At 38.8% G+C, this 122,139-nt stretch overlaps 5 protein-coding genes across 10 annotated transcripts; 1 reads left to right on the top strand and 4 right to left on the bottom strand.

Annotated features, from left to right (window-relative positions):
• Nucleotides 1–2,677: 2,677 nt before the first annotated feature.
• LATS1 (large tumor suppressor kinase 1) lies at nucleotides 2,678–22,762 on the bottom strand. 3 transcript variants are annotated; one of them, XM_087718298.1, is made up of 8 exons: nucleotides 22,517–22,762; nucleotides 18,494–18,959; nucleotides 17,920–18,064; nucleotides 15,826–17,309; nucleotides 13,051–13,633; nucleotides 9,968–10,150; nucleotides 9,376–9,482; nucleotides 2,678–6,547 (listed from the first exon to the last, which is right to left on the bottom strand). In XM_087718298.1, exons 2-8 carry the CDS (start codon nucleotides 18,842–18,844, stop codon nucleotides 6,041–6,043), a joined length of 3,360 nt encoding a protein of 1,119 aa, XP_087574424.1. In that variant the 5' UTR covers nucleotides 18,845–18,959; nucleotides 22,517–22,762; the 3' UTR covers nucleotides 2,678–6,040. The 3 variants fall into 3 exon arrangements, with proteins under 3 accessions (XP_087574424.1, XP_013926217.2, XP_087574425.1); XM_014070742.2 differs by having other exon boundaries at nucleotides 15,826–17,306; XM_087718299.1 differs by lacking the exon at nucleotides 22,517–22,762 and adding an exon at nucleotides 20,927–21,090.
• Nucleotides 22,763–24,835: 2,073 nt separating this feature from the next.
• On the bottom strand, nucleotides 24,836–41,952 carry NUP43 (nucleoporin 43). The gene is made up of 8 exons (XM_087718302.1): nucleotides 41,799–41,952; nucleotides 40,362–40,484; nucleotides 40,044–40,121; nucleotides 35,881–36,049; nucleotides 34,833–34,968; nucleotides 34,067–34,218; nucleotides 26,181–26,303; nucleotides 24,836–25,325 (listed from the first exon to the last, which is right to left on the bottom strand). Exons 1-8 carry the CDS (start codon nucleotides 41,916–41,918, stop codon nucleotides 25,111–25,113), a joined length of 1,116 nt encoding a protein of 371 aa, XP_087574428.1. The 5' UTR covers nucleotides 41,919–41,952; the 3' UTR covers nucleotides 24,836–25,110.
• Nucleotides 27,810–32,362, bottom strand: LOC148045058 (uncharacterized). Of its 2 annotated transcripts, none has more exons than XM_087718300.1 (2): nucleotides 28,853–32,362; nucleotides 27,810–28,312 (listed from the first exon to the last, which is right to left on the bottom strand). In XM_087718300.1, the coding sequence occupies exon 1, from the start codon at nucleotides 31,427–31,429 to the stop codon at nucleotides 29,708–29,710; it is 1,722 nt and encodes a 573-aa protein (XP_087574426.1). In that variant the 5' UTR covers nucleotides 31,430–32,362; the 3' UTR covers nucleotides 27,810–28,312; nucleotides 28,853–29,707. The 2 variants fall into 2 exon arrangements, with proteins under 2 accessions (XP_087574426.1, XP_087574427.1); XM_087718301.1 differs by having other exon boundaries at nucleotides 27,810–28,307.
• A 3,054-nt stretch (nucleotides 41,953–45,006) lies between the features above and the next one.
• PCMT1 (protein-L-isoaspartate (D-aspartate) O-methyltransferase) lies at nucleotides 45,007–71,755 on the top strand. 2 transcript variants are annotated; one of them, XM_014062557.2, is made up of 8 exons: nucleotides 45,007–45,268; nucleotides 51,610–51,714; nucleotides 56,300–56,331; nucleotides 58,085–58,189; nucleotides 59,159–59,279; nucleotides 60,235–60,320; nucleotides 60,874–61,096; nucleotides 68,538–71,755. In XM_014062557.2, the coding sequence occupies exons 1-7, from the start codon at nucleotides 45,022–45,024 to the stop codon at nucleotides 61,051–61,053; spliced, it is 876 nt and encodes a 291-aa protein (XP_013918032.2). In that variant the 5' UTR covers nucleotides 45,007–45,021; the 3' UTR covers nucleotides 61,054–61,096; nucleotides 68,538–71,755. The 2 variants fall into 2 exon arrangements, with proteins under 2 accessions (XP_013918032.2, XP_013918033.2); XM_014062558.2 differs by lacking the exon at nucleotides 68,538–71,755 and adding an exon at nucleotides 61,371–64,007.
• A 4,826-nt stretch (nucleotides 71,756–76,581) lies between these two features.
• Nucleotides 76,582–106,412, bottom strand: LRP11 (LDL receptor related protein 11). 2 transcript variants are annotated; one of them, XM_014062555.2, is made up of 8 exons: nucleotides 105,626–106,411; nucleotides 102,782–102,939; nucleotides 97,739–97,880; nucleotides 90,396–90,521; nucleotides 82,481–82,678; nucleotides 80,021–80,191; nucleotides 77,915–78,013; nucleotides 76,582–77,618 (listed from the first exon to the last, which is right to left on the bottom strand). In XM_014062555.2, the coding sequence occupies exons 1-8, from the start codon at nucleotides 106,182–106,184 to the stop codon at nucleotides 77,464–77,466; spliced, it is 1,608 nt and encodes a 535-aa protein (XP_013918030.1). In that variant the 5' UTR covers nucleotides 106,185–106,411; the 3' UTR covers nucleotides 76,582–77,463. The 2 variants fall into 2 exon arrangements, with proteins under 2 accessions (XP_013918030.1, XP_013918031.2); XM_014062556.2 differs by having other exon boundaries at nucleotides 77,485–77,618; nucleotides 80,001–80,191; nucleotides 105,626–106,412.
• Nucleotides 106,413–122,139: the final 15,727 nt, after the last annotated feature.

The following is a 122,139-nucleotide window of genomic DNA, read 5'->3' as shown; positions in this document are numbered from 1 at the left end:
AAGTGTGCTGCCTGCCCGCTAACCGTGGAACTGAGATGTGGACGTGCAAAACCAGATTGCGGTGATGGGGAAGGGGAAGAGATAACATACACCGTATCTTTGATAAAACCAAATGGGCTCTCAGAGGAGATAAAACAGGGCCAAGCTTTCTATCCAATTGATTTGGAATTAGGTTTATCCAGTTTTGGATTTGTGGACAGTATTTTAATTTACAACAACAACGATAATAATGATTCGATTTTTTCTTTATTCCATATTACTATTATCCCAAATTTAACTTTTCCCCACTGTCTCAACTATCCCTTAACCATTAAATACAAATCCACGATTCACTGAGACTGGAAAATACATTGAAACAATAGAGCTAACCTGCACCTCTGCTATGCTATCAACTGACAAATAGCACAACCAAGTATCCTGGCTTGGAATAGGGACTCATTCTTTTGATTGAAATAGAATCCTTTATGCAGGAACAATGTGTTACATTTTAAGAGTTTAATGCAATACAACAAAAAACAGTATATAATTAAAGAGAGCCAGAGGAAGTTATATTCAAATTCTGTTGAGTAAGTCCAGTATTTTTATCCATGTATTTTTCCATAATTATTAATTTTATATGTATTCCAGTATTGCTGGAAATTAACCAGTTGCTGGGAGTTGGGAGTATATTATTATTTTACCTAACCTCATTTGCTGGCTATACACAATGAATCATAAATTGCAGGGGAACAGCTTGCAGAACATTCTAGGCTAAATGTGATTGCTTACATTGTGATTGTCATTCACAGTCATAAGCTATGTATAAGTAGATAACTCATCGCTAGCTCAACTTTTTGAAAAAATGGAATACTTGTTTATTTATCCATTTATTAATTTTTCTGGCTTTGCACACAAGACCAAGCCAAAATTACCATAGTGTTTGGGTTTACACAACATACTGAGGGATAATCAACCATATTTCACTGTGGTATGTTGAATGAACCTAACTGCCAATTCCATGGGGTAAAACTAGTGATATTCCAAATGGCCATTATTGAGTGCATGAATTCTTCAAAATGTTCAGGTGTACATACCTGTTTTCCAGGTTTACTGTTTTTAAAATGTACAAAGAACAGTTCAAAAATAATGAGAAGCAATTAATAAAGATATGAAGAAAAAACATTTAACATAGAAAGAAAACCTGCCTCTGGCAGAATAGTGATCTAATAACAGTGGTATTTTATACAGGATTTCAGTAAGCAAAAGCTACAGACATACGTAGTTATTGAGTGCTACATAGACAGGGTCTATTTGTATCAAAATAGCTTTGCTATTTAACCCTCCTATTTGCTTTATCAAAACTGGTCAAATGGCTTTGCCCCAAAATACCAAACCACCTCCATTTTTGCAGTTTCAGTTCTGAGGAGAAAATAGTTGTAACCTAAATCAGAAATACCTAAACTAAATCTGCACTTAAGAGCTTTTGGTGGTCAATTGATAAGGGCACTATCAATTGTTTGTAATTTCTGCCTATATAACATTTGTTAAATAAAACAAAAAAATTATGAAATTCTGGCACAACTCAACATTAGGAATATTAATATAAGAGGAAGTGATGACTGGTACCATTGTAGTTGGTTAGTCAACAGCAGGTGGATTCATGGTAGTAATTGGGAGAGACCCCTTTCTTTTCTTGCACTGAACTTAAGAACATTCTTAAGAACATGTTCTTCACTGCAGACACATAGTGTGTCTGACCTACATAAACATTACTTGAACCTATTAAATTTAACTATCTTTTACACTGAAAATACTAACTAAAGCAACTTCAGGATCCAAACAGGAAATTGAGACTCATGATATGGGGAAAAAAATCAGTCATCCTATTATGCCCAATCATGCCTGGCAGTAGTAAAAAATGAAAAGAGTGCAAAATAAATGAGTGACTTTTGGTGGGAGTGCTACCCTTCTTAGAGAAACATGTCAGGTTACCGTAATTTATTTGTAGAATCTGTAGAGTTAAATGAAACAAACTATTTTTGAGATTGTAAACTGAATAGAAACAAGATACAAAAGGCGATACAAATAAAATAGGATCAAAATTCTTAAGTTGCTGAGTTCAATTACAGTAGCTGAAAAGTAATTTAAGCAGCAATCATGACATTTTTACATGTATGGTGAAGATAGGCAGACTCCTATTGTTTAATCTGCACATGTGCAAATCATTTATATAGAGATTATAAAGAACATTTATATTAACAGAAGTCTGTCTTTATTCAAAGTTTAGCTGTATCAAAATTTAGTTAATTTTTAGGGGAAAAATATGAAAATTCCTTATGATTGCAGATAAAGGAGCCAATATTGTTGAGGCCTGTTCATGTAAACCAGACCATGGGTTTTTATGCCTAAATTTTGCCACTCAACAGCAAAAAACAACAAAAAAATCCTTTTATTTTTAGTCTGAAGTATTTATATGCTATAATTTATATTTCTCTACAGAAATACTATACTGGTTTATGGAAATGTGATAATAAAACTGCCAACTAAAACAATTTTTGAATGGAAACTCCATTAAAATTAAATCCTTTACTATAGTATTCTATTTTTCTGAGATTATTGAGTTGTTTATATCACCATGTGAATTTCCTCTTAATGTAATTAGAAAATATGAATGTTGGGCAATAATGAAAAAAATAGCATATCATGAAATTTTGTATTCCCTGTTATTACAGAAAATCAAGCAATCATTTTTTTCAACATTACAAATTATATTGATTTAAGTCACTGAATTTACATTTTATTATCCTAACATATGGTACACTAAAGAAAACTGATTTCAAAACATAAATATATCTGTACAACACTCCAGAAATTTAATTTACTATCAGGTATTACAAGCAGAAATTTGCAAAGTTGATGCATGTATACAGTATGTCAAGACACTACTTTTCTAAAAATAAATTTTTTATCAGCAGAGTATTTATAGTATAAAAAGCATATATAAAAATGAAATATAAAAGTTAATTTTGAACAGCACCTTTTAGAGAAAGGCACACTATTAGATTCAAATATTACATTACAACAAATGTTTCATTTCAAAAAACATATTGCAGAAAGAATTTAATAGTACTTTGGGATAACAGCAGTATCTATTATTCCACTCACATTGCATTTTCTAGATGTATCAACAATGTCCCAAGAACATATTTTCCATCACAGCTTTGCACACTGGAAATGCAGATTTGCTTTTAAATTTCAAATTAACTTTAATCATATGTTCTACTGCTTCTGCTACAAATATGGTAGAAAAGCTCCAGGAAAAGGACCTGCCCTAAGATGGAATGTAAGAGAACAGTATGCCAATATTTACAGTACAATGATATCATAATATATTTTATAAATACAGTGCTTATGTATATATGTAAAAAAGCAAAGCATTGACATTTTATGTTTAATTGAAGACATTTTATTCAAAATGAAAATATGGAGCTGTTATTTTTGTTTTGTTGAATTCAAATGCAAAAATGAATTTGGACATATTAAAAAACTTAAAATGTGAAAAAAGCCAGAACAACTGAAATATGGCATATGCAAATATAAATGTGGCAAGATATACTACAATATACCCTGGATTCATACTAGAGATAATTCTAAAACAAAGTGTAAGAAATCCTGCACATGAGAAATCCTAGAAATACACAAAATGAATTGTCATAGGCAAGAATAATAGTGATGTCACAATTCATAGAGAATGTTTTTGTTTTCCAAAACAATTTATAGGTATGTTAGAATACACTAGTTTTTACATTCAGTGAAATAGAATTATTAAAAAAAGGCTTGCAATACATTAAATTCATATCAACATATTACATGAAGCTTTTCAGGATATGAATTTTAGCTGTCCTAATTTAACACTGTCCTTCATTAAAATTGAATAATTTTAATCTCTTTGGGATGGCCTGTAAGGCAGAATTTTATTGTTATATGTTCCAAATCATCAGAATTATAATACATGTATTTTTGAGCATACAAATACTAACAAGCTTAATTAAAACAATTAATGTAAAATACACATACATTGTGCTATTACTCCTTAGCTGAAAATAGCAACATATCCCAAAGATCACTTTTCCTCAATTTCCAATGAAAATGGATGTGTCTTTTATGTTTATCTGTGTAGTTAAATACCTATCAATTTCAGCATAGTATATGCTTAACTTTCAATTGTATTCAATAAGTTAATCAATGAAAATTCTGTTTTCAAATTTACAAAGCAGTTTCCCAATAGCAGATTAGATTTATCTGGTTTTAACCAGGAATATATTATATTTCATTGAAAGACAAATATAATAATTTGCCAGTTTAACTGGAAATTCTAAATATTAAACCAAGGTCAAGCCTCTTTATACTATGGATTATTTTACAAAGCAAACAAATCTCAAAAATTATAACTGTACACTGCATTGTCTGCACTCTGGCTCCATATATAGAACCCATTGTTTTGGTGGTAGCTTGGAGCAGGATTATGTGATTGTCTGCAGAATGGTGTGTTTAATAGGAGGGCTAGTATACTAATTGAGAAAAGGTACATAACATTTTTATTATGCTCACTCATGTAAGAAGTACAAGGCTGAAGTGTAGATCAGAATTGAAACAGTAGATATGTTGGAAAACATTTTTAGAAGATAGGCATTTTCCATTTGCTAAACTCTACTGATGTTTTAATATATCTGCTCAAAAGAGAATGAATCAAAGGTAAGTAACGGATAATGCTTCAATGGGACAAGTTGTACTTCTATTGCTGAAACTAAATGTATTTGGCCTGAAAAACATGCCAGATAAAATGTTATTGAGAAGTTACTTGTAAGCCACTCTTTAAATGAAATAATCAGCATAAATATAATAAACAATAAATAACTGGCTGGGAAAAAAAGAAATATTTTCTAAACTTTTTTTTTCAAAAAAAGACCCAGTACGTACATATTCTAATGTATGACATTAGAAAGCACAAAATGTGGTGCTTGGAGATTCTTCAGATACAAGAATACAGTACTAGCACAGGGAGGTTGAAATATTTACACAGTGCTATGCTATATATTTGTAGATAAAAAAGAATATTTTTAAAAAGCAGAGTATTGCCAGTAGAAAGGGGAAAAAAAGCTGTAATAGCAAAAGATGCAGCTTTTTTCTTTAATTTCAGGGTGTTGATTCAGAATAGAACAATGGTGTAAATTATATTTAATCCCTTTTAAGCATGGACCGGAATTATTCCAACCTAGTAATTTGGGAATATTAGACAATGTAAAATAATTATTAAAACAGATTTTTGCAATTAGATATCATGGGGATTCAAACATTTTAAATTTTTTGTCAAAACTTGCAGGATAAGAATTACAGAAAATTAATCAAACTTTTAACATTAATTTTGTGATAAACCATTTCTGTTAGCTATCTAAAGCAGCTGACCTTTTGAGTTGCTGCATAGGATCACCAATTACAAACCGTTATGCAAAATTGAAAATTATAATCTGAAATGAATTTTATTGTAAGGATATAGATTATTTTCAAAAAAAGACGTAGTGGACGTAGTCATTTCATGAATGTTAGATTGCAGCCTTAGCTCATAATAACTATCTTATACTTTGCTTTATATATATTGTATTTGATAATATGGCTAATTAGACAAAGTGTCTGTGAGTTTACTAAGAATTGGCTAATGCAACACAGGCAATGACTGCAAAATTATGGAAGTAATGGTTGTGCTTTATAAAAAAAATAGGCATCTCATTTCCTAAAAGAAATCACTATATTCTGTTTACAAAAAGCTTACATTTATAATTTATTTTTCCTAATATTACTATTTTCTATATTAAGCACTAACAGTGATGGAATAAATTAAAGATGAAAAACAGCTAGTTATGAGGAAAAAATTAATGTGAAAAAATTGGGAATAATTAGCATTTCCCAATCCAAGAGGGTACAAAGTCAGCTTTCTAACAGTATCTCAGGGTTTGCCCCCCACATGATTTGAGAAATTCAGAAACACGGTTTATCTTCTCTATTAAATGTAAACTAGATCACGATTTTGGACATCTCTACTGGTCCTCTCATCATCTTCATCAGACTGTGATTCTAATCTACAAGAATTAGTGTATTCATATTCAATAGGCTTTGGATAGCTATATGGATACCCATTGTCATCAAAAAACCTTCGAAACGTGAATTCATAAAAAGCATGCTCAGGATGTTTACCGTTTTTATACCACCCATTAAGTGTGTCATTTACATTCCCTTCTTTATCTTCACTCCATAATTTATCTGGATCAATTGGATCAAAATTTGATGTATCGGTGGGATGTGTAATTTTAGGAATATAAAAAGCAGGTTGCTGCCGTAAATCACTTGAAAAATCAATAGATTTAAAAAATGGGTGTGCTTTTATTTCATCTGCACCATTCTTGCCTAAGCGATCATCTGGTCCTCGGCAGAGCTTAATAATAAGATCTGATGCCTCTGGAGTTAGTTTTGCTTGCAGTGGGATGTGCAATGATGTTTTCCAATTGATAACCTTTATTTAAACACAAAGTTAAAGTTTCAAATTAAACACATACTCATATACATTTTCTTCAGGAACTAACACATTCAAAAAACTAAAAGCAAATATTTCTGAACCACTACTGCCCTGTTCAGGGAAAGAGCCTAGAAACATGCATCACAGCAAAAGCTGGGGCAGTTTGCATGGGGAGTCAAAAAGTCGAGATGGTGGCCCTGCCCCGTTTTATGTTGTCTGTAATGTATGTAAAAAGGGGGTGGGTCATTGAGCGCATAAGTGCCATCTTGGCTTTTTTGACTCCTCCTACAGATGACCCTGGATTAATATCTAGTAGAAGGCAAAATCTAAGCATTTTGTCCTTAGACAGGATAACTCTTCCTCTTGATTCTATGTGTAAATATTTTTATAGAAGAACAGGACTATTTTGTCACCTTTGATGATGATGATTATGATGCTTTGCTTCATAATTAAATGTAAAATAAAAATATTTCAATTTTAGTGAACTTTGTATAATAGAAATCCATTATTATTAACTGTACACATCAAATATTTTGTTCTATCTTCAATGTTTTAAAACATTGTTCAGTGTTTTAAAATTCTAATTCAGGCTTTTACTGAAAGACTGAAGCAAAATGATTTCTGGGGAAGAAATTGCAAACTGAAGAATGGAATGATATCTGTGATAGAATGAAAAACAAGCAAGTAAATCAGCTCCAATTCCTCTCCAGACAGAGAGGACTTAAAATTGCCTACAAGTGCTGCAGACAGTTGTTCCTCCTGAGGAGTCCACAAGACAGCAGTCTATGTGAGACAAATGAATAACCATCTTACTCAAAGCATGATTGGTGCTCAGGGACACTAGATTTACATTTTTTATCAGTTTCAGAAATTGCTTGTTAACTGCCATAATAGCTTGTAAACTGCTATTTTTATCTATTAGGAAACTTTGGATCAATAAATCTGAAAACACCAGGTGAGTTTAATTCAATTCTCACAGAAAGACATAAACAGCAAAAAGGTGATTAACACTTTTGAAAATTACAAATTGACCAAGAATCCAAATGGATTTGAAATAAAGAGTTTTCAATAAATTGTAGGAGTCTTTCCTATGGGAAAATGCTTCCTTTAAAAAAAACATGGTAGGGTGGGACTTTGAAGGTTTTAAATTAGATAGAAGGAACGAAAGGTTACAATTAAAGGAGAAGAACACTCAAATTTAACTTACTAATATAAAATGAAGCAAAATATTTTAGCACTGGACATACTGAAGAATACTTTTGAACAATGAACCTAGAAGTCAATTTCAAGTGTACCTAGATGTTATGGAAGAGGAACAAGTTTTACCTAATAACTTTGGACTAATTTGAAAGCGAATTTAAAAATAGTATGCTCCAAAAATGGAAAAAGATGCTATACTGGACATAAGAAAGAAATCATCTGATGTCTTAATAATTTAAAAGGATGTACAAAAACAAAGTAAGATAATGACCTGGATAATTTTCCTTTATTGATTTGCAAAAGAGGCTTGTTATATTTTGAAGAATTTTATGAGAAAGGCAAAATAAATTAAAAGAAACTGAATTGAATTGAATTTTATTATTTGTATGCCGCCCTTCTCCGGGAAGGACTCAGGGCGGCGAACAATTCAGAAAGAGAAAAGGGGGAACATAAAACAGAATACAGAAAATTAAAATAAGCAAGAATCACGCAACCATACAAGTCGAGAGGGGAGGGAACTCATCAACCCCAGGCCTGCCGGCAAAGCCAGGTTTTGACGGCTTTTCGGAAGGCCTGGAGAGAGGTGAGGGTCCGAATCCCTGTGGGGAGTTCGTTCCAGAGGGCTGGAGCTGCCACAGAGAAGGCCCTCCCCCGGGTAGTAGCCAGGTGGCATTGGCTAGTAGACGGGACCCGGAGGAGGCCAACCCTGTGTGATCTAATAGGTCTTTGGGAGGTAATTGGCAGCAGGCTGTCTCTCAAGTCAAATTCTAGGACATTATTTGAAGGGATTAAATATCAAGATTGTTAAAAATAAAGGGAAAGAATATAAAATTGATTTATTTAATAAAATAAATATATATTTTATCTCTTCTAACTCTTAATGCTGATCAGGCCTGAAATGACAAGACTTTAATGATTTGTTTATAGAGAAGAGATGGAACATCGGAAGAAGAGATTATTTCTTGTATTTTAAGAGGTGAAAATAAGTTACTAAAATGGCGATGAATTGGAAATTCATTTCTTCATATATTTCTTTTCTTTTTCTTTATTATATTATTTTTCTTTCTGTTCTATTTTTCTTTTTACTCTTTCCTCCATTTTGTTTTTTTTTCTTTTCTTTTTTAATTTGTATTAGTTTAAATGTTTCCAATAGTAATTTTTAATAAAATTACAGTTAAAAAAGAAAGACTGGAGCAAACTATTACTACACTATTCATTTACTATGACTTCTATTTCAAAAGAGCGACAAAATACATAAAGCAATAAAATATGTCCTGCAGATGAAATAAAGTAACAATAGTTGTCTACTAGGAGGTCTTATAGTGAAAACATATTTCCTCCTCTTAGGATTAGTAGAATTTCACATTTTTATATTGGAATAATTCCACGCTTCTATAAAAAAGAAAACAAAATAGGTTGGTAGCCCACTCTATTAAAATTTTGGGAAGAAATAGTATCTAATTACAATTTCTAGTTACAGCTAAAGTTGTATATAAGCATTTTGAAATATAGAGAAAATATATTACATATACATTGTTCTAAGTTAAATGCAGACCAAACCTTATTTGGCTTTTACACATTACTTATACACAGAGGCAACTGATAGCATTTTTCTCTCCAAATACCTTCATTTGGGTTTCCAATGGTGTTTGTGCTAAGAATGGAGGTTGACCTACTAGCATTTCAAAAAGAATCACTCCAACACTCCACCAGTCACATAGCTGAGTATATCCTGAAGCAAAAATAAATAAATAAAAATCCAGTAATTACTCAGACCAACAGTAATTCTAAATTTCTTTCTAACAACATACTAGCTATTATGCCAATGCAGTATTTTCCAAATATCTAGCACAGGGGTGTCAAATTGGTGGCCCACGGACCGGATGCATCACACGCAAGCCACACCCATCTCAGCTCCGCAAAGGGGAAAAACATCGCAAAACATCACATGGCAATGTGACATGGTGAGTCTGACACCCCTGCTCTAGCACATCTGACTTTTAGGCCTTACGACTGAACTTGTTACATATTAATATATTATGTTCTTTCTTACAAATTAATTTATAATTTTTGCTCAACATTATTAAGAGTTATTGGCAACAGTCCTGCAGTATTGTGGAACTTCCTTGTAGTTAGAGTAATAGTTTTCAGGAACAATTTTAAAAAACTAGCCATCAATTTAGCAAACCCAGCTATAGGAAAAAAGGAAAGCTTTACCTGTCCGTAATAATACTTCTGGTGCAATGTAATTTGGTGTCCCAACAAGTGAATGTGCTAGACAGCGCTGATGTTGACGTGCTGCTCTACGTTCAAGAGGCTTTAGTCTATCTCCACATCTACAGCTTGCTGGATCTCCCCATTCATTACTGAAATCCATGCTGTCTTGACGGGGATGGTCACCTAACATGCAAAAGCCCAAACATTACTATTATGTTTAAACTCCAGTCATCAATCAAGTTTCACAGAATCTATTTTAAAAAATATGATTTTTAAAAAAAAAATGTAATTACAGTATAGCATTTCAATATATTGAATTACAGCACTTTGATTAAAAGCAAGTGGGGATTTGTGAGGATTTTTACTTTGATAAACAATTATTGGGAGCTACCCAAGAAGAATATAATGAATTGGAAGGATCTTGAATAAAATGTCATGTTGTGAGCGTGCAGCCTCAATAATTCAAAATATTGCAATTTATTATTTATCTGTACAAACATGCATAACTGACAACTAGATTTTGGCAGAGAGGACTTTCAGGCCCTGAATGAAACGTCCCAGAGTCTTTCCCAACACATACAATCACTTAACAACCACAACCAGAAGTGCCAGGATTGCAGTCAAATGATATCTCACTTAACAACTGCTTAATGTTTGCTCAATGATCGAGATTCTGGGCTCAACTGTGGTCATAAATGGAGGATTAGCTATATACATTGTGAGCAGAACTGCTAAGTTTATTTTAAGGCAGCTCAGCTAACAACCCATTATATAATGAACTGACTGGATTATCACATAAAGGCGATGTATTTATCTGAATACTGATTCCCTGTATTTACCACATATATATTTTACTGTATTTTCTTTTATTTATTTTATCTTCTCTGATATGGTCATAAGTCTAATCAATTAATTAATTATTACAAATATTATTGTTTTATCATTTAGCATATATTCTGACTGACCTCAGTTCCTTTATGAAATGTTAATGATCAAGCAAATATATATAATGATCACTATTAGAAAACCATTATGAGACCTTTCCGTTCCAATACTAGAAAATAGGATTTATTTTTTTAGCAAAAAGTCTATTATATTTTTAGGCATTAAAGACTGCAAGGCATATATAGAAGATGTTGGGCTAGAAGTATGATAATCTGTATTTACATGTTATACTTTGGGACAAGTCTGAAATAGCTGATAATGAAGACCAGCTATTTAGCAATTATAGAGCATTTTATTGCCAATCAAATCTTTAAACTGCCTGAATTATTTTCATGGCATTTCAATTGCCTAACATTTCAAAATGGCAGTATATTTAATTAAAGCTTTAATTGAGTTGATCTATATTAATAGTATCTAAAATTTCCTAATTACTATCAGTACTAGAACATGCTTTGGATTCTTCTAGCTGTATTTTAATCCACTGAAAAGTATTGTTGGTGGATAGCTGTTTTTACAAAAACTTTGGAATAAAAAACATTAAAGATTAACAAATCAAATAGCTAATTTAAGATGATAGAAAACTCAAAAGAACATTTTCTTATCATTTTAATGTGAGACAATTTTCTATTTATTGGCAACCCAGTGAATATTTAAAAAAGTGGTGGCTATTGGTTTCACTAGGTTGTAAGGGTAAAACGGGTAAAGGAATATGTACTAATGTCATACTGTAGTTTTTTGTTTTTCTTTTCTTTACATTAAAGCAATATCTTAAAAAAGGAGCAAGATGAGAAGAGAAATTGCCTCTTAGCAGAAACTTCCTATAAGTAGAAAGCCTCCTCAAACTCCCAGGTAATACTAGATTTTATTTATTTATTTATTAAATATCATCTGGACCCTTTTTTCTCACCTTAAGGTCAAAGAAAGAACTACCTAACAAGGAAAAGGCAAGGTTAATAATAATGACTAGACAAAAGTATTTGTAGCTGGCTAAATAAAAAACATTCAGCAATCCTTAAATTTCTATTCCTAGTTTCTAACATAAATCTGGACATTTTCTCTTAATATATTTTAAAACATCCCTGTAATTTTCTTAATTCTAACTCTGACTTTCTGGAAGTAGAGAGCTCACAAATTGTCAATGCCTGACTTAGTTAGCCTTTTCAAATTATTTTAATTCTATAATCTAGACACCAATCAGGTCTAGTAAAATTGCAAGTACGGTAAATGGAAGCAAAAATTAGTATTTTCAGTTTCTTTTTCCTGATTTCTAGAGGTTGTCTGGATCTTTTTGTAATCCGGACCTGGTAGCCATGAGTGAGTGCCCAGTAGATGTAGAAATCACATTCTTATTTTTGAATAACCTTGGTTTTCTTCTGGACAGAAAGATTTAATTTTAATGTTCTGAATAACTAAGAGACACTGAAAGACAAAATATGAGGCTATATATCCCTTTCCACCTTTCTATTCCCTACTTTCCACAAAAAATTCTCCATTAAATTTTGCAACTTTTAAAAACAGGAAAAGAAGTTCTCTATGTTTTCTTATTCAGACTTTCAGTATTGCACACCAAATTAAGAATTAAGTAGATGAAGTTTCAAAAGATAGTTTACTGATGCTTTAATTTTGATGGGAAAGCAAAAAAAAAAAAAAAGCACCCCAACAACAACCCACCTGCACTATTATAATTCTACTTGTTGGCAAAAGGCCTGAAATTAAATATATCCAAACGTGCAACTAGCTATTTTTCAGAAATTATAACATTTTAAAATATGATATGTACAAATTTTGACTTTATTTTTGTATGAAGTTTGCAATGAAAAGTATTGTGGAAGTTAAGATGTATTATTTACTATTTTATACCAGAGATTTCTGATGTGATTTTTTTTAAAAAAGCAGTATTCAATACATTTTGAAAAAGGATTTTATCATGATGCTACTGTTCTGGAAGATTCTAATTCCAAATTCATTTACAAAGAGTTTCCTTTGTTTTGGAGTAAATACATTTATAATTACTTAACAGCATGTTATGATATCCAGTCAAATCATCTGGTAGAAAACATATTACAAACCAACATCTTGTTCTGTGTGGTAATAATCTAACACATAAAGATAATTTTGGGACAAACTGCTTGCCTTACCACTCTGATAGTATTTGGAATCGTGTGTCCACCGAAAGCCAGTACAAAGTCCAAAGTCTGTCAATTTGATATGGCCGTCACGATCAATCAAAATGTTGTCAGGTTTTATGTCTCTATGAATGAAGCCCATCTTATGAACACTTTCAACAGCACAGGTCAGTTCTGCTATGTAGAATCGGGCCATATTTTCAGGAAAGACTCCCATTCGAATTAACAAGCTCATCATGTCTCCTCCTGGAATATAGTCCATTATAAAGTACAAATTGTCCTTATCTTGGAACGAATAGTACAGACGAACTACCCATTCATTATCAGCCTCTGCAAGAATATCCCGTTCAGCTTTAACATGAGCAACCTGGTTTCGAAGTAGCACATCCTTTTTTCGAAGAGTTTTTTTTGCATATAAGGCATTTGTATCTACCTTTCTTGCCAAACAGACTTCTCCAAATGCCCCAATTCCAAGAGTCTTAATTTTAACAAACATTGATTTATCCATTTTAGCTCTTTTGAGACGGATGTAGTTGGATTCCTTTTGCCATAGCATTTTCCTCATTTGATCTTGGGCCTCTTGGGACAACCCAACCTATGCAACAAATGTAAAAAAAAATGATAGTGGAAAAAAAAACAATTTAAGAAAAGTAAACAATATCAGCCCTTAGGGAATAATACTCCCATTTTATTATTTCAGTTTATTTTATTGAATAAAAATTAGGAAACATTCAAAACACTTCAGAACAATATATAACAAAATGTTAAAATGAGATATTATAAACAATCATACATGAGAGCCATGCACAATAAGGCTCAAGATTCAAGGACAACGTTTTAGCAAGAAACTCCATTGATGAAACTCGATAAACTAATTAGAAGATTCTATTATTAAAAGTCACAAAGTGATGCTTTGACTGATATTCCAACAAATACTTTTACATTGTCAGTTAGGCTAGACATATACTACCTATTTACTAGAAAAATGCACCTAATTTCTTCCCATATGACTTTCCAGCTTCTAGCCTTCATTCAAAAATCTTATTTTTAATTAAATTTAATACAATCTTAAAATAAACATTTACATAAACAAATATCTGGCAGAATGAGTACAGTACTAAACAATTCAGCCACTTTGAACAATGTAAACGAAATAAAAAAGTGTATTTGTATCGTCTTTGTGTGACTGTAGAACATAAAAACAAATATGGTATACAATATTAGTGATCTAATATAAATACATTCAAGTACAGTGAAACAAAGCATGCTTAATTTAAATGCATGTAAGCGTGCAGAGTCCCATAAGAAAGGATCCATGCTATTCTTTAAATAGAATACTTGTCTCCAAAATATTACTTGCCTACCCAGTAACGAAGGCTACAGATGTCAGGAAAGCTTCCAACACCTTAATAGTTTAAACCAGCTGTTAGTGAAAGTGAAAAGGAAAGAGACTAAGAATGAACATGTAGAAAGAACAAGAAATTTAACTGCCTATTCATGAGGATGAAATTTACCAAATAATTTTTGAAAACACTGTAATTAAAATTCCACTCCTATAGATGACATGAGAACTTCAAACCCAGCAGATATATAAATTAAAAATAATTGAGGTTGAAATGAAATTCTAGTGCACTCAAAAATAAAGGCAATTTCACTACCTTTCCAACATGTAAAAAGTAAGAATTTTAAAGCTTATTTTTATTGGAAAATCAATTGTTAAATCTTTTTTAAAAATATCCAACAAGTCTCATTCTATATTATAACAAACAATAAACATACCCTTATTTATAGTGAAATCAAGCAAAATACCTTTTCTAGTCAACTTACTTAATATGTACACAGTCCCACAAACTCCCAGTTTTATTAAGCTTTATCTCTAACTATATTATAGACCGTGTTGGTTCATAGCAGTTTTTATTTGAATCAGGACAACTTATGTGCACAGACAATTAGTTGCAAGTATCAGATTTGGAAAGCGCTTTCTGGTGGTGCCAAGCCCATGACAGTGCTTGGGTATTAAATCCTTAAACTTCCTGGCTCAGTTTTATGAAAGCAGCCAGTTCCACCAAGAACATAGAGCAGCTCCGCCCTATGTTCTTGGTGGATGTCTAAATATTGTTATCTATCTCCCCATCCACACTCCCATAAGCACTTTCTGTTATGAGCAATAAAATAAAAATGAAATGCATTTGGTGATTTGGGTTTTTTTTTATGGCTGATTTGTTTCTGCTTCCTGTTTTTTAGACTGTTTTTTGTTTACAATTTATTGGATTATAATGCAATCAACCACACAGCCAGAAAGATATTTAAGAACTTAATATTACTGGCCTGAATAGGATTGCACTATAAAAAATGGTAGACTATTACCATTTTAATAAAGGTAAAGGTTTCCCTTATCCAGTCATGTCTGACTCTAGGAGGCAAAGCTCATGTTCATTTCTTAGCTGAGGGAGCCAGCATTGTCCAAAAACATTTCCATGGTCATGCAGCCAGCATGACTATATGCCAAGGTGCATGGAATGTCTTCCCACCAAAGTGGTACCTATTTATCTACTCGCATTTGCATCCTTTTGGGCTGCTAGGTTGGCAAGAGCTGAGGTAACTAAGGAGAGTTCACCCCATTACACGGTGCTCGGGTCTTGAACCTGGGCTGTCAGCTTTTCAGTCTTTAACCTACTGAGCTATCATGTCCTAAGCAATTACTGTTTAAGTCTAATGCAATGGTGATATTACAAATTCAAAGTATATTCCATGCAAATTAAAAATTAAAATAATTTTAAAAATTACCCTCATCATTTCATTTTCAAGCTGTTTCTTACGATGCAGACGCTGTTGATGAGACTTGAGTATGTTTTCAACATGCTGTTCCATAAAGAATTTAAAGGCTTGAGGAGAATAGCTTTGAATGCGGGATTCCCTCCGTTCTTCATCTCTTTTATTCTTCCTAACAGGAACAGGAGAAGTTGTTATTTGCTTCTTCTCTCTATCGATTATCTCATTGTTTTCATTCTTTTCAGCATCCTCTTCTTTAGGAAACCCAGGCTGATCTTCTTTGCTAGGCTTTGTTATAGCTTCATATGGGGTAGCAGATAGATTTGGATGTAATAAATGCTTTGGATAAGGAGGGGGTGGTCCTTGATAATTTCCACTTTCTGCTGCAGGTGAAATAACTGGCACAATTGTACACGGTCCCTCAGAAAAAGAGGTGGGCTGGACCGCTTGCATTGGTTGAGAAATCCAAGAAGGATGAGTAGGAGCTAAGGCAGTTTGCAATTCTGGTTTCAATACACGCATACTTTTTACTGGCTGCTGTATAGGAGCTGGAGTAACAGCTGTAACTGTTGTAGCAGAAGACTGTGAATTTGCAGCATGGTTTTGTCTGTTTCCAGCATGATTATTGAAAGAATTTGATCTTACTGGAATATTGGATTGCCATACTGGGATGTCATGTCCATTTCCAGAGGATGATTGTGACCAGGTTGTTGGAATTCCTGGAACATTTATGTTATATAATTCCATATTATGGCTGTTTCTATTTGGCACCATCATAGATTGAGAAATGTTCCCATTAGGATATGCTGAAAGGGGAGTAGGACCACCTGTTTGCATCTGCAAAAGTGTAGGACTTTGTCGGCTTGTTGGAGATATTGGATAAGGAGGAGGTGGTTGGCGACTTGCTGAGTTACTAGGCACAATATTTTGATGAACAATATATTCAGCCTGACAATTGCCATTTTGTATTCCACTCCTTCCCGATGAAAAACTAAATTTGTTATTAACTGAACTTTGCATGATTATTGGTTGTCTACCAACAGGAACTGAAGTAATACCTCTTTGTCCCTGCACAGGAGGATTCATAGATGAAGAATTCATAGTTTGGGGAGGATAACCATCCTGCCATGATCCTGGAGGCACTGGAGAAATGCGAGATATCATATATTCCATGTTCCCCGAATACCGTTTTGTTTGAGAATTTGCTTCCCAGGAAGGAGGAGGTGTTCCTCTGGGAGGGGGTGGTGGTGGAGTAACACTTCTGACTTGAGGTGGAGGTGGTGGGTTCACTCTTTGTCCATTACCAGGGTGGGCCTGAACAAATGCAGCTATTCCAGACCCAGATAATGGTCTTCCTACTTCCCCCTGAGAAATAGGGCTTTCTGAATGAAATGTAAGGCCATCTCCCAGTGCAGAAGCATGTCTCTGGGGTACCAAAGATTCTTTAGAACCTTTCCAGCTTTGTCTACGGATAACTGACTGCTGTACTGCTCCTCCTGCTTTTTTTAAAAAAGTAAAAAGACATTTTTTTAACTAGTCATTTTAAAATTCTGGAATAGTCATTATATATATAAAAGATTAGAAGCAAGCATTTCTGACATAAAAACACACCAGAATGAACTGATATAAAAATGAGATGAGAAACAATTTAAATCAAATTTCATATGAATTTATTACAAAAAAGATACAGACTCACAATAAATCCAAGCACATATAGGTAGTTCTCGGACAACCATTTGTTTAGTTAGAAATTAGTGTCTTGCTTAAGAACAGAAATGTTGGGCTCAATTGTGGTCATAAGTCAAAGGCTACCTGTACTCATATGACAGTGTAGAGTCCCTGGACCCAGATGTCCCGTGGTATTTATAAATGATCTGCATAGAAGACTATAACATTGACCCTAAATAGTTTTTGGAATAAAAAAGCTCCAAAAGAGCTTTTTCCTATTAATTCTTTGTGGCAAATTGGCCCTTTTCAAATGGTTTTTTTTTTAAATTAAAAGCACTTTATTTTTCAGTCAGTATCTCTTATTTAAAATTATTTCTCATCAGTTTTGAAAACATACAAATTCTATTTCTCCTTCCCAAGGGTATATATGGATGTGCATACCTGGGGGTTTGGGGCCAGCAGTAAGGGGTCTAGATGCAGCTGCTGCCATTTGTTCTCGACGAGAATCTTGATAACTCATTATAAATTCAATGGCTGCTTCTATGCTGCGGCTATTGGTTTGTCTTAGAGCTTGCACAACCATATCCTATTGATGGGAAGAGTATACAACAACAAAACAAACAATTTCCCAATAAGATAATCATTCATAACAAAAAAATGTCAGAAACACTGTATTTAATATTAGATTGAAAATTTAAAGACTAAGTGCTACTATTCCTAACAATGCAATATTGGTATAATCGGAGCATCCATGGCATTGGAAATGTGGTCATTACAAAACAAGATGACATTAGCATGCTGGAGTGAATCAAATTATACAGAATTTTTTTTTCTAAACTCCAAGATCAGGTACTTTACCTCCACCTTGCACACTCAAAAACAAATCCCATTAACATAATTGAGAGAGTTTTTCCCTACAATTTTTATTAAATGCTGATTAACAAACAATATCAGGTAGCTACCGGCGTTGGTACCGGTTCGCTTCGCACGTGCTTCACTAGAAATTATATTTTACCTCATCAAATCCAGCAGCTTGGAGATTTTGCAACATCTGACGATTAACTTCTGATGTTCCTCTGGTTGAAGAACTTGTTTCATTTGCAAAAGGAAGTAGAGAATTTCTAATTTCTTGCAAAGCTTTATGGTAGGTAACAAATTTAGGGGGATTTCGACCTTGCCTGGGATCTTCAGTTGGTATTTTACCCATATTTTGTTCAACTTTAGCAGCATCTGAAGGCTTCGGTAAATTTCTAAGGCTCTCTCGTATTTCTTGTAACATCTGCCGGCTGCTGCTAGTATAATTACTGGCAGGAAATGTTTTAGGCCTCATTTGTCTATATCCCTCTGGTTTCTCGCTTCTCTTCATGAACTCGTATAACTATTAACCAATATTTTCAATATGTTTAATACTGTAATCAGTTGGATGGCAACCCCAAAACGCAGTTGATCTTGATTCCAGTAGTACATACATCCATTCAAGTCTAAGAGAATAGAATAATAGTCATTCTAAATAGAATAATAAAACACTGTTACATTATTGGAAAATGTTTTATTGCACTCTTATTTTTATCACATTCTTATATTTGGTATGAAAACAAATTTCCTTCTACTTAATATTTACAATCTGAAGAAAATAACCCACTTTTACAATACAAATATAGAATAATAAAAGAATTGGGTATTAAAACTGTCTCCAAACTTATTGTGACACACTGCAGATACCCATGGCAAATTCATTAGACACTTGCCACCTTCCTGTTGAAGAATCATTTTAACCTTTCCATACCTGTTAAAGATTTCTAAAAGAAGTCAGATCCATTTATGCAAATCTATTGGTTGCTTTTATCAAGTCAGGTCTCTTCTTGCAAGAAATTGGTTATGTTTAAGAAACTAGTTCTTGACTTCTCTGGAGACTGAATATTTTACACAATATTACTCAAACAAGAAAGTATTTATTTAATCCTTAAAAGTGATATAAATGTTCAAATTAGAGGGATTGTCAGGTTCAATATATGTTTGCTTGTATTTGTTTGTTAAAAGATAGCATAAAAATTAAACTTAAATAGCAAAGCTTTAGTAACTGCAACTTATTTTATTACTGCGAGTATAGTAATTATATTGCATACTTTTTACTGCTACTTTGATTAATCACTTTAGAAAGCCAACAACCAATTTCTCTGTTTCCATCCATCTCCATCCTTAACTACTAGATGCAACAATTATATTAGGAAACATTCTCCTTCTGATATAACTCTTTCATTTTAGTTCTGGGAGACAGTGCTAACAGCTAAAATGTTCCTTTCTAACCATCAGAATCTTGTAACAATAAATACAATTCAATGTATTGTAATTTATTATTATTAAAGGTAAAGGCAAAGAGAGAGAAAAAAAGTTTTCATTCGCTTTCCAAAAGAGATGGGAAAAATATAATTCCTAAGAGAGTCATTCCATCACTTGAAAGAAATATAAGAGAAGGCCTTCACCATTAGGTGCTTTAATGAATTGTTCTGATATATAGTCTGTATGTATCTACCTGCCTACCTCTTAAGAGAAAACTTTTCCAGTTTGTATTATTTTTAATAGTTTAAACACATTTTATTATATTTTAACTGTTTATTTATATTTTTAGTTTTCCTACATGCTCTATAGACAGACAGGGGAGATTTAGATCATAAAAATGAATAATAAACCCCAATGTATCAAATCTACATTGCAGAGTTTCACATGAACTAACAGTTTAATTAAAAAACGCAGTGGAAGTTCTTAAAAGAGATAAGTTATGATTCAACATAATGATCATGTTTCTGCTCATCCTCCATCAGAAATTGTAACAAACCTCAGGGGTGATTCAGAGGTCAATTCAAGTTTTAACTATATGAGTATTTTAACCTTATACCAGGGGTGTCAAACTCATGACATATCACAACTTTTCCCCCCTTCACTAAAATGGGAGTGGCCATGTTCACCACATGACGCATCCAGCCCACGGGCCGCGAGTTTGACACCCATCTTATACTGTACTGAAAAGCAGGATATTAAAAAACTGCTTTCTCAAAATGCAATCCTTAATATATCAAAAATTTTCCTGAAAATTAAAATAAAATTATGTTATTATAATGCAAAAACTTTAGGATAAATGGTTTTATCTTAAATGGTTATGTAAATAAATGATAAGATAAATTTCTAATGAAGATTATTTTGACCCCTATTTTTTTACAAAAACATATGTAGTACCTTTTAAAGTTATTTTATTCTTAGCTGAAATTGGCTATACTTTTATAGACGGTTACTAATTAAAAACATGAATGATAGAATAATGAAACAGGCAGAATATCAAATACCATCTAGTTCACATCTCAGATATTACCTGTACTGAGGCCTTACTCCTATTGCATCACACTGTTATAATTAAATTACTATATTTTTAAGCTAGAACTCTGTACCGTACATTGTAAATCTTCTAAAAGCTGCTTAGTAAAACATATTTTTCTCTATTTTTCAAAAATAGGATGCTCCGCTATTTCTTTTCCTTTGTCAATATATATTCATTTGTCTTCAGAGTAAACAAATAGTGGCTGGAATGAATAGTAGTGCCAAGAAGGAGGAAGAATTTCTCCTCGGGGTTTCAAATAGATAGGAAACAAGGAAGAAAGTCACATCTGCCTCCAAATTTGTAACCAATATTGAATACAACTTAGTGCTTCCTACACTGAACCAAGGTGAAATTAGATAAACAATTCACACTGTGCCTATCCAGAGTTATTCATGTATTATTTATCTGCACTGAAAACCACCCAGTCAGTTGGACTTTGGCAGCATTAAAATCAAAATGGTAATAATGAAACATCTACAGAATAATTCAGTCAACAATCCTATAAACATAATTTGGTAGAAAGACTCACATAATTTTATTCATTAATTTATTTATTCACATGACATATGGCTGTGTAACTCAGATAATGATTATCATTTAATTTTCTACAACCATACAGCTAATGAAATGAACCATAAATATATTATTATGCATTTATCTGTTATTTTAAAAACTATTTGTGCTCTCAGTCTATCTGTAGTTAACACAATGAGGCACTTATGAATAAATAAGCTGAAAATTGCATTGTTAAAAAGAAAATATGAAGCAATGACAAAAAGTTGAAAAACTTATGTCAGTGGAATATTATGAATCTGGAGGACAAAACTAATATTATTAGTTTGCTTTTGCAAGAATTGTTAAAACCTGTTATAAAACAATCATTATGTCCTTTAAAGCTAGTATTATTTAAACATATTTAAGCAACCAGAAAAAACATGAACTAAAACAACTGAGGACCACGTTTTGTAAAAGTTACTATTATTCTTTTTAATAGGGCTGATATACCTAAATTCATTTTACTTCCCCTTTTCTTTCACATCCTTTTTCTAGGGGATACAATGGTCTATTTTATTACAAAGACAAGAATTGGATCTTTATAATATTCCAAGCACGTGCTATAATTTGGTAAAATTCCTAACTAAACAAGCACGTCAGAAGCCTTATATAAACAATAAACAACTAACACTTTTCGTGTTATCTTTACTACGCTAAGGGCAACTATACAAAAAAATAACTCTTAAAATAATTCACTATAACTGAGAACGTCAGACGATTCCCCTCCCCCGAATTGAGAAATGTCTCCGTTGTTTAAAAATCAAATAAACCGCAATAAGCAAGAAAAACGGTGCACATTTAAAAAGAAAAAGCTCATTTAAAACCCTACAAGAGATGCGATTTAGGCTTAAGGGACAGTAAAGGAGAAGCGTAAGACACACGCAAATGCCAGGTGTTCGACCTAAGTGGATTACTTCAACGAAGTAATCTTAGGCGACCCGAGCGATGGGCGGCTGGGAAACACAAAGGAGTCGGGACGATTCCCGTCAAAGCAGCGGAATGTCATAAAACCTTAGGCCAAGGCGTGCCCCGTCTCCCAGGCCTTCCTCATTAACTAGCCACCGATTTTCCTTTCCCTGAGGCGGAGCCCAAGCAAATCCATTTACCCACCTGCCTGGGGGAAAGGCTGTGGTGACAGCGCCTCAAGCCCAGCAAACCGGAGGAAGGTGACGACGACGACAACGACAACGACGAGGTTTCACAGCGACAGCTACGCGGTTTAGCCTAAAACGTTTCGGCTCCCCTCCCCCCTCAATTTCTATCCCCCCCTTTTTTTTGGAGGGGGGTTCAATTCCGAGCCGCCATTTTGTCGGTGGGTTTGTCGCCCAAGATTCCCGGATATAAAACCTTTTCCCGACTTCCTTTGCGTGTTCCGCCGGCTTCTTTTTCTCCTCCTCCTTCTCGCGTCCCCCCCCTCCCTCCCCGAGCCCAGAATGCGAGAGAACCCAGGAGTGCTTCGCGAGGGGTTCCTTTTTTCCCCTCTCTTCTGGCGGTGGCGCCGGGCTTGCAGGCTCTTCTGCCCCTTTGGCGCGCTTCGTGGGAGAGGCGCCACCTGCACGGTCGGACCGACAAGAGCTCCGGGAATAGCAATTTTAAGACATCTTTGCAAAATCCGGAGAAAGGCGAGGGTTGTACCTTGGGCTCAATTCGATAAACTCGGCGTGTACGGTCTCCCGCATCGGCGCTGCGTCTTAATCTACTTTGGCTAATGAAACCTACCACGTCTCAGGGCAACGCAGCTTCTGGGGGCCTAAAAAAAGATCCGTTGCGGGGAAACGGTCTCTCCTTTCTTGTATTTGTATTTATTAATTTGTCAAACATGTACAAGATAGCAGGTATAAATGTAAACATGGACATGAACGAAAGAAATGAATACAAATAAATGGGGACAGTAGGACAGGGACGGTAGGCACGCTGGTGCCCTTATGCACGCCCCCTTTATGGACCTCTTAGGAATGCGGTAAGGTCCACAGAAGAGAGTTTAAGGTTGAAGCTGTGAGGGCTAGAAGATGTAACAACTTTCTTGTTGCTTTTCAGTGTTGTAAAATAGGCCTTTTAAATGTCCAGGTGTTTGGGAGTGGTTGGCTGGCTATTACGTTGAAATGAGTCAAATTTACTGTTTGGGTCAAGCATGGCTAGCTCTAAGAACCTCCCCCCCCTGCATATTTGCCCTTCGAATGTATCCCCATGGTTTGTCTATCGAGATTCTCAGTCATCCAGGTCATGGTTGTCCCAAAGATGCTTTTTTTTCAGGAGGCAACTTGGACTTTCTGGTTTTTCTTTGAAGACATTGTGCTTTTTATCTAAGAAGCTTCCTTCAGCACATTGTGATGAAGCTTCTTGGATGAGAAGCCAAATGTCTTCAAAGAAAAAACAGAAAGTCCAGTTGCCTTTTGAAAAAAGCACCTTTGGGATCCCCAAGATTTCAACAAGGAAATTACAGGTTAGATCCAGGAAGCACTTTGTGTGTGCCTGCAGTGCATTTTAAAGATTTTTTTCCCCTTCCCCTCTGAAGTGCACCTTTTTCACTTCTAGAGGGAAACTCTCCCATTGTCACTCCCAAAAGCACGTCTGTATAAGTAATCCTTGGCTTACGTCCATTCGAAGTTGGAAAAAGATGGTTTTACAACTGGTTCTTGAAAAGTTTATTAATGAATCAAATTTATATTGCCAATCTCACAGAAAGCAACTGTTGATGGTTCATACAAGTTCTGACTATTGTAGCATTCCCATAAATACATCGCACAAACTTGGGTGCCTGGATTTTGCTACAGTGAGCCAGTTACGTGATTGTCATTTATGACCTTAACTGCCAGTTTCCTACAGGCAACATAAATGGGGGAAGCAGGGAATTTTTCAGGTCACCCCAGTAAGTCATTCTTGTTGCTTTTTTCTTCTAAGGAAGCTGCTATGAAGTATAAAATCCAATGAGCTTGTGTTCTGTAGCAAACAATCCTTCATTGTGTGTGATTGCAGCAACTTATGTGCAGCCACTGCCAACCCTCCCCTGGCCCACCTCTGGTGTCTGCTGGTCCACTATGTTCCATAGTGCCTACCTGCAACACCCCAAATGCACCCACAGTACTTCCTACCTGTTCCCATTTAACAACCCACACAGGCTTGGGGTTATGTCAACCAGGACTACCATCAGTAAGCAGTGCTGCAATAATGTTATACTTTATAATTACTTACTGACAGCAATTCCAGTCCAATTGCCATTGTAAGTGGGGGGGCTGTCTAGAGCAAAACAGAGAACTATTGACAATTGAATAAGGGTGGGTTTTTTTCTTTCTTAAATTTATTCCAGTATCAGTGACAAATATTTCAAATAAAATGCAGTTTTAAGCATCACACACAAAAAAAATCCCAAGGGAAATACTTCTACAACCTACTTTGGTAATACCATACTTAGTATGAATACTAAAGAACTTGCAATTAATTTATCTTTATTGGAAAAGTTGAAATAATATTTTAAAAATAAAGACAATGTAATTAAGTAATTACAATAAACAATGCATAAATGGAAAAAAAATAATATAAACATAGTACTATTGAAGAACTACAGAAATTCATTGTTAAAAACTAGCTAACATAAATTACATTCAGTTGTATTCCAAATTATGATTCTAGAGAATGTTGTAGATTGCAATTTTAGAAAAAGAATTCTAAATTTACAGAACAGCATTGTTTTGGGAAAAATAAGGCTATACAAAGAGATCCTTCTTAACATAAATAGATTCTGTGTCAGTTCCATACACAAGAAATGATCCTAACACATCTAAACTGTTTATCGATAAAGTTGAATTTGAACTTAAATTTGTAATCTCAATGCGATCTTTAGTAGGATCATTGTTCAACCATGCACTAATTATGGACTGATTAGCCATAGAATGAGGTAGAAATGAAGTATTTCTTCCGCCTAAAATAAAATACAGAAACATTTTTTGTTATTTTCAGGTTAAAAAGAGAATTATTTAAATGCAAGGCAAATATCAAAGTATACATTATATTGTTAAAGAACTTGGGTTTGCCATTTGTCAAAAAATAGATTACATTTTGCTGCTCTAGAATAATTTTAATCATGTTCGCTGTCTTTTCCTTTCAAGTTAGGCTATAATTAAGATTTATATACCACCCCATAGTGCTTTATAGCACACACTGGGTGGCTTATAATGTCAGTCTAGTGTTCCTAACGATATGACTCCTCATTTTACCCCCCCTTGGGAAGATGGAAACAGTCAACCTTGAGCCCTGTCAGGATTGAATTCCAGGCTGTGGGCAGAATTTGCCTACAATACTACATTTAACTACTGCATCACCAGGGCGCCTTGCAAAATGTGGGTGTGCATATAGCATTTTCAAGTAGCCTCATCTTGGTTTGTACAATTGGTGCACAATTGCAGGAAAAGATAGATAAGATGTTCCCAACAGATGCACATTTCAAATTACATTTGCCCTTTGAATCTGAATTTCTGCAATTTCTGTGCACAAAATGCACAGCCATACTAGTTACCAATCTAAAAGTAATTATTCTAATATTTATGTGTATTTCCTCTATTCTTCACTTGCAGAAATCTGTAGTAGTGAATGTGGGCAGCATGGAAAAATACTATACATGAAAGCATTTTACATTAGAAATACAAAAGATGTATTGTTTAAGTTAACTACAGCAATACTGACCACCAATTGACTCAGAAAAGTTCATATTTCTATGCTAGTCTGCAAACAGCATGAAATACTTATTTAGTTAATGAAAAGTTTGGGTAAATCTTACTTGTATGAAGAAAAGATTTTCTTTCAGTCACATCAGAGGAAGCATCCCAATGCCACAGAGATCCATCTTCTGAACAAGTGAACAAATGATCAGGATTGGAAGGATGAAAGTGTACTTCCCATACTGTAAAAGTAAATACATGCCAAATATAATATGCAAAGGTAGAACATTTTTAAAAAGTTATTTACATTTCAACATTATGGTAGCAAATGTTTAAAAGTAATTTTGTACAGAAAGGTGAACTAGCAATACATGAAAGACCGTTGGCTTACCTGAACGGTCGTTCTCGGGGCACTGCGAAGAGAGCCCAAATGCTGGGTTAACACAGCCTATCTGCCCTTGGACTGAGTGATGATTTTCTTGACCACGCCTCCCTTTGCCTGCACATGCTCAATTCGAAAACGAAGGAACCGTCCTGTAATCAATTACAGTCAATACAGCCACATCGTTCAAATACAAACACCCGGGTGGGTTTGGGCTCTCTTCGCAGTGCCCCGAGAACGACCGTTCAGGTAAGCCAACGGTCTTTCTCCAGTGCACTGCTCAGAGAGCCCAAATGCTGGGACATGCCCAAGCTATTGAGTCCCAGGGTGGGGAAGCGCCGAAGCCTCTGGCATTTCAGCCACTCTTTGTAATACTCTTCTGCCAAAGGAGGCTTCGGCTGAGGCAAAGGTGTCAATCTTATAGTTTCTAATAAAGGCCGTGGGGGAAGCCCAGGTGGCCGCTCTACAAATGTCTAGGATAGAGGCCTGGGTTGCCCAGGCTGCAGACGTTGCAGCGCTCCTGGTGGAGTGAGCGGTGATTCTTCTCGGAGCCGTCTTGCCCTGGTGCTCATATGCCAGTTTGATGCAAGCACGTAGCCAACGTCCCACAGTGTGAGAGGAGACCTTGCGGCCCAGGGACGCAGGGAGGAAGGAGACAAAGAAAGCCTCTGACCGGCGGTAGTCCTTTGTTCTCTTTACATACGTGCGCACGGCCCGTCTCACGTCCAGCTTGTGCCACTCACGCTCCTTAGGGTGAGAAGGATGGGGACAGAAGTTGGGCAAAATAAGTTCTTGAGTCCTGTGAAACAGGGAGTTAATTTTCGGAGCAAATGACGGATCAAGTCTCAATATTACTCTGTCCGGGTGAACTACGCACAAATCCTCCCTGACAGAGAGCGCAGCAAGCTCGGCTACCCTGCGAGCGGATGTAATGGCCACCAGGAAAGCGGTTTTGATGGTGAGGTAGCGCAGACTGGTCTTTTTCAAAGGCTCAAATGGGGCTTTGGTCAGGGCCTTAAGCACAAATGGAAGATCCCATGACGGATACCGGTGAACAGTTGGAGGGCTGATGTTCGCTGCTCCCTTGAGAAAGCTCTTGATCTGGGGAAGCTGACTCAGCGAGCGAGAGGAGCCCTTTGCCAGGATGGTAGACAACGCTGCAACCTGGCGTCTGAGGGTGCTGACTGCAAGGCCCTTATCCAGACCCTCTTGCAAAAAGTCTAAGGTCTGGGGGATCGAGGCTGAGGAGGCCTCTATGTTCCTAGTCTTGCACCACCGTGAGAAGGCGGCCCAGGTGGCATCGTAGATTCTAGTCGTAGAGGGCTTCCTGGACGCTTGGATTGTTTGAATGACCTGGTCAGAGAATTTTTGCTTTCTCAGGAGCCCCCCTTCAAGTGCCAAACGGCTAGCTGCAGCCACTGGGGCTCCGGATGGGTGATGGCCCCCTGGCTGAGGGCAATCTTGTCCCGGGGGATTCTCCAAGGTCTTTGAACTGAGAGGCTGACCAGGTCTGCGTACCAGGGCCTTCTGGGCCAGGAGGGAGCCACCAGAATGAGGTCTGCCTTTTCGGTCAGGAGCTTGTTCACCACTTGAGGGATGAGCGGAAGTGGAGGGAAGGCATACAGAAGTCCCTGAGGCCACGCTGACCTCAGAGCATTTGTTCCCTCCGCCTGGGGCGAGTGGTAGCGACTGAAGAAGCGTGGGAGCTGTGTGTTGTTGTGTGTGGCAAACAGGTCTACCTGTGGCTTGCCGAACCTCCTCACGATCTGCTGGAACAGGTCCGGGTCCAGGCGCCACTCCGAGTGGTCGATGCGTTGGCGGCTCAGCCAGTCTGCTTCCCGGTTGCTTACGCCGGAGATGTGATCTGCACTGAGAGAAGCCAGATGACGTTCCGCCCACCTGCCCAGCGCTTCTGCCTCGAGCATGAGGGCCTTTGATCGAGTGCCCCCTTGCCGGTTTATGTGCGCTTTTGTCGCCACATTGTCTGTCATCAACAGTACATGAGCCCCTCTTACTAGAGATGCGAACTTTCTCAGCGCTAGGCGAGCTGCCCTCAGTTCCAGCCAATTGATGCTGTGGGCGGCCTCCCTCTGAGTCCATCGGCCTTGGGCTAGGTGGCCCTGACAGTGGGCGCCCCACCCCAGGAGGCTGGCATCCGTGGTGACAACTAGTCTCTCCGGCTCCTTGAACAGGCAGCCCTTCCTGACTGCCTTGGACCTCCACCATGCCAGAGACCGGATCACCTTTCGTGGGAGCCGAACCCGCCTGAGTGAGTTGCTGTTCCTGGCCCTCTGCACTGGCAGCAGAAACCACTGCAGCTCCCTGGCGTGAAGGCGAGCCCAGGGAACCACCCCCAGGCACGAGATCATTATCCCTAGGAGCTGGGACAGCTGAATGATGGGTACCGACCTGGCAAGGCTGCAGTGCTTCACTCTGCGTCTCAGGTTCGACAGCCGGTCTGGCGAAAGAAATACCTGGCAGGAGGTGGAGTTGATGACCGCACCCAGGTGCTGTATACAGGTGGATGGTCGGAACTGGCTCTTCTCCATGTTGACAGAGAAGCCATGGTACTGCAGGGTCTGCACAGTTAGAGAAACATCGCGGTGTGCCTGCTTGGTGGTGAGAGAGTGAATGATTATGTCGTCTAAATAACATTCCAGACGAACCGGATGGTTGCGGAGATGAGCCGCTAGCACTGCCAGAATTTTGGTGAATGTTCTGGGCGCAGATGATAGCCCGAAGGGAAGAGCCCTGTACTGGAAATGCTTCCCTTCCGCGTAGAACCTCAGGAACCGCCTGTGGGCCACATGGATGGGGACATGCAGGTAGGCCTCTTTGAGATCTATTGATGTCAATAGGTCCCCCTCCCTCACACAGCCCAGGATGGAGTGGAGTGACTGCATCTTGAACCTCTTGTAAGCCAGATGCTGATTTAGGCTCTTGAGGTCCAAGATGGCCCTCCACCCCCCTGAACTTTTGGGCACTAGGAAGAGGATCGAATAGAAGCCCCTCCCCTGCTGATCCCTGGGGACTGGCTCTATCGCCTCTATCTCTAGGAGATGGCAGATTTCTGCCCTCATGCGTTCCCTCTTTTCTGGGTTCCTGGGGGTAGGACAGCGGATAAACTTTCTTTGGGGAAAGGATAGGAAGTCCAGGAGAAGGCCCTTGCGAATGGTGTTGAGGACCCACTTGTCCGATGTTATCTCCTCCCACCTGTCGGCATACAGCCGTAGCCGACCCCCGATGGGGGGATCCCTGTGACCGTCACTTTCCCTTACGAAAGGGCCGGGATCCACCACTGTTGTTTCCTCCTCCTCGGAATGGTCTCCGAAAGGAAGACTGGGATTGGTTGGCACGAGCCCCGAAGGATCTGTCTTGGTGCCTATCCCCCCCTGCCTGAAAGGGCCTCTGATAGGAGGAAGGGTGAGAAGATTGCCCTGTTTCCTGGCTCCTGTAGGGTCTCTTACGAAAGGACCCCGCCCCTTTCCGGTCACCCCTTTTAAAGGTTGCCGGAAGGATCTTGCGTTTGTCCTTGGTTTCGGTGACAAACTTGTCCAGGGCCTCTCCAAACAGAAAGCCCCCTTTAAATGGGGCCGATGCCAGCTTCCATTTAGCCTTCATTTCGGCCTGCCAGTGCCTGAGCCATAGGAGGCGGCGGGAGGTGATATTGGAAGCTAGAGCTCTGGAAGAGAATTTTGCTGCTGTCAAGGTGGCATCCGCCGAATATTCGACAGCGGTAATAATCTTGGTTAGCTCATGGCGCCACCTAGATTTCCTGGGCGGGGGTCTGGACCTGAGTTGGCGCAGCCAGAATAGGGTGGCCCTAATAAAAAAGGAGGCAGAGGTGGATGCCTTGATGGCCCAGGCAGACGCCATGTGTGTTTTCTGACATGCCTTTTCTGACCTCTTATCTTCTGCCTTAAGTCCCTCTAGGAGCTCAGCTGGCAGGTTGGAATTGGAAGTTAGAGACACGACTGGGGCATCTACTTCTGGGAATTTGAGGATTTCCTCCATTTTATCTTCTACTGCATATAGAGTTCTATCCCCCCCACTGGGGTTGGTCAGGGTGCCTGGCTGTAGCCACTGGCGCTGTACCGCGTCCATAAATAGGTCTGGCACAGGAATAACCTCGGGGGTTTCTACTGTCTCTTTGAACAACCCATGCTTAAGATCCTTGGAAGTGGAAGCCTGAGAGGCCTCAGGTCTGGAAGTGGGGCCTAACTCTGTGGCCGTCATGGCTTTGTGCAAGATAGACTTGAATAATGACGGTTGAAACAGGCCAGAGAATTTTGGCTTGTCAGGGGTGGGGTTTTCGTCTTCAGAAAGGGCGAAAATCTCCCCTTCTTCCTGCTCAGAACTTGATAACCCAGAGTGAGAGGGGCTTGAAGATGGGGAGGAGGATACAGGCTCCTTAGAGGTGGAGGCCCTAGGTTTGCGTTTCTCCTTTGGGGCCTTGCCCTTGCTAGAGCCCTTGCGCTTAATGCCTTCAGCTATCCCTTGGGAGATGGCTAAGGCAATTACCTCCCTCATTTCATCCGAGAGAGCAGAACTTTTTCCCCTTTTTTTCTTTTGCTTACTGGGCCTGCGCTGGCTAGGCCTGCCTGAGCTGGATCCACCCTTCCCAAAGGGGGAATTCTGGACAGAATCTCGTTCCTCTCCGATGGAGGAGCTAGGGGAGTCGGGGTACCCCCAAGATGCTTCAGGAGATGGATCCCTGGATGCATAGTTATCCCCAGACAAGAATTCACTGTCCCCGGGGGATTGGGCCTCACGATCAGGGGAAGCTGACTCCCTGCTGCGACGGTCTGGGCTAGGTTCTGGCTGAAGGGGCCTTGAAACCTCCCTGGGATCCACTGTGGCTCTTGGAGAAGACCTTTCAAGTGAGCCTTTGTGCCCTTTGCCTTTATTTACAGAGGGATCCAGCTTGCAGCGCTTGCTGGAGGGCCCCACCTGATCCCCTAAGGCCTCCCTGCATTCCTCAGCCATTTCAGGTCCCCACGAGGCCTGGGAGATAGCTGGAGCTGGGATGGGCACGCGCTGGCCTTTGCAGTCCAAAAGCGCTGGCAGAATCTCCAGGAGGGAAGGGCCGCCTTGGGGTCGGATTTCCTTCCTCCCACCGCCCTCGGTTCCCCGAGACTTAGCTTATTTTCCGGAGGGAGAGGCTAGCTGGCTTCCCAGACTAGCCCCCAGCCTCCCCGCGGCGTTCTGCAGTCGTTGAGGGCTCGCTGAAGCTCCGTTGGCTGGCTGGGCTCTTCTTGCTGCCTTGTTCCTAGCACGCTCTGAGCTCTGCCGCTCTGCCCGGTGAGTCGGAGCGATCCAAAATGGCGGGGGGTGCGCACGCAGCCGCTTCCCGCTCTTTCCAGCCCTGAAGGTGTGCGAAGACTCCAGCCGTCGCTGCTGTTGCCGGGCAAAATGGAGCAGGCGAGGGAATCCTAGCAATCCGGCTCACCTGCTTTAGAGCCTTCTCAGAGCCTTGCTGGATTTTTCCTCCCCCTGGGACGCCCCTGTTCCAACAGGGAACTTGGTTTATCCCACTAACTGCTCCCTTGCTAGCCAGCCCCCGCTGTGCAAGCCTTTGCAACCCCCTGCAGTGCTTGCAATTAGCAACAGCAGGGAAAAACCCGGCAGCCCTTCTCTTAAAGCGACGGAAGCCTCACTGGAGGCAAATAGACAGACCTGATGTAGAAGCGTGATTTCCTCTATCTGAGAATTTAAACGTGGTCCAAATTGGGAAACTTTTTCCAGCCTTTCTGCTCTTAGACTGGAGCTCTCCCAAAACAGCCCTAACTCGGGCGGACTGAGTTTTCGAATTGAGCATGTGCAGGCAAAGGGAGGCGTGGTCAAGAAAATCATCACTCAGTCCAAGGGCAGATAGGCTGTGTTAACCCAGCATTTGGGCTCTCTGAGCAGTGCACTGGAGAAATAAACACCCAAGAAGTTATTCTATTAGCATATTTCTATATTCTATGTTAGCATAGGACATCTGGAAATTGTTTAATGCTTATATTACTTCTTTCTTAAGAATCCTATAGACCAGAAGTTCCTAACCTTTCTGGCACAAGGAATTGGTTTTGGAAGAAAAATTGACTTCCAGGTTGGAGGAAGATGGTTTCACGCACAACCTAGATTCTGCAGATACACTGATGAAACTTGCTGGTCCACTGTTTGCACAGACAAGTTCCTAACAAACCACAGACCAGTATTGATCTGTGGCCAGGGAGCTGGGATCCCTGCTTTAGACTAAGAATAATCACTTCCAAATATGGCACTGATCATTTGGTTTAGTCCTTAGCAGATTGTTAAATAAACCACATTTAAATGGATTTAAACAAACCAGGACCCTGGTCAGTATGCCAACTAAATCATCATTGTTGACAACCTTTGAATTAAAATTCTAAATAAGCCATCAAAGCACATTTGTGAACCTTGCCATAATTGGATTAAATCTGGAATCCCAATTCTTTGTCTTTTTTTCCGACTTTTTCATCCAGTGGATTCTGCTCAGTATATACAGTATTCACTTGAGCTTTTCCGTGAAAAGCTCAAGAAACAACAGAAACAGCACTGGTTGTACTAGTGGGGAGAGGGTAATGACAGTGGGATGCGGGTAGTGCTATCATCCTTACTCTCCTTAACCTCTCAGCAGTCTTCGATATTATGGTCCATGGTAAAAAGGACACCACAGTCCATGGCTGAAACCTGGCAAGACAGAACAGCTTTGGGTGCAAGAAGCTTCAAGATCTGGGACTTTGACATCTTTAGTTCAGGATGCAGTAATACCCCAGATAGATCGTTTGCCACTTGGGGGTTCTCCTGGACTCCCAATTCCTATTCGAAGAGCAAATAACAATCACAGCCTTTGTACAACTTTGTTGTGGACATTCCTGTATCAGGAGTCCCTGCACTTAGTCATTGAAGCCCTGATCATCTAACTCTTGGACTACTGCAATGCATTTCACATCGGGTTACCCTTGAAGAACATTCTGAGGCTTTAACTTGTGCAAACTGCAGAAGCATGGGCAGTCTTTGTGGCCCCTAGAGTGGCCCATGGTACACAATTGTTTGTGAACAGCACTGACTGCCAGTTTGCTCCCAGGTGCAATACAAAGTATGTGTTGTTAACTTTAAAGCCCTGCATGGCATGGGTCCAGTTACTTGAGAAACCATCTCACCCCAATGTGACAAACCCACCCCACCTATTGGTCCCGTTTGTCAAGGATTTCTGGCTGGCAGAGTCCAGAACAGCCTTCTTTGCTATAGTCCCAGCTCTTTGGAACATCTTGCCCCAAATCTATATTCACCCTCTTAGCCTTCTGTGAGAGCCTGAAAACCAGGCTCTGCCAGTTGGCCTGAACCCCAATGGACTAAAAGTAGATCCCACATACCTGCTGTGCATCCTCCTCACTCCCCTCCCATCTTTTAATCATAATGTTGTATTCTTAGTGTGTATGTGTGTGCACATGCACACACAGTTTTATTGTTTTTAATGTAAGCTGCTCCAGAGTTACTTGTAGGGAGAAGCGCGGTAAACAAGATATTTTTTCAAGCACTGGTGATGTGTCAATGTGATGAAAGATTATTCCCCTACATTAGAATTATGATCCTGTTTGTTTAGGCACTTACATTCTGCTTGATGAGCATTTAGTAAGGAAACTGGCATGCTGCCTTGTCTTACATCCCAAATACTCAACATTCCATCTTGACTACCTGTAGCAACAATATGTTGTTGATTGGGATGCCTATCGACACAATGTAGTGGTACTCTTTCCCCTGTCCTGCATAGAAAAAAATCACAAAGGTGGTAGTCAAATACTATTTAAAACCCTGAAAGTAGTTACAAACTATCATGCCCTCAAAATTTCTGCTGAAAAGTATCAAGACTGCCACATTTTGGCAGAAATAAAACCAGAAGATTTTGGTTGTGCTGAGTTTTAGCTGAAGTAAAATCTAGAAGGATCCCAAACTAGTTTTAAACAAGCAAAGTTGGACTGTACCACCTCCTTCCCTTGGGAGCTTTCAATCTGGCATATATCCAGCCTGTAGATTTTACCAATGTTTTCCTCTGCTCATCTCCTGGCTGTGGTTTGTATCCCTTTTCCTTATTGTGACCACAAGGACCAGGCTTGATGATCTGCCTGACTCTTACCAGTGTTTTCCTTTCTCCCCTTCCCCATAGCCAAATCTGACGTCTTTTTCTCACTCTCATCTAAATAAGTATTACCCAGATTAAAACAGTCTTATTTCATTTTGCATCTGGAACAAAACATCCAAAACACATATTTCTGTTTAAATAGACTGCCTGATATTAGCTGTGCAGGCATTTTGCACATCCCCAACGTATAACTATTTGGCTTCATCAGAGCTTTTTATATGAAAGCAAAATGCTTACAATGAAAATATTTGTGAAGGTTCACTTCCTTGCTGTCTGAAGTCCCATATTTTTAGCTGACCAATGGAATTGACTGTCAGAATCTCTGTTGTACGAAGTCGAGTCACTGCTTGGAGTGTACTGCTATCAGCATTATCTATGAGAAATTAAAAGAAACATTCATACATAACAATGCCTCTTTAAAAAATTATCAAGATTTGGTGACACAGCCATATTATAGAATGAAACTGCTTAGCAAGTACAGCATTGTGACATATTGTCTCAAAATTTGAGCACTATCTCCATTTCTCATGCACCAACTCTACATGTGAACTTTAATGCAACAAAGAATTCAGGTACAAATCAATTTCCCTAAACTAAGAGCAAACACTTTAAAGTATAAACACATAGCACTCTTTCCAATAAATCACAATATTGCAGTGACTGCTCAGTTGAGAAAACAATGCTACCTTCACAATTTCTGCATACTGGAAATATTAGCTTTACAATGCCAATAAGGGCAATTCACAAATTTTCCAAGTATTGGTATACTTTTCATACAATCTTTGTGAATGCAACTATACAATATTCTTTAGCATGAAGATTTGAGATACAGTATTGTCTGTCCAATCAGAATATAATACTGAAAACTAGAAAGCTACTTTCCACATGAAAATACTTCCCCTTATGCACAGGACACCCTACTAAGTGGATTTCGAATGTAGTGGGCACCAGTACAGAATTATTTGAAATTTAGGTGGAAGCAGCTCCCACAGTTGAAATTCTATTCATGGAAGCTGTTGTCATCTAATTTTCTTGGGAATGTGCCACAAATCATTCCATTTAGTAAAGTCCCTTAGTATTTTAAAATGCGATAATTGTTATCCCAATAAAATAACTCTGGTTTCCAAATTTATACAATGAAAATTGAATTATTGCCAAAAGGGGAAGATAAGTAAGCAAACTGATACTTCCTTTATTCTGAGCCGTTTGGAAAAAACCTATAAGATACCTTATAGCAATATGTTGGCATATATTTACGCCTTCATTATTAGACTTATCTGCCTACCTATAGTACGTACAGCTTCCTTACGATCAGTGGTGAACATGTTTATCCTACCATCTTCTCCAATACTAAAAATTTCAGGGCTATTGCAAATGATCCCAGTGCATGATGCACTTCCCCAGGAGTGATCATAATAATGTGCTTGTTCCCATTTCTGATTTATGGAAAGAGTCTAAAATATAAGAAAAAAGAATCAAACTACCTATTAATTGCACAAAAAGTTCAATTACAAGGTTGCTTCAAGCAAAGTACTACTTCAGACAGTGATGTATTATATACAAATTACCGGTAATATAAAATTATGCAATGTTTGAAATTATAGAATATAAGATTTATAAAAATAAATCTGTATATTATATGAAAAATAATATATATGGAAGATTTGCATTTTCACAATTACAATAATGATTTTCATTATGTAGCTGTCAATTATTCTGCTTGGATCAATAAATCCAGAATTCCCTTTTTCTAATAATTGAGTATTTCAGACTGTTCATTTAGACTCAGATTTATATTGTGAAAATATATTGGCAACCTACTATCAGTACAATCTTAACAAGTGTTGCACAATTCAATTATAGACACCTGCAATGCACTTTGAAATCCCAAGACAGTGGGCAAGACAAGGAACTAAAAAAAAACAACCAAGAAAGCACACACACAAAATACTGTAAAACAATTTATTGTAATTCACTTTCTATCAGTGGTAGAAAATTTGTCTATGTAGTCAACTCAAGAGTTTTAGCTTTGCTGACAAAGCCTTTTGTTTACAGTGGGACCAACTGTAAAACAGTTTATATTCACCCTTGCTTTTTTAGAGTTATACTAAGATCACCCTATTACAAATTTTATGTCTGTGTTATTCTTTAAGGATTCAGAACAACTTGGCTACGGATTTAAGTAAATAAATCTTTTATACAGCAAATTTCAAAGATGTAAAAACTTATTTTAGAAAAAAATAGCTCCATGGCACTGTACAATATAATAATAATAATAATAATAATAATAATAATAATAATAATCATCATCATCATCATCATCATCCAGCGAAACAACTGGCCGCTGTGATACAATTGTATAATAATAATAATTTTATTGATAATAATAATTTTATTGATATTGCTATTCCCGGAGATGCCAGAGTCGAAGAAAAAGAACTAGAAAAAATAATAAAATATCACGACCTGGCCATTCACGACCTGGCCATCGAAACTACACGGCTATGGATGAAGCATGTAACAGTGATACCCATTGTCATCGGGGCACTTGGCACCATGTCCAAGAATTTTATAAGATACATCAACAAATTGCAGCTTCCTGCAACAATACCAGCCGAATTGCAAAAAACTGTGCTACTCAGAACATCTTATATTTTAAGAAGGTAGCAAACTGTATCAACCATTAGCACCAGTCAATGGTATTTGTAATGCATTTTTGAATGTTGAGTTAGCTGAGTTTCGTGTTTAATGAATAAACTTGTTAATAATAATAGCCGAGGGTAAAGATGAAAATAATGCAAGATGTATGCGAGAGAGGAGGCTTGAAATTACCTAACCTAAAATTATATTATGATGCAGTGGCGCTATCCGCAATTAGTGATTGGACCCATTTAACCAACGATAGAATACTGAATATCGAGGGACACGATCTGGTATATGGCTGGCATGCTTACCTGTTATTCAACAAAAAATTGGATAAGAATTTTAAAAGTCATATCTTAAGAAATGCTTTACTGCGGGTTTGGAAAAAATATCAATATAAACTAAATGACAAGTTACCCATGTGGGCAATTCCTAGACATGCAATTGAAAATATGAATATAGCACAAAAACAGGATAGAACCACCTACAGACAACTTCTCACTTCCGAAAGGGGGGTTCTACAACTAAAATCTTTAGAGGTATTGAAAGAGGAGAAGGTAGTTCAAACATGGTTCCAGTATGGCCAATTATAGGCCAGGTGGAAAATAGACCAAAAAACTGGTTTATCCAAGTTGAGGATAATTTGTTTAAACAAATAAGAGATCAAAGTTTAATGCATATAAAGAGGATATATAATGTACTAATACAGATGGATTCGGAAACAGAATTAGTTAAAGATTGTATGATAAAGTGGGCTCAAAATATTGAAGAACCAATAATGTTGGACATATGGGAAAGAATATGGGTAAGAAATGTAAAATTCACACAAGCACAAAACCTGAGAGAAAATTTTTATAAGATGTTTTATAGATGGCACTTAGATCCTAGAAAGCTGGCTTCTATGTACCCGAATGTACAGCCTAAATGTTGGAGATGTGGTTCTCTCGATGCTACATATTTTCATATATGGTGGACTTGTCAAAAGGTTAAGGCATTTTGGATAAAAATGTGGTGGATTATGCAAAATATCTTTAAAAGAAGGATAAAGTTTACTCCCCAGTTATTTTTACTAGGTATATAGTAAAAGAGACTAATTTGGTTCTGCACCTAATAACGGCAGCAAGACTGTTGGTGGCGTAATACTGGAAGAAGGAAGACTTGCCTACAACTCAAGAATGGACATTGAAAGTCACAAACCTAGCTGAGATGGCGAAAATATTGGCATATCTTAAAGACCATTCAAATGAGAGATATAAACGAGACTGGAAAAAATGGATTGACTATATACAAAACAAATATGGGACTAAGAAATTACAGATAGCCTATGCTTAAGATTAGGAATAATCTAAACTGTTCATAGCTAGTGCAACAGGAAGAAGCTGAGTTCAATGCAGAGATGTTATTAACTTCTTCTTTTTATTTCCTTTGTCTTAATATATTGTAGACTGTTTGTTAAAAATCTATACCGTTTACGGGCTCTGGGAAGTCGGGGGGGGGGGGAAGGGAGGTGGGGTGTTAGGGGGGAGGGGGGATACATAGTATGTGTTAGATTTTAAGGTAACGTGACTGCACTTGTATACTGTTGCTCTTTAATTCCACTGTAAAAATAGGACAAGCTGAATATATTAATAGATTGTAGAAATACACCGAAGGGAGGAGTAGAGGGATAGAAGAAAGAGGGGTAGAGAGGGTGGGAGAGAGGACTGGAGGGAGAGGGAGAAGGAAGGGAGGGAGTGTATCGGGAGAGAGGAGTGGTAGAGGGGGAGGGGAAGTAGGGTAGAGGGGAATGATGGAGGGAAGATGGAAAGTTGGAGGGGGGGCGAAAGAAAGGGTGTATGGAGGGTTGAAGAGGTACATTGGGTTTTTATTTTGGGGGTTACTGCTGATAAGAGGAATGGCTGTGTTTATTGTTTAATGTTATATGGCCCCGGTTATGCACAGTATATATGTGACTGTACGAAAATGAAAATGGAAAATAAAAACACATTTACACAGAAAAATAATAATAATAATAATAATAACAACAACAACAATACTGGTGGGAACATAAGCCTGAAAAAGTCACAGAAAATCAGATGGTCAAGATCTTGTGGGATTTTCACGTACAAACGGACAAAATACTGGCGCATAATACACCAGACATCACATTGGTTGAGAAAAATAAGGTTACAATCATAGACATCACAATACCAGGTGATAGCAGGGTCGATGAGAAGGAACATGAAAAAATTGCAAAATACCAGGACTTAAAAATCGAAATTCAACGATTATGGCACAAACCAGCAGTGGTAATTCCAGTGGTAATTGGCACACTGGGTGCTATTCCAAAAGCACTGGAATCACATTTAAAACAGTTAAAAATTGACAAAATCACTATCAGTCAAATGCAAAAAGCCTCACTGCTTGGAACTGGACGCATATTACGAAAATACGTTACGACGTCCTAGGCCCCCGGGTGGGGCCCGACTAGTAACCAATGCCAAATCCGGTGAAACAACTGGCCGCTGTGATACAATTGTATAATAATACCACCAGATTACTCATTTTTTCTAGACAGAAATTCAGCTTTGCTCCTATAAGGCTTTAGAACTAATTAATTGCAAAATAAATAATGAATATAATAAATAAAGCTGTGTAAGACAAGATTCCTTAACATTTTTAAACAAAGTATTTTGCTAAAGAGGACAAGGAAGAAAGATCCACTGTTTCACTGTTCAGATAGTGCTTATCTAGTTTAAATTCAAGTTTTCTTGAATAGGTAGCCTTTGTGCCATTCATCTGATAACGAAAGCAAATTCCATTTACCTGATTATTTTGATGATGCCGGAAAATGGTCACACTCCCAGTAGATGAAGCAGCAACAATTCTCTCTTGATCCAAAAACTAGGGGCGGAAAATCTAACATGTTAACACAATAAATGATTTCATCTTTAGTGAAAAAAACATTCAGCATGGTAATACATGTTTGTATTTTTATGTGAGAGTGTATATAATAATTATAATGGCAAAAATGAATTTGGAAACGTGCTTTCATAAGTGTAGAACAGTAATATCTTGAAGCTTCCAAAGCAAAGATAATGCATGTCTTGAGGCCTCTTAAAAAAATATTTGAACAATTTTTACCTGCATATCCATAACATCACCACTATGTTGGATATCACAAAGCAAATGCGGTTCTCCATGATATTCACTGTTTGAGACCAAGCCTGCAAAATCTCCAACAGACCAAATGGAAATCTTATTTTCCTGTAAAATTGTAAGAAATATATATAGCACTTAGCAATAGCATATACCGCTTTACAGTGCTTTACAGCCCTCTCTAAGCGGTTTACAGAGTCAGCAAATTGCCCCCAACAATTTGGGTCCTCATTTTACCCACCTTCAGAAGGATGAAAGGCTGAGTCAACCTTGAGACTGGTGAGATTTGAACTGCCAAATTGCAGGCAATCAGCAATCAGCAGAGGTAGCCTGTAGTACTGCGCTCTAATCACTGTGCTACCACGGCTCAGTTTCTTGTACAATGTTAATGAAACAATATGCATTCATCAAATTATTATTTTGTAATTTATTAGATTTATATACCTTTTGTACAGGAGCTCAAAGTATCGTATTTTTCTTCCTATTTTACTCATAACGACAATCCAGGGAAGTAAGTTGGACTGAGAGAAAGAAGGACAGTACCAAAGCCATCAAGTGAGTTTCTGTGGCTGTAGGTACTATCAGAAAATAGTAGGTACAATATCAACAATATCACTAATGACATCTGCTCCTATGTATACACTATGTCCAAAAGACGTTATTGAAGAAATGTCAGATGTAGAACAAAGTTTATCAGACAAGACTGATAACAGCACCCCACTCTAATTCTTTAACTACTATTCTACAGTGGCTTTGCTATTTTCTCATTTTCAAATAATCTAGAAAAGTACCTATGATAATGGTGTATACAAAGTACTATATCTTTTATTGTATATTTAAATATATAATTACTGAAACGTTTTGTTATGTTGCACAGATTATCAATTAAGATGCTCTATAAACATTTTCAGAAGTCATATATGTAGCTCTGAAAAAAGTTGTTTTAATGCTACATTTCCAAAGCAAAGGCAGATATTAATTTGTATCAATACACTGTTCCGTTATCTCCAGTAGATCCCTATTGAAGTTTCAGTAAAATGGGAGTAATTTAGTTCAGTTGACAATTTTTAAACCCCCGAGGCAAAATTAAAGAAAGAACGCAAATTGCATTTAAGCTTAAAATTACTAAGCATTCTTAATTCTTAGCCACGTGGTGGTTCACTAAAGCAAAACAAAGCCGTCTATTCACTAGCGACAAAAACAGTGGCGCCCAAACTAAGAGGGATTAGCTTAAACTCTCAACTAGGGGGAAGTCACGGCCATGGTTCAGGAAGACTCCACATCGAGAAAAGCAAGCAAGTTTTAGCGAGCCATGGCAGTTGGAGGGCACATAAGGCGGGGAAAAGCCGAAAAGATGGTTAGTGAGGAAAGCCGAAAGAGCTGAGGAAGGAGAAACGCCGGTCTTGCGGGCGTCAGAGTTACCTCATTATCCCACGAGCCGGTGGCGAAAATCTCGGGAGGCTGCAAGGTCGTGGCAGATACGGGCCGCCAGCGGGTCTTACTGATTTTCTGGGATACATACTTGCCCACTACGTCCTCCATATTCGGGGACAGACACTCGCTCCCGCGCAGCACGATCACGCCGCAGATTTTCAAAGCCACACTCTTGATTGGCTCGCAAACGTCACGAGAGACGGCTTCCGAAGGAGGACAAAAAGCGCTGTACAGTAAATACATTCAGTAGTATCAATGCATTTTCCAACCTGGCAGAATGGAGACTACAGCGCCCAGAACTCCTAAACAACAGATTTAATTGCCTGGGAGTTGAAGTCTCAGTAGAGGTGCAGATCTTGAGCGAATCGGCTTGAAGGAGGCTAGAAGACAACAGGAGAATTTAATAATACTTGTTGCTGAATCAAGCAGACATGCTTCTGCTGTTTAAACTATTTCAGTGTTTTCCCTATAATTCCTTTTACAAGATATAATCTCATTTGAGTCTAGCTCAGTTCCTGGAGAAATCATAAACATATTCAAAAACTGTGCCAGGTTATTTTTGAAACTGTTCTGTTTTTCCCATTTAGCTTTCAATTTGTAGGGATGTAACCTGGCTGTTTTTGCCTGCTCTCAAAAAGATGAGCAGGGTTGAACCTGGCTAATAATTGGAGGGGAACCCACCTGAGAATCTCAGTACTGTATATTTAATAGGAAAATATTAAAAATTGTCCAAAAGCAACAATGACAATTTCCATACTATTTCTAAGAAAATTACGACACATCAATAAAATTATAGGAGCTGAGTTTAACTCAAGAGAAACTTTTCTAAAGGTAGTCAGTTATATAACAATTCCAGAATTCTGAAAGAACAAGCTTGTTCTATATGAAATTTAATGCTACAGCAGAATGAAGTAACACTGAAGACAAGTGCAGGTAGTCCTCAATGCACGACCACAATTGAGCCTGGCAATGCTGTACCTGTTTCTTTAAATCATACTGTATAATGTGATTGGTTGCTGTTTTCCTCAATCGCCATAAGAGGTAGCCAGAACGACTGTTAGTTCTCTGTTTGTTAGATGCTGGGCTGATCTGATCTGAGTGTTTTGGAAGCTGACTGTTAGAAAGTGCCATGAGCTATTGTAAGTTTTGCAACTGCTAGCAAACTTTGAATACCAGACTGTTTGTATGTTTATGGACTATGTTATTTGGATTATCCCTAAACTGAAAGACATGGATGGACTGACTGTCTTAACCGTGTATGACTTGGACTGTTTGATGGACTCTGATACCTCTATTTCCACGAAAGTAAAAGCCTATTTAAACTGCAGTGTATCTGTATGCTGGTTAATGTGTTCTCCAACACAACTCTCACAACACTTCGCTGAGCGTACCCACTCTCCCAACGGGGAACTTACCTAACAACTGGGTAAAGGCATCTGGAGTGGTTGGTAATTAAATGTCTTTACATTTTATTTCTTCATAGCTTCACTATCATGGCAAACAGGGCTATTGGTAAACTGTAAACATTTTGCTAATTGGTGCCATTTTTAAGAAAATATACACAGGATTGAAATACTAGAGAAACATTTTATTAGAACTCCAATAAAAACAATAATACTGCATTATGTGTTTATTTTTATTTAAAGTGACAAGTAATGTGAAATTAATATCATCAGACAATACATATTTAATTCCCATGGCATGGCAAACATTAATACTAGATTTGTTACTTGTATCTCATTAGATATTCTGGTGGAGGGACTTGTATAGAAATTTTAAATATTTACAAATGAAAGACACAAGACTATTTTGAAGTATTTAAAAGCAAGTCATCCTCCAAAATTAATGACATTTTAAATATTTACAAATGAAAGAAACAAGACTATTTTGAAGTATTTAAAAGCAAGTCATCCTCCAAAATTAATGACATAGCCCTCCTAACAGGACCCTTTTAAAAAACAAATATAAGTATTGTTTTTGTACACAGAAAAATCTACAAAATGTTTGAAAATCATGACATCATAAAGCAGTTTGTCATTGTCAGTAAGAATACTTTGTCACTGTGCACACAACTGTATTGCTGATATTGAAGAATACTGTGTCTCACGTATTCCTGTGAAATACCAAGATTGACAGCATTTCCCTTTGAGTGATTTAATTGCCCTGAATCAATTCATCAGCTTGATGATGTTATTGCAACATTCACTTCATTTTTGATCATACAAATCAGCTCTTTCTGGTTCACCATATTTATATTTTTGGCCCAGCAATAATTACACTTACAGCAACATATTCATCACCATAAAAAGCTGCTTTCAGCAGTGAATTTCAGTTGAAGCAACTTCAGCACTCAAAAATTCAGTCGTGGCACATTGCTTAAAGCATGCTTGAGTACCTGTCACAGCCTTCCAATTCACAAACAATAGCAACCCAATGTTTTTTCAAAACTACTTCTCAACAATCAAAACAAAACAATGTTTCAACATTTCTAACATGTTAGTACTACCTTTTATGGCAATTGACCACCTCGGAGCCATTATTTTTCACTCAATCATTATACTATGTAAGTGGAGATCAAATAAATAAAACAGGCAGGAGGATGGGAAAGGTGATAATTCTGAGGGGAAAAATGCCTGGGTCAACATTAATTTGAGAAGCAGCTATGATCCTGCCATGAGATGCTAGTACAGCATTTCTTTGGTGTTTTACACAATCCATGTTCAGCTGACACATGTATTACATTTGCCTGTTTTGCCCACTTTGAGCCATCCACTAACACACTGGTAAACTCCACACAACACTGATCCAAGATTGCATAGTGTGAGAACAGAGCACACTGCTATTTATACAAAGCAGGTGCACTGTTTTAGTGCACATATAACACCCATGTGGATGTTTATATGCCAACAAGGAGTGTTTAATACAGCATCACACTATTTCAAGTGTTTGAAAAGCTATTTTTTTAAATTTTCTGCCCCACTCCAAGAACCATCCCACCTCACATCCCAAGCTGCTGTTCAGTTATATATAGAATTGTCAGTCACATGCTTCCGTTTGAAGGAGACATCATCTTCATCCTCCTCATCCTCATCCTCCTCTTCAGTCAGCACCTCTAGTCCCTCCCTCACTGGGTCGCCAATGTCCTTTATTCGGTTAACTGCGCCTGCGCATACCGGTCGCGGTTGCCCGGCGGCGGCAGCGGCCGTTCAGAATGTCGACGGCGCCAGGAGGCGGGGGAGCAGTCCCTCCCTCCGGCGGACGCGCAGCGGCAGCCGCTGCTGCGGGAGGAGAAGAGGCGGCGCCAGTGTCGGCGCTGGAGGTTGTGTCCTTCCTGGGGAAACTCCTGTGCGCAGTCGCGGCACTGAAGGCGGCTCTCTACCTGCTCCGCAGAGTCTGTCTAACCATGGCCTGGAAGTCGGGAGGCACGAGCCACTCGGAGCTCATCCACAACCTCCGCAGTATGTGTGCGCGCCTGGCTCGGGGGAAGAAAGAAAGGAGTGGGAGGAGGCAGAGGGAGGGGCCAGGGCGCGTGCTGCCCATTCTTGAAACCCGACGCAGGCATGCAGGCACCCACCCTTAGCTCCCCGGCCGTTGCTAGGGAGTGACCGCTAGGATTCCTGTTGGCCCTCCGCGTCGCGCGCTGAGGCAGAGTTGGGGGGAAGAAGAGAAAAAAAGCCAACTGTCACTCGGCGACCTCTGGAGATTTAAAGCGGGGGTTGTGGGGGGCGGCGGCGTGAACTTTCCCGCTCGCGGCTGCTTTGCGAGGCGAGGATGGAAGGCGCAGCTGTACTCGCTTGCAGGTCGGGCGTGTCTCTTACTGCGGGGAAAGCCTGTTTGAGGGCAGTGTCCGCTTATCTTTGCTGCCAGGCCCGGCGGTGGGAGTAGCGCCCGGAGCCTTCCTCCCCACAAGCCTTGCTTTCTTGGCTCCTCTCGTGGGATTTCTTCTTCGCCTGGCGTTCGGCTCTTTCTATATACGGGTCTAGCGGTCTTTAGGGCTGCATGGGCCGTGAAGACTGCGCATACGTATTTTCCTGACCTCTGGTCCGCTGTTAATGCATGCCTTTTAAAAACGGAAGGGTCGTCTTTAGTCAAATTTAAGTTTCTAGTCCGTCAGGTTGCCGAGTAAGGAGGGAAAAAGTGCTTCTCGGAAAGCGTGGCCGTTGGCCCTCTCTTCTGTCACTTGTTTATTATGCAACATTTCGCTTCTTAGAGTGAGTCTTATCAGTTATTATAATGAACTTCGTTGGCTTGAGCTGCCAGCTTGTTGGGGATAAACATGTTGCACGTTGTCATATAATGAGAGCTAAACAATAGGTAGTATAACTATAATATAATTTTATCTAGGAACTTAAACACGTCCTGTGAAATTCCTTATTGTTCAGGGCGTTTTTTCAGAGAGACAGGATCATCCGAAGATGCACGTATAAAGTTCCTGTCCCTCCAGATCTGCCTTGAATAAATAGTATTTTGGTGTGATTCCTTATGAAACATTGAAGTTTATGTTTACAGGACTAAGGTAAACCCATTTGCCAATTAAGATTCTGGTTCTTCCATTCAGTAAGATATTCAGCACAAATTAATTTGGTGCAATAATATGCATTCTTGTTCATAAAATGGGGAAAAAATAATTTACAGCAAATCTGCTCTTTTCATTTGGCTTCCAATCTGGTTGTACTGTCTCATTTATGAAGATACTGTAAATGAATAGGGTAGAAATGCAGACGAAACAAGAATAGGAAGAAATTATTTGGGTGTTGTTTTATCCCATTTCTTAATTTTTTGTAAAAGAGTATAGTGCACTGAAGCCTTATGCAGTATAGTGCTTCAGGCTTGGGATTAGCACTGGGAAAGTCTTATTCATGTTTCTTGGCCCAATGTAGAAATAATTTAAAAGCCCTATGATACTAGTCAAATATAAATATTTTGCTTTCTAACATATGTAACCACCTAGATCTCACACCCTGTCTTGAAGTTGGGAAGACTATGGAGCTTTATACTCAAATATCTGCATTTTCCACAATAGTAGTGGATATTACTTTATTTTTTACTTTTCCCCTTGGTGCTGTAGGAAATAAAAAGCTAAAAGCTCCTTTTGGTATTAATGCAATTTGCAGGGTGATCAGTTGCTAAATTGATCTTAATATTTGCTTCAGTATCTAGTGAAGTATTTGCAGTCCTCGACTTATGACCCTAATTGGGACCAGAATGTTGGTCAGTAAACAATGCGATTGTAATGTGAGAAATCATATGACCGCATTGCTTAGCAACCACAATCCCCATTGCTGCTGTTAAGCAAAATTTACCATCAGCCGAGGACTCACCCCAATCCAAACCATTCTGAACTTCAGTAAGGTAAGGGACTGCCTCCAACTCCCCCTATCTTCTTATCTCCCCCCATCTCTGCCCTTTTGAATGCTCTTGTGGGGCAACAAGCAGCTCCAGAGCCACCTCAGCCCATTCTTGCTTGCCCTCACCACCCTGTGCCCCACCCCCAGCAGAGGAGTGCAAGTAAAAATGCTATGCAATGGGGAAGCCAAAAATGGTTTCACCCAATGGGAAAACATGGGGTAGTGTTGGCTCAAGAAGCCACATATAACCAATGTAAATTGGAGAAGCTGAGCCATTGCTGCCTTTACTTTTTCTTTGCAGCATGAAAAAAAAGCATTTGCCCTGGAAAACATGATGCAGGAATTCAGTTCACACCTGAACCTGACTTTTTAGGGACAGGTACTTTGCCCTTGGATTGGGAGATGTGGCAATGTTGGTCTATGGGAGACTGTATTTGTCTTGCTATCAAGCCTCAGTCATACATTCATTGACTGAGAGGAGCCCATCTCTTGAACCCTTTTTGAGGTTTCTTCCAAATTGGAGGGTTATATGGTTGTGTGTGTGCGCAAAGAAAGTGTGGAACTCTGATTCCAGTTTAATTTGCCTTGTTCCTATGGATCTTCCTTTGGCAGCAGTTTTTTTTTTAAGAGGGCAACCTGATGCCTGCAGACATAGACTAACCATATGGTTGGGGAAGTGGGAATGCTACTGCTTTTATCCTGGAAAAATCCAATAGGCAAATGAGGAATGCAAAGGCACAGAAAAAAGCAAGTGGCAAAACCAGATTCTAGCTTGACACAGTTCTGCTGGATTCTTTCCTTGCAATCCCTGGGTAGTTCTGATCCATGGATATAGTCAAGATGGCTTTTGGGTACTCTGTAGCTTCGAGGCTACCTGTTGCAGCCTGTAAGGCAGAATGCACAGTGGCCAAAAGGGCAGAGATAATAGGGGAAATGGGTGGCAGGAATTGCAGCACTCTTATGATTGTAGATGTAGGCATTCTACTAATCACCCAAATTTTGATCACGTGACCATGGGACTACTGCAATGACTGTAACTTACAGTATGAGACATAAGCTTGTTCATTGCTTTTGTAACTTTGAATGATCGTCAAATAAATGGCCTGATGTCAAGAACCATCTGTAAATACGTAAGGTTCTTGGATCAGACTCTAGCCTTGAATTTTATAAACCCACACTTCCAGTGTAAGTTTGCAAGAGTAGTAATGCTATATTGCAGATTCTCAATGGCATTTCATCTCTTAAAAACTGATTTAAGAACCTTAAATATATAGACACCCTATGATCAACTGGGTTATTGTTTCAGATATATTTTCTTACCAGATTCCTCAATTCCTTCAATAAAAATAGAGCTTCCAATATACTGCCTTCATTGGAAAGTCCTTTAAAATTCAGGGAGATATTCAGAGATGCATCTGCCTTGGAAATAGTCAATGTTGAATTGTATAGCACAATTAAACATCAGGAGTTCGGCACAAGAAATTTTTTTGACATTTTGTATTATTTCACGAAATGTTTAATGATAATTTTATGATGTAATTTTTAAATAAAATTTACCAAATTTCAATTCCATCAGCGTCAGAGGTTCTAGGTTCAGGATTTCAGATATAAGCAGTTTGAGATATGTTTGTTCAAAAAGTCTTGCCCTACTGTGTACCATTTTGCCCAGTTAAATGAATAGAATAGAATAAAAATCTATTGGCCAAGTGTGATTGGACACACAAAGAATTATATCAATTGCACATACCTTCTATGGGAATGCTGTTGATATTTTTTAGTGAATACTGTAATGAAATAATGAGCCATTTATGATTTACATCACCACTCAATTTATGAAAGCAGCTGTTCTTTGGAAAGCTAAACTGAAAAAAAAACAGTGATAACAGATTAGATTTACTTGGCTTGATATTAATAATCTGTGTTTTTGTATATATTTTATATTGGTTTATGTAAAAGCAATATTATTCATTTGCATTTTTTCTCCTTAATGTATTTATTTCATTTCATTGTTATTCTATATATTTGAATTTTGTTTGTTTAATAAAATAAAATTTGTATTTTCGAAATGAGCATTTGCAGCTCTCAGAATCTGAGGGCAATAGAAGGCAGACTGAAACATTCTGGAGGCTGAACGGAAAAGCTGAACATATGGAAAAAACAAGAACAAGGAAATCAAATGGGCATCAAAGTAGACTATGCTGACAAATGGAACGTACTGTATCAGAATGTTATTCTGGTACAATGGGGGCAGGCATTATGGACAGTTTAAGAAGCTAGGATCAATTATTTTTTTAGTTTGTTTTCATTCTTGTAATATTTATCTGGTTTTGTATTTATAATTATTTGGATATTTGGATATTTTATCTCACAGTAAGCTGCTCATAGTCAGCTTGAACCGCAAGATGGGTGGCAAATAAATTTATTATTATTATACAATTGTATCACAGCGGCCAGTTGTTTCGCCGGATTTGGCATTGGTTACTAGTTGGGTCCCACCCAGGGGCCTAGGACGTCGTAACGTATTTTCGTAATATGTGTGCAGATCCAAGCAGTGCGGCTTTTTGCATTTGACTGATGGTGATTTTGTCAATTTTTAACTGTTTTAAATGTGATTCCAGTGCTTTTGGAATAGCACCCAGTGTGCCAATTACCACTGGAATTACCACTGCTGGTTTGTGCCATAGTCGTTGAATTTCGATTTTTAAGTCCTGGTATTTTGCAATTTTTTCATGTTCCTTCTCGTCGACCCTGCTATCACCTGGTATTGCGATGTCTATGATTGTGACCTTATTTTTCTCAACCAGTGTGATGTCTGGTGTATTATGCGCCAGTATTTTGTCCGTTTGTATACGGAAATCCCACAAGATCTTGACCATCTGATTTTCTGTGACTTTTTCAGGCTGATGTTCCCACCAGTTTGTTGCTGTTTTAATATTATAATTTTTGCACAAATTCCAGTGGATCATTTGTGCTACTGCATTGTGCTGCAATTTATAATCAGTCTGCGTGATTTTTTTACAGCAGCTGAGTATGTGATCAACAGTTTCATCAGCTTCTTTGCAAAGTCTGCATTTAGCATCATCAGAGGATTTTTCGATTTTGCCCTTAATGGCATTTGTGCGGATAGCTTGTTCTTGCGCAGCCAGGATTAGTGACTCTGTTTCTTTCTTTAATGTACCTGCTGTTAACCATAACCAAGTTTTTTCACTGTCCACTTTATCTTTTATTTTTTCCAGAAATTGGCCATGCAATACTTTGTTCTGCCAACTCTCCATTCTTGATTTTATCACATCTTTTCTGTATTCTTGTTTCGTCTGTTGGACCTTCAGTAGATTTTGTTCTTTACTTCGATTAATAGATGTATTTGACTTTCTTTTAAATAATCAGCCAGTGCATGTTTTTCTTCTTCAACTATTTGCTTCACTTATAATAATCCTCTGCCACCTGATTTTCGGGGCAGGTATAGTCTATCAGTGTCACTACTGTTGTTGTGATAATAATAATAAATTGTAATGCTGCTGCAGAAATCTAGCAGTAACTTCTAAATAAAAGTCATTAGATCAAAAGCAAAAAGTTAAAACTAGGAAGATTTTTTAAAGTGTTATAGTGCCTTAAAGAACAAATAAATCTGTAGGTTGAAAAACTGGCAGGCATTGTTCCTCTAAATCATACATTGTTCAGAGGCCAGACACTGTGATTCCAAAGAACAAATGAAGCCATAGACCGGAAAAAACATTTCACCAACTCTTCTGCTCTGTGTTGCTCTGAAAGCAGCTGCAAACCATACCAGGTTTCTGTCAGTGTGAGGCCTTCAAATATCAGTGGCAGATTGACAACAGCAATGAAAACAGTAACTTCTCAGAGAAGTCTGAGGGCCTCATGTGTTTGGACCAAATTATTTTTCCTCATTCCAGAATAAGCAAATAAGAGCAAAGAAAGAAGCCAGCCAGCTGAGCCCCCCACCCCCTTATGGAAGGAATGTTGATTTCTCTGTTTTTTGTACTCTAATTCATAAATGTTGATGACATTTGTGAACTGATTTTGAAATATTTGAGTCTGAAATGTATGTGTATATGTGTGTGTATAGTATGTACACCGACATATACGTCTGTTTAAAAAAGGTAGTTTACTGCAGTATCACAGTGGCACAAACTGAAAATTCTTCTTGATTCATGATTATTTTATAAAACTTAGTTTCCAAACACCATAAGTTCCTTTTCTACATTTTGCACATAAATTGATACAAAAATAATCAATAGATTTTCTGATAGCTATATTTTTAAGAGCTATGATTATAAAAATGTAATTTGCCTAAAATCTACCAGAGGTTTCATAGGAATAAATGCATGTGTAAATATATTTTAGCATTTCATATAGTATATAAACTGAATGCAGCAGCAATTATAATAGACTTAATATTACATTTTGATTAAATTTTTCCTTTTTTTCAGAAAACGGAATAATCAAATCAGATAAAGTATTTGAAGTAATGCTTACAACAGACCGAAGCCATTATGCAAAATGCAACCCATATATGGATTCACCTCAGTCAATAGGTATAACCACATATAGTCTGTCAGATTAACTATCTAAATGTTTGATTTTCTTAAAGATTCTGAATGTGAGTCTGCTTTCTGTATGCTTCAAAAATGTATCATGGTTTTAGAAAAAGAGCAAAAAAAGCTAAAATAATCAGAGAATATACAAGAAATTAGTAATGCGGAAAAACAGCTGCAGAAGAACATAATAGAAATGTGTGGAAATTATTATTATAGTGTAGGAGTGCTGAAATGTATTTTTCCAGCCCCCAAATTAATTATTTAGGATTCATGCTTTCAGATGGTTATAAAAATTATATGAGATGCCAGATTTGTCAATGGTACTTAGTCATCATGACCAAATTCAGTCTCTGTGTTCTGAGGCAATATAGAATATAGAATAGAACAGAATTACAGATTTGGGGGTCTTCTAGTCCAACTCCCTGAATATTTCTGAATGTGTGGAACATATAGCAAATCATTATCTTCGTGTTCTGCTTCTGAATTGTTTTCATTCATGAATGTTTTATCTGTCGCTGTTGGAAGCAAGAAGCTGTAAAAATGGATTTGTAATCTAATATTTATTAGAAACCTCTCCCACATTTATTCATATATATTGATTTGTGATGCAAATTCTATGTTCTTGGGTACCTTTTGCAAATAAGACATGAAAATATGGACTGGATTAATGTATTACAGTTAGCTATAATTTGTTTCATTGTGATTTAGTGTATATAAAGCTGTGTGGTATAAAGCTACCATATAGTGGTAACTGGGGTTTATAGTACTTGCACAGTGTGCAAATGAAGCATTTGGGGAATCAGTATAGTTAGTATAATTACTATCTAGCTGTACCTTTTCTTTAATAATCACTTTCTAATTATGATAAAAGTTATAATTTGATAATAATTTGAAGATATTTAGATTCCCAACAAAAGTGTAAGGTTTCAGTTTGGGTTTGCAATACGGAAACAAAAGGAAAAAAACGTTCTCAATATTCATGACCTAATTCAGGAACAAAACTATGTCAAGACAAGATAATGGTTGGTTCAGTGAACTTTGTAATGTTCTTAATGGCATACCAGCATACCTTAGAAAAGCTGGAGAAATTGGAGAAATTCATTTTTTTTTACTACCGGTTCTGTGGATGTGGCTTGGTGGGTGTGGCAGGGGAAGGATACTGTAAAATCTCCATTCCCATCCCACTCTGGGGCTAGCTAGAGATGGTATTTGCCGGTTCTCTGAACTAATCAACATTTCCACTACTGGGTCTCCTGAACCTGCTGAATTTCATCCCTGGCCTTTTCCCATATTCATATTTTCCATATATGGAGGTTTTTTTAAAATTAAAGAACAAAAATAAGTGCTGCTCATACAGAATCAGAAACTTACAGATTTTCAAAATATTTTAACATGATTGCTTCTTCAAAATCAGGTCTTATTGGACAAATCATTTGCTGCATAAAGCAGGAACAGTAGAATAGTTACAGAAAGATTAGAAAGAACATATATCATGGAAAAGTGATTATATGGAGGTGTAAGCTGTTTTTGCTGCATGAATTAGAAGAGTGATTGTATTCTTCATTGCAATTGTTTCTTTGAGTGAATTATTCAACAAGCCTATGCTTGGAGTCACACATTGTGTTAAGTCAAAATGTGATTTGTTTGGCTTACTGTAATATATGAACATTGGGGTACTATTAATTTTTCACTTAAAAAAAAGTTATGTCTGTCAATCTTTTTTTAAAAGTCAAAAGTTGGCTGGGCCATAGTACCCCAATGTTCATATATTACACTAAGTCAAACAAACCACATTTTGAATGTGTGCGTTTGTGTGTTTGTATAAAATATATAAATCCAATATATAAATGAACTTTCATTAGTTTTGGCATTTGGTAGTGGTAGATAGTTTATACATAATTTAAATTTCTTTAATGCTACAAGCATAGGCTTTCAATGGGGTGACAGATGAGGATAAATGACAACACATACATCATGATGTTTTACAAATGACAAAATGTATAATTGATGCATCAATTACTAACCAGTTACCTAATCTTTTCTGTAATAATTTGTGTAATTATGTACTTTTATTTTGATGATAGTTTGTAATAAAAGCCTAATAATAGATGTAAATATAGTTATTTTAATTTTATAAAATTTGAAAATGCTAACAAATGGCCTCAGAATTAATTAACTGTTCCATCCAGAAAAGTTGAAACTGCTTCTGTCTTTGATTTCAAATTTCTGCTAGTTTACATTTCATGTCAGTTAATTTTTTTTTACAGAGTTTGATATTTTTTCTGAATGTTGCTGGCTCTTTATTGTAGAAAGCACATTTTTTTTTATAAATATCAATGCTAAAATTACTAAAATTACTTTTCAGCAACCTGGATTCTTTGTCAAATATTTTTGTATACTTGCTAGGAAAATTATGCTAAAATATGAATTTTCTGTAAATTTCTGCCTCCATACCACTGACTAGAATTGGAGCAGATAGTAGAGCTGATATAATGAAGTTAGAATATTTGGGGCTGGAGATGTCATCTGTTATGAAACTGTAATTATTTCTTAGCCTAATATATGTCACCACATAGTTGTAATAATAACATGAGAGTGGGTGGAAATGCCGTATCCTTCTTTTAATTCCTGAAGAAAAGGAAATGTAATTAAATGAAAATATCCAACTGCACTCAATGTGTAGTCCTCAATAGAACTGCATCTTCATGGAAGGAAGTATGCAGTGGAGTACCTCAAGACTCTGTTTTGGGCCCAGTACTCTTCAACATCTTCATCAATGATTTGGATGAGAGAATAAATGGGGAACTCATCAAATTTGCAGATGACATCAAGCTGGCAAGAATAGCCAACACTCCAGAAGACAGGATTAAGATACAGAAGGATCTTGACAAACTTGAACATTGGGCACTATCTAATAAAATGAAATTCAATGGTGAAAAGAGTAAGGTTCTACATTTAGGCAACAAAAATGAAATGCACAGGTACAGTATAGGCGGTACCTTGCTCAACAGTAGTAACTATGAAAAGGATCTTGGAGACCTAGTGGACAACCATATAAATATGAGCCAGCAGTGTGCAGCAGCTGCCAAAAAAGCCAACACATTCTAGGCTGCTTAAACAGAGGGATAGAATCAAGATCACGTGAAGTGTTAATACCACTTTATAATGCCTTGGTAAGGCCACACTTGAAATACTGCATTCAGTTTTGGTCACCACGATGTAGAAAAGATGTGGATACTCTAGAAAGAGTGCAGAGAAGAGCAACAAAGATGATTAGGGGACTGGAGACTAAAACATATGAAGAACTGTTGCAGGAACTGGGTGTAGAAAGAAGGACTAGGGGAGACATGATAGCAGTGTTCCAGTATCTCAGGGGTTGCCACAAAGAAGATGGAGTCAAACTATTTTCCAAGGCATCTGAGGGTAGAACAAAAAGCATGGATGGAAACTAATCAAGGAGAGAAGCAACTTAGAACTGAGGAGAAATTTCCTGACAGTTAGAACAATTAATCATTGGAACAGCTTGCCTCCAGAAGTTGTGAATGCCCCAACACTGGAAGTCTTCAAGAAGATGTTGGATAGCCATTTGTCTGAAACGGTATAGGGTTTCCTGCCTAGGCAGGGGGTTGGACTAGAAGACCTCCAAGGTCCCTTCCAACTCTGCTAATGTATTGTATTGTATTATCTTACAGTTGTATGCATTTAACAGGGAAGAATGACAAATTACACGTGAAACAGCAAAAAGAAAAATACGACATTTAGGCTGGAGTATTTTATGTAATGATTTCAATCAATTACACTGAATTTAGTTTTCAAACAAAGCTTATTTAAATGGAAGGCAAGTCTTTTTTTAAAAAAACCAGTCGGCATGGTTATTTCTGATCTATTTTTATCCCTAAGAAAATAAATGTTACACAATAGTTGTGGAGCTTATTAAATTAAGATCATTTCTTAAACTGCATGTAAATAATGCATAAATGTCCATTTGTATCATTTTTATTTTACCTATAGGAAATTAAAACAGAATAAGAATCACTTCCAAGCAAGTGAATATAATAGTTACAATTGTTATTAAATCAATTCAGAAGGTTTGGTTGAAAAAAAGATTTTGATATTTTTTCCTGAGGCAATTTCCAATAAATAATGTAATTGTTAAAAATACAAGTATGCTGAAGTGGACATTGTGAATACATTTAAATAAATAATTAAAATCTGATGGTAATCAAGTAGATATAAGACAAGGAGATGAAATAAAAATAACAGCTATGGAAATAGTGTTACAAAATATTTCATTGTAGAAAGTTGAAAAAGAATGTAAGGAAAAGGATGCAGTTGACAAGAATCCATAAGCTATATGTTCATGTACATGAAGTCACTAGGAATTGAATTCGATTCTGATATTTTAGGAATATTTAGCACATATTTAACATTTCCCAATCCAAGACCATGTTCTACAATGATTCTTATTTGTTTTTTCCTACTCATTTAGTTAGATGGTAGCTGGCTGAAACACATCTACTAGCTGAATCTTATTTACTTGAAAATGCTTGATATTACTCAAAAAATTTTCTTTGCCTTGTAGGATTTCAAGCAACAATCAGTGCTCCACACATGGTAAGTCTTCGATTCCTAACTACTGCAATTCCATACTTTAAATCTTGCATCTTCATTTTAACTGCCAATGTAATGGTTTTAAAGTAATGAAACTCTTATGTTAACCTCAAATATTGATAATTTATTGTTACAGAAGCCTCATGTTATGAGAGAGCATTTATTTAATATTGGAATGTAATGTATGTGTTAATCCTCTAAATTCCACAGGTCTATTCATTTCAGCACAAATCAAACCATTTCCGAATAGCATATTCTTTGTCCTAGTTTGGAAAGTCTTTACAAATATAGTTAGAGGAATGTGCCTTCTTGTGTAACCTGCCTACTTCTTTTTCATTATGTCATCCTGTTCTTTATTCACATTTTAATTGCCTAATATTAAAAAGATCTTGGGTGCTTCAAAGCAGACAGCATCTATTGATACCAGCCAAAGGGATTTTGCAATTTCCTCAACAAATTTTCTATAATTTAATAAAAAGAAAATAGAAAAAGCTGTAGGAAAATATTGAATGAGAAAAATAGAAGATGTCATCTGAAACTACTTGTACAATTACACGAGTGAGACAGATTGACAAAAATATAGCCTAGAAATAATATCTTTTAACATTTCAGTAGTGCTTTTTAAATTGTTTTACTACTTTATACATTAATGAAATTCATGCAGTTGTTTGAGAGAAAATACAAGTAGTTCTTGGGTTATGTCCATTTATTTAAAGTTCAAAGTTACAGCAGCACTGAAAACATGTACTTACATGTGGTCCTGGCACTTAAGATCATTGCAGTATTCCCATGGTTACATGATCAACATTCAGGCACCTAGTGACTGGCCTGCATTTATGACTCACAGCAACCTGTGATCACATTCTCCTGCCTTGCACAAACTATCTTTGCTTCAATTCCTTTCATCTGCCCATCCCCCACACCCTCAATCACTTCCCTTTTGGCTGCCCTGCACAGCATGTTTCAGATGAGACCACTGTATGCTGTTGCTGCCACAACCCCCAGCTGTTCGTCTTCTCACCTCTCTGGTTGTCACACACCTTTTTCGGTCTGCTCCACTTCAACAGTCAGCCTGCTGCCAGTCAAATGGGCTCTGCACATGCTGTACATTTCTACCTCACACAAAGAAGTTTGTATACTACCCTGAAGAAAGGAAGGAGCTCTACTAGAAAGGAAAGGTGGTGGACCACAAATCTTATACACACCTTATACTTCTGCTGGCCAGGGTAATCTGCCTGCTGGGCAGTGAGGTAATGCCTTCCCCTTGGCTGCCTGGCTGCCTTGTCTTGCACAATATAGTTATCTTCTAGATATATGATTTATTGATGATTTTGGGGTTTTAAGCTTTCTTTAGAACATTTTTTTCTAGGTCTAGGTTCATTTGGCACTGGTATTTTTTAAGCTTATGGATTCAAATTGGGTAGCTCTAGATGGAAAGGGGGAAGGGGATTTTAGAAGTACTCTTTTCTTTCAGTTGGCAAAGTTGTGTATTCAGAGTACCCATTTCAGATATAGTAGTAAAGCCCTGATCTTATATTTGATATATTTTTAAATTGCATTTACTTAATGAATTTTATGAGTTTGCCTTGAAATTTTAATGTAAAAACTATGATAATATTTGAGATAGCCACCTGTCTGTTTCAGTTTAAATACGGTTTTCTTTTTAGCATTTAAAATATGTTTCAATCTTTATAAAAACAGATTTAATGGTCGGCAGAATCAAAGTAAAATAGGTTTTTTTATTCTTTTTAATTAGCATGCATATGCTCTAGAACTACTATATGAACAGTTACATGAAGGAGCCAAAGCCCTTGATGTAGGATCTGGAAGTGGTATTCTTTCTTCATGCTTTGCCCGGATGGTGAGAAATAAATCAAATGTTTTGCTTTTGTTAATCAACAGAGTAATTATTTGTTTTAATTTTTAGAGAGCTTTAGAAAACTGTTACAAGGGTTTAGTTTTTTAAATTAAGACTATTCCTTTATACTCACAAAGTGTTTTTGCACTTTGACTAGCTCTACCCAAGTTATCTGGTCTACAAAATATTTCCTTCAAGAAAATGCATAAAACTGGAATAGCTAAAACCAGCTAATTGACGTTCAAAAGTTAATCTCACCTAATAGTTTAAACTATTTGAAAGGGAAAAATCCTAAAAAATAAATAGTAAGAATAGTAAGTAATTCCAAGTAATTTATACACTAAACTGGTATCTAGTATCTCATTCAAAACATTTTAGAACTAGAAATCAAGCAGGCATTTGGGGTGCTGTGCATTGTGAGGCATGCAATATCTGTTCATCTGTGACAGTAATCTCTAGACTTGGAAACTACAACTACTATGTTTCTCTGAAAATAAGACAGGGTCTTATTTTCTTTTGACCCCCCCCCCCAAAATAAGTGCTTGGCCTTATTTTCAGGGAGGTCTTACTATTTTTGAGGTGCAGGAGGCAGTGAGCATGCTCACCTCATGGCTGCTGCTGTATTGCAATATTTTCAGGGAGGGCTTATTTTCAGGGGAGGGCTTATTTTAGCACATGTGCTCAAAAGCCCGATTGGGTTTATTATCCAGGGAGGTCTTATTTTGGGGGAAACAGGGTAGCAACATTTATTTTTAGTAATAATTTCAAATGTTTAATTTTACATAGTCTTTCTTTTGTTTGTTTTCTAGTAAGAATATAAGAACTGTTACTTTTATTGATTGAAACCAATTGGTACCCTTATTACATCTTTTCAGTGGCATCTGTATGGGGGCAAGGATGGCTGGCAAGGATATACGTAACTGGCAACATATTTTACCTCCATCAATAATAATCCTTTTGATCTTGTTTCAGGTTGGTCCCAAAGGACAAGTTGTAGGAATTGATCATATCAAAGAATTAGTTGATGATTCAATAAATAACGTCAAAAAGGATGACCCTCTATTGCTGTCTTCAGGAAGAGTGAAACTAATTGGTAAGTACTAGAAAATATTACAATGAAATAAATATAGATTACATTGCATAGTGTAGCATTTAAATTTTGTGTTAATAAATTAGGTTACATTCTCTTGTTCTTTATTTTTTTAATTAAATAAATTTATATAACTACTTGATCAAAAAGATTCAGGATGGCATATAGATAAAAAAAACCCAAAACATAGGAATGTTAATATTTTTTTTCAAAAAAAGCAAAAATGGTCTCACACAAGGCAATTACATAAATTGAAAACAGCCAGAATAATCAGTGAAAATAACACATCCTGACTAAAGGAGAAGAGGAACAGCTAGGGGCCATCTGAATTTTGCTGGAAATGCTCTTCTTTAAGTCAGACATAGCAACAAAGAGAAAACTGTTTTCCCAAATGACATTATTTAAACAATGAGACCCTGCTTTTTACCATAGCAGAAGATATCCCAAAGATTGTGGAGTTAAACAGCATTTTTTTGGAAAAAAAAACTATTAGCAAACAATCATTATGAACTTCTGTGGCCTCCAAATCTGACATATCTTGCAGGGCACTTGAAATCTCTCTTTTTCCACAAAGATTTAGTTAATAGGTGCTTGAACAAGGTTGTTTATTCCTTCTGGCTAGTGTTGTGAACTAAAACGGACAAGGACAGCAGTTATAGATTGTAAATTGTGTTTATCGATGAAACCTATCCATATAATCCTAGGAAAGTGCATTATGTTAGAAATATTTATAACATGCTATTCTCCAACCTTAATCATTTACACTATGAATTCTAGTTGGTAATACTATCAAAAATTAAATGATGATTTTTTTTATTACATTTGAAGTTTCATGTCAATTAATTTTGATATTTCATAAAAATGTTTAATCCTTTAAGTAGAAATTTAGTACTTTGACCATTAATATTAAATTCTTTATTATTTGTATTATAAATTCTTAATATTATTTTTCTTTCAGTGGGGGATGGAAGATTGGGATATCCAGAAGAAGCTCCATATGATGCTATTCATGTTGGAGCTGCGGCACCTGTTGTACCACAAGCAGTAAGTAATACACGTGTGTGTGTGTGTGTGTGTGTGTGTGTGTGTTTGTATTTGTGAGAGATAGGTGTACTTTGCACCAAATCTCTTAAGTAAAGAGGGTTAAGAATTAGCTTACACATGGTTTAAATATGTTTTAATTGATTTCTTAATAGCATAAATATATTGCAGAGATGGAAATTTAATTAAATATACTAAACTTATTAAATCTGGAATTTGAGACTATAATATGTTTGAGTTTTAAAAAGCTTTTAGCAGCCCCAGCTCAAATTCCATTCATTTTTATATAGGTTCATGAAGATGAAGGTTCTACAAATTGCTTTCTACTTCCTACTTCCTTTCCTTTTTAATTTCCCCAAATTTATATTTCAACTATGATGGAGTAAAGAATAGAAAGAGGTTGAATTGTTCTTCTAATCTTAATAGGGCTGAAACTATTTCAGTCAATTTTTCAGTACAGTAATTATTGCAGTAGGAGTTATTGTTTTTCAGTTCTATATATTGCAAAACTGTTGATTTTGTACATTGTGCTATTAATAATATTTTTTATTTATAGCTTATAGATCAATTAAAACCTGGTGGAAGATTAATATTACCCGTTGGGCCTGCTGGAGGAAACCAGATGTTGGAACAATATGATAAGCTAGAAGATGGCAGTGTCAAAATGAAACCTCTGATGGGAGTGATATATGTGCCTTTAACAGATAAGGAGAAGCAGTGGTCCAGGTGGAAGTGATTTTCAGTTCGACTTTCTCCTTCCATATACTTGCATATACAAGGTGAAACTCTCTTGATTCTTAAGAGGGTAGCTTGTCACTGCATCATTTGTTGTCACTACTGCTTTGTTCTTGATTATGCATTTGAAGTTTTGCATTGCTGCATAACCATGCAGGTTTTTTTAATGTGCAACATTAAAAGGTAAAAAAAAAGAATTGCATGAATTGCATGTTATTTCAATATAATCTATTTTTAAATATTCTGTAGTATAAACTAAATAATAATCTCCATTGCTTAAAAGTATTCCCTAAATTCAAAGCTCTTTTTTCTTCCTAGGTCTGGTTTCAACAGAATAAAATGTAAAATGGAGTTTGGTAATCTCAGTAGGTTCAGAAAATAATTTATTTCCCAGTCATTAAAAAATGAAACACAGTTCATAAATCTAGAGGAAACAACAGAAATGATACCTTCTAATTTCAACTAAGCTGTTTTGGAGAAGCATGTTATGCTTACAAAAACTGCTGAGCCAAATTCTTTATATTTGCATGTATCAAAATATTTCTTTTAAGTGTGATAAATATTGTGTGGTCTTCTTCAAGCTGACAGATTGTTCTTCCTTTTTAACTATGTTTTTTTAAATAACTCAGATGATTTATCCAAGCTTGCTAATTACCCAGTAATACAAAGCAGACATAAGTATAGTCAGCATAAAACACTTGTCAGTTATTCGTTTATAAATAAGTAAACCAGCAATCTCACTTTGTTACTGGCCTAGAAATGATATAATATTGATTTTTTACTAGTTGTAAAGCACCTGTGCTTAATTAATTATTATTCTATGCATAAAATATATCCATATCCTATGCTTGAGGCTACAACACAGAGTTGAGGAGAATCCTGTGACAATAGTGGAAGATGACTAATATGGGATTGCATTCCATCCTCATGTGTATTGGTCCTTCCATGCTTTTATATCTAGTGCAGGTTTGTAGGATATTATTTATTTCAAAGCTTAGGATTTGCCTAATATATTTTCATAACCAATTACTTTGAAGTATATTTTTCTTATTGTTGCTATAATTAATTTTCTGTATGGTGGGGGAAGGGGCAAGCCTATACATATCTATTTTAGGTAACACAAGTGCTTCACTTCGTTATAAATAAATATTGGTAACAGATGGTGCTCTCATTCATCCTTCTGCTCTCAGTTACATATCTGCTTATAATATCACGACTGGTCTTAGACAGGAATAGGCATTTTTGAAATATTCTATTGTAACTTGGAACAGTAGCTAATGGGGAAATATGGAAAAGAGGAAAAAAGCAAATCTCTCACTCTAGTAAATTATAAGGAAGATTGCTGTCTAATCTCTTATACACAAAATTATTGCTTTATTTTATGGAATTATGAAAGTGGCTAAATAAAGCTTTTTTTAAAAAAAAACGTTTTTTTATTTTAATTGAACAAAAACACAAAAAAAGAATCATCCTTCATTACATCTTGTATAAAACGTGTTGATTGGTTACAGGTAACTTTGGTGCATTTCTTCCACAGTTATTACTTATAATTCATATTACATTATACACTTTAAATCTAAAATCTTTGTATATCTTACTATCAATGTATCACAATTCTCATTTGACTACAATTATTTGAACATGTTTTACCTCAAATCATTCATACGTAAAGACACAACCACAAAATGGCATTCATTTCAAAAAATCCTCCAATAACATTACACCTTTATGACATCTTTTAAGTAAAAGTCAATTAATAAAGTTTCTAAACCTTTCCCTCCCTTTTCCCCCCCAACTCACTGTTTAGAATTTATATCCAAGTTACTTTTGCCAATACCATAGCATGTATATATTGTTAAACAATGTCCATTGACATTTCCTTATTATTATAATTGGCTAAAATCATTTACTATTTATGTCCCATCTCCTCTCGTCAGACCCCCCCCCCCCAAAAAAAACCTTAGACCTTTATAACAAGATCTAAATAAAAAAATGTTAATAAAATGTATAGGTCTTTTTCCCAAGTCACAATTTGCAATTTATATCCAAATTTCTTTTACTAGTTTGCCAATACATGTATATATCATTAAGCTGTATCCATTATCATTTCATTAATGTTGTTATAGTTAATTATTTGTTAACAAATAAACATTTATTAACAATCTAAAACATTCTAAGAGTTACTAAATTCCTACTTATTAATCACCAAAATCAACTAATTTTTTATTATCAACTTTCATTGTTAACCTGTATCTTTCCAGTAACAAAACAGTCTTATCACTCTTGCCAATTGTGGTGTCAGTCTTCTTTTTATCTCCTTTATAAGGTTTTTATAGACTTCTCTCCGTACTTTGTTGCTTAAAGGATCTCTCAAGTAATCTCGTTGCCCACCAGCTGCTACTAAAATTAACTTGTCTTTGGTTGTCAATCTTGCTTCTGAAAAAAATCCTCTTAAGTCCATCATCATTACCATTTTTTTTCTTCTGTATCCTGGAATCTGGGGTAGAGCTCCCAATTCGTCGAATTCCCTTTTCCATATTCCCTTCTTTCCACTTTCACCCAGATTTGCTCCATTAATAAATTCATCTATTGTCTTATCTTTATCTTCTATATCTTCATTCTCCCCTTTAATTTTGGGGGCTCCAACCCCATCAACTTTTGCTGTGAGGAAGACCAGTCTTTCTAACTTCTTCTCAATTCTCCCATATCCTCCCAATAGATTTTGAATTCCAGCCAAGATATTTTGGAATTTTAAGGTTTCCTCATCTGAATATTGATCCATGTTTCCAAAATAGAAGAAAGAAAGAAAGAAAGAAAGAAAGAAAGAAAGAAAGAAAGAAAAGTAATAGCCACTGCCACTCTAGCCTTCCAGGCCTCTTATTTTTTTATTTTAGATTGACTTGAACACAAGTTATTTTATGCTCTTCAAAGGAGAAGGGTTCTGTTTCCCCCCCTTTCTTTTCCCTGCCAAAATAGTTTTCAAAGGCACCTGAGAAAACAATTCATGCCCTTGACTCTTTATCAGTTCCTGTGAACAAGTTGCAAACTCTTCAGCTACTAAATCAGTGAAATCAAAGAAGAGAAGAGATACGTTGTTTCAAAAACCCTAGCCTCTGACCTCCGAGTGGCAGTGTGCTACTTTTCACTTTCTAATATTTATCTCTGGCTTATAGGAAACAAAGTTCTTTAGATTTCTTTTAGTGAAATTTAATAACAAGTAGTAGGAAGAATTGTTAAAATAAGAAGGAAGGTTTTAATCCAGAAGACAAAAAATAAAGCAACAAAAAACAGAAGAAAAAAAAATCAATCAGTTATTTTGCTTAAGGATCTAATTTGGCTTTAAAGAAAAATTTCTTTGGGCAATCTTTTGCAAATAGAAAAAAATACCTCACCAGATGGACTCACTTTCTCTTTTTACTTCCTTCCTTCTGGAGCGTCCCGATTTCATCAGCCTGGGGGCTGCCTGTTTACCGCTGGCTTGAAGCACTTTCCTTGGGTCGATCAGGGACTTGCAATGTCCCTGAGACCAGCAAAGCTTCGTCTTCCTGATCAACGTCTCTATGGGATGGTTTGGGTCTCAATGGACCGTCCGGTGTCAATGGTGGTATCGGAGTATCGAGACCGCATGTTGTGACATCGTGACGTGGCTCCTCCTTCTCCCAAAGCTTTTCTGAGTCATGCAATAGAGATATCTCATTTCCAGGAAAACTTGAGCCAGAATCCTTTTAGCTTATTGAAGACTAACAGAAAGTCCAGGTTTGAAATTAAGTACCAAAATGTTTATAGATAAGCATCTGATGATGATTGAATTATAAAAATACTACACCATCCATTAATTCAAATATTGTTTAAAGAACTTGGAAACCAACCAAGTAGAAGAAAACGTCTTTACAGAACATCAGTTTATACTATGGAAGAAAAAAACTATCAACCAAGGTAGTGAAGAAAATAGCTTAGCTTTACTATAATATTTCATGAACATATTTTATTATAGCATGGGTAAACTAGTTAGTAGATTGCTTCTATTTCTCTTAATTTTCATTAACAAACTTCCTGCCGTGTATCAGCTCAAAGCTTTGTCAGAAGACCTATTAGGTTTGGATTAGTCTGCATAGTAATTTCTCTAATATTCTAGTTTAGGGTGGGTAATCTGATAACATTCAGGTATTCTGGGCTGTATTTCCCAAAAGGCCAGCTAGAAAAGCTGTGGGAAGATACTATGAAAATATAATTGTAGCCCAAAACACAGAGATATTAAGATTGCCTTTACCTATCCTGCTTCGATGATATATTTCATTAGTCATCAAATAGTTTGGAATAACTTCACAAACTTGAAACATACATTTTTTATTAGATTCAGCATAAACTTTTAAACATTTTAATTGAACCTCAGCAAAGAAAATTTGGAAAAAAATGTATCTTGTTTTCAGCTTCTGAATTATACATTGCTTGTGCAAAGCAAAATTTAAAACTATTGTGTACAGTATGTGGTGATTAAAAAAATACTAATTAGTACAGAATCAGGGCTGCAAGTTACAACCTCAAATCCATAATCCTTCATGCTGCTCTTCTTTTATCTTTCCCTTATTGTTTTTTTCTGTGATAGCATTTGCCATCATTATATTGCATGTATCTCTGTCTGCCTTCTTTCCTTTTTGTCCTATAATTTGAATCTGGAATTTCCACTTAGTCCATAATTTATGCTGCCCTTTTCATTGCACCTCCATCTGTGTTTATAATAAATAGCTATGAATTATATTTTAGCCATATGAAAGCTTTTAATTCATAGCTGAAATTTAAGGGTCCTAGGGTAAGAATCTTATGCAATTTTGAGAAATTAAAATCATAATTTTATGCTCCTTTTCCTTGGAGTGAGTACTATCAGATTCAGTGTATTTGATGCAGTATTTGCTCCCACTTATGAAAAGGTTTTATTTTTGCTTTGGGCACTTGATGCTTTCTGAATGTCTTTTGTAAAATATAATCAGAAGTGAATTTTGATGCTTTGGGGAAGAAGATCAGCAAAGGATGTATCTTTTTGTCAGTGATCCACTGCTTCTAGTGGATAGAAGGGTCCTTTCATTTGTCAGACCACAAAGTCTGGATTCAGCCCTTTGGGATTTACTGCTGAGTAGATTCAGATGTAAATTGAATTATTGTTTTTTTGAATTTTCAATATTATACCAGACTATTCCTTTTGACAGTGGCAGATTTTGACAACTGACTTTCAATATTATTTCTAAATTAGAAAATTGCCCTAAATCTCATATTATTACTGAGATTTATGTCTTGAGAGAGAGGTATTTTCAAAATATTAGGCTTAAAACTTTTTATTTTGGCAATCTATAGTATATGTACTTATCCAATGGTATGAACTACTCAAAAAATTGTGATCCTAGTTTATGTGAATTTGGGAAAGACAAAAAATTTTTTGGAAGTTGGAAGGCACCATATTTTTCGGAGTATAAGACACACCAGAGTATAAGACTCAGCAAGGTTTTGAAGAGGAAAATACAAAAGTGTTTTTGCACTCTGCAAACCTCCCAAAAACGGCCCATTCCCCCCCCCCAAAGGCATGAATAGCCTTTAGGGAGCTTGCAGAGTGCTCCTGTGGGGTGCCCCCCCAAAATGAGCAAAAAGGGCCCATTTTTTGTTTAAAAAGGGGCATGGATAGCCTCTAGGAAGTTTATAGAGTGCTCCTGGGGGCTGGGTTTTTTTTTTAATTGAGCAAAAAACGTGCCTTTTTTTGCTAATTTCTGCGTTCCCAGCCCCCAGGAGCTCTCTAAAAGCTTCCTACAAGCTATGCACGGCCATTTTGGTGAAGGGGTGGGGTTTCGGGAGGCAAAAAATGCTCTATTCAGTGTATAAGACGCACCCAGATTTTCAGCCTCTTTTTTGAGGGGAAAAAGGTGGGTCTTATACTCAGAAAAATACGGTAGTTGGCATGGAATCTGCAGCAAATATAAATACCTGTCTACTGAATATAATTTTGTTCTATATGTACTGCATTGGGCAAATTCCAGAATTGAATTAGACCTCATGCAAAAGCATGGACAGCATTCCTGCACTTCATTGATAAAAGTTGACTTCATTTTTCAATCTTTTGTAAAACAGTAATGGTTTAGGATTTTGTTTTCTCATCTTTCATGTCCATTCAATTATCTCCTTTGTTTTGGTTTTGCATGTTCTAGTCTGTATTAGTGTACTGTACTTGCAAGTATATGCATTTTGGATTGTGGAATGTATTGGGTGTGGATGCATATGTGTATGTATCAGTTATGCACACACATGCCTCTCTGTACCAATCGCTTCCATGGGTTGTTTTATATATTTGGTATTGGGGTCTAAACTGCGCAGTCATATATTTAATTTATATTTTGAAAAGTCTTAAAGGCAGCAATAGTAGAAAATCAAGTAAAGGTTTTTGATCACTATTCCATTTTTTATTGTAAATGGCAGAGATGGGTTGCTGCTGGTTTGGATCAGATTGGGTGAACCGGTAGTAATGGTGGTGGGAGGCTCCACCCACCCGCCCAGATGCTTCTGCGTGTGTGTAGATGTGTCACGTGCAAGCGCGCGTCTACGAACAAATCAGTAGTAAAAATAATAGAAACCCACCATTGGTAAATGGTATTTAACCTCTCTTATAGAAGCTGCACATCCTTGCTTTAAAATCTATTGGTAATATAGTCGTTAAGCTGGTTTGATACTTTATATTTGAATAAGAAAGCCATTTTGGACATTTCGTAATATTTTATTGAAATACATGCAGTGTAACTTTCCATTCTTAGAAGACATTGTACCTTCTGCCAATAAACATGTCTGTTGCAGAGGGTAAGTAACATTTCAAATCTGAGAGGCTGAAGTTAGAATTAACATTTTCAAAGCAGAAACACTGGCCCATGTTAATGAATATTTTGCTTTTGACAACCAATCCTATTTAATGTTATTTAAGGTATTGGGCAGTAGTAGAAATGACAGGAGGAGATAATCTTTTTTCTTGCTGCTTTTCTGATCCTTTTCCATATTAAATCTAATTTAGCTTATAATAGTTTTCATTTGTGAAGGCAGAATCCAGTTTCTCTAGAGGTAAATACTTTTATCAAAATTCTGCAATAAAATTTTGAACTCAGATTTCCCATTATGCAGCATTTTGCACAGGTATTAAATAATTGGACCATAGTTGCAAGTGGATCACTACTATAAATGGTCTGCAACATTCATGTCTTCAGAAAAACAAAGGTAGCCACATAATTTTTTTAATTGATGACATTTTTACTGACATTTCCATGAAGTATATGAAGGAATAGGGAGTATTTCATTTAAAAAATCATATTTTGTTTTGTTTAATGTGACTATTATTTTGATGCTGACCATTTGGTTCAGTATGTGAATCCAAAGTTTTCAGCAGTACCTGAAAGTGAGCTGATTTTTAAGAAATATATGTTTAAACTAGACTTAAAAAATTTTCTTTCGATTTTGCAGGGATGAAATATAAAAGCTACAACATCTGATCCAAACATAGTGTTAACAGTGGACTGCTCATCTCCAATTCTTAAAAGCTTTTTCCAAACCAACAGCATTGCAGCTTGTTTTGGACTGTGTTACACTGTTATCAGCATGGAAAAGTGGTTTTGTTTTGTTTTTTTAATTTTGTAGAGGTTTAATGCGAGTTTGATAATGGACTGATGGAAAAAAATTAAACTTGGGCAAATTGTTTCGTTTTAATATGCCCTTATTTCATCTGTTAGTGATATATGTCTGCAGATAAGCAGATGTATCTGCAATTTATCTCCTTTTATTTTTCAATTTGGAAACTTTCCAATCATTTCAGCTCCAGTGTTTGTTCATCAAACTGCTTACCTGCACTTTCTTATGCTATCTGCACACTTAAGATTTGTGTTCCGCTGACTCTTAGATCCTACTAAAATGAGATGACTTTCTTCAAAGCTATCAACGTATTTATAGACTAGCATGTAGCAGATACAATCAGCAGCTTTTCTTCTCATACAGGAAATCAGACATGTATATACACTTGGAAGCATCGACAAGAATAAAATTTATTTTATGTTGCTGTTCAGGATGGACATAACTAACATAGTTCCCCTCCTTTCCCTGTAGCATAGCAAAGAAATTCATAGCTGAGTATTATTTCTAGCTGATTTACAGACTTGAAGTATCTGAGTGTAATATAACAATTACTGTGTAAGTTATGTCCTAAACATTGAACAGTTCACAGTGCTGCTTTGCCAAATAAAATCAAAAGCAAAAAGCTGTGGCAAATAATGTTTTGAATAGAGATATCTTGGGTAATTGAGAGGTTGCTAAATGTTTCTACCAATAGTTCACTTTTCCCAATATAGAAGTTTTCCTCCAGGGTACTCATCTTGCATTGGAAAAACTGTACTGATCAACCAGCTTCAGAGTTTCTGCAATGTCTCAGAAAACATCTACAAATATTACAAAGAATAAATAATCCAACCCATCAACTTTTAACAGATACTGTGATAGAAGTGTGTGATTTATAATCAACTGTTATTCCATATGATAGCAATATCAATTACATTGATGAATAAGCCTACACATTTCTATAACAATTTCTGAAGACTTTTGTCTATTACGTTCAGTGAAAATGAGTATATACACTTATCATTCAAGGCAAGCCCAATGATTCTGATTTTAAAATGCAATTCAAGTTTAAGCCATCTTCATAGCAATAAGAAGCCATTTGAAAAATATGTGAATACACCAAAGTGTTAATACTGTATCACTGCTGATCTAATTGGGAAGCCATTTTAGTGTATTGCTTTGGACAAAATAATTTATTTGGGATTTGATTAGAATAACTTTGAGAAAAAGGAAGCTTTTAAAAAAAAACTTAACCTCAAGTCTTCTGAAAGAGATGCAAATTCTGCTCTTTACTTAACTGAATAAAAAGAACTTTTCTCCCTCATTTTCATTATCACCAATTAGAGTGACAAAAATATATTTTATTTAAATAACCCAAAGACCTATAAATAGTTTCATACATTTAATTTATCATAGTTGTTTAACAGTTGATTTGTTGTCAATGACTGTAATTTATGAAGCCATATAACTATTATAGACAAATATATAGGGTAGTAAAAAGTAATCTGAAATACTTTGGGTGTAGCATCCATTATTTAATTTTCTAGAACTACTCCTGCATATATTGAATTAACTCTAAATAAATAAATATTTGATAATTATAGAGAAGTCATCTTTAAAATGTTACTTGAATTATTGAAATCATGACTTCATAAGGCCTTTATAAAACATGAGCTAATGCAAGTTTGGGGAAATAGCTAGGTATAAGCATTATAAACAGATTTTAAATTTAAAACAGTTCATGTTGTTACACAATTCTTGGAAGAAATCTGCTATGGCCAGTCAGAAATAAAAGAAGCAAAAAACCAACAACATTTGAGAGAAATAAAGAACTAATTGTTTTGCAGATAATATGAATCATTGTGCAGAATGTTGAAATCTGGAGATGAATATACTGGCATTATTGTGTTTGCAAGAACTGCTCTTCATGTTTTGGTGTTTAAATCCTCAGCTTTCAATTAGTGGCACATATAAAGCATCAGAAAACAGAAGAGAATGGACTCTCCATTATAAACAATATAGTCCTACTAAGATCTTTTGTGTTATATGTGAAAATAGAAAAAATACTTTTAGGCAAGCCAGTCTTCATTATGTATGATTTTTTTTTGTTTTAGATCTACTTAAATTGACTTAAAAGAATTCTAGTTTTCATCAGGGCTTCACAGTGTGTAATGACTCCTTGTTTTCCTACTATTCTGCAAAACGATTGGTGCACAATGCAGCATAATTTGGCAAAGTATTGTATTGAATGTAGGGAGGGCTGACATAGGGAAGGATAGTGAGTCTTAGTACTGAAATAGAGGATGTCTTTGGAAAAAAAAACAGAAGCTGTGATATATTAAGCAGCAAACAACATTTGTGTTGATATGGATCAATAAAAATAGAAGATTTTATCTTACAATTCTAGCTTTTCCATGTTAGGTTTTAATGAAAAACCTGACTATGAGCATATCAGAGTATTTTTTGATGATTCTGTCACTCCATTTTATTCAAATACCTGTATCCATGCTCCAGTCCACTGGAAATGAATTAGGAAGCACATCTTTTTATTACTTGAGAAAAGAAACTGCTTTTAGAACTAGAGAGCACTTTGGATCTGAGGAGGAAAAAAGCTTCAAAGCACAAAAAGACATGTATGTAATACCTCTTGACAATTTTAAAGCAACTGACTTTTCCTGGAACTGCAATTGTCATTCATAACTGCAATCCTGGGAAAAGACACATTTAGTTTAATGTGTTGTCAACAAGTGCTACATTCAGGCCTGTGCACACTTAAATGTTTTTTTCCTTTGAATCTGAAATGCTTTACAACCCTATTTAGGAAGTATCTGTCACATTTAATGTCTTTATCTCCAAATCCAGATGAATCAGCTGACTTAAAAAAAAGCAAAATCAGTATTTTTATTAAATGCTCAAAATTAATGTTCTCAAGAAATTGAATCTAGATATGAAAGGTATTATGACTAAAACTGATTTATTTTTTATGTTTCTTAGCTCAACATTTGTAATGTCATCATTAAAATAAGACATACCAAATTCTTGAATGTCTTTTCTGAACTGATTTGTACCTGGTCCCTCAGATGATAACATATTTTATATGTTTGGTGAAGAGAAAAGATAGCTTACAATAACTGATACACAGAATAAATAATTTGCAATATAGCATAAGCCAAGGCATATTTTTAGTCCTTTAGACAATTGGATGAATAACTGATGAAACTTAACAATTTTGCCACAAGGGTTCAGTAACCAGGACTTAAAGTTTTATGAAAAGTTTACTAGTTAAAACTGCAATATGTTGCTAAATTTATTCTCTGAGCTACTTCTGTGTGACAGTTAACAGAATTCTGAGGTTAATATCAGTATTACAAACTTCAGGCATATTTTTTGTTGTTGATAGAAGCAATACCCCCTACAACGGAATAACTACAGAATAGGGAACAGTTTCAACTCTTTATCTAAATTCTAGGCTTTAGGAATTTAGTATTTAAGGAACCTTTTAAAATAGAACACCTTTCCCCTGTTGTCCGTTATTTGCCCTTAGCAATCTGAGATTCTATTGCCTATATAGCCTGGCCACCTTACCATATATACTTCAATAGAAAAGGTAAATACCCACATAGAATGGTAAGCAAGAAGTGTTTTAAAACAAGAAGGCAGGTAAACAAAGGATTTCTGACTTGGCTATTTCAGCATTTGAAATTATATAAACTAAATGAGTAGATAAATTAGTGTTATTTTTTTTTACTAACAACTTAGGTTTAGGTTTAGGTTTATTGGGATTTATATGCCGCCCTTTTCCCTGAGGGGACTCAGGGCGGCTTACAACCACAGGGGAGGGGAAGTGCAAGGTCAAAACAAACACTTTGTGAACAAAAGAAAAATAATAAAACACAGCTTTCATTCAGCAATCAAACACTCGGGCGGGTAATTGGAAGCCTATCCCCAGGCCTGCTGGGAGAGCCAGATCTTGAGGGCTGCGCGGAAGGTCTGGGTCGTGGTGAGGGTGCGGATCTCCATGGGGAGCTCGTTCCATAGGGTCGGGGCAGCAACAGAAAAGGCTCTCCTCCGTGTGGTCGCCAGTCGACATTGACTGGCAGATGGAATTCGGAGGAGGCCCAGTCTGTGCGATCTGATTGGTCGATTTAGGGAGGTAATCGGCAGAAGGCGGTCTCTCAAGTACCTAGATCCACTACCATGGAGTGCTTTAAAGATGGTCATCATTATCCTGAAGCGCACCCGGAGACCAACAGGCAGCCAGTGCAGCTCGCGGAGGACAGGTGTAACGTGGGCGAACCGAGGTGCGCCCACTATCACTCGCGCGGCTGCATTTTGGACTAGCTGTAGTCGCCGGATGCACTTCAGGGGCAACCCCATGTAGAGCCCATTGCAGTATTCCAGTCTAGAGATCACAAGGGCTCGAGTGACTGTTGTGAGGGCCCCCCGATCTAGGTAGGGCCGCAACTGGCGGACCAGGCGAACCTGGGCAAATGCCCCCCTGGTCACAGCTGACAGCTGGTGGTCAAAAGTCAGCTGTGGATCCAGGAGGACTCCTAAGTTGCGGACCCTATCTGAGGGGTATAAAATTTGACCCCCCAGCCTAAGCGTTGGTGTATTAGCCAAATTATTGGGGGGGAAACACAACAGCCACTCGGTCTTATCCGGGTTGAGCACCAGTTTGTTAGCACTCATCCAGTCCTTAACGGCCTCCAGACCCCGGTTCATCACGTCCACCGCTTCATTGAGTTGGCACGGGGCGGACAGATACAATTGTGTATCGTCCGCATATTGATGGTATTTTATCCCGTGCCTCCGAATGATCTCGCCCAGCGGTTTCATGTATATGTTAAATAGTAGGGGGGATAGGACCGAACCCTGAGGTACTCCACATGTTAGGGGCCTCAGGGACGATCTCTGCCCCCCCACTAACACCGACTGCGACCTGTCCGAGAGGTAAGAGGAGAACCACCGCAAAACAGTGCCTCCCACTCCCACCTCCCGCAGTCGTCGCAGAAGGATACCATGGTCGATGGTATCGAAAGCCGCTGAGAGGTCAAGGAGAACCAGGATGGACGCATAGCCTCCATCTCTGGCCCTCCAGAGATCATCGGTCAATGCGACCAAAGCGGTTTCTGTGCTGTAACCAGGTCTGAAGCCGGACTGGAAGGGGTCAAGATAGCTAGCTTCCTCCAAGGCCCGTCGAAGCTGAAAGGCCACCACTTTCTCAACAACCTTCCCGATAAAGGGAAGGTTGGAGACAGGACGAAAGTTGTTTAAGATGGCTGGATCTAACGATGGTTTCTTTAGGAGGGGTCTCACCACCGCCGTTTTGAGTACGGCGGGGAAGTGCCCCTCCCGAAGAGAGGCGGTGACAACCGCCTGGATCCAGCCATGTGTCACCTCCCTGCTGTTAGCCACCAGCCAGGAGGGACACGGGTCCAGAATACAAGTGGAGGCACTTACAGCTCGGATGGCCTTGTCCACATCCCCAGAGGCAACTTCCTGGAACTCAACCCAGAACTGATGTGGCAAATGATCCTCCTGTGTCTCAGCTGGATCTACTGCGGTGGAGTCCAAGTCCGATCGCAACCGAGCTACTTTGTCCGCCAAGAATTGAGCATAATCCTCAGCCCTACCCTGCAAGGGGTCTCCCGCATCCCTCCTATTAAGGAGGGAGCGGGTTATCCTGAACAGGGCGGCTGGGCGTGACTCGGCGGACGCAACCAAGGAAGAAATATATGATCTTTTTGCAGTTCTTAATGCTCGGACATAGTCCTTGGTGCAGGTAGTTAAGAGTGCTCGGTTTACCTCGGACCTATCGGACCTCCACTGGTGCTCTAGGCATCTCCTCCGGCGTTTCTTCTCCCGGAGTTCCTCGGTAAACCAGGGAGCTCTCCGGGATCCACTGACCCGGAGGGGCCGTAGTGGCGCAATCCGGTCGAGAGACTCCGACGCCGCCGAGTACCAGGCGGCAGCCAGAGTCTCCGCCGAACTGTGGGCGAGGGTATCAGGAATAACCCCAAGCTCCGTCTGGAACCTCAAAGGGTCCATAAGTCGCCTGGGGCGGAACCACCTGGTCGGTTCCTCCTCCCTACGGTGGGGGTTTGGCCTCCGGAAGTCAAGCCTCAGTAGGCAATGGTCTGACCACGACAGGGGTATGATCTCATTACCCCTCAGACCAAGATCACACATCCACTGCTCCGAGAGGAATACGAGGTCGAGCATGTGACCCGCTGCATGGGTTGGGCCCCGAATTACTTGGGTCAAGCCCATGGCCGTCATGGAGGCCATGAACTCCTGCGCCCCATCAGAGCGTTCACCGAGCGATGGCAAGTTGAAATCCCCCAGAACTATAAGCCTGGGGAACTCAACTGCCAGCTCGGCTACTGACTCGAGGAGCGAGGGGAGGGATGCTGCAACGCAGTTGGGAGGCAGGTACGTTAGCAGCAAACCCACTTGACCCTTGAGGTCCAACTTTATCAGCAGAGACTCACACCCGACAAGCTCCGGAGCAGGGACCCTACGAGGTAACAGAGACTCCCGGATTACAATAGCCACACCGCCACCCCTTCCCTGGGCTCTCGGCTGATGAAGCACCTGAAATCCCTCTGGGCACATCTCTACAAGGGGGACTCCTCCTTCTGTGCCCAGCCAGGTTTCAGTAATACATGCCAGGTCTGCCCTCTCGTCAACAATTAAGTCCCGGACGAGGGGAGCTTTGTGAACAACAGACCTGGCATTTAGCGACAACAGCCTGAGACCAGGGTCCTGACTACTCGCGCCATCTGGTCTTGGAGTGGGACTCCTAGGGCCGGAAGGAGGGATCTCTGCAATGTAGCGAACCCTCCTTCCCCGGTAATGGCCAGCCCTAAGGTCCCCGCCGTATCTGCCTCTCCCTGTCACGACCGCTATGCTCCGACCCACTCCCATGTCCATGGTCCCCCCAACCACCCCGGTTCCTCCCGCCTTCCCCAGCAGGTCCTCCGAGTCAAACTTGTTTGAAATTGCTAAATTGTACTGCTAATTTATTGATAGCTTACTTGTACTGCTACTTTTAATTAGGAATGTGTAGCGCTTTAGGTTCAGTTCCAATAAGGTGCTTTGGAGTAAACAAAAACATTGAATAAAGGATTGAACATTGAATAAAGGATTTTCTGCAACTCTTTAACACATGTATGTTTCCTTTGCAGCTTCCCATGAGCCTACATATGGCTGCTTTAAAGAATTGTGGATGCATACAGTACTTAATTCATATGTCTGTGTACTCTGAAGATTAGAGTTACAGATATTCTTAGTGTTTGAAAAAGGCAGAAATGAAAATAGAAAATATTGAAAAGCTGTAAGGAGAAAGAAATATAAGCCTAAGGTTATATTTATCTCCAACATTGGAAGATTAAAATAGAGCAGGTAATTTAAGTAATATGGTGAAACTGTCATGCCTTCCTCAGAGATAAAAGAGAGACTAAAATTGGTGCTCCTCTGCAAACAAAAGATTTCCAATGCATAAGTTGAGACTGCAATTTCCCATAGGTGATTTAGGACTGTCTGATTACAGTTGAGCAGAGTCTGTACAGAGCAAAGTACTGTGGATGTCAGAATGTCATGTGACATAATGAGAACTGTATGCCTGATTTCCTAGTTCATTAAGAGGAGTGGGTTGCTTCATAGCCATCTAACTGAAATCAATGATTTTTCAGGTGTAATGACATCATCGCACACAGGATGCAAATTGTGTCATTTTTATCACTCACAACATATTACACATGATGCACAGTACATCATTTCCATCATGTATTCTCCCATGCATCCTCTGACCCCAGCCTGTGGGAACCAATAGGATGTTTTTAGGTGTACAGTGTCTCTCCACATTCATTGTAGAAAAGGAAGCTGAAGCGTGAACTCCAAATCTCCATGTTTATATTCCAAGTGCAATTTTTCATGGGAAAATACTTTGACTAGATCATAATATCACATTAAAAGAAAAGCAAACTCTATTTAAAGAGTTTGGAAAGTAATGCCCTATAATGAGTCAAAGCTCTAAAAAAATACATATTTGGATTAGATGTGACTGCTGTATTGGTATCTGCTGTGATGTGGACCACTGCAACAGGACGTCATGCTATTGCAGGAGCACAGATTAACCACTAGCTTCCAGTATTTTAAATTGGGTTTTATCACCATACAAAACCAATTCGCAAAACAGAAATGGTGTAAAACGAGAATAAGTTTAAAAGAAAATCTTTTGTACACTAAATGTATTTTAAGCTATAGTAGCATTGCACTTGTTCACTAGTAATGGGATTTTGTTTCTGTGGGATTGCAACAGATAAACTAGATTAGCTCATATGTCCATTATAGCCTATTAATAATTCCATACTAGAGTAATCCCATACTAGAGCCTCCAGTTGGCTTGGGAAAGAAAGGCATTGTCAGATCAAAACACTGGAGGACACCGTGTTGGTGAAAGCTAGCGTGTGCCATTACAACTCTCTACATCAGTGTTTCCTAACTTTAGTAATTTGAAGGGGTGTTAACTTCAACTCCTGGAATTCCACACTGGCTGGGGAACTCCAGGAGTTGAAATCCCCACTTGTTCAAGTTGCCAAGTTTGAAAAACAAATGGTGTTCATCTATCATAGGCCTTGAAAGAAAATTTTGGGAAGATGGCTGCTTATTTTGGTAACACAGTTTTCACTTTTAAAAAGAGAATTGTGAGATACAAGAGGCACACTTTTGTGAGAAAGCTTGATAGCAAAAAAAGTATCCTGAATCTTGCTCTAGTCTAGAGATACATTCCATTTATGAGGTAATCTGACTCCTCAGATGTAGTAGGTCGCGCTTTCTTTAATTTCTGCCGGGCTAACCGCAAACGGCAAGTGACCATGAGTAGCAGCAAAGCAGTGATGGCTAACCCCAAAGCCAGTGGAAGTACAGCACCTAAAAAGAGTGAGAAGCAGAATGTACTAAGTAGGCAGTCAATTCATAGATAAGACAGGAGCATCATATTAGCCAAATAAATAATTTACATTCCTGAGGATTTCCCAAAGCTGAACCACTTAACTGGAGATGAGAATATCTGCTCTATCAGGACATAGTCATGAGGGTGGCATAATATGACATTTCAACAGTTCATATACTGTGGATGATGCCTTTTGCTTCATGATGATTCACTTTTGTATATTTCTGTGTCTTGACACAGAATAAATCAGTTGAAAAAAACCCCACATCTTTACCTGTTTCTGGGACTGGAAGGCTCTTTTCAATCTGAGTGCTCTTTAAGCTCACAATATCATTGTCATTCTTATCTGTGTCTTTCCCTGAGATTCTAGAATCTGTAAAAACAAAACAATGCATCACCAATATATATTTCAGTAGCCGACGGGCTTCAATCATGTCACGTGACATATCACAATGTTTTTGGCCTTTGCAGAGCAGGGGTGGGCATGGCCTGCCTGTGACATATCTAGCCCATGTTTGACACCTTTTGAGTAGCAGATAAATTACATCACAACATTCAAGAACTATGTCTTACGTTAGATAATGTAATAAAACTAGTTTCTTTATAGCTTGTAAAGAAATAACTATATTGCCAAAAGTATTCGCTCACCTGCCTTTACTCGCATATGAACTTACTGTAAGTAACATCCCATTCCAAATCCATAGGGTTCAATATGACGTCGGTCCACCCTTTGCAGCTATAATAGCGTCAACTCTTCTGGGAAGGCTGTCCATATGGTATAGGAGTGTGTTTATGGGAATTTTTGACCATTCTTCCAGAAGCGCGTTTGTGAGGTAACACACTGATGTTGGACGAGTTTACGTGGCCTACCACTTGTTCTTATAATACAGCTGACAGTTGACTGTGGAATATATAGGAGCAAGGAAATTTCACGACTGGATTTGTTGCACAGATGGCATCCTATCATAGTTCCACTCTGGAATTCACTGAGCTCCTGAGAGAGACCCATTCTTTCACAAATGTTTGTAAAAACAGTCTGCATGCCTAGGTACTTGATTTTATACACCTGTGGCCATGGAAGTGATTGGAACACCTGAGTCTGATTATTTGGATGGGTGAGCGAATACTTTTGGCAATATAGTGTATCTTTTATTTGTGGACTATCATATTTGTACTCTGAGACCCTCTTCTAGCTGAGATTTTAACATAACTAGGTAAATGATCCTTTTTTTATGACCCAATTGACTGGATCATGGTGCTTTTACGTAACTTGACTTGCTTGGGGCTTCATTTGATGTGAATTATTTATTGGGAAGTTACCTAATGCTCACTTCTGAGAGTAAGATGTCACCAACATGAAAAAGGCAGAGTTAGGTGTGAGGTAAGAACCTTTTCTGATTGTCTATTGTAGCAGTGACTCTGGATGCACCACTTTAAAAAAAAAACTTTTAAAAAGGGGGGATGTAAAATAACTGGTAAGGTATGGCATAGTATCTTCTTTAACAGTGGTTGAAAGGAATTGTTTTTTTTAAAAAAAGATGGCTATTGAGAGATGGACACTGAAAACTTAGAATAAATTGTGCCAACACAACAAAGTTGAAACAGTTAACATGGGAAAAAATAGTTGGTTGTTCTTAAGAACATAGCCACAAAAGCAGAGACTTAGTTTTACTATATGCAGCTGAGCTCCCACCACATATGTTTGTTTAGGTACTGTTCACTAAATAAGCCATAGTTTACATATTCAGCCCTAAAGCAATTATTATATTATAATTTAGCCCAGAACAACTATCTTGATTATGAGTGTTTTGGTAGGGAGCCTTCAAAGTGACACTTTCAAAATGAACAGAGTATAGCACAATTTAGTTTAGTCAGTAAACTTGACCAATAAGCTTGAAGAAGTAGTTCTACCTAAGAATGATGGCTGACTGCTCTACAAATTCTTTTTCTGTTCTTAGAATTTGAAAATTGGAAATATTGAAAAATGTTCACCTTACAGTCTAGACAAAGTAAATGACAGGGGCCCAGAGAGTGAGATGACCATTTTCAAACTAGTAATGTTAAATGATAATTTTTTTTTATTTGGCAAATACTGCCAAGCCCACCTAGATAAAGTTTAAAAAAATCAGTATTTGATGCCATTCTAATATTTACATGCTATGCAAATCTATCCATTACCATGATAGATTTTATGACAGACAGATCTGCACTTTAGCAGACTGCAATGGTATTATATTCTTAAGCTTTCTGTCAAATCTTTCTCCATCAATAGAAGGATTGCTAAAATACAACTGGGATTCCAATTGGACTACAAAGCAAAGTGTTATGTTATGCTATGTTATGTTGTGCCACTTCCCTACCCCAGGTGACTGATTATTACCATGAACTTTTACACATTCAGCAAGACAGTCAGATTCTTGAAGAAAGTTGTTTTCATTGCCTTTGCAACCACCATAGATGAAATGCATGCAAGTGCCTGAAAAAGCATCAAAATGCCAGCGAGGGAGGTGTTTGTTGCATGAGCCAGTGGCTAGGGGGAGCAAACACTGCTCTGTAATTATAAGAGGAAAAATAGATTAAATCCTTGCAACTATCCTTAACATATGAAAATCAGACAGCAGTTAGGTTTTATAATATACTAGCTGATAACTCAGCATTGCCCAGGTATTTATTTATAGGGGGGAAATGTCCAGACCAAATGTAATTTCTAATGTTGGATTTTCCCCCTTATCAGAGGGAACCCCGTTGTGGACTACTGTGAAGCCATTACCATGGCAATGCCATTGCGCTGTACAGTAGAATCCAGTATGGCAGTACAACAAGTTGTATCTTAACAGAACACACACCCTGAAGGGTGTTAGGGATGTCTTATCCCCACAGTATTTGTTTCCAGAGAGTAGGTCATCTGTGTACCAAGTTTGGTTGAAATTGCTTCAGGTGTTCCACAGTTATGCTGCAACATACACACACAGATGTTTATATACATATATATAATTTGGAATACATTACCATAATTTAAACAAAGACTATAACAAAATACAGAATCTTGTCCTTGTCCCTTTTGTTGACCTGAAAAGAATCTTTCCAGCCACAGTTCCCAAATGCAGCCATTTAAGTATGTTGTCTTCCCCCTCTGAATTTAACAGAATCCAACACCTGGAAGTGTCTATCTATTTCTACCCACTTCATTCACTGTTCTTCATATTAAAGAAGTTGCTTCCCTATATAAGGCATTCATCCCTTGCATATTCCAGTCAATTAATCCCGAGGCAGTCTTACCCTGGAAGCACATCAGGAAGGGTGAGGTGATGGCACTTTGTTCATAAGTAGTCTAATGACAGAATGTCCCTGCGGTTCTCCCTTGAGTGAAGGGGAGTTTGAATACATGATAGAACATTATGCATGTGTCGCATGTCATTATGTGCTATTACTATTCCATAATAGTAGTTTATCTTCAAATATAACAACCTAGGGAGATTACAAATAGTCCTCAATTTACCACCACAATTGAGCCCAAAATTTCTGTTGCAGTTGTTAGTTAAGTTAGTAACATGGTTGTTAAGTGAATCTTGCTTCTCTACTGACTCCGCTTGTCAAAAGGTCACAAAAGCATGACCCTGAGACACTGGTTCTGTCATAAATATGAATCAGTTGCCAAGCATCTGAATTTTGATCACATGACCATAGGGATGCTGCAACATTCATAAATGTGAAAAATGGACACGAGTCATTTTTTTCAGTGCCATTGTAACTTCGAACAATCACTAAATGAATTGCTGTAATTCAAGGACTACCTCTACTGATTCCATCCAAGAAGTAGTATACTATTAGTAGAAAATATTTCTGCTCGTACTAAATGAAGCCTCTCATTTTCAGACATTCCATCCTGTGTTCTCTCATGCAATATTGCTCAATCTCAATTTTAATTTTCAGGAGCAGCTTTGCAGGGGCAAAAGGGTTGCAATGAGTGGGAGGAAACCGCATAAGCACACGAAAGCATGCTCCAATACTACAAGAATAGCACTGAATACAGCTATTCTATTTTGTTTTTCACAGTCTGCACAAAATATATAGGGGAAAGCACTGATTAATTCAATGCTGGTGTTTTTTTGAGGTACATGTATAAATTATGATTTATCTTCCGTCCATCTCTACCCAACCTTGATTGTATACATAAGTATTACTCATCAAATTTTAGAAATTACCTGTTTTCTCAAAGCTGTAGCTGAAGTAATTGTATGCATTTCTTTAACAGATTTCTATAGTTAACTCAAGGAACAAATGTGAAAATTAAACCTTAAAATTTTTTGAGGGTCAGCTTATCCACAAGTGGCACATTTTTCATGACATTTTGGTTAAAAATTTAAGGGTCAGTGGATAGGCTTATACGACTATATACAATAATTCCACATTTGAGCAAAAATAACTAAACTTTGTAAGTAAACCTATTTACTAATGTACTACTTTAATACAAAATGCATTAATATACATATTCATACATCATATGAATGCTTAGACTGCAGTGCCTGCGGGACTATAATATCATTTTTCCAATCCATAGGATATAGAAAAAAAAACAATTTAGTCAAAATATAAAGATGGAGGTGGTCAATTGAGTAACAACAGATCCCACCTCCCCACCCCATTCTACCCCACCCACCCCGCTCCCCACATGCCCTTAGATTTCAATCTTTGATTTTAATTTATTTGTGTTTTAATGTAGGTATATTTTTATGACTGAAATCCAACCAAAGTTACCTCACAGTAAGACAATACATTTTATAAATCAACCAACCAACCAACCAACCAATCAATCAATCAATCATATTGTTAATCTTACCTGGTACAAACCCTGTAACTTGTTTCTTTGGTCCCTGAGAGGGTGAGTGTTTGATTTTCTCTGCTTCAAATACTTGAGTGCTTAGTGTACTTGTCTGGGTGATTTCAAATGTAAGGTCTTTATTGGCTTTTTTCATAAATTCAACTGAATTTTGTTGAATAGTGTCTATGTGAGTTATTGCACTCTGCCCTGAATTATCTGAGTGTAAAAAGAAAACACAAGAACATAAGGAAAGCCCAATTGCATTAGGCCAAAGTTCAACTTAATTCATTGTTTAGCTTCTCATAGTGATCAACCAGATACCACTGAGGTGAGACAAAGTAAATGAAAGTCACATGTCATTTTGTGATGGGCTATCTTCAGTTTCTCACTCACTCAAAGTATACTTTCACCCCTTCCTGCTCAAAAATCTAGTCCATACACCTGCCACAATTTTTTTTCTTTTGTAGACTCAAAGTGCCTGGACTGTAATATAGCCAATTGCTAGAGGATAGCATAGTGATAGTCAAAACCCCAGATCTTTGCTGGCATCTATTGGCCAATTGGAAACTTGCAGCCTAAGTATGGTACCTATACACCACACAATTAGCCTTGCTGAAAACATGGGGCAAGGAAAGAGCAAGGGAGACAGGTGAAGTGTCCTGTGCTTGTGGGACCCAAGCAGTGGTGGGTTGCAGGGAGTACACTCTGGTACAAGCATACTGGAGCCTGCCTGGAGCACCAGATATCGTTCTGGTACGGTGCTCCGGAGGGCCCACCCGCCCGCCCGAGCTCCTTACCGGTCTTTTAAGTCTTTGGCGCTTCCGCGCACAACACATACAGTGCCTGCACGATGCTCCACTGAGCAGCTGGAGCATCGCGGAGGCATTAAGATGCATCTGTGCGCTGCATGCATGTGCACACGTGCTACACCCATCCATGTGGACCTGCCGGGCCCATTCCAACCATACCAGTTGGAACGGGATCCGGAACCCACTACTGGACCCAAGGCAACTCTATTCTTTTTAAGCCACTGATATGTCTAGACAACCGTTTCTCAATCTTTGTCAACTTGAAGATTTATGGACTTCAACTCCCACAATTCCCCAACCAGCATGGATGGAGAATTCTGAGAGCTGAAGTCAATACATCTTCAAGCTGCTAAGGTTGAGAAATACTGCCTAGAAACAATAAATACCGATATTAGTGTGCAAATGATAGCATTTTAAAGAAGGAAATGTTGCTTAACTGGGTTTTTGTTTCTCCTATGTGTTTTCTTTTCTTTTCAAATATTAAAAGATACTGCTAGTCTGTATGCCACCAATGGAGCAACTGTGTGCTTGCTTTTGTTTGTTTTGTTTGTTTGTTTTATTGGTTTTGTATGCCGCCCACTCCCGAAGGACACCGGGTGGCTTACAATAAAACAGGGAGAGGGGATAAATAAAACAGTACAAGACAATACAACAATTTAATACAGCAACATTCACAATTGAAGTCGGGCCGGATACTTCAACAGCCCCCAGCCTGCCGCAACAGCCAGGACTTAGTAGCTTTATGGAAGGCCGGGAGGGTAGTAAGGGTCCGGATCTCCACGGGGAGCTCGTTCCAGAGGGCCGGAGCAGCAAAGGAGAAGGCCCTCCCCTGGGGGGTCGCCAGCCGACATTGGCTGGCAGATGGAATCCGGAGAAGGCCAAGCCTGTGCAATCAAATCGGTCTTTGGGAGGTAATTGGCAGGAGGTGGTCTCTCAGGTACCCAAGTCCGATGCCATGCAGGGCTTTATAAGTAACAACTAGCACCTTGAAGCATGTCCGGAGACCAATGGGCAGCCAGTGCAGCTCGCGGAGGATAGGTGTAACGTGGGTGTACCTAGGTGCACCCACAATTGCTTGCGCGGCTGCATTCTGGACTAGCTGAAGTCTTCAAACACTCTTCAAGGGCAGCCCCATGTAGAGTGCATTACAATAATCCAGTCTTGAGGTGACGAGGGTGTGAGTGACTATCTGAAGTGCCTCCCGTCCAGGTAGGGTCGTGATTGGTGCACCAGGCAAACCTGGGCAAAGACCCCCCTGGTCACAGCCGACAAATGATGTTCTAACGTCAGCTGTGGATCCAAGAGGACTCCCAAATTGCGGGCCCTCTCTGAGGGTGTATAATTTCACCCCCCCCCCCCCCAGCCTGAGAGATGGAATAGTTAGCCAAACTTTGAGAGGGAGCATCAATAGCCACTCAGTCTTGTTGGGATTGAGTGCAAGCTTGTTCGTTCCCATCCAGACCCTGACAGCCTGCAGGCACTGGCACATCACTTCTACCGCTTCACTGAGTTGGCACGGACAGATACAATTGTGTATCGTCTGCATATTGATGGTATTTAATCCCGTGCCGGCGTATGATCTCACCCAGCGGCTTCATGTAGATGTTAAATAGGAGGGGGGACAGGACCGAGCCCTGCGGCACCCCATAATTGAGGGGCTTAGGGGTCGACCTCTGTCCTCCAACCAACACTGACTGCGACCTGTCCGAGAGGTAGGAGGAGAACCACTGAAGAACGGTGCCTCCCACCCCCACCTCTCGCAACCGTCACAGAAGAATACCATGGTCGATGGTATCGAAGGCCGCTGAGAGGTCAAGGAGCACTAGGATAGAGGAGTGACCCCTATCCCTGGCTCGCCAGAGATCATTGATCAGCGCGACCAAAGCAGGTTCTGTGCTATAACCAGGCCTGAAACTGGACTGAAAGGGATCCAGATAATCGGCTTCATCCAAGGACCGTCGGAGTTGAGAGGCCACCATTTTCTCAACAACCTTCCCTACAAAGGGGAGGTTGGAGACTGGACGATAGTTGCTCAAAATGGCTGGGTCCAGAGAAGGTTTTTTCAGGAGGGGTCTCACCACCGCATCCTTTATGAGTAGCGGGAATGATCCCTCCCGGAGAGAGGTGTTAACTATCTTCTGGATCCAGCCAAGTGTCACCTCCCTGCTGGTCGAGACCAGCCAGGAGGGGCACGGGTCCAGTATACAGGTGGAGGCACTCACCGCTCCCATGGCCCTGTCCACTTCCTCAGCAGCGACAAGTTGAAACTCGCTCCATAAGCTCTGCTCAAGACCTTCCCCCGGTACCTCGGCTGGTACCGTGCAATTGGAGTCCAGGTCTGTCCGAATCCGAGCGACTTTATCCATTAAAAACTGAACAAATTCCTCAGCTCTACTTTGTAAAGGGTCTTCCGCATCCCTCCCTTTCAGGAGTGAGTGGGTTATTCTAAACAAGGCGGCTGGGCGCGATTCAGCGGATGCAATAAGAGTGGCAAAATGCGAACATTTCGCCGCTCATATTGCCACGAGATAGGCTCTGATATAGGCTCTCATCAGTGCTCGGTCTGACTCAGATTTACTGGCTCTCCAGTGGCGCTCTAGGCATCTCTTTTGGCGCTTCATCTCCCGGAGTTCCTCGGTGAACCAAGGAGCAGTGGATCCGCTACCTCGGAGAGGTCACAAAGGTGCAATCCAGTTTAGAGCCCCTGTCGCCGCTATATTCCAAACAGTGACTAAGGACTCGACCGGACTGTGGACGAGAGTGTCAGGTATTTCTCCAAGCGCCGTCTGAAATCCCATCGGGTCCATCAGGCATCTGGGGCGGAACCACCTAATCGGTTCCTCCTCCCTACAGTGGGGGATTGGTTTCCGAAAGTCAAGCCTCAGCAGGAAGTGATCTGACCATGACAAGGGCAAGATCTTAGTACCCCTCAACTCCAGATCACGCCTCCACTCCTCCGAGAGGAATACGAGGTCAAGTGTGTGACCCGCTGAGTGAGTCGAACCCCGGATTACTTGGGTCAAGTCCATGGCTGCCATGGAAGCCATGAACTCCTGCGCCCCGTCAGAGCGTTCACCGAGCATGGGCAGGTTGAAATCCCCCAGCACCATAAGCCTGGGGAACTCTACCGCCAGCTCGGCTACTGACTCGAGCGAGGGGAGGGCTGTTGCAACGCTGTTGGGAGGTAGGTACGTTAACAACAGGCCCACTTGACCCCCAAGGTCCAACTTCATCAACAGGGACTCACACCCGACAAGCTCCGGAGCAGGGATCCTACGAGGAACTAATGACCTTCGGATGATGACAGCCACTCCCCCACCCCTTCTCTGGGGTCATGGCTGATGGAGCACCTGAAATCCTTCTGGGCACATTTCAGTGAGGGGGACTCCTCCCTCCAGGCCCAGCCAGGTTTCAGTAATACATGCCAGGTCTGCCCTCTCGTCTAATATTAGGTCCCGGACGAGGGGAGCTTTGTGAACCACAGACCTGGCATTTAGCAACAACAGCCTGGGACCAGGGCCCTGACAATTCTTGCCATCTGGCCCTGGAGTGGAACTAACAGGGCCGGAAGGGGGGATCGCTGTGACGTAGCGGACCCTCCTTCCCTGGTAATGGCTAGCCCTGAAGTCCCCGTCATACCTGCCCCTCCCCGTAATGACCGTAATGCTCTGGCCCACCCCCGCAACCGTAGACCTCATTTCCCCTCTCACGGCCTCCACTCCTTCTGGCAGGCGATTTATATCAGTCATTCTAGGATGGGAGGTAGGCCTGGGCCCCCCTACCACTTCTGCAATAGCACTCAGTGGAGGAGGCACCAGACTATATTCCCAATCCACTCAAACATACACAGCCACTCACCCATACAGTCCCCACATGAATCAATTAAAAAACAAGTTACAATGATAATAGGAATTAAAAAAGTGGATACACACATCAGCAATCACACTATACACACCTCATTCATAAAATTGCGGAGAGATTAAATTTGCACAGTTCTTAGATGAAACAGGAGTGAGGAGAAGGAGGGAGAGGTACTCCGCTCCTCTCCCTTCCTATGATGATTAAGTTGGCTGAGATGGTTAAAAGCCCAACAGCAGTCCACAGAGAGTATGCAGGGGGGAGTCGCGTTTCCCCCCCACCGGTAAGGCTGAAAAGTCCCAAGAGTCTAAGGTGGTTGAGGGGAGCAGAAGGCCTTCCTATGCGCAGTGGGCATCCCTGTTTGTCCAAAAACCAAGGCACTATGATAGATGAAATTAAATAAGTGCTGTTCAAGATGGTATTGGTATTCCTAGGGCAGTTGCAGCTAGTAATAGTCAAAGCAGCTGGGGCTGGGGATGAAGGCGGGGCTTAGCAGTGAGAAGACGGAGTTTCAGGCCATTCCTGAAATTCCCCTATTCCGGAAGATATGGACGGGTCGTTTACGATCCTAGCTGTCCCGGAGAGACAGTGAAGGTTTGGGGAGATCCAGTGACCTCAGAGACGTCCGCAGGTCTCGGGGGGGCTCGGATTTCAACCCCTTTTGCCATACCTTCCTGGATTAGCTGATGCTAACCGAAACTGCAGGCAGCCCCTAAGAATGGTAGAAGTGTTTCCAACTGGTAAGCTGATTTTATTACTCAAAGAGAGAGACGGTCTGCACTAAAATTTAAGCTAATTGAAACCAAAGAACAGAAGAATCTAGCAGCGAATTGGTTTTTTTAATGGATTTATGGCTGGTGGTTACTCTATTTCTTAAATGTTTTGAATGCTGTTTACGTGGATAAAGGAAAGTTTATTTTACTTCAACAATCCCTCACGGCTCTCCTTAAGTGGGCTGTAAACCAATTTACTATAATTTGGCTTCTTATAACCTGACACTTTTATTGCTTGGCTGTGTTGGTCTAAGATCAGATAAGACTGCAAAGCTCCCAGCGTGTCCCTACTTGCAAATTTCATCTACGTCACATCATGGCGTCTGTACTTGCTTCAAGTGATTCATTTCAAAAGATTTTTTCCGCTTTTCAGAAGTTGTTTGATACTTATGAAAAATCTGAAAAAAAAATCTGAAAAAAAAGGACTATCTCTTGTTTTTAACATCAAAATATGAAAGAAAGAGTCAGAGCGTTGAATGTTTGAGTGTTCCTGAAATCCAAATGAAGAATGTCAGAAAGGAAGTTTCTCAACCTGCTGGCACGCCAGGCGTCTGTTTTACCTCGGAGGCAGAAAGAGAAAGAGATGTAACGTTTGAAAGAAGGGGGGCCATACAGAAAATTTATCTTAAAAGACAGATTCCAGGAGGAATGAGAAACATTAAAGAATCTATACTTTATGAAACATTATTTGCAGAACTTTTGACACCACCCTTGAAAGTCAAAGTTAAATTGATTGGAACAAGCCAAGGACAATGTTATTATATCAGAGGCACCCTAAGCAAAAAGGTGCGAAGATATTTCTGTTTGGACTTGCTTATAAAAACGTTTGGGGAATTTGTTTTAGGAATGGTAAGAGGACTAAGGAAGTTTTGCTATTGGAGAGACATAGGCTGACAGACTGAAGAATACAATTGAAAATTAGCTAAATCTAATTACTCTTATTTGTAATAGATATAGCTGAATAATAATTATATTGATAGTAATGTATATAATGTGGAGTTGATATGATAAATAACAATTGGATATGAGAAAGGAAGGTTGGAAATATTTTTGGATTATATATAAAGAGTATTAATTACAATAATTATCACTATTAAAAAACTAAATAAAATATATACAGTTAAATGTTAATTAATATGGGGAAAATGTTATGATATATGATATAACTAAATATTATGGATGTTCAGCTAAAATAGGATATGAGGATTTGATGTTAATAGAGGATTTTACAAACAAGTAAATGAAATGTCAGCATGTGTTATGGACTAATCCTTTGGCATAGTTAAGGATGAAGGATGTTTAAATAACTATAGTTAACTAAAAGTGGAGGTATAATGATGTTAATATGGTAAACATTTGAGTTAAGATATTTGAATTAATATGAATTAATGGAAGAGATGCACCAAAGCATGTTGTAACCAGCCGATATACTTTTTCTTTTTTATAATATATACCTGTGTTTCTTTTTTTTTTTTTTGATTTTTCTTTTTGATTTTTTCTTTTCCCACTGGTGTGGGCATGTATTGTTTAAGATTATTACCTTTATTAATATTTTTAAATAATAATTACAGTCAAATGAAAATGGATATATGACGATGGTGATATGTATGAATATCTGAGTTAAAATGCTCGAGTTAATATGAGTTATGTTTGTTGACTGTGGAGGAGATGTATCAAAGTTTATTTGTGATCGACTGATACACTTTCTATAGATGTAAAGAAAGATGTTGTACTTGTTTCAAATTAAAATTAAAAATTTTTATAAAAAAAAAAAAGCAGCTGGGGCTGAGATAGCACGTCCAGAGGCCCTGGGATTATGGTTAGGCAAAACTTGATGTTTTAAAGCCCAGCTGGAAAAGGGCCAGATGACCTTTTAGTTTCCTTCCTTTTTATGGAAGGAAACTAACAAAACTTTGCAACTGGATGGAACCTTCTGGCAAGTTCAGAGACATGCAAAATGTTTCACTATGGATCTGCTTGTACAACAATCTCAGTGATGATGGTTCTTTAGTTTTTTCATAGGAGCCATGGTGGAACAGTGGTTAGAATGCAGTATTACAGGCTAACTCACTGCTCACAGCCAGGAGTTTGATTTTGTCCAAATCAAGGTTGACTCATTCTTTTATCCTTCCGAGGTTAGTAAAATGAGGAGCCACCTTTTTCAAGAGGCAACTTGAAAAACTGGTCCAGAAAGTCCAGTTGCCTCTTTAAAAAGTACCTTTGGGACAACCATTACTTGAATGACTGAGAATCTCCATAGACATTTAGAGAAACCAGATTGTTGTGGGCAATATGCTGATTCTGTAAACCACTTAGAGGGCTATAAAACATATAAAGTAGTATATAAGTCTAAGTGCTATTGCTACTGCCATTTTCCTCACCCTAAGACTCAAATGCATGATTTCTAATCTACGTGCCTTTACTTATTATTGAACTATTATTATTGTTGAGCTATTTTTTAAATGCTTAAATGGACAGGTTCTGTTCACTCACATTTATGGCAAAAAGCTTCATCTGACCCATCAGGACAGTTGTTCTCCCCATCACAGGCATAACTGATGTCAATGCAGCAGCCGTCATCACAGAGGAACTGGTATCGGGAACATTTCCCAACGCAACCTGCAATAGGCCAATTCTCAGGTTAGAAGACAAATTAAATTGCAAAATATAAGAAGCAGCAGTTTACAATGGATATTACAGCAATGGAAGCCCCCTTGTTATGCATCGTTTCGTCCCTGCCCTTCATAAAATGACTATGAATATTTCAGGTAGAAGAATAACACAAATGTCGAATGTTTCTGGACAAGGGGAAAAAAAGCAACCAGTTAAAACCAAATTCTGCCCGCTATAGAAATTCAGCATACATGGGATATGATCTGTATTGCCGAGTTGAGAAAATTAGTGGAGGAATGCTCTGGATATAATTTACCTGGACTCCAGTAAGGTATTTGATAAAGTAGACCATAATCTACTATTTGATAAGATAGAAAACTGTGGGTTAGACAGCATCACCACCAGATGGATTCATAACTGGCTGACTAACCACACTCAATATGTAGTCCTCAATGGAAGTGCATCTACATGGAGAGAAGTATGCCGTGGGGCACTCCAAGGCTCTGTTTTAGGCCCAGTACTCTTCAACATTTTCAACAATGATTTGGACAAGGGAATAAATGGGGAACTCATCAAATTTGCAGATGACACCATGCTGGCAGGAATATCCAACACTCCAAGATAGACTTAAGATACAGAAGGATCTTGACAAACATGAACATTGGGCACTATCTAACAAAATGAAATTCAATGGTGAAAAAAGTAAAACTCTACATTTAGGAAAAAAACCAAAATGTACAGGTACAGTATAGGTGGTACCTTGCTCAACAGTAGTAACTGTGAGAGGGATCTTGGAGTCCTGATGGACAAGCATTTAAATATAAACCAGCAGTGTGCAGCAGCTGCCTAAAAAGCCAACCCAATTCTACACTGCATAAACAGAGGGATAGAATCAAGGTCACGTGAAGTGTTAATACCACTTTATAATGACTTGGTAAGGTCACTCCTGGAATTCTGCATCCAGTTTTGATCACCACAATGTAAAAAAGATGTTGAGTGTCTTGAAAGAGTGCAGAGAAGAGCAACAAAGATGATTAGGGGACTGGAGGCTAAAACATATAAAGAATGGTTGCTGGAATTGGGTATATTTAGTTAAATGAAAAGAAAGACCACGAGTGACACGATAGCAGTGTTCCAACCAGGGGTTGATACAAAGAAAAAGGGGTCAATCTATTCTTCATAGCACCTGAAGGCAAGACAAGAAGCAATGAATGGAAACTAATCAAGGAGTGAAGCAACCTAAACCTAAGGAGAAATTTACTGACAGAACAATTAATCAATGGAACAACTTGCTTCCAAAAGTTGTGAATGCTCCAACACTGGAGGTTTTTAAGAGGAGATTGGACAACCATTTGTCTGAAATGGTATAGCACTTCCTACTAAGCAGGGGGTTGGACATGAAGACCTCCAAGGTCCCTTCAAACTCTGTTATTCTATTCTCAGAGACGTGCAGTGAGCTTCATGGCCGGTGAGGCAAGCGTGAAAGCCCTGCCGAAGCCCCACACCACGTCCGCCATAGAGCGGAACCAGGACCCGCTCTATGGCGGACGCGGGCGCCGGGACTTTAAAGCCCTGCCACTGGGGCTTTAAAGTGGTGGCAGGGCCCCGGTGACGTCCGCCATAGAGCAGGACCGGGTCGGGACTTTAAAGTCCTCCTGCCGGGGCCCTGAAATGGAGGCCCACTCATCTTGCCGGCCGGCGCATGCACGCTCCGTGAGGGAGAAGAGGGCAAGCGTTCAGGTCCTCTCCGGGGAGCGGCTGCGGTGGCTCCTGCAGTCCCCTGGCTGAGGAAGCGCTCACTCGGCGGCCACTCCGATCGGGCAGGGAAGCCCCCCCACGTCGGCTCCCCTTGGCGCACTTGAACGCCGCTCCTGCCGGCCCAAGGGTTGCCCTTCCCCAGGTGCCAGGCCAGGTGTTCCAGGGTTAAAGTCCCCCGCCGCCGGGGAGATCGTCCGTCACCCTCCAGGGAAGAGGCGCAGCCATGGAACCCATCTCGACGCGCAGGGTGTGGGGAGGGGTGCAGGCCTTCTGACAGGCCCTGCTGGTGGGCGATGGCTGCACCCTTCTCTGCTGCCTGAGCGACCCCGAGAGCGGCGTGGGCCCCAACTCCGTCTTCGACACTAGCGATTCCCACGAGTGGCAGCAGTGCCCGCCACCTGAGTGTGTGGGGAGCAAGCGTGTGGAGTGAGTCCGGCCAGCTTCATGGAGAAAGGGAGGGTGGCAGCTGTGGACGTGGAGGTCCCACTCCCACCCCACCCCTTCTCCCTCTGCCGGGGTAGGGAGCTGGGGCTGGGAAGGCCGCCCACCCCCAGAGGCTGCCCCGTGGCTCAGGCGGCTGACCCTCCGCTTCTCTCCACAGGGCTGTGGTCTCTGACCTACGAGCAGGAGCTCACGATGCCACTGCACATCACGGCCAGCCGCGGCTACCTAGACTGTTTGCGCCACCTGCTGCTGCGCGGAGCTGAGGTGGATCTGGTGCCCGGTGGACAGACTGCCCTGCACGCGGCTTGCGCAGCGACCACCACCGACTGCATCCGGCTGCTGCAAGAGCAAGAGCTGAGTGCTCACCCTGAGCAGCTGCCTGCGGAAGAGGAGGGGAGGGGGCTTTGGAAAGCTTTGGGGCGTTTGAAAGTACCCGGCCATTAGGTCGCCAGAGCCGGGTTTCCCCCCTTTTGGCTTTTTGAATTGTTGCAAAACGGGGCAGCTGCACTCCACACAGGCAGGCAGGCAGGCAGCCCCTCCCTCCCTCCCTGCCACTCGCGGTTCGCCTGGTCGAGATCGAGCCTCGATCATCAAGTTCTATCTTGACACACGCCTGAGGGCCAAAAAGGCAGCACGCCGTTCCCTCCGGCCAGCGCTCCGCTTACCTTCCGCTCGGGCTGAAGTTTACTCGAAGAACTGACTTCTCCTGCCCAACGTAAGCGTGCTCAACCAACTGCAAGGCATGATTCGCTGCTCCCAGATCAGGAGGCGGGAGAATCAGTGCCTCCTTTGCATACAAATTTTTTTGCTTTTTAACCCTTTCTTTTAAAGGCGAAAAATTCCTTATGCAAAGGAGGCCCCGAGTTCTCTAGCCTCCTCCTATAGTTAACACTAAGCACAGACTCCAAGTCACTGTGACTTGGAATCTGGTAGCAACTACCTTGGCTTTAATTATTTTTAAAAAAATTCTTTAAAATTCTTTCCTTTCCCTCAGGAGACTGGTGAGGCCCCGCCTCCCCTGCCTCTAGTGACTGCACGTCCCTGTCTATTCTAAGAAACTGCTGTTCTGAGTTAATTGCTCATAATTGTTGCATTTTATATGATCTTTATTGCTTTTCATTTATTTATTGGATTTATATCCTGCCTATTATTTTAAAACTGAAGGCGGTGTATGTAGCCATCCTATTTCTTCCTGGAAAAATTATAAATATTTAACAATAGAGATTACACCTGCTCCCCATTTAGCAATTATCTCAGCTAATAACCATTTGCAACCATAATGATAATGAATGGTAATAAAAATCATTTTTCAACCAGTTTTGGGCTTCTAACATGCTGAAGTGAGAGTAATGCTGGTGTAGCTGTGTAAGAGAACCATCTGAATGAGATGACAGTAACCAGTGATTTTTGCATTCTCTCTCTCCCCTCTTTCCCTCCCTCCCCCCTCTCATGTGTTCACATAACAATCATTTCATTTTGCTTAATACTTAATTTTCCTGGTAGTTGAAATGGGACTCAATTGCTAAACAAGGGGTAGGTCTATATGTAACTCAGGGGTGAATTTTGGGATTCTTGATGTTATCAGAATTTGGTTTACTTTGTTCATCTGTTTCATTATCAGGTTAGGAGTGAGATTTGTTTAGATATAGTAGTCTGGATTTGGGCAGGATGTGATGATTAGCAGTATTGTTCTTTCATTGCTACTTAGTGTGATGATTAGATATCACTTCCTCCTTCTCTCAGTGCTGGGAGAAGGGAAGAAGTGCTCAGCAACATTTGCTCCTTTATTGGCCTGTGGTTAGTTCCTTTGAATGCTTCATAAATGGGGCAGTAGTCCTCAATTTACAACCATATTTAAGCCCAATGTTGAGAGAGTTAAATGAGTTTTGCCCCATTTTACAACCTTTCTTGCCAAGTCTAAATGCTATTGCTATTCTGACAAGCAAAGCCAACGGGGAAGCCAGATTCACTTAACCGGGTTACTAATTTAGCAACTATAATCTGGCTTTCCGATTGGTTTTGCTTGTCAGAATAGCAATAGCAACAGCATTTAGACTTATATACTGCTTCACAGTGCTTTACAGCCCTCTCTAAGTGATTTACAGAGTCAGCATATTGCCCCCAACATTCTGGATCCTCATTTTACTGATCTCGGAAGGATGGAAGCTAGTCAACCTTGGGCCTGGTGGGATTCGAACTGCCAAATTGCAGGCAGCCAGCAGAAGTAGCCTGCAGTTCTGCATTCTAACCACTGCCCCACTCTTAAAGTCACAAAAGGTCACTCAGGGACACGGCACATAAATATGAGTCAGACCGCCTTCTGCCAATTACCTCCCTACGACCTATAAGATCCCATAGATTAGGCCTCCTCCGCATTCCATCGGCCAGCCAGTGTCGGCTGGCAACCACAAGGAGGAGGGCCTTCTCAGCAGTTGCCCCGACCCTTTGGAACGAGCTCCCCGTGGAGATTCGTACCCTCTCCACCGTCCAGGCCTTCCGCACTGCCTTGAAGAACTGGCTCGCCCGTCAGGCCTGGGGATAAGAATTGCTACCCCGCCCGAATGATGAATGGATGTTGCTTACTATTTTATTATATGTTGTTGTCTTAATGTTGTATTCCCCTCTCCTTGGTTTTCTGTGAGCCGCCCTGAGTCCCCTCAGGGAAAAGGGCGGCCTACAAATGCTAATAAAACCTATAAAAAAAAAAAAAAACCTAGTTGTAAGCGTCTGAACTTTGATCACATGACTATGGGGATACTGCAATGGTTTTAAGCGTGAAAAGTGGTCATAAGTCACTTTTTTCAGTGCCGTTGTAACTTTGAACATCCACTAAACGAACTGCTGTAAGTCAAGAACCACCTGTATGTCTGTTGACAGATCATTTGTCAGAAGATCAAGCTTGTAATTCTCTTTATAAGCATCAGAGCAACCCTAGAATATTTGCCAGCAACTGGTACCTTAGGAGACCAGACTCCTTTTGGTAATTCTTTTGAATTTTTAGTGTAACTTGATCTCACTCATGCAACCCTAAATAGTTAGATTATTTAAATTGAACTCCTGAATAAAAGTGGAGAACATACTTCTGATAAATAAATAATAGGAGAAAGAATGGTCAGGAGAGCAAGGATACTTCCCAGCAATAGTTGCTATGGTGATTAGAATGTCGGGGAAAGTACAACTGAGCTGGAGAGGTTGTAAAAATCTGGAGGGAAAGAAAGGCAAAATGGAGCAAAGCCGAAAAGGTAATAGCAATGAGCCAGGTCCAAGGTACAACAATGGAGTCTTTTTCCAAAGACTGGGGCAAACTAGGCTGATGGAGGCAGGAGGGTTGTGGGGAGCAGAAAGGAAATGCAGTATCTGCAGAACAGATAGGCTGTGGTATCTTTTGATCTTGGCACCTTGTAAATCATGATTCCTGAATCTGGTCTCCAACATCTGAATCTCACCATTGGTTGTGACCAGGGGTGGATTCAGCTGGTCAGGCTGAATCCACCCCTGGTGGATGAGCTGATGATCAGGTTGGGACGCCTGCCTGTCCTTGTGCTTTACTTACCTATATCCTCTCAGCTGATTACTGTGGCAGAGCGGATTGCCGCATCTCAGCTATGTTACTTCCCAAGAGGTAACGTGGAAGATAAGTTTTGGTGAAACTGTGCACACACATGCAACACACAATCACCGAATCGGTTGTTAAACTGGCAAGATCCCACCACTGGTTGTGACTCAAGGATGAGATGGTTCCTACTGGAATTGGTTATATACTTGGAGAGATTCAGAAGTACGTGGTAAAAGCTTATCAGCCTTTCAAGGTAATCCAGAGAAGAAACTAACACTCCCTTTCTTGTAAGGGTCCAATAGCAGAATCTTGCCAGTCTGAAAGCACTTCTCCTTTCCTCCACCTTTACTTTCCAGGGAACTAGGGAGGGTCGTTTCTGAGACATTTTCCACATTCCCATTCTTTCTGTGGATAGAGATGTCTCTTATCTCACCACTGCTCTGGTTCCACCTCTTCTGCCTTTTTTTCTTTCAAGAATATTCCTATTGACCATTACAGAGCCAGTGGACGTAATTGCTAAGGTATTGGACTAAGAGTAGCCAGATCCATATTCAAATCCACCCTCAACTATGGTTGCTCACTAGATGACTGAACATTTCCATTGCTATCTCCCAATCTACCTCACAGGATTGCTTGTTGTGGGAAAAAAATGGAGGACTACATATGCTGTCTTGAGTTCTCTAGGAGCTCATTTAAGACAGGATTAAAATGTAGGAATTATGAATAAAGTTGGCTCGCAGGATCAGTGCTGGAACAAATGCTTTCCATATTTGTTATTTTTATTTTCTGTTTGTACATTGTGCCCAGATGTCATCTTGTTTTTGGCTGGCATTGGTTTTCATGTTACTATTTGTAAACCACCCAGAGTCAATTGGAGTAAATACCATATGGGATTCACTTAACTAGATGATTGGATGAATTGTGCATTATGTAAAAAGGAATGGAGCATTCTTGGTATTGTATATAGAAGGAAAAACTACTTTCTTATGAAATAAAGTTGCTTAAACATGTTGCTCAATTTCAAGATATCTGCCCAGGTTAGTATTGTGTTAGAATTGTGGGTCCTGCTATAGTGGGTGCCACATATAATGGCAAAATTACATCTTAGAGACTACATCTGTAATACAGTTTACTAGAATGCAAGGAATAGCATGCCGGGAGAGCCAAATGAAAAAGAGAACAGGCTTTGGCACAGTATTTTTCAACCCTGGCAATTAGGAATTCTGGGAATTGAAGTCTGCACATCTTAAAGTTGCCCGAGTTAAAAAGCACTGGTGTAGAAGGAAATGTGGTGGATATTGTACATTGTGGAAATTGTCTCTTTAATGTAGTTTAAGTGATAAGACCTGTACCCTATTTGCAATGTATTTAAGCACGCCCTGTTGTGATTTTAATTACAGACATATAGTCTTTCTCTCAACTATATCACAGAACAAGAAAACAGTTATTTCAGCAGTTTTCTCACCTAATTCAGAATGAATCATTGGAAGTACTGTCACTGAGATGTTATCTGAACTCCTTTGACCAGCTGTGTCAGTCACGGTCAGCTGCAGTGTGTATTTTCCTTCTTGCATATGAGAGAGCTTCAGCGTTCCTGGCTGAGGTACCTGAGCCAAAGAAAATAGGGCATTGATGGAATCCCATCCTTCATACTGTAGCTACCAAAGTACAACTCTCATACAATCATGAGATGCACGCACACACACACACACACACATTTTATCATATACATAGGAGGCTGTAAATTTAAAGGCATCATGCCTTTTTATTCCTATCTAGGTTATCTGAATACAGGTAAAGCAAATCAAAATAGGTCTAGGGTTTATTGCTAAAATGGATACTGGAAACAAATATAGTGATCATTTATAAGTCCCCCCCAACCCACCACATTGTCCCTCCACCACATTGGATCAATGTTTCCTTAGATTTCAGGATGGTGGAGCAAAAAATACAGATTTGAGACAGTACAGATTTCAGTGCAGTGCTATCATAAAAAAGCAACGTGTTTGAAATTCTCCAGGATTGCTGTCATGCTGTTAGTTTTAAAATCTTAAAACTGATCTTAAAATATAAAGAGGAAATTTATAGTTTACATCTCAGTGAATCTGTCAACTTTCTCAAGTAGCAGAGAGCAGGAATTTATTATTTCAAGCCCCTAAGACATTTTCACAATGAAGAACACTGTAAGCTACAAGTCCACATTCAAGTATGATGGAAGATAAAATAAGTTATTTAGTAATGAAATACATACATTTAACTTGCCAGTCTTGTCAACTTGTCACTGCGCCATCTCGGCTCTTGTCAACAAGAGCCGAGGTGGCGCAGTGGTTAAATGCAGCACTGCAGGCTACTTCAGCTGATTGCAGTTCTGCAGTTCGGCTGTTCAAATCTCACCGGCTCAGGGTTGACTCAGCCTTCCATCCTTCCGAGGTGGGTAAAATGAGGACCCGGATTGTTGTTGGGGGCAATATGCTGACTCTGTAAACCGCTTAGAGAGGGCTGAAAGCCCTATGAAGTGGTATATAAGTCTAACTGCTATTGCTAACTGGAGGGAAGCAGCATCAATTTATTTTTGGCTCAGAAAATATGTGACAAACCTCACTTACATTCTCATTCATTCATGTGTGCTCTGTGTACACAGAGAAGCACAGACATTCCTTTTATTTCCTTCTTTTGCGAGGATCCTCACAAAAGGAGAAAATAAAAGGAATTTGTGTGCTTGTTTGTGTACACAGCACACATGAATGGATGAGAAACCCATGAAGCAGGACTCCATATAATCAGGCGTATACAAGGCTGATCTTTGGTACAAAGAAGCTATTTCTTCACAGCTTTTATCACTGATTCTATTCCTATTCCTATTCCATTATTCCTATTCCTTCCTATTCCTTCCTATTCTATTCTGATTCTTTTATGATAGATTCTATTCTATTATTTCCATAATTTTTTTTAGATCTGAGAATTCAATTTAGCTAACAATGCAAGCTTTGTGTATGCAATCCTCACTGCTTATCATTCAACTACTAAACCAGTCTTCCTATTATACAGATCTCCACATCCATCTTCCCCTGTCACTAGTAGTAACTTCAACTATGCTGAATAGTTGTGCATAAGACTGAAGCATTAGAATCTTAGCACTTCAATGTGTTGCCTGTGAAGAAGAGCACTCTGTTATAGCTATTGGGAGAGAAAGGGCAGGGATATCTTTGCAGGCTTAATGTAGGAAAAACAAGTTCTGCTGAAAGATTATTACAGAAAGAAATGCATTATTTTTTCCCTGTTACAATTAAATCACAAAACAATATTGTTTCTTCTACAGGGGATAGATCTATTCAATATTTCTCAACCTTAGCCATTTTTAAGACATGTGGACTTCAACTCCCCGAATTCCCCAGCCAGCTATGTGAATTATACTTCACATGTCTTGCCAAGTTGCCAAGGTTGAGAAACCCGGATCTATTCCATCAGTTTTCAACAGGAGGTGGCAGCCATGGCTCAGAAGGCCTTTGCACAGCTACAACTATACTGTACCCACTTTGGATCAAGAGGCCCTGTTCATAGTCACCGATGCCTTGATCACCTCTTGGATTATAGCAATGGGCTGCATAATTTTGTGAGATTATCCCTGAAGACCACTTGGAAGCTGTAGCTGGTCCAGAATGCAGCAATACAGATAGTTATTGGGGGGGGGGTGTATCTCAGTGTACCCATTTAAGCGAGCTACACTGCTTATCAGTGTGTTTTGGAGTACAAATTAAAATGTTGGTTCTCATATATAAAACTCTTCATGGAGGAGGGCCATGTTATTTGTGCAGCTGTTACCTCTGATTACTTCAGTCTGTCCAGTGAAATCTTGCAGTCTTGTGATCTTGCAGTCTAAGTGATCATGCCTGTCACTTAGACAGTGTCATCCGGCAGAATGTAGAGGATGTGCCTTCTTAGTTGCCACTCTTGCCCTTTGGGACAGTATCCCCATGTTAGGATGGGGTGGGCTGCTGGGAGTTTGCAGGGGTTCAGGAGAACCCCTAGCTAAGATTCTGTGCAGTTCGGAGAACCCCAAAATCTCACTTCTGGCTGGCCCCACCCACCCCACCCTGCCTCTCCCAGGAGTCCCCACACAGCCTGTTTTGGATGCAGGTAAGTGCAGGGAGCCCGTGGAGGCTTGGGGAGGGCGAAAAACGGCCTACCAGAAATTCAGGAAGAGGGCCTCTGGAGCCTGGGGAGGCCATTTTCACCCTCCCAGAGGCTCAAGCCCAAGGAGCCAAATAGTTTAAGATATAGCATAGGCATACCCTTTTAATATTAATATTTCAGTGGAATTGCAACCCCATTGGAGATAAACCCCATATTGCAACCCCATTGGAGATAAACTCTGACTAAGCAAAATACAACTGCAGTACATACTAAATAAATAACTACATTTTTAATAACATAATAAAGTAATAAGTACTATAGTAGTACCCCTTTGACTGCATCTGTATGATGACAAAATGAAAAGTCCTGAATGCAGTAAATAACTACAATTTTTTGGAAAGTGTTCCTATAAATATCTATGAGATTCTCAGTCACCTGAGAGCTAAAGAAGCTTCTTGGATGAGAAGCGAAATGTCTTCAAAGGAAAAAAAAAACAGAAAGTCCAGTTGCCTCTTGAAAAAAAAAACTTTGTGTTCCTATAGATACTTTGTACTATGTCAATTTGAGTGTCTACATCAATTCCTGGACATGACATTTTGTAATGTTAATAGATGCAGTTGTTTTGCTCATAGATTCCCCTGATGAATCTTTGTTTAAACATGGGTTCTCAAAATCTGTAGTCCTATGTCTAAAATGGTGAGGTAATCCCACAAATCAAGCAAGGAATGTCTTCCCTGTTATGATGAGTGCCAGAGATCAGCTTACCATCAAATTGGTCGCTTACCCATTCTTCATCCGTTTTATGCATGCAAAACTGGAGGCCCGCTGGACCTCAGTCCTGCCTCCACACTCAAAAGACAATTTTCCAGGACACAGCAGGAAGTGAGAGAGACATAAGCAGCTACTTGAGGCAAAGCACTATCAGGCACAATTTTCTTCTCTGTGTGTTTTATACCTTCTACCTCCCCAACACACAAACATATGGGATCTTGGTTCCCTATCCAACATAAAAAACACCTTGTTTTGCAAGCCTCTCCTCCTGGAATCATGGAGTCTGGAAAGGACAAAGAAGACCGACTTCTGGGGATACTCTACAGATGCCTCATTCCTTCTATTTTCCCTTCCTTTCATTTCCTTTCCTGTCCGTTATCTTTGTACACATTTCCCTTCCCCCAACTTCTTTCAGTTTCACACACCTTGCACATGCCTTCAAAATAAAAAAAAGGTGACCCTGTCTTTGAGCACAGTGCTGGAGTTCTGCACTTTCCAAGACTTGCATTTTCCTAAATATGCAAGCAAATATTATGTTACTCAAAATCTGCAATGCCACACCAAGAAGTAACTCTAAGGCAAGAGAAAAAGCTGAAGCAATCCTGACCTGATCTTCTCATTACCCGCTAGTCAGAATAGAAGGAGAGTGCACTTGGGACATTCCATAATACAAGCAAAATTGGGATTCTTTATCTCTTTTATGCATGTAAAACTGGAGACAACGTGATCCTTCTGTGATAGGAGAAGGCAAATACTTCTCCAGTCACAGCAGGATTGGAGTTGAATTAGCCAACCACTAATTCATCTAGGCAGGGCAGATTCACATTTGCAGAGTAATCTGGCTTGTGTGGGCAACTCCTCCTATTGCAAGCTGTTTGCTGTCACTCAGAGGGCCATGACTCACAGATTGACTCCTAACTATCATATCAATGCATTCCTTTAGTATCAGTGCCTTCCTTTAGTGTGGACAGTTTGTTTTGCTCCTCAATCTGAAGGCTTGCAGAATAGAATCATTACCACCACCACCACCCCGACAGATTAGTTACAATAAAACAACATGTCAATCTGCTCAAAAGATTGAATGACTAGTCCCAAGTCACTCAACAGATTTTCATGATTGAGGGTGGACTTGAATTTTGTTTATTGTTACACTGTGGTTTATAAATCATTATTTATGTCTTAAGATGTGTGGAAACCAACTGTGATTTATTCAGTAAATTGTCATTACATAAACCATAGCTTAACAAAGATGTATGAACTAAGACTCATTTAAAATGAGACCTAGTTAAAAATGGAACTTAGTTGGATATGACTACAGTAGTTCCACTGATTTTAATATATTTAGCCTGAATGTCACTGAATCTGAATTCAATCGTTCTCTGTCTATGTGTGCAGGGGTCTGTGTGTGCATTCATCTGTAAACCGAATTTCACAAACGCATGCTTCAGGAAACAAATATGAACAAAACAAGTTACTGCCTCTAATATTTATTTACTTTGCTTTATTCTGACAGAACAGTGAATATTTTTCAATTTTGTTTTTTTTTTAAATCCCACAAAAGATGCAGCAAATAATATGCCTTATATTGCAAAATATAACATACCTGCATATCAACGGACGATGCACCTTGAAGTAATATCCACTCATATCGTGTGATTCCATGGTCATCCACACTTTCTCTGCCATCCAGAATAACCCAGTCAACAGGTAGTTGTAGAATAATATCTTCTCCTGCCTTGCTAAGAGGAGGCTCATCAGTTTCTAATTAAAATAAAGAATCTTAGTGAAAAAATGAGCATAAATCACTCACAGTTACAATTATTGTCTTTGCCTGACTCACTTGTATTGTTTATTGTAGATTTTTAAATCAAGAAAAATCTGTCCTAACAACAAAATATTTTCATCAATCTACTCCAGACTTTTAATACAAGTTTATTGGATACAGATGAAAACATTCGATATTTAAGATTCATGAAGCCTATATGTAAAACAGATTATGAGATTTTAAATTAGATACCATTTTGCTTTCTATGTAACCATCTGCTGACTGGAACACAGGCTCTGATAAGCATATATTCATCCACACAGTTTGATCATTTTATGGTCATGTTTTTGAAATCTAATCCAATTCTGCAAAATGGTTTTTTCCCTTGTGAAAAATGCTGCGGCTTTTTCATTTGATACTCAGGATCAAGCTTTGGTTTAGAATTTATTTTGACATGGTTTTTGCTTACCCAGAGTTGCAGTTTGGCCAAGGATACCCTTGTTGCTGGGTCTCCCCCTTTCTTGCTGGGTTTCCCCCATCCTTTGGGCAAGGAAGCCCTTGTTGATGGCTTTCCGTCATTCTGCAGCCTCCTAAGCTACCCTTTCTTCCATTGCTTCTGAACTAAGAATATGAAATGTGAATTATCTCATGTCTTTCTTGGGGTTTTAAATGAGTTGTGGAAAGCCTGGAGGCTGCACACTGATGGAGGGATAATTGTATAATGAATGACAGATGCTGCTTTACATATGATTTGGATATATCACTTGAATGTCACATAATATAAGTGCATGCACATTGAACCCCTCCTAAAATGCTTCATCAAAAAACGAATTTATTTATATGTTTATTTTCTATACAATTAAGTGGAATGTCTAAAAAACTGCAATGGAAAACATTGGCATATTTTTAATTGACTCAATTAAGAATCTTATGTGAAGAGGCCCATTGAGCTTTTCTGGTCCAGTGTGGATAATAGTTGGATAATATTTTATGCTCATGATTATTCTGCTCATTTTTGAGCCAGGGTAGTAAATGTAGCTTTAGTGAATTAGAGTAGGTATACAAATAATTTGTGATCTTGATATGTATCTGAAAGCGTTTCTAAAACATTTCTAATATTGCTGACTTGGCTTGTCCAGAGCCACAATTTATAGCCGGCAATAGAAATTTTAGTTAAATATCTCAGGCAACAGGGCTATAAAAATACAGTTCAAGTGTTTTTGGAAAGCACCTGTAGGAATAATTTGAAAAATGAAGGGAACGAATCCAATCAATTAATTCTGGAACTGCAATGACATAATAACTAACACATTGTTAATTGAATCATGGTTTCTTGAATAAACACAATTGACAAGATTAACTGTGGCCTCACACACAAATGAGGAAAATATGTTTCACTTCTAATATACTGGGTCAGTCACTCAGGGTAAGTCAACTTCTTCATTTTATTCCCTAATAATCACTGATTCATTTCCAGTCAGAAAAAGAAAACTACCACTCTTCAAAACTGAAACCTAGCTCTTCTTCCCTGTCCATATAGTTGGCATACTAAACAAGATATGTTAAGAACAAACAAAAATTATTACTGTGCAAAAAGATAAATTTGTGTTATGGAATGGACTAGTTTGACATAGTTAGTCTACATATATCAAAATTAGATTCATATCTGACCATTTTTTGCCAGACCCAAATCAATTTTGAAGTAAGAATAGACACACTAAGCATCACTGTTTAAGGATTCATAAAATCTGGAAAACAGGCCCAGAGTAAGGCAGCAAGGATGACCAATGAATGAAAAAGCTAAAGTAATGGAAATATAAAGCCTTCACAGAGTAAGGTGGGATACAACAACACTCCTCAAATTCCTGATGTCACCAAGGAGAAAGCAAAATCCTGTTCTATATTATCCCATGATAATTACAAGAATGCATTTGAAGCAAAACTTCACAGAGGAAATAATCATCCATAGGGAGTGAGCTCCGTTTTATTCGATCATGTAATCAAGCAGAGGGTATACCCCTTCTGGGAATACTTCCAACTGAATGCCCACCAAGCAAAGTAGTGGAGTGGAAAAAGCAAACAGCTTGTGCAAGTACACAAATATGTGAAGAAGAAGATGCAGGCATTTTTTTAATTGCTAGCCACCCAAAGTTGTTTGCTGGGAAGGGCAGCTATAGAAATCAGATAGATGATAGATAGATAGATAGATAGATAGATAGATAGATAGATAGATGATAGACAGACAGACAGACAGATAGATAGATAGATAGATATGGGATGGGGGAGGGAGGGAAGAAGAAGATGCAGGCATTTTTTAAATTGTTAGCCGCCCAAAGTTGTTTGCTGGGAGGGGCAGCTATAGAAATCAGATAGATAGATAGATAGATAGATAGATAGATAGATAGATAGATAGATAGATAGATAGATAGATAGATAGATAGATAGATATGGGATGGGGGAGGGAGGGAGGGAGGGAGAGAAAGAGGATAAATCGATATTTGGGGGCAGGGGGAGGGAGTTAATACTACATTACGTCTCCAATCCTATATTCTAGTATTAAAGATATTTTTAAGAGTCTCACGTGCAATTCGCTCCCCCCTTCTTTCTTGAACTGAAACCGTTATTATTTTAGTCCCCTTTCAAGAAACCTCCGAACTCTTAAGCCGACGCCGTTCTTCTTACCCAAAGCCGGAGGAGAATGGCTGGTGGGTTCCAGGAAGTAGCTGTTGTAGCCGCGCTGAGGGGAGAAGACGCAGACGGCGCGGCCGCGATAGGTGCAGTTGAAGAGATAGCAGCGGACCGAGGCCGACTGCTGCTGCTGCTGCTGCTGCAAGACGGCGAGGGTGCAGAGGGCATCGGCGCAGCAGGCATCCAGGCAATGCCTGGGACCAGCCACCGAGCCCGGAGACCCCAGGAACGTGGCACCGGCGGCGATGGAGTCTTTGGTGCGGATGATGGAGTCGGACCTGACCGAGAAGAAACTCCCGCCACCGCCGGCTGGTCCTTCAGTCCCTCCTCGGCAGCGGCCAGCCACTTCTTCCAACTCATAGCTGCGGCCGCCGGAGGGATCCCTCTCAAGCTGCAGCTGGCGGCGGAACTCCTCCAGCAGCGATTCCACCCCCGACGCAGCTGGGGATCTTAGTTCTCCGGTTGACGATTCCGGCGCCCCCAGAAGCAAAATAAGCGGCGGTAAGAGCCAGAGGACGAGGAGGCCCGGGGGGCCGGGCACTTCCGTGGCCATAGCACCCAAGGGACGGAGGCCAGCCACGGCAGCGCAGGACGATGGCGGTGCTGACGACAGAAGGAGGGAAGGCAAAGCCTGGCTGCTACCACTGCGTTCCGGGAGAAGGAGAAGAAGCGGGTGGCGGCGGGCGCGCCATGGCGGCCCCTCCCTGCACCAGCCGCCGAGGACGGAGAGCAAAGGCAGCGACTTCAGTCAGCACCACCGATCCCCGAACAGTTCCAAGCGGGAGGCCGCCCCGCCCAGGCCAGCCCACGCTCGGTGGGCGGAGGGGAGGAACTCTGGGGATGCCCCGCCTAGCCCTTTCTGGTCGCTGGGGGGGAGGGAGGAGGGGGGAGCAGTCACTCCTTGCTACGTTGAGTTGCTGACGTTTAGAAGGTGGGATTGTGTGGATGGAAGGGCGGGGGGAGAGGTTCCGGGTAAGGTCTGAGGAAGCTCTTGTGACCGCGCTTCTGCTGAAGCATGACACATGCAAGCAGACAGTCTATACCTGCTGTGGCCTGTAACGTCATCGATTCAGGTTGATAATAACGACAGAGGAGGAGGTTTCAGCGCTAAAAAAGCATGTTTTATTTTGAGATGTATTAAAGGTGTACAGAGATCAGGCCACAGTAAGAAATTATCCCCACTCTACAGTTGTCTTCCTCTGGAGAATCACATGCTGCAGTTGTAGATGCAAAGAGCACAATCTGACACAGACCGATCAATCATCCAGACATGTGGTCCCTTGGCCAGTTGTGTTATTAACAACCACGGCATTTGCATTTACGATCGTGACATTCTCACTTACAACAGCAGCATTTGCTTGACAACCGTTGCAACAAAAGTTGTATAATTGAATTAGCCACATGACTTTATGACCGCTATGACTTATAACTGTAATGGGCAGATTCTATTATGGTCATAACTCAAGGACCACCTATAAAGTTATCCTAGCATGACATGTTTGGTGACAAAACCAAGCTGGCTGTTATAAATTGTTGCATTCCTGTTCAAGGCATCATAAATATATTGTTAATAAACTGCTTAACTATCTTAACTATGGTGTAGATATCCAGCTAGCATGTTTGTAACTCTTTGAGTTTTCCTTCCACGTGAAACTTCAGGGTTCTCCAGGAGTTGTCAGAGATTAAATTCAGCTGCTCTGTGATCATCTCTGTTACTTCCTACAGTACATTAGGATATCATTATTTTGATCCTGGAGATCTAAATTCATTTAAATTAACTAAGAGAATTAACTTCTCTTATCCTCTTCTTTCTCTTGAGCTTCAGCTCCTTCCTTCAGATACAATTGTGCCTGATATCTTGTGAAAGAGATATCTTTTTCTCATATCAAGTCAATTCAAAAGTAAATCACTAGATGTTATTATATGGGGTTCAAATCAGTGGTGGGGTTTCATTTTTTTTACTACTGGTTTGCTCGTGCACATGTGCGATGCTTCTGCGCATGCGCAGAAACATCTGGGTAGGTGGGCGAAGCCTCCTGCCGCCATCACTATTGGTTCACCCGATCTGGGCCAAGCTGGCAGAAACCCACCTCTGGTTCAAATTCTGTATCAGGAATTGAACTCATGAACTTTTGCACTTTAGATCCCTTCCTGCAATAAGTGTTCAATTTGGATAGTTTTTGAAACGAATGTATTATATGTAGTCATCTGAAGTACAAAGGTTCAGGAGCTCACTTCACAATAGGTTTGACTTCTGTAGAATATCATCAGGACACACATGTCTGAACAGTCCCTAATAGGATAAAGTTGGTCACCTACTGCTTCGTATTGATCAATGTAACTGAAAACACTGTGTAAATTAAACAAGGCTGTATACAAAATTACATAAAATATACACCTCCATGATAACAGAATGTTGGGTGGAAATCATGTAAAACCTCATACATGGGGCATGACATAATATGTGACCTGTATACCCCAGTATTCTTTATATATCATTTTGATAGATCATATCAGGTCTGAGGCTTGGTGCTTCTCAGCAGGAAATCATCCACCACAAACACTTTTCTTTCGCAAAGCGATTTGGAGATTTCCGTGATTTGGGGCAACATTGTCTTCTGCCCTTTTCTCTGAATCTTAAGATGGCAGGACTTGTTCAGGTGGATGTCAACTTTCATCTTGAGTGACAGCCTTGGACCAGCTGTTGATTTATTTAAATATTTTTTCATTTATTAAATTTGCACACTTACATTCAAAAATTCAAGATGGCCACCATAGTATTCCCTCCACCTCCACTCCTTCCAAGTATGTTGGTCTGAGAAAGAATAACTGGTCTAAAGTCATCAAATGAGCCTTAATGGCTGAGAAAGGAGTTGATCTTCCTGGTCTCCATCCAACAGCTTAACCACAGCTTCTCATAGGCTGTCTGTGTAATCAGTACAACTAATTTCCCCTGACCCCTTTGCTTTGCTTAGTCACAAGCAAAGTACTCTGCATTTTGTGGAAAGTTAGCTGCCTTGAGGATCTCCAGTTGAATAGAAAGGCATGATAGAAATAAAATAATCCAATAAAACAAAATGAATAGTGTGTCAGGTCACACTAGCAGTCTTTGGTTTTTTCTCAGTGCTATTTAATGAAATACAAAACATATATGAATAAATAATACTTTTATGCTGAAATTTAGTTGTACATTTCCATCTCAGGGTAGGCATTACAAAGGCAGTCATTTTAGGTTTTATTCAGAAGGTGGCAGTATCTTATAGTGTATAGAACTAGTATATGATTTTTGAGCATGTTTAATATCATAGGTATCGTGCTACATTTTGTGATAATGAATTATTGATAGATATTCTACAATAAGATAAACATATATATTTATTATGTCAATTATTTTCCAGCTCAAAACTATTTCCTCAAAAGTACAAAAGGATTTCAAAACAGAATTCTTTACAGTTATAATTGGGAATGATCCACTGACTTTCTAGATTTAAGATTCTGGAGGGGAAAGTGTTAATCCAGATTGGTGCCGTCATTGGCAAATGCTAAGATTTAATGTGTTAATAAATGAATGAACAAAAGAAACAATTAGATCACACCATGAATTATGCTGCAACTAATTTTGCTATTTGTCTGTGCCAGTCTCCTGCAACCTTGACATCCTGCAGATGTATTGAATTAAACCTCCAGTATTTTCAGCAATTGCCATGTTGATGAGATAAATCTAAGAAATGAAGTCCACATATCTGGAGAGCAACCAAATTAGGAAATGTCATAGCTGACCATTGATCTGCATTTCCTGTATCATAAATAGAATCTGTCTGTGATTGATAACTACTAATATTTTCTTACTATTTTCATTTTTTAAAGATGTTGATTTATTTTGAAATTGTTCAATTCCTCTGTCCTTTTTTTTACTGTGAGCAATAGAATATTACTGTCTTGAAATTCAGCTGGTATGGAGTGTTTAACTTATTCTATAGGTATACTCATAGTTAGTTTCTTTTCCTTCTCAGACATTTAAATTAACTGATTACAATTTTCTTTCAAAGTTATCAGACATTGCCAACTGCTCCCAGATTGTTAAATGTCTTATGGTAAATGTTCTGACCCTCCACCTTGCCCGTTCAGAAACGACAGCCACACAAAGCTTGCAAAGGAATGCTTTTATCAGTCCCGGCTCTTGCTGGCTACGAGCCCAAAATAAACACAGATAAATTCTCTGGCAAAAGTAAACTACAGCAAAACAGGTTTATATAAATCAAATCACTTATCCAAGTGCTTCTTCTCGATGATTGCAAACAAACAGAGACTTGACTAGAACAGGAACGGAACGGAATGGAACGAACATTGACTTCTGCAACTAGGGCGTGGCACCATCAGTCTTTTATCCGCAGAAGGAGATCCTAATGAGCCACAGCTGCTCATTATCTTCTCCTGTGAGTCGGTCAGCCCTGCCTCCCGAAACAACTCACAGGAGGTTTCTGCTGAGTCACAACAGATAAATATGGATCCAATCAGCTAAATTAAGCATTTCATTATGGAAAAAAAAAAGCTCCACAGAACATGCCAGAAGAAGAATGCATGCACACATATAACACATGATACAAGATATAAATGAATTAATCTGTGGACTGAGCTATAGGTAAATATGATGCAGAAACAGAATTACGTAGTAAATTAATATGAAAAAATAAAATTTTTATAGATGAGGAACAAAGAGATGCAATGCTTACTTCTGACCCTGTAGTCTCTTTTTTTCTTGCCCACATACATCCACTCTGCTCCAAGTATATCCAGAATATCTGCCTTGGGTGAGGTAAGGACACAGCTTGGGGAAGTGTTAGGGTGTCATGGAAGAAGCTAGAAGCTTCTACATTATTCAAACAATCCTTTCCCAAGACCTCATGGCCATAGAGGTGTTGTTTTCACCAATTTACATAAGAATGTCATTATTGAACTGTGAGACGTAGATATCAGTCTTCTACAAAATATTGCCCATAACAGCTTGGATTACTTTTAGCGTTCCCACCAGCCTTGAGCAGAGATCTCTCCAGATCCTTCTCACTATCTTAGGTATGAATTATGCATTTTGTGGCATCCTGTAGCATATTAGTCCTTTGGATAATATGCTACAGAATGCCACAAAATGCATCATTGCATTTTGAAGTGATTCCCTTTCTTATTGTTTTTGCCTAAAAGCATTTTTTTTCCAGGAGCTGTGATTTGGGGAAAAAGTCACGCTGTGTAATATATTTTGCACATGAATACCCATAGACATAATGGTGTATGGATGATTTTGTGTGTGAGAGAGAGAGTGGGGGAGACAGAGAGGGTGGGAAGAGAGAGAGAGACAAAGAGAGGGAGAGGGACAAAGAGACAGAAGGGGAAGGGGAGGGAGGAGAGAGAGAGAGAGAGAGAAAGACAGACAGACAACAGCCACTGTTACTCTGCCTAGATATAGCACAACTGGATGCACAGCCCTAAGTAGACACCATGCAGAGTAGAAAAGGACAATTGCTTCCAAGAGAAATCCTTCACATTGCTTAAGAATAAAAAATCCTTCCTTGTTTAAGAATAAAATGGCAAGTAAAAAAAGAACAATTTGAAGACTTAATCTTATAATTTTTCAGTTGCTTTAGGGAGAAATTCATGCTTGACAGGGAAAAGCCCTTTGCCACCAAAAGTACACTTAAGCACCTGCAGAGCAGGTGGCTGTTGACATTGCAAAACAAACGTTAGAGAGAGAAAGAGACAGGAAAAGAATGGGTCACAACTGGCCCAAAACAAGCCTCTCTCCCCACAGGGAATGGTTGCTCAAGAGGCATGGAATGTGGAAGAGCCATTTCCCTCACCTTGCTCATCAATGATTTGATGATTCACAAAATGACAGCACTGCTCCTTTCTTAGATAGTGAAGGGTTGCTAGAATTGGGATGCATAAATCCAGATGGCCACTAGATGGCAGCAAAAGTTATCAGCATCCTGTATTTTTCACAGCCATGTCTGGTAGCTGTGGAAAATTGCAGAGATAACTTTGGAGAAACACTGAGGCAATACTAATAAGAACATGTTTTATATCTAGGAAGCAGAGAAAATGCTGCTGTGAAAAGGAACTCAAAACTGGCTTTTCCTTAATTATTTTTATAAAAGGAATGGGAGAGAAAACACAGTCAGGTGTTCAAGCTCTTGTTACTATAGCCTATATCAATAAAGAGTGTATTTCTTCACTAGGCATACCTCAAAGTACTCAAAGTGTAGACCATTTCATGTGAACATACTGTGTGATTAAGGCATCTGGCTAGAAACTGAGAGATTGTGAGTTCTAGTTCTTCCCTTAGGCAAAAAGCTACCTGGGTAATCTTGGGCCAGCTACTTTCTCACAGCCTTGGGAAAGAGACAATGGCAAACAACTTCTGAAAAACTTTGCCAAGAAAACTGTAGGCAGTCTCCAAGAATCAAACACAATGGAGTGGAAGGAAAATGTAAACTTGTGATGTAGGCAGAATCTCCACATGTGACTTTTACACCCTCTTCTATATTGCCCAGCACATTTGAGAAATATAGCTTGTGCCTATGACTGTTATTGCAGCACAACAAGTTTGGATGTCTCTAGAACAGGGGTGTCAAACTCATGGGCTGGATCTGGCCCATTGGGTGCTTAAATGTGGTCCATGGGGCCGGCCTGGAAATAGCAAAAGACCAGCCCGCGATGGCTCTGGCAGTCAAAAAGGCTTCCTGAAGCACTCTGTGGGGGCCCCACATCCCATTTTTTGCTTGGCGGCCTCCTGCATCCCCCCGCTGGCCAAAATGAGGTATGGGGGGGGGCTACGTGCACTCCCAAGCCCTGTTTTTAGCCTATATGGCCTCCTGAAGCACCCTGCCAGCCAAAACGGGGTGCAGGCGCAGCCCCCCTCACACCCCATTTTGACTGGCAAAGTGCTACAGGAGGCTGTGCAGGCTGAAAAAAGGCACGGGGGGAATGCAGGAGGTGTCCATCCCATCTCCTCCTCTGGCTGGCCCATGGAGAACTACAATGCTGATCCAGCCCTTGAAGAAATCCAGCTTGACAGCCCTGCTCTAGAAGATGTGATAAGTCCTTAAATGGGGATTCTCCAGTCTTGTGCTCAGAGCAGCGGAATGGTTTCACTATGCTAGGAGTACCGTGTTGGATGCAGGGCAGGCATTGGACTTTTTATGGGATGTGTTTCGCTAACAATGGTCAGAATTAACAACATAATGCCTATATTCACAAGGTGTGCATCTTGGCCTCTTTCCCCAATCTTCTACTATAACTAAGATCTGAGCTTTTTGATATCATCTGAACAGGAGTCATTCTTGATTTACAGAAAACAAAATTATAATTTCCTAAAACTGAAAAGGCAGTTTTCCTGGATTCAAATGACACACTGAAACTTTGATGAAAGAGGCTTGCATGACAGGGATAAGACATCTTTATTAATCAGATTTTTCTGGCTAAATGTGTCACACAAACATCGCCAATGCTTATTTGAGAAATAATGAAAACAATGTCACAGTAAGCAGAAGCCTCAGTAGAATGGGATTAGAGCTAGCAATCTTCTAAACGACTTCCCACCCAACTGTGAACTGACAAAATTCTTATCCATCTCCATCAGCTTCAGTTTTGTTGAATTTCTCTCTGACTAATGTGATTAAATAAAAAGTAGAGTGATTCACTAAGCCAGTTGAAGAAATGGTGGATTGCTGAGAAACCATGGTTTTTTAAAAACTTAATCCTAGTTTTTTGTTATGTAGTGGAAACAACAGCTCATCATTCTTAATAGAACAGGTGCCAGACTTCACTGCAAGGGGAGGTGGCAGTAAAATGACATTTTATGCAATATTTCATGAATATCCCTGGACCACCTGCTCTCACTGTAATCTCTTTGCAACTTATCTGATAGGAATGCCAAAATGACAGTTTTAAATCAATGAGAACAGCCTTCTTTGTTTCAGACGCTGGTTTGAACAAGATTTACCAAATAATTGGAGGCAGTTTCGGGCTTATAAAATAAAAAAGAGCCTTACAGAGCAGCTGTATCAGAGATATATCACTGCAGAAATGAGACTCAGAGATTTATAAGTTAGGGTAAGGTAGTGGAAAACTCCACTAAGAGAAATCCCTTTGAGAAAATTCCAACCACTGGTGAATTGATCAAAATATAATATTATTAGGTAAAGATTTATCCTCCTCCAGAATACTGAACAAAATAAAATGTAACAGTATAATTAACTGGCAAATTGAACCTGATTACCATACCTTCCTTATATGCTTTTAAAACATACATTTTTTTTAATTTTTTAATTTTTAATTTTACACACATAAACACATCAACAAGAACAAACACATGACTTAAGACAACATAGGAACGAAAAGTTCCATCATATATCATACAGCAGTTCCGTATCGGTTTCTTTGCAGTTAGTGTTTTCCCTTTCTATACCTTTCTATCTTACATTCATGGTCTCTTTATTCGTTATCCATTTTTATGTATAATTCTATATTTATTTATACTTAGCTATTTATAACCAAATGTTGTTTATCTATAATGTGCTATATATTCTTACTATCATTTATTCTCTTACATACAATTCTGGGTATACATTCACATGGTTATTCTTTTTCTTTGCCAATCTTATACTATTGTTATTCCATTTAAAAGGTTATAAAGTACAGTTTGGATTGTATTGTTTACCATCCCAAGTGTCTGTTATGACACCACCTTATTTTCTCTTTCTTTTCTTTTCTCTCTCCCTTCCTTCTTTACTTCCTTCCTTCCTCCTCTCCTTCCCCTTCTTTCTTCCCTTACCTCTCTCCTACTCTTACCCTCTCTCTTCCCCTTCCTACCCTCTCTCCTTCTCTTTTTCTCCTACCCTCTCTCCTTCTCTTTTTCTCCCTTCCTCCCTCCTCTCCTTCTCTTTCTCTCCCTTCCACCCACCTTTCCTTATCTCTTTCTTCTTCCCTTACCTCTTCTCCACTTTTCCTCTTCCTTTCCTACTATCTCTCCTTCTCTTTCTCTCCCTTCCATCCTCCTCTCCTTTTCCTTCCTCCTTTCCTCCTTTCACTACTTCCTTCCTCCTCTCCTCTCCTTCCTTCTTCCTCCCTTTATTTTTCTATTGTTATAGGTGTCTCTTTCAAATCTCAATTTATGTGTTCTTGGGGATGGTATTTCCACCATATAATTTCATATCATTTCCTTTTTTCTCTTTCGTTCTATAGTCTATATGCCAGCTATCGTCCTGAATTGATTTCACCATTCTTAACCTTCTTATTTTATTAAACATCTGGGCTCTTTTTTTTTGGTGCATTCAGTCTATTCAAATTTATCAAGATAATTGTTGTTTCTTGATCCATCTTTAACTGGGGTTGTTTTTTTTACTTCTGGTTTGTATCTGACTTTTCTCTCTCGTGCGTTCCTTCTCTGCTCTCTCTCTTTCTTGCCTCTGTTCTTCTCTCCTGTTTCTTTCATTATATTCCTCTTGACCTCCACTTTCCAATTCCTCCTTGCTTCCTTGTTCTATTTCCCTCTTGCGGAATTCTTCATAGAATTTCTGTGCATCTTCTATATTTTCTATCTTATATCTTTTCCCTTGCCAAGATACTAGAACCCCTTCTGGTACCAACCATCTGTACATTATTCTGTTTTTATTTAACTGGTTTGTTAAGAATTGGTACTGCCTACGTTGTTCCCGAATTCTTCGTGGAATCTGTTTGAGCGTGATCAACTCTTTTCCCTGTAGAGTAATTGTCTCTTCTCTGGTTTTTTTGTACACCTCATTTCTTGTTATTTTTTTAGCAAATCTTACATGCGCTTCCCTAGGGAGTCCATGTCTTCTGGCATAATTAGTATGCACCCTATAAGCCTCATCAATGTCTCCTCTCAATTTAAGAGATTCAGTGAGAATTTTAATTACTTTTCCTTTCACATCCTCCTCCTTCTCTTCTGGTATGTTTTGGAATCTTAGGTAGAATGCAGCTCTTTCATTTTCCAGTCGAATTAATGATAGTTCTAAATCTTTATTAAGTTGTTTATATTCCAATTCCATTTTTTCCACCCTCTGGTCTGATTGTTCTATTTTTTCTTCCATACACTGGATTTTCTGTTCATTGATTGTTAAAGCTTTCTGTATCTTTTCAGTTTTGTCATCTACCATTTTAATAGTTCCTTTCTCCCATTTCATTTTTCATTTCTTCATGATTCCTCCTTGTTTCTTCATGATTAGTAGTTGTCACTTCTTGGCTTTTTGCCAGTGTCTCTTGTATCATCTGGAGGATTGATTGCATACTCTGCATTGTTGGAGCTGGTCCCGCTGTTTCTGCTATCTTTTCACCTTTCTCCAACCCCAACACACTCTCAATTGATCTTTGATTTGATTTGAGGAGGGGGGGTGTTGCAGGGATCACATTGGGTGTAGTTTTTTTCACTAATTTTACTGAAGTTGCCATTTTTTATCCCCCTATTTATCCTTGCCCACAATTGCATATAAGTTTTACTTTTGCTTCTACTTTGTCAGTAATATTTATAATATAAATAATTGTATATTTCAATATTCAACAATAATTAACTATCCTTAATATCACATTTCAATCCCTAAACATTCCTATGTAGTATTCTATCCTATTTGATTATTTGGTTTTTGGTCTTTACTTAATATATATCATAGATTTATAAATTACACTATTATCTTATACCAATAAATGTCTCTCAATTTTATCAATTATGCAAGCATTCAATCCTAGTAATTAGTCTCTCTGTGTATATCATCAGATATTTTCTTACATCAGATTTCAGGGTTCGGATTTACAGTCCACTAGGTGTCACCCTTTCCTCAATCTCACTGTTATTATCCACGAAGCAAAATTCTCTTTCTCTATCTGTTATCTCTGGCACTGTTCCAAGCTCCGAGGCAAATAAATGTCAAATACTTATAAATTCAACAAGCAGCAGAAGGAAGCGTGAGCAGAAAAAGAAAAGGAGCTCAGTGTACCAACCCGACTGTTAAACAATCTCTTCTTTGAGCTTTCCAAATCTTTTCGGCACTCCTGTTTGTCCATGTTGGATTTTCGTTCTCACTGTGGCTAATTCCTTTAACCTCTTCCGGCTGTCCCTTCTGTCCCAGCGTCTCTGCGTCTCTGCTCCAGTTCTTTTCAGCAAAATTGAGCTGCAAAAACAGCTTCTCTCCCGGCTCTTTCTTCTTTCCAGCTCACCCTCTCTGCCAGTTTCGCGTTGCCTTCCTCTTTGGGTTGTCAGCAATAGTAACAAGTATTCTGATTTCCACTGCTTCTCTGTCTATTCGCTCCCTTCTTATGCAGTCGCTATCGCTCCGGTCCTAACCAAAAGGCAGGATAGCTCCTCGTCCGTTTAGGGGGTTTCTCCTATCTGCAGGAGGATTTGTCTTATCACCCCAGGGTCTACAGAGTATCCCCTTTAATCTGTTGGTCCCTTCAGGATCAACAGTGCTCAAAACTGAGCCCAAAGGAAGAAGTTAGAGTTAGAGGTTAGGAGAGCTTCCTTCCCTCCACTCTAAGCACGTGACGTCACCATAGGAATTTTTATTTGTCAAGAAATATCTTACCCATTTCTCTAAACATATTCTAAAATAAAGGTATCTAGTTTTAATAAGAATATTTTCTTTATTTTTTTTTTAATCAGAGCATTTCCAAGAAAGGAAAGTCTTATTGTGCATATTAACTACTATCACAATTGGAAATTATGAGGTTATACAGAAATATCTCACTTAAGAGACTACAAAAGGACTCAGATAATTCAGGACTCCTATTCTGGATATTAATGAAGATGACATGTTATAAAGCAGAGGGCACAATTTTAATTAGACACTTTATGCCATAATGATGTTTGCTGTTAAAAAAGACTTTAGTGTCTTGGATTGTCTCTCACATTTTTGGAATGTGGAAAAACTAAGATGGCCCAAGCAAATATGTTCTTTGTATTTGGCTGAAGGCGAAAAGAAATGATTTAACCAAAGGTGAATCTCCAGGGAGAACCTCTGATCTAAGAAATCTAATATGTAGATTGATTTGATGCCTGATGCTGGAGCTCATAATGCTCTGCTCATTTACAATGGTGTGATTGCATCTAAAATCCACTTTGGCATAGTGGTTGCGATGCTGGAATACAAAGTGGAAGACCATGAGTTCTAGTCTCATGTTAGGCACACAGTCAGCTGAGGAAACCTGAGTCAATTACTCTCTCTCTCTCAGCCCTAGGAAGGAGGCAAGGGAAAACCACTTTAAATATACCTTGCCAAGAAAACTGTATGGATTTGCCTAGGCAGTCATCAAGAGTCAAGAGTGGCTTGAAGGAAATAATAATAAATAAGAAAGATAAAAATTTATGGATAGTTATGGAGGAGGGACTGACGTCGCTACAACACAACATGCAATCTTGGAGCTCCAGGATTCCTGTTGATATCTCTATTGCTGGATGGTCCTTTTGGACCTAAACCGTCTCGTAGAGACGGTGATAGAGAAGAGCATGGCCTGCTGATCTCAGGGACATTGTAAAGTCCCTGATCGATGCAGGAGAAAGCTCTTTTTGCCAGCTATAAGAGAAGCAGCCATTGAAGTGGCACAACTTTGGGACAGACCCCTGGATGGAAGCTGAGCAGAAGAGAGAGTGTGACAAAATTGGTGAAATAAATTTTACTATTAGAGAACACCCAAAAGTCTTAGAGTAAAGTTAAAATTGAAGATAGAAGAGAATAAGCAGTGAATTAGCCTGAATTACAACTATTGTGTTATCCTTTTTTCTTTAATTTCGTTTCTTTTTTATGGAGGAATTTTTTACAAATGCCTCTTACTTTTAAATTGGACTGATCTTTTTTCCCCTTCTTCCTCTACTTTTCTCCATTATTTGTATTTGTGGACTAAGAATCTCTTCTGAATGCTCGGCTGAATTGGAATTGCTAAGCTTTAAAAACATTTTTTCCCTTTTCTCAAACTTGGAACGTAAAGAGAGAGCTAAAAACAGAGGGAAAAGAAGTAACACTGCCATCTAGAGGCTGGAGTCTTGGTTACATCTGTTATTTCAAGGCCATTGGCTTTGCTTACCGAAAGGGACAGAGAGAAAATCACGTCTTGTTCATACAGGTACTCTTTTGAAGTAAAGAGAAAGCCCTGACTTGAAAGATTACACTGAATTTATTTGAAACCTAGCAAAAAGTCTTGGATGTCCTAGTGGCAGTGTTTACAACCTGGAAAAATTGCACAATATGATGAAGAAGAGGAAATAACTTTGCAAAGAATTATGCTAGAAATTCAAAAAGTCCTAACAAGCACAGAAAGAATTGAAAAGAATCTGGGGATTATAGAACAAAGAACAGAAAGAATGGAGGGAAGAGTTGAGGATATTGACGAAACAATGATGGAACGTGAAGATAGAGTTCAAAAAATTGCAGAAAAATATGAACAAAGTGACAAGAATATTGTTGATACTGACAGCAAACCGAGAGTGGAGGGAAATGATACGTATGGAATACTGAAAGGAGAGGTAGACAAACTGGATCTCTGTCTCATGCTTCAAAACATAGATGAAGAAAGGGGAGAAAACTTGGCAGAAACAATGAGAGTATCTTTGGCAGAAGCACCGGTGATAACCAAAGGTACATTGATGAAAGGAACAGATGGAGGGTTTAGAGTCTTTACAAAATGTGCAATGAACAAGTTGTCAAGAGAAGTTCACATAAGACTTATCAAGAAAACACCTAGAATTCAGATTTTACAAATGGCAAGAGATATTGGACTGCACTACTACAGGAAGGATACAGGATGATGAAATGAAATGTCACAATAAAATTAAGTTAAACTTAGTTAAACTTTGAGTATTATGTATAAGACAAAGTAATAATGTCAATAATAGCTATAGTTTAAATGATTAATAATGATAATGCATTTATATATACTAGATTGATATATGGAATTTTTTATAAACTGTAAATGAGGACCATAGAGATGATGTGGAAAAGCCTTTTTTAAAATAAAAAATAAACAATTCTATATAGAATAAAATACAAAGATGTTGTCAGCCTCTGCTTTGCTGCTGCTTCGGCTGCCATTGTAATGGGGAGGGGGGGCATAGTATTTGGGAGGGGAATCACGATGTGCTGGAGGAAGATTCTAGACGCTGACCTGACCATCTTACTGTGCATGTGGAGGAAGGGAGTTTCCCGCCAAGGTTAACTGTCCGGCATTCCATCCTGGCGATGTCTTTTGAAGATATCACCCACCTGACAGTTGGGTGCATTATAATTGGACTATGGACTGGGGTGCCAGGGGGAGGGGATTGAATTATACATGATGTTCTTTGCTTTCATGCCTAATTAACCAGATTCAGCTTAGCTTTGCTACTGTTCATTTATAATTAGTAAAAGTACACTTGATTTCAAACAAATGGAGTTGAGTGGTTTCTTTCCTGATTATTAAATGAAGTCGCACCTGACAGATGTAACACCATTGGATGAGTCCAGGATGATGTAATGAAATGTCATGATATAAATTTACTTTAAATTTAGTATGCTTCACATAAAAAGGATATAATAATAGCTATATTCAATGAATGTTTAATAATCGTAATAATTGTATGCATATATATATTAGATTGATGATATGAGCAATGGAATGTGCTGAAATGAGTAAGTTGACATATGAAATTAGAGAACAAGAAGATAAACAATTTTATAGGACATGGGATCTGTTTAATTAGTGGTTAGATTTTAAAAAAAGGAATTGAAAATTTATTAGAGAATGTTACCAACACCAAAATAATAGAATGATTTAAAATAGGATATAAAAAATACTTATTATTGGACATGTTGAAGATGATGTAATGAATTATTATAATATAAATGAACCCATATTTAAAATACCTCGTTTAAAATGAAGAAATAATAGTGACAGTCAAACAAATGAAGTACTATAATAATAATGTATACAAATATACTTGATTGATAATATGTGACTTTTTATAAAATTTAAGGGATGACTACGGAAAGGATGCACAAAAATCTTGCAACCAATTAACACACTGTACAGAATGGAAGATGTTTTTATGTTATGTGTTTTGTTTGTTTATGTTTGTTTTAAAAAATGAAAACATACATACATACATACATACATACATACATACATACATACATACATACATACATACATATATATATCAGTGGTGGGTTTCAACATTTTTTAGAACCTATTCTGTAAGTGTAGCCTGTTTTGTGGGAGTGGCTTGGCGGTCATGTGACTGGTTGGGTATTGCTTGGCAGTTGTGTGACCGTGTGGGTGTGGCAAACTGGGAAAATTTGGTGAAAGTCACTTAACAACGCTCTTGCTTCGCAACCAAGGGCCTCCAGAAGAACAGGTACCGGGGAGGCATGCTAAATTTCATGAAGGGGTACGGGCGTACCAGTGCATACCGGCTGAAACCCATCCCTGTGTTTTACCATAATATCTTGCAAAACAGAGAAAGGCACAATAAAAAGGAAAGTCTAAGAGGTGATTTAATATAATAAGATAATTAAATGAAGTGCTAATGTCTTTAGCTCTTTCCCACCTTCATTAAGCTGTTCTTTCAGTAGAGTGTATTAAAAGGAGACTAAAAACATAGCAAAATTTTACTGTGTGTTATCCAGCATCAGTACAATTGGTAGACCGCTTAGCACTCTCTCTCTCTCTGTGTCTCTCTCTATCTATTGATATAGATATGTAGATGTAGATTTATAGAGTTAGATATAAATTTCTACATTAGAACTGCCAGTTCTCAAGCATCCTCTGTACCAAGATAGTTTGCAAAAGATGAGATGGGATGCGGAGGCGGAGGGAACTGCACTGCAGCTTGGTGAAACTGCTATTTCCTCTTATCATCAAAACCTGCCTTCTCTATCACTTGACAGAGGAAACTGTGTTAAGAAGTGAGACCAGCAACATCAACAGGATCAATAAAAACAGGCACCAGAATAAAAGTATCTTAAAAGCATATTTCCATGTCTATCAGGGATTCCCTAAGAACACATGCAATACTTGAAAAAGTTATGAAGTTGGTGTTACATTAAGCAACCGAATTAATGACCATAGTGACTTGCAACTGTATCATGGTCATGAATGAAGGAAAACCTACAATTAAGAATAGGAGAAATGCAATTTTAGCCTATCCGGAATGCAATAGGTCAGGTAGAACATGCTTAGTGCTCAGGCAAAAAAGTTTCAGAACTGCTCATCTTGTCAGAGGTTATTTCTTAATTACTATTCTTTATGATCTACTGCTAGCGAACAATGGAAGTGAGAAATATTTAAACATTTCCCCGCATTTAGAAGCACATACTGCTCTAGCTCAATCCTGATTTAACTTTAAGCAGTAAAAGTCTGCCTATCAAGATGGGGTGGAACAGTTGCTTTCGTGGTGTGGAGATATTAACTTCACCCTTAACACAAATAAGACCAAGGAGCTTATAGTGGACTATAGAAGGAATAGATGA

Source organism: Thamnophis sirtalis, unplaced genomic scaffold (genome assembly GCF_051295495.1).
Source record: "Thamnophis sirtalis isolate CommonGarterSnake01/CBP01778 unplaced genomic scaffold, rThaSir2_p1.2 scaffold_6, whole genome shotgun sequence".
NCBI classification, from domain to species: Eukaryota; Metazoa; Chordata; class Lepidosauria; order Squamata; family Natricidae; genus Thamnophis; species Thamnophis sirtalis.
The sequence above is the reverse complement of the archived record's forward strand: the minus strand, read 5'-3'. Positions and strand labels throughout refer to the sequence as shown.

Excerpts from the sequence above, each read along its gene's own strand:
- LATS1 (XM_087718298.1), bottom strand. The coding sequence starts at position 18,844 with ATGAAGAGAAGCGAGAAACCAGAGGGATATAGACAAATGAGGCCTAAA. Across the intron at positions 17,310-17,919 it reads TGCTGGCCCCAAACCCCCAG|CAGGAGGAGCAGTACAGCAG; the intron begins GTATGCACATCC and ends TTTTAAAAAAAG. Across the intron at positions 9,483-9,967 it reads AGAAGTATTATTACGGACAG|GATATACTCAGCTATGTGAC; the intron begins GTAAAGCTTTCC and ends TTTTTGCTTCAG.
- NUP43 (XM_087718302.1), bottom strand. The coding sequence starts at position 41,918 with ATGGAGGACGTAGTGGGCAAGTATGTATCCCAGAAAATCAGTAAGACC. Across the intron at positions 40,485-41,798 it reads CCGGCTCGTGGGATAATGAG|GAAAATAAGATTTCCATTTG; the intron begins GTAACTCTGACG and ends ACAATTTTACAG. Across the intron at positions 40,122-40,361 it reads GTGATGTTATGGATATGCAG|TTTTTGGATCAAGAGAGAAT; the intron begins GTAAAAATTGTT and ends TTCCGCCCCTAG.
- PCMT1 (XM_014062557.2), top strand. The coding sequence starts at position 45,022 with ATGTCGACGGCGCCAGGAGGCGGGGGAGCAGTCCCTCCCTCCGGCGGA. Across the intron at positions 56,332-58,084 it reads CAATCAGTGCTCCACACATG|CATGCATATGCTCTAGAACT; the intron begins GTAAGTCTTCGA and ends CTTTTTAATTAG. Across the intron at positions 60,321-60,873 it reads CACCTGTTGTACCACAAGCA|CTTATAGATCAATTAAAACC; the intron begins GTAAGTAATACA and ends TTTTATTTATAG.
- LOC148045058 (XM_087718300.1), bottom strand. The coding sequence starts at position 31,429 with ATGGCTGAGGAATGCAGGGAGGCCTTAGGGGATCAGGTGGGGCCCTCC.
- LRP11 (XM_014062555.2), bottom strand. The coding sequence starts at position 106,184 with ATGGCCACGGAAGTGCCCGGCCCCCCGGGCCTCCTCGTCCTCTGGCTC. Across the intron at positions 90,522-97,738 it reads AATGATTCATTCTGAATTAG|GTTGCGTTGGGAAATGTTCC; the intron begins GTGAGAAAACTG and ends GGCCTATTGCAG. Across the intron at positions 77,619-77,914 it reads CCTTCCAGTCCCAGAAACAG|GTGCTGTACTTCCACTGGCT; the intron begins GTAAAGATGTGG and ends CACTCTTTTTAG.